A 144,179-nucleotide genomic window follows, 5' to 3' on the forward strand; every position below is an offset into this window, starting at 1 on the left:
TATGGGGTATTGTGCTGATGTTTGAATACACGTGCTGTGGGTGTGTGTATAAGTGTAGGGCCTGCGTAGGATGCTGGTGTGTGGTTGACTATGTGCATTGGCGGGTGTTTCTATAGGTGGTGGTGTTTGTATGTGGGAATATTTGTAGATACGCAGAGATGTTTCTGAGGCAGAGTATTTGTGTATGGGGAGGGCTTTTATCTATAGCTGTAGAGGGTGTGTGTGTGTAAAAGGAAGTGTGTGTAAGTAAGTGTTATTTGGCCTTGCCTGTGTATGTTTGCTGGTGTTTCTGGGGTGGGGTATTGGTGTGGGGGATATCTGCAGGTGGGGGACAGTTGTGTATATGTAAGAGGATGTGGGTGAGAGAGAGACACACCCCTGTAGGCAGAGCGCTGGGAGGGAGGCAATGCAGGCTCCTCTCTCAGGGTGCCTGGCTGTGGAGTGGCCCATGAGAGCAATGGGGGGGAGACCCCGAGGCCAGGCCCTCTGCGCCCCCTCCCCGCCGCCCCCTGCCCACGCCGCGCGGCAGCAGGAGCGGGGCGCGAGGCGGCTGTCAGTGCCAGGCAGGCTGGGCGCCCGCCGCCACCTCCCCCCCACTCCTCCTCCTCCTGCGGGACGCGCCAGGCCCCGGCGGCCGCGCGATCGATGGGGTCCGGCCGCCGCTGCTCCGCTGGGGCGGCGCTGCTGCCGCTGCTGCTGCTGCTCCTCCTCCAGGGACCGGTCCACGCCGCCGGGCTGCTCCTGCCCGGTGAGTGACCCAGCCCAGGGTCCGGGTTAGGTCCCTGTGTTGCCGAACCCCGCTATTGCAGCCCGGCTGCCCTGCGCCGGCCGGGGCGTCTGATGCTGAGAGCAGACGGTTCCCGCTGCATCCAGACCTGGACAGCGGCTTTCGCTCTTTGCCTCGCCTGCCAACACTTGCGCGCCTGCTTAACTTTACTCCCCTGGGGGGTAAATGAGTGGGACTTACAGGGGTGAGGGAAGTTAAGGCTCAGGCTCCCACACTGCCAGTGCTCAGCCCCTGTGAAGATCAGGGCACTGTTGGAGGGGTTTGTTTCTTAATATTGGCTTTGATCCATTACTTTAAGCCTGTGTGGAGTAGTCCCATTGACTTCAGTAAGGCCGCTCACATGTCTAAAGTTACACTTGTTGCAGTGCGGTTGTAGTCCTGTGAGTCCCAGGATATTGGAGAGACAAGGTGGGTGAAATGCTATCTTTTATTGGACCAACTTCTGTTATCGTCCTTGGGAATTTAGTGCACTGGATTAGGTATACCAGATTGTGATGGCCATGTGTAGGATCCATAGATCCTGAAAGGTGTGTTGGGGTGGGAGTGTTGGTTCAATAAAAGATATTATCTCCTCACCCACCTTGTCTCTCTAAAGTTACATTTGCTCTTTCTGTGCTTTGCTGCTATTCTTTTTAGAAATGGGCTTGAACCGACCTCCAGCTCTAAAACATCCTTGGAAGATGGGGAGAGTTCAGAAATGGAACTGAACTTCACAATTATTATTTTTATCTGTATTGGTTTCAATTGGGAAAAACATAGTTTTTGTTTTATTTTTAAAAAATCTCTCATTTCTGAACAGGGTGCTGGACAAATCCTAGATGAATACAGTATTTACATAGCACCAGAGAGGTGGCTGGTACTTTTCAAACATATGAGATTATTAAATGAAAAATAATGTATCTGAATTAAAACGTGCAAACTTTGTGGACTGTTAGGTTGCTTTAGTTGGCTTGTAATATGGGCAGTAGTAAATATTTCTGTGACTGAACTTTTATTATGATGGTGGTGATTATTTTAAAGTTTTGTTTCCCCACTAGGAATCCTTCAAATAACAACATTAATATAAAAGAAACAAAACAGATGTTTAGTGTTTTTTAAAAAATCTAGAAGTACAAGGTTGATGTAGCACAGTCTAAACCGTGTTCTATTAAATGTGGAATAAACCTAATAATTCTTCATGCATCTTCCTCCTCCGCAGCAGTTTGACTGCCAAGTTTAAGCCTGCAGCATTTGCTCTTAGTTTCCTTCCCCAGAGCCTCTCTTTCCAGCTCAGACTACCTTCAGTAGGAGCAGAAATCTCACCCAATGTGTATAGTAACTTTAAATCAACTTTCATTCTGCTGTATACACTAATGCTGCCTTTTCACTTCCATTCTTCATATGCATCCGGGAGATCAAAGGAATTAATAATAACAATTAAACCCCCCTAAAAACCTGAACCAGCCACTATGTACAAGGCGCAGTATCTGTTTGACATTTATGCATTTTAGTTTTAAGAGAAAAACACTCTTGAGTGTGTCCTCTCTGTGACAGTGCTTTCCATGGACAGGTACATCTAAAAACACCGTAGTGTGCAGACAGATACATGGACAAGGAGAGTGGGAATAGTTACTTTGAGATAATGGATGAGCTTAATTTCTACACATTTAAGGTTTGTTGACAGCTAATCTCCTCCATCCCATACCAGTTCTCTGTCTCAATGCTATACATCCAAATCTAACTGAAGGTCTTCTGGTAATTCCTCTCACCTCCAGAACCTTCTTTGCTGACCACTCCCAGACTCAAAAACTCCCCTTATAATAGTTTTTGTTATCCTGTCCCAAGATCCCACCTTCTGCTAATCTCGCCACCTCAGCATTGGTCTTCCCCTCATTTCCTGATGATCTTGATCAGAGGTATTTGTAGGGTGTCCATCACTATTATCTAGATCAAAGATTTGCAATCTGTGTTCAATGGGCCACTGAGGTTTAGCAGAGTATTTGATCATGGTCTGTTGAGCCGGTTGGTAATTTGATGCTGGCCTAGTGTCTTGTTCCCTGCTGCTAAACTGCTTTAAAAGAAGCTAAAACCATATTAATATTCTTCCTCATAAGCAATTACTCTAGTTATTATGGGCTGTTAGGTGATATGTGGAAGGAGAAGGTGAACAGTGTGATTGACTCATGGGACACCTTCTCTTCCATTCATAATCTCTCTGTTACAATGTGGTCCACATTGGGGGGGAAGGACAAGGAGGGGGAAAGCGTGGGCACTTATGATATAGCCACCAAATACTGTATTAAGACTCCAGGAGGACCTCCACTTCTACTGATTTGTCTTCAGTCTCAGATCCTTCCCATCTACGACTTCCTTTCCTACAGAACTGCCCTTTCCGCTGATCTCCTTCCCCTGGACCATCCACGGGACCTCATTCTGTTTGTGCTGATTTGCATCCTTTTTCTGCTGCCCTAGAAACTCCTGTTCTGATGATGTCTTCCCCTCCCTGTCACTCTTCTTTGATGGCCATCTACAGCTCATTCATATCCAGGAATTCCTCTTTTGCTGATCTTTCTCATTCCTCACTCCCTCCTGCCCTGAAGTTTCCAGCTGGATGTTTTAGCTATGTACACTATGTGCTTCTTGAAAGGTGACTGCCTGCTGTGTGTTTCAGCAATGTTGCCCACCAGATGTGACTTTCACTTTTTATTTAAAAAAACCAATTTGGGAGCAATAAAAACATTTGAATAACCATTTGTTTAATGGTAAATAAAAGTTTGACGTGTCTGGGGCTGTGATTTTGAAACTCTTGACTGAGTGAGTGTTCATTTTTTGTGAGACCTTTTTGTTAGTTTAAAGAATGTCATGCTTCCTAAGAGTGACGTCACAGGTTTGAAATATGAGTTTTTTCAGTAACTGGTTGTTTGGGGCTCTATAGATTAATTCTGTCTCTGTGTGTGTCTGATTCTTAGCTCCATACAGAGACACAGGGCCGTATTTTCTGCTGCTGTTAATCAGTTAATAAATGATCTGGAGAAAGGGGTAAAAAGTGAGGTGGCAAAGTTTGCAGATGATACTAAACTGCTCAAGATAGTTAGGACCAAGCAGACTGTGAAGAACTTCAAAAAGATCTCACAAAACTAAGTGATTGGGCAACAAAATGGCAAATGAAATTAAATGTAAAGTAATGCACATTGGAAAAAAACAACCCCAACTATACATACAATATGTTGGGGGCTAATTTAGCTACGACAAATCAGGAAAAAGTTCTTGGAGTCATCGTGGATAGTTCTCTGAAGACATCCACGCAGTGTCAGAGGTGGTCAAAAAAGCAAAGAGGATGTTAGGAATCATTAAAAAGGGGATACAGAATAAGACGGAGAATATATTATTGCCCTTATATAAATCGATGGTACGCCCACATCTTGAATACTGCGTACAGATGTGGTCTCCTCATCTCAAAAAAGATATACTGGCACTAGAAAAGGTTCAGAGAAGGGCAACTAAAATGATTAGGGGTTTGGAATGGGTCTCATATGAGGAGAGATTAAAGAGGCTAGGACTTTTCAGCTTGGAAAAGAGGAGACTAAGGGGGGATATGATAAAGGTATATAAAATCATGAGTGATGTGAAGAAAGTAGATAATGAAAAGTTATTTACTTATTCCCATAATACAAGAACTAGGGGCCACCAAATGAAATTAATGGGCAGCAGATTTAAAACAAATAAAAGGAAGTTCTTCCCACAGCACACAGTCAACCTGTGGAACTCCTTGCCTGAGGAGGTTGTGAAGGCTAGGACTATAACAGTGTTTAAAAGAGAACTGGATAAATTCATGGACGTTAAGTCCATTAATGGCTATTAGCCAGGATGGGTAAGGAATGGTGTCCCTAGCCTCTGTTTGTCAGAGGGTGGAGATGGATGGCAGGAGAGAGATCACTTGATCATTACCTGTTAGGTTCACTCCTCTGGGGCACCTGGCATTGTCCACTGTCGGTAGACAGGATACTGGGCTAGATGGACCTTTGGTCTGACCCAGTACGGCCGTTCTTATGTTCTTATGTTATGTTCTTATGTAGTATAACTCTATGGAGTTACACCGATTTACATCACCTGAAGATCTGGCCCATAATGTATAAATGCTGATACTCGTGCAAATGTATGCATATACATAATCATGCAAGCATATGCTAACACGCACACATCCAACCATCATGCAAGCATGTCTCATGTGTGTCTCTTTCTTGCACATGCATGTGCGTGTGCACATAGACACACATGACCATTCAGCAACCAACCAAACATTCTCATGTTGCACCTTCTGACATCTCTCATGAATTTGTTTTTTTACAGATGTGGATGAGTGTGCCCAAGGGACTGATGACTGTCATCCAGATGCTATTTGTCAAAACATTCCAAAGCTGTACAAGTGCACATGCAAACTGGGTTACAGTGGTGAAGGGAAAATGTGTGAAGGTAAATTAACTGCAGTAATACACACTGCTTTAGCCGTAGTGTGTGTGTGCCAGACACAGTCCTATCGCCATTTGCTGATTAACTGATAGTTAGGAGTGCAAAAGGGATTCATGGGAACATTTGTGACAAGCTGTTGACTCCTTATGTCATATATGTAGCCCAGGAAACTGATATATTTCAAACTTAATTATATATTTGTGTGTTTTTAAAAAAACACAATCTTAAAAAGACAACAAATGCAGCCACTACTTCTGTCCAGCTCCTTAGATTTACTTTAGATATAGATTTATGGTAGGTACCCTTTTGAGAAGCCCTGGCTTGGAAGAGGAGAGAATGTGCCTTATTTCCACTGTGAATTTGTCTAGCTTCAACTTCTAGCCATTGAATCTTGTTGTAACTTTGTCTGCTAGTGTGAAGAGCCCTCAATTTCAAAATTGCTGTTCTGCACATAGGTACTTACATACTGTGATCAACTCACCCCTTAACCTTTTCTTTGTTACGCTCAAGGAGTTCAATCTATTCAGTTTATCACTATAGACTCATAAGGCATATTTTCCAATCCTTTAGTCATTCTTCTGGCTCTTTTCTGAACCCTTTCTAATTTATCAACATCCTTTTGGACTTGTGGACACAGTATTCCAATAGCAGTTGTAGCAGTGCCAAATACAGAGGTAATATAACCTTCCTACTTAGGGTGACTAGGTGTTTGGTTTTCGACCGGAACACCTGGTCGAAAAGGGATCCTAGAGGCTCCAGTCAGCACTGCTGACCAGGCCGTTGACTGTCCGCTTGGGGCCTCCGCGCAGTGGGGCGGGCAGGCTCCCTGCTAGCCTCCGTGGTGCGTGGCTCCTGGGAAGCAGCTGGCATGTCCCCCTTCCGGCTTCTACATGTAGGGGCAACCAGGGGGCTCCACGCGCTGTCCCTGCCCCAGGCACCGCCCCTGCAGCTCCCATTGGCCAGGAAGCATGGCCAATGGAAGCTGCGGGTCAGTGCCCGCAGAAGGGTCAGCGCCTGCAGACAGGGCAGCGTGCAGAGCCGCCTGGCCACGTCTCTGCATAGGAGCCGGAGGGCAGACATGCTGGTTGCTTCTGGGAGCCGCTTGAGCTAAGCGCTGCCCAGAGCCCGCACCCCTGATCCCCACCCAGGCCCCTGCCCCAGCCCCAGCCCTGATCTGCCTCCCACCCCCTGAACCCCTCAATCCCAGCCCGGAGCTCCCTCTCATACTCCAAACCCCTCATCCCTGGCCCCACCCCAGAGCCCTCACACTCCCCCGCACCTCAACCCCCTGCCCCAGTCTAGAGCCCCCTCCTGCTCCCCAAATCCCTCATCCCTGTCCTACACCCCCAGCCAGAGCCCGCACCTCTTCTGCACTCCACCCCCCTGCCCCAGCCCGGAGCCCCCTCCCGCACCCTGAACCCCTCATTTCTGGCCCCACCCCAGAACCCAACCCCCAGCCCAGAGCCCATACCTCCTCCCACACACCAACCCCCTGCCTCAGCCCAGAGCCCCCTCCCATACTCCAAACCCCTCATCCCTGGCCCCACCCCAGAGCCCGCAGGTGCACCCCCAGCCAGAGCCCTCACTCCCTCTCACACCCCCACTCCCTGAGCCAGCCAGGTGAAAATAAGCGAGTGAGTGAGGGTGGGGCGAGCGAGTGACAGAGGGAGGGGGGTTGGAGTGAGCGGGGGCGGGGCCTCAGAGAAGGGGCGGGATATGGGAGGGGTCTTGGGGGAGGGGTGGGGCAGGAGGTGGGGCAGAGGTCTTCGGTTTTGTGCGAGTAGAAAGTTGGCAATCCTATTCCTACTTGAGATTTTCTTGGTCAGACATCCAAGGATTGAATTAACCCTTTTGGCCACGGCGTCACACTGGGAGCTTGTGTTCAGCTGATTAGCCACCCTGACCCCCAAAATACTTTTTTGGAGTTACTGCTTCCCAAGATAGAGTCTCCCATTGTGTAAGCATGGTCTGCATTCTTTGTTCCTAGATGTAGAAGTTCCACCCGGTAAGTTTCAAGGTGCTTACCCATAAAAGCAGGCTGGCCATTGACAATATGTGGGAACAAATATAGCATTGATTCATTTAAAAGAAGTATTAGTTTCTTGCAGTTAGGGCTGAAGGTTTGTGCCTCAGGCTGAGTTGAGGCTGGTTTCAGCAATGCACGTGTAAGTTTGAAACTGGGGCAAAATCATGCTTGTATGAACAATACCACGGAGCTATTAAAGTTCTCATGAAAAAATGGGTTTGACCAAGTCTGGGCACAGTAGGGGCCTGATCCAGCTCTGCTTAAGTCAGTATAACTCTTTCCATTTTCTTCTATGGTAGCTGGATTGGGTCCATAAAAAGCAGAAACTTTAGTACCTGCTGTATTTCTTTGCTTCTTCAGTTCTATTTATCATATTTCTAAAAAGGGAAACAGTGATAAGAAGCCTAGCTTCAAAGCAGGGAGTCACTTACCTTACAGTCATATGCATGAGGGCCTTAGAAACATAGGAACTGCCAAACTGGATGAAACCAGTGGTCCATCTAATCCAGTATCCTACTTCTGACAGTTGCCACACCAACTGCTTCAGGGGAAGGGGAAAGAAAGCTTGTAATAGACAGAGTTATTTTTTGAATCCTGCTTGGTCTTAATTATGTATTGTGGCAAGGAGTTCCACAGGCCAATTGCATGTTGTATGAAAATATATTTCTTTGTATTCATTTTGAATTTCATTGAGTATCCCCTTGCTCTTTTATTCTGAGACAAGGTGAATAGAAGTTCACAGACTTCTTTTCTATCCCAATTGTTATTTTATATACCGTTTATCATATCACTTTGTATTCATCTCCTCTTTAAGGCAAACACAACCCAACTTTTCAATTTCTCTTTATATGTGGGTTTTCCATCTCCCTACTCATTCTTGTCATCTGGCTCTGAACCACTCTTTCTGTTATAGCCCTTTTCAGATGGCATGTCCAGAACTGACCACAGTATTCCAGGTGAAGGCATACTATTAATTTAGAGAATGTCATTATAATATTTGCTCTGTTATTATCTATCCTATTACCAGCCAGCAATATATTGGCAGCATAGCAATGATAACTAGGATGGATCACAACATTTAAAAAAGTTACATGAAAAATTTCAACATCATTTTCTGTTTCACACATTTTCACCCATTTTTCATTTTCTGTTTTTGAAAAATTTCATCACTTTTTATTTAAAATATTTATGAAAATGTTATCAGAATGGTTAGTGAAATTTTGCATGTACTAAGAAACCAGGTTTTTGATAAACAAAAAAAATCTCTGACCGTACTGATGGTTTTGATTAAAATTTTAATTAAAAATGTTGCAAAAAATATTGACTTTTTCTCACTGTTTTGGGCTTTGCAGTGGGTGAAATCCTGGCTTCCTTGAAGGCAACTGCAAAACTCCCATTGACATTAGTGGAGCCAGGATTGTACACAACCGTTTTTTTTTTTTGGGGGGGGGGGGGGGGAGGGGAAGAACACACCCACCCACCCTGTCTCCATGACAAATTCATCCCAAGAGGGTACATGTACCTACTGAGTTATTAAGGTATTTTTATAATGAGCAGCTTCTTTAAAACGTAGTTAGGCAGTGAAACATTTGGGGCTAAGTCTTCTGGGAGGCTGGGAAATCTTAACTCCCGTTGAAGTTCTTAGTGCCTCTCAGAAAATACAGAATGTGTTTTAGGGTTGGGCTTTTGGACCCTAAAATGAAAAAAGCCAACCTGGGCCCCTCAGGTGACACAAGAGTGGCAGAGTGCACTTGCTATGGCTAAGGCCAAATTTTTCACCTAAAATTAGTCACCTATATCTATATTTGAGCATGTACTAATAAGTGTCCTGATTCCCAAAGACTTCAGTGTGCACTGTAGATGGTCAGTACCTTGGAAAATCAGGCTACTGATTAAGGTCTGTAAATGTGGATTTAGGGGGCCTTGGTTAGGGATCCATGTTTGAAAAATTGCACCTTAATATTTTGGGGTAACCACTACCATAGATGAAGCTCTAGTGGCTAGAGCGCAGGACTGTGAGTCAGGAGACCTGGGTTCTGTTCTTGGATTTGCCACTAACTTACTGTTTGACCTTGGGCCGGGAAGTGTCTATACATTAAAGTTGTACTATACCAGTATAGTTAAAGTGGTACAGCCCCTTAGTGTAAACACAATTATACAGTATCAGCATAAAGGTGCTTTATACTGGTATGGCTAGTCCCTTACAGGGGTTGTACAGGTATAACTGTTATGGTAAAAAAACAAAACAAACAAACAAAACAAATGAACACAAAACAACCCTCCCCCTCACCGTAATAGGTGCACTGGTACAAAAACTGTATGTAGACCAGACCTAAATCATTTAGGAGCATGAGTGTTGTGGTCCAAAGTCACTGCATTGCTTTTGAAAATCTCACCCTTAGAAATCCTTAGGTGAAAATAACTGTGTAAGCTCTCATAGTATTATTAATAGTGTAACAAGCATCATCAGATGTCTGGGAAAAGTAGAGATTGGTCGAAACCAAAAACCTGGATCCAACCCGCCAAAGTTTCACATTGGAGGGGATTTAGGAATTGAAGCCTGGATCTGAATTTAACACCAATTCTTTCTCTTTATGTTGGGTCAGACCAGAACCCTAGCATTAAACATACTGAACATTGGGGGATTCAAAATTTTTATCTGGACGTTGTGGCTTTGGCCCATCTTTAGTATAAAAGCTCTATTTGAAACTTTTGTCTGACTATAAAGGGCTTTGGGTATTGTCCCTATCTCTTTCCCTCAGTGCCCTAACCATGCTGGTAAAATTCTGCCCTGTGCAAACAGATGGGCAGCAGAAGACAAAAGTTCTACCTCAGAGTGTAAGTGGGATTTTGAAGATGTGCAGAGGCAAATTTCATCATATGAGCTGAGTCCCACATGTACCAATGTTGTTAGGAGTTTTGCTGTTGATTGAAATGGGAACAAGATCATTTGTTGGTTTGTTTGTGTCTTTTAAATCAAAGCTTCTGGTGTGTGATTAGTTTATTTTGCTTAAGGAGTTTTATGCTAGAAATTGTTTTCTAGTACAAACATGAGGAAGATCAAGTCCTACATATTCAATTTCTTTATTTAGAGAGAAAAAAAAGTGTTGGTCATTTATCATTTCATTTGAAGTATCAAAAAGATAAAGGTAATTTAGGACCAATGTTTATATTGGGTGTTAACAGATTTTAGAAAATATGTTAAATAGAAAGAATCGTATGAAAATGTTTTTTAAATAAAAGCTGTTTATTTGGATTTAAACATTCCCTTGCAGTATTTGCAACCTAATCATTGCAGTTTTATGCTAGTGCTTGAGAATCAGAAGCTAAATTGACTCATGCATTTTAATAATCAAAACTGAGTCAAATGCAAAGTGAACAGACAACTTGAAATGGTAAATTAGATAGTTAAAATTCTTTCCATTGTAATAATGAGGGTATTGTGATGAATGCAGGTAAGGAAATTTGTCATTTTTTAAAAAATATGTAGTTTGATTCTTCCCTCAAATTGATTCTATGTCAGTGTGACTTCACTGACTTCAATGGATTTAATCCTGATTTACATCAGCATATAAGAGAGGAGAATCAGATCCATGATTTTTAATCTAACATCTTTTTTAATAAGCAGCTTTAGAAAGCTTAAAACTATACTATAACACTGGATGAGAATCCTAATGCATCTTGTCATCTTTCAGAAACATTGAACAAATAATGTGCTAAGTATAGTCTATTTGCAAGACAACGATGATTTAAGAGAGCAATTACTGTTCACATTTATACAATCATGTCAGGACCTGTCTATGCCAAACCAGGAAGCATTCATTAGATTGACATTTGCTTTATCCCTCAGACATTGATGAATGTGATAACGACTTCAATGGAGGCTGCGTACATGAATGTTTCAACATTCCAGGCAATTATCGCTGTACTTGTTATGATGGCTTCATGTTGGCTCACGATGGCCATAATTGTCTCGGTAAGGAACATGCTTGCTAACATTGCAAATATTGATGCTAATATATCCCTTTTTAATTTTGTGAAAGTAAAAAGCCTGTGATTCCTGGATGCTGTGTTAGATAAGATGTCTAGACAAGAATGATACATATTAGACAAAGGAATTCCCGGTTTCGACATTTCAGTCTCTGTGTGACTGCTCTGTGGCTCAGTTTCCCCATCTGTAAAATGGGGGATAATACTGACACATTTTTCTTAAGTGTTTTGAGTTCTTCGGATTAAAAATTGCAAAGTATCCTTCATTATTCTGTTAACGTGTTTCTTTAGGGAAACTTTAGTAAATTGACCTGTTTAATACTAGGAACATTTCCCATTTTTTTGGAAATGTTAATTTATGGTCCAAGCCCAGCCATGTGTTGGGGTTGGGAGAAAGGAATCCTTTCTCCAGATAATGGAGTAGCTATGCCTCACCCTCCCGTTTATGTATCTTATATGGGCCACATTTCTGTACTACCTGAGCAGATCACAATCTCCAATGTATTTGTCCTCACAATACTTGTGTGAGGTAGGGCAGTCCTATTGACTCCATCTTACGTTGGGGAACCAAAGTACAGGAAAGATAAGTGACTTGCTCAAGGTTATCAGGGAAGTCTGTGGTGAAGCAGGGAATTAAGCCCAATTTTTCCTGAGTCCCAACCATTGCATCCCCCTTCTGCTCTCTGGGTTTGGGCGGTACCTCTGGCTCCTGCTTGCTGCTACATGGTGGGCAATGATTGGTGGAACCGTGTAGTGAGTCTCCCTCAGACTAATGTGTGGACCCCTGTGGACCCCCTACAAATGCTGCTCATCACCGCCTGAGCAGTGGGGCCATCACTGGGTATGTTACCTTAGGAGATTTCCTCTCCTGTTGGGGAGGGGATTTGTCCCCTATTGCAGAATTTGAAGACTATTGTGAGCCATGCAAGAGTGATGAGATATTTCAGATTAGCACGCAGTATTTTAGTAATGGGACCAGGCCTCTATTAAATATTTAGGGCAAGATCCTCACCTGGTGTAATTTGGCATAGCTGCTTTGTCTTCATTGGAACTACATCAGTTTACATCAGCTGAGGGTGTGGCCCATAGACAAAGTCCTGTCTGTTGGTGTGTAAATGGGAGAGGGTGGGGAAGGCACTAAGTCCCAAGGGTTGCACTATTCTGCCAAAGTTGGGTAGCCATATAGTCTGGGCAGAAGCAACTGAACTATTTATTGATGCTTTTTAATATTAGGAAGAGTGTCTTATCCTCTCTCACACTTATTTAAACATACAAGTGAAGTTCCATGAGGTTCACATTAAGGACACTCAACTGGGTGAGCACCTGGCCTCTTTAATAAGGCAATATTCTCTCTCCATACAAAGAACTCCTCTAGCACACGAATACATCTGGTCATATTCTGATCTCAGTAACTTCACTGGCGATACCTTGAATTTACACAGCTGTAACTGAAGCCAGAAACTGGCCCACTGTTGTGTTAATATAGGGTTTCTCATTATTGCTAGACTGTTTTGAAAAGAACAGCAGTATTGATGCAATGGTTCTTGGGGTGGAGGGAGCACATAAAGGGTAAAATGGACTTTAAAACAATGAAGTTCAAATCACAGACCTCCTAATTTTGAGTGTCCCTTTGAAGATATGATTTAAAATTAAAATAGATATTTTGACATGCAGCAAATTTGGCTTAATTTTCTGTTAAACTGTTTACTTACTTAGTTCATGCCACTTTTTTGTTAACCAAGCCACACCCGTATTCCTGAAGACATGATATGTGTGCCTGGATTTTAGCTGAATAGACAATTACTTTTTGGAGAGAGAAGATAATATTCCATTATTTTGCCATGGTCCACGAAGCAGAAACATTTTCTGGAGTTTCAAATCCACAGTACTAGAGAGTCTTGGTGGTTGTTTCAATATTGATTCCTTAGATTCAGATCACTATCGAACTACTAAAATTAACTGTTTCTATTAAGACTGAGACATCTAGACCGCTTGGAACATAATTTTTATCTTTGTTCTTTTCTATGATCATGATGCTGTGCTAAATCCATCTTGGTTTAGGTACTCAGGTTGCCCCACTGGTTTCAAGGGGACTTAAATCTATCACAGATTTGATTTCACTTGTTGGTAAGAACACAATGGCTTCTTCCTGCTTTTAGGCACTATTTTATGCAAAAAATGTTAAATACTAGTTTAAAAATCTTAGCCCTAGTACTGTAACAGTGAGCAGAGTGGGAAGGAAATATGATGCACCAATTGCGGTTGCATAGGTGCAAATGAGAGCAGAATTTTGCCATGACACTTTTATGGCCTGTTTTCCTGGGTGTCGAGCATCCATAACTCCCACTGAAATCAATGGGAGCTGTAGGTGCCCAGTCCTTCTGAAAATCAGGCCTGTAAGGGTTATACCATAGCAAGAGGCTACAGAAAGCTTAAATCAGTGATGGGTAAAATTCAAAAGGCTTGAAGGTTGAGATGAGCACTTCAATGTTCAGGGACTTAGCTGGAGTTTTTCTACTCTTCGTATCTCTTGGTTCTGCCAAACTAGATAGATATTTGCAAGAACAGACTTTCTCCTGAGGTTCCCCATACTTCCTGTCTCTGGTGAGGCCATAAATATTACAAGATCAGCATTCCTTCAACTATTTCAGTAACTTCTGCTTCTGTCCCTGGCCACAGGAAATACAGAAGCAGCCACAAAATAAGAGACAAAATAAGGAATAGGGAGGTGGAGGATAATTAATCAGACATTCTCAAGCTTCAGAAAAGACCTAGCATTTGGCTTGCAGTTTGGGTGAAGGTTCGGTGTGGTGATGCAAATTTTATCCAAATTGGGTTACCCGTCTCTCGCTTGAACCTGAGCCTGAGGTTTTTTGATAATTTTCTCTTCCTCCATCTCTGCCTCAGAATTAAAATCTTCTTTAAATGCCCTGATCTATAGACCCATTGGGACTTTGGTAAAACAAACATCTATTTAATCTATACTAGCTGCACACTTTGAGATCAACCTCCGGTCATTGATTTATAGCAGTGACAGTAAATGCAGCTGTGCAGGTACAAACCCAGTCTCTTTATTTTTCAGATACGGATGAATGTATGTTCAACAACGGTGGTTGCCAGCACCTGTGTGTCAATACCATGGGGAGCTATGAGTGTCGTTGTAAGGCAGGGTTCTTCCTGAGTGACAACCAGCACACGTGCATTCACCATTCCGAAGGTACTGGTCCTTCCCTTCCAAACAGTGAGCAGAAACTTCTCGTGGGAGCACATAGCAGACTCTTAAGCATTTTCACAAACATTTAGAGTTTTCTTCAACAAGAGAAGAGGTTCATTGTTTGCCTGCCCCCGAGGGTATGTCTACACTGCAACAAGACACCTGTGGCTGGCCCTGGTCAGCTGATGGGCTCATGGGGGTTGGACTGTGGGGCTATAAAATTGCAGTGTAGATGTTCAGGCTGGAGCCTGGGCTCTGGCCCCTCCTACCTTGTGGGAACTCTTCTATCAACCTACTTACCACCTCTTGGGGAGGTGGATTACCTACACCAATGAGAGAACTGCTCCTGTCAGTATAAGTAGTGTCTACACTGAAGCGCTACAGCGGCACAGCTGTGCCACTGTAGCATTTTAAGTGTAGACATACCCTGAGTACTCTTGTCTTCAGGGGGGCTCTGCAGACCGCCCTCATGCTGTCCATTGTAGGATCAGAGCCTGGAACACTGTCAAACGAGATAACTTTGCCGTGGGAGAGAGGGTCCTTTTTCCTTTGTATTTCCTCACCAAGATGAACATATATTTGGATACTGTCTGATGGATCAAAAGGCAAAATCAGTTGTTTAATCACATGTCTGTACCTGATCCCTGGTGGAGAGCTCTTCCTTCTTTCTCTATCTCTTCTTTAGTATGTCTTGAAAAGAACTCTGGCTTTCCCATTTGTCCTGTTCCAGCAGGAGTAACATCTCCTTTCCCCTCATTCTTCATTGTATCTTTTCCATTTCCTCCCGAAATTCTCTCCCAGGATCCATTGTCTTGCTGCTCTTGTTCTCCTCTGTTTTGCTGTCTCTTTCCCCTTCACCTGCTGCCTCATTTTTGGTTGACCGATTCCCCATGTTGCATGACTCTAAAGCTGGTCAAACATTTGTTCTCAAAACATTTATGTTTTCCAAAAAAGGGCGTTTTTGACCAAAATGTAATTTTTTTCTGAACATTTTCATTTTGGTTAATAGTTTCTGCTTTTTCAATGAAAAACTGGAAGTGAAAAACCAATACCTTTTCAGTAGAAATTTTCTTTTCAAGTCAAATTTTTCACTTTTGTGGAAACCAATAATTTTTTTTTACCAAAAACCTCATATTTTTACCTAAAATGCTTTGAGAATACCAAAATTTTTTCAGATTTCATTTTTTCATTGAAAACCCAAAAAGTTTTAAACCACCTCTCCATGGTTACCTATTTTCCATCTCTCCCTTATTCTTTTTTTCTTCTACCCCACGATGGAGCCTCACCTCTCTCTTCTTCAATACTTGTAATTTCTTCTGTGCCCATACTTCACTTTATCCCTGTCCCCTATTTCTCTGACCCTCCTCCCATTTCTCTTTCTCTATCTTCCTCCCCTGACATTTGTACCCACCTCCCTTAGCCTACTTCTGTAATAAGGAAGAATAGTCTTGTATTTAGGGCACAGGACTCAGATGCAGGAGATCTGAGTTCATTTCCCTGCTTTGCCACAGTTTTCCTGTGTAGTTTTGGGGAAGTCACTCAATCTCTCTGTACTTCAGTTTGGCATCTGTAAGAGCACTTCCCTACCTTCCTAGTGTTCTGAGGATAAATCTGTTGATGTTTGTGGGCTCTCTGATTCTGCGGTGATGTGGTTCATATAAGTAGCTTACAGAGTAAGGAGGTTGTGGAGGTGGGGCAGGAGGAATATGGAGGCCTGGCCTGTGGATAGAGTGAGAAGGCAAAGGAGAGGCTGTTCTGTTCCTCCTGCAGATTTGCATGGTGAGGTTGCCTTGGATTATCTGCTTCCTGGAATCCATCCTTTCTCATCTGCTGTGCTCCACATTGTCTGGCTCAGGACTATGAGCTGGGACACTGCAGGAGTTTTTAGAGAAGAGGCAATAGTCAGGTGTGATAGTTACTTACTGTAGCGGGGTGGATCCAGAGCAGAGTGGTGCTCCAGATGGTTCTCTGGCTCTGTTTAAGCCTTGCGTAGATCAGCTGGGCTCAGAACCTCCCACTGAGTTGTGCACAATCATAAGTTTTCCTTGACTACGTGCCCTGGATTTATTCCTCTTCAGCTGTAAGTGACAGAACAAATGCTTTGTGAGGACATTGCATCAGTAATAGCGATAAATCACTTACCTACCTATGGCTTTTCTCTTTGTTGTTTAATTTACTTCATAATATTGAGTTAGCAAATTCCAGGGGAATGTCATGCACGTGGGGTTTTTACCATAGAAATAAGCGTTGTGACCATGATGTGTCCTTTTACTACCATTTCTAGTGATAATCCGTCTCCACTCAGTAATCCATCACAGTCCATCGCAGTATGTCACACAAACCACAATTATTTACTTCTTTTGGGCCAAAAACAATGGGCGTGAATAAGAGCTGCAGGATTTGGCTCATTAGGGTTAGATTTAAAGCCATGCCACCTGAAGGCTGGTGTACAAAGGCACTGCACCAGCAGTAGTTCCTGGAGACGTTTTACCTGTGGAGACCTAGGCAGCCAGAATGTCTCTGGGAGTGGGAAATGCTGCTCCCTTTAACAGGGTAAAGCATGCACACTACACAGGACCAGCCCCATTCTCCACTTGGTGGGAAGGGATGCAGCACTCTCGGGATGTCTAGCTGTGCTAATGGTGCTGACATTCCCCTAGCTTGTGTTCAAGCAGGGCCAGCACCGAGATTCTGGTCGCTCTTTGTACAGGGACATCCTTTCCTCACACCTCCTTGTGCGCCTGCATCAGGGCCGGTGCAACCATTTAGGCAAACTAGGCGGCCGCCTAGGGCGCCTAGTGGTTGGAGGCGCCTAAAAGCCCGCTCAGGCGAGGAGGTGGAGTGGAGGTGAGCTGGGGCGTGGGGGGCATGGGGAGGGCTGCCCGCAGTAACAGGGGGAGGCGCACAGGGGAACCGCTCCCCGCCCCAGATCACCTCCACTCTGCCTCCTCCGCTGAGCACACAGCCCCCGCTCTAAGTCTCCTCCAATCGGCGCCGCAAGCCTGGGAGGGGAGGAGAATTAGAGTGGCGCCGGCGTGCTCGGTGGAGGAGACGGAGCCGAGGTGAGTTGGGGTGGGCTCCCCAGGCGGGGTTAGCTGCCACGGGGGGGAGTCTCCCCAGGCGGGGTTAGCTGCCGCGGGAGGGGGGTGTGTCTCCCCGGGTGGGGTTAGCTTCCGTGGAGGTGGGGGGGAAGTCTCCCCAAGCGGGGTTAGCTGCAGTGGAGGCGGGCTCCCTGGGTGGGGTTAGCTGCCACGGGGGGGGGGGGGGGGGGGCGTCTCCCCGGGCGGGGTTAGCTGCCACGGAGGGGGGGGTCTCCCCGGGCGGGGTTAGCTGCAGGGGGGGGGTAGCTGCAGGGGGGGGGGGCGGGCTCCCTGGGTGGGGGGCTGGGTTAGCTACCGCGGGGGGGTGGGATTAGCTGGGTGAGGGGGGGGGGGCGCAAGGTGGAAGTTTTGCCTAGGGCGCGAAACTTCCTTGCACCGGCCCTGGCCTGCATAAGACTGTCCAGAATCTGAGCCTCAGTGTTGACAACAGAATGGCAATTATGGTGATGAATATGACCCAGCCTGAATACAGCACCTTCCCTCAGTGCTTAGCAGGGTTTGCTAACTGGGTGTACATTTGGCTGGACAAATACCATTCTGACTTATTCCCCACGCAGTTCCACTGATATGACTGCATAAGAATTGAATCACTTTGCTCATTCCCATATCAGGTAGTTACATTGACATTTATATTATATATATATATATTATGAAATATAAAATATTAATTGGAATTGATTTTTAAACTAACAGCCCTGCAAAATAATGTGACTGATTTATGGTAAATAAAATGTTAAAACATTTGGATGCACTTCTCCATAAAATATCCCCTTTTTTTTGGTCAACTAGATTTTAACTTTTTTGGTCAAAGAAAGCACATTTAACTAGTCAGACCCCGAGTATTTTATTATTAAAATGTGGTTCATCTTGTAAGGTCCATTTTAACTTTTGGTGGTGAAGTGACCGAATTCCACATGCACAGAACTGAGCAAATCCCAATTCAGCATTTAAACCATTTGTTCGAGTTCAGTGAACTTTACCAAAGTACCTGCTTTAACAGTTTCTCCTTCAGGAGATGCATGCACACAAAGAAATTACTTTGCTAACAGAAACTAATCCGTTAATTCTCTTAATGCTTTCTTAACACCTCTTAGATCGTATTGCATGTTTAAGCTTAAAAATGTCACAAAAACACTAGAGTTAATAAGGCTAATTTGTGATCTTATGTGCTGCACAGATCCTTGATTGACACCATAATAGGGGATGATAGCTTTCATGTGGGGATCTTTGGGCTCTTTTGTATATTCTGTCGGATTTGAGGCATCATTGTCTTGTTAGGCTTCTACAGAGTTCTCACTGTGGGAAAGGAATCAAAAAGCCAATAGAGCAGAATAATCTAAGCAATGTAGCATCCATTCCTTTGTTACTTAAAGCTTTCTTAATAGAGGAAGAATATTGTAGCCTAAAACTGGGATGTCAAAAATATAATATGCCAAGTAATTGCCTGATTAAAATGTAACTGAATGTTTATGAAAGGTTGACCCCAGCTCCCACTACAAATATTTTTTCTTCATTTAATAATATTGCTTCAAAGAGAAGATATTTTGAAAATGCATGGGTTAAGGAAACCTTTGCCTATTTTCTTTTACACAATGAGGCTTGTCTCTGATTTTTATTTTTTTTTAATTCAGGGCCTGATCCTGCTTCCACTGAAGTTAATGGGAGTTATTTCAGTGGGCGCAGGATTGGGCCCCCAATAGGATTAGCCAGCAAGCCTAAATAAACTGACCAGAGTCCTCTTGAAGTGGTTATATTATCTAAGAAGAAAACAGAAATGGATGGTAGTGCAACTCCTTTCCTTAAAAAAAATAAAATAAAAATAAAAATAAAAAACCCACTGCCTTAGCCTAGTTTATTGTAAAGCACACGCTCCTTGGGATGCACCGTCTGTTTTCCATTGGAGTAGCAGTCAGTCTTTCTCTGCTGCTTCCCAAATTTTAGCAATACAGGAGGTTTCAGTAAGGATCTAGAGTATTCTGCTCTACACTACTAAGCCATATGAGAGTTCATACTTTAAACCCCAACATTTCTGTAATATGGAAATTTGTGTTTTGTTTTGCAGTCACATTCCAGCCAAAAGTTGTGCTGTTGCAAGAGGTGTGTGTTTTGTATATATTGTATCATGCTAGAACTTTTGCAGTGTTACGATATTTCTGTGCAGTGTGACACTCGTGATGGATTAGGCTGGAGACCAATAGTGATGTGTGGACATTTTGCAAGTCATGCCTAAAGATCTGTCAATGAGCTTCAGCCCTGATATCCAGGATTGCTATTACAACAGGCAGCAACTGCTTGAGAAATACTTCACCATAACAGCTTTGCAATGTGAACAAATGTCTTCAAGGAGCCAAGTCCAGGCAGTGAATTCCTTACAGATGATGCCTAAGTCACATTTCTGTCGATCTATCTTAGGTACTTAAAAAGTCTCCATTACCATAGTGTCTGAGCCCCTCACAAGTTTTAATGTGTTTATTCTTAGAGCATGTCTACACTTACCTCCGGAGCGATTGATCCAGTGGGGGTCTATTTATCACTTCTAGTGAAGACGTGATAAATCGACCGCTGAGCGCTCTCCTATCGACTCCGGTACTCCACCGGAATGAGAAGCGTAGGCGGAGTCGATGGGGGAGCATCAGCAGTCGACCTACCGCAGTGAAGACACCACGGTAAGTAGCTCTAAGTACCTCGACTTCAGCTATGCTATTTTCGTAGCTGAAGTTGCGTAACTTAGCCTGACTTAGCTTGGCCCCCCACAGTGTAGATCAGGCCTCACAACACCCCCTGAGGTAGGACCGTGCTATTATCTCCATTTTACAGCTGCGGAACCGAGACCCGGAGAGACTTGACAAAGGTTACACAGGAAGTGGAACAGGAAAATTGAACCCAGGTCTCCCAAGTCCCAAGGAAGTGCTCCGTCCTCCTCCCTAACATTCAGACTCCTCAAGGAGAGTTTGGATTTACCAACCATGATTCCATTCTGTCTCTTTGAGATATTGTTGCCTTTTGGGGAGTACCTTGGTAATACTAGAAGCAGAGATGGTACTAGTGCACTGTTGCTTGCATGGTAAACTCCTTTTTATATTGTAAGATCCTTGGGGTAAGGACCCTGGTGGATCCCCATCCACCTCCCAACCCCCCTATTGCCCGGGTGGTGCTGCAGTAGCTATGGGAGCTACCTTATTGTATTGGCTGAGTTTGCAGTGTTGATACAAAGGCTGTAGCACCAGCTATGGAGGAAGGTTCAATGGGCCTTCCAGGACCCAGTGACTCTGCCTTGTGCAGAGCATTTGGCCCTTAGAAAACTAACGAGATTAAAGTCCCAACCCCAGAGTAAAGCAAGCGTAAACCTGGCCTAAATTCCCACAGGGAACTCCCTGAGAGTTCTCGGATCCTCCGGTTGTTTAGAGCTACCCGAGTGGCTCCCTTCCCAGGTTGTGGCGAGCACAGCTCAGCCAGACCAGAGGATCTGCCCATAATCTTTTAAGAGACCTTATTTTTGTAAGTAATTCTAAAGGAATGGAGAACAAAAGAACAGAGCAGTTGCGTGTTTTTACTGCTGGACTTTAGTGGTTAGGAAATCCCAGTGAGGGGACGAACCTTTGCATTAGAATGTCTGTGGGATACAATAGAACCTTTATGGCACATAGAGTTAAAATAAACTTTGGCTCTTTAATGTTGGGAAGTAGGGTAAACAGGGCCGGCTCTGGCTTTTTTGCCGCCCCAGGCAAAAAAGCCTCCGGCCGCCCTCCCCCCCCAGCGGGGGCTCTGCTCTCCCCCCGGCGGCTGGGGGGAGGGCGCCAGGGGGGAGGGCGGCCGGAGCCCTGGGAGGAGGGCGGCGAGCCCCAGCGGGGGCTCCGCTCTCCCCCCGGCGGCCGGGGGGAGGGCGGCCGGAGCCCTGGGAGGAGGGCGGCGAGCCCCGGCCGGGGCTCGGCTCTCCCCCCGGCGGCCAGACCCGGCTGGGGCTCCACTCTCCCCCCGGCGGCCAGAGTGCAGGGGGCAGGGCGGCGAGCCCGGCCGTGGCCCCACTCTCCCTGGCGGCCGGAGCACCGCGCCGCCCCCCTCCAGGTGCCGCCCCAAGCACAAGCTTGGTGGGCTGGTACCTGGAGCCGGCCCTGAGGGTAAAGCCTTGCCAATGGCTGGGGCATGGATTTAGCTGAAACACTGGACAGAGGCAAAAGGTTTTATAATGCAGAGAACATTTCCTTATTGTTTAATTGACTGCAGCCTATCTCTGGCAGAGGCCACATGAGTCACCGCAGCAGCCTGCAGATTAAGTGCTGGAGTGTGAACAGCTCATAACTGTCAGAGATAAAACAACAAGATGTTTTTATGAGGTACACCAAAGGGGAAAAAAAGTCAACTAATGTCACATTACTCTATTCATTTGGATCCAGACTGCATTTGCTTGTATACATTCTATTCAGCTAGTGAGACACAGCACAGAGGTGCAGTTATATATAAAACATCATGATGACTTCCCAGAGGTGTTAAAATGTACTGGTTGAAATTAGAAAGAGGCCAGTAGATATCAGAAAAGGTTAAGATGCTCCCAAAACAGAAAATTCTTTGCTGCCCATGGGTACAAGTATGTGTGACTGCTGGGTCCGCTGCTAACCACTAATGGAAATGTGGCTCTGTGAATCTATGGCTCAAGGCCAATAATTTGAAAAGTTGTGAGAAGTGTTTGAATTTTGTATGTATCTGAATGAATTTGGACATTCCCTTGCCTCACAACATCTCATTTTGCTATTTTATGGGAAGAGTAAAGGGGAAATGACAGCCTTAGTGCCTAGTCTTGCAAGGTACGGAGCAGTTCTCAATTCCTATTAAAATATGTGGGAGGAAGAGGAGGAGTTATTATTACTAATAAACATTTATATTATGATAGCACCCAAAGGCCTAAATGAGGGTTGGGGTCTCATTGTGCTGGGTGCTGTACAAACACAGAGACGGAAGGTCCCTGCCCCAGAGACCTTAAGACACAAACAGACAATGGATTAGGAGCAGAGAAATCGCCTTGCAGGCCATTTACTTAGCCTTTAGCAGGATTAGGTTCTTTTTATTTCTTGTATATCAGCTGATACTTTTTTCCTCTTTTGTTCAGATACAGGAGATTCTTTCAAGAGGTACAAGTTGTCTGCTGTTTACTTACAGTTGGGCTAATGTTTGTATTTGAGCTGTTACCTGCACCTGAAGACACTGAGGATACTGATGATCTATGACAATTGTACTGTTTTGCAGATGGCATGAGCTGCATGAATAAAGACCATGGCTGTGCCCATATCTGCAGAGAAGCACCGAAAGGAGGAGTGGCATGTGAATGCAGACCTGGATTTGAACTGGCCAGGAACCAGAGGGACTGCATTTGTACGCAACAAATTCATACTGATCCTTAGAGGGAACAAATAGAATTCTATTATTTCTGCAGCTGATCACTAATTTGGGCAGTTGTATCTATGGATGTGCTAGGATGATGTTATTTAGACTGCACGTTTTTGATGAAGTGAAATATCAAATTAAATCAGTGGGTTTTCAAAATGTCATTGTACAAATCCATCAATTAGTATTGAAAGCTCTAGTTTGGGAGTCATGTTAATATTCACACACAAGAAGGGTAAATTCAGCCCTGTGCAGGGATCTGGAAATTTGAGGCTCTACTGTATGTTTTCTTTCCAGTGACGTGCAATCATGGGAATGGTGGGTGTCAGCATACATGTGAGGATGCTGATGATGGGCCCATTTGTGGATGTCACCCAAAGTACACAGTGCACTCGGATGGGAAAACCTGCCTTGGTCAGTAAGCAGTGGATGGATTCTTTTCTGTTGATGACTGACATGTAAATTAGTTTCAAAATGTTACCATTTCTGCAGGAGTAATACGTTCCAGTTATATTGCTGAAAAATTGCATAGAGGCCGAAACGACAAGATCTTTGAAAGCATAGGCCGGATCCATGGGTCTGGCCAACCCATGCTTGATGCAAGACCTGGATGTCAAGGAAAAGTGGTTCTAGGTCACATTTCTCCCCCCCCCCCCTGAAATTTGGATCCAGTTTGGCCCCTGGCATAATTTAGAGAAACTTTAGGGCTGCTTTAAGTGATGCCTGCAGGAAAACTCTTGTGGAGCATTCTACTATCTGCAGAGCACCAGAGTGCTAGGAAAGGCCAGAAGAAGGTGGTGTAGAGCTGATTGTGTTGGCTTTACATCCCATGGAGCTTCCCCTATGTCAGTGGACTCTCCATCTGCTCCTTACAGGCTGCTTTCTGACTGTGTGAGAAGCACAGAAGAACTGGCCCAGAATGTTTAAGGGGAAAAAAATCTGTTTTTCAGTATATTTTGTTCTGGTACCTGTGAAGGATCACACATATTATTAACCAGGGGACAATTTCTTTCAATTTTCTTAAGTTTTCATAGAGTCCAGAAGGGACCTCTAGGATCATCTAGTCTGACTTCCTGTGTAACGCAGGAAATTCAACAAGCAATTCCTGCATCAAACCCATAACGTTCGATTGAACTAAAGGATATCTGTTAGAAAGGCATCCATTCTTACGTAAAGAAATGCTTTGGTGGATGAACACAAATGCTTTGATGACCAGTCTCTGACCATTGATTAAAAACAAAAACCCAGCAATAGTTAGCCATCTCTTTCATTAGTCAATGGGTGATCAGGATGGCAGGACACTGGTATGTAGCGTCTGATCTCTGATTAATCCTTTTGTTGTTCTGTTCACCACAGCTACTATGTTTTAAGGTTTCTGAGGTGAACACATAGGTCTTTGAAAAGCAAATTAAAACAAAACAACAAGAAAAGCTATCACATTTTTAATTGGGGAGTTTTAATGTTTTTGTTTTTAAGTGTTTATTTCTGACTGTTTCTGCTTATGATATTTGATTCAACTAATTGTAGAGTTTAGCTTTGTTTTAGAATTGGATTTCAAAAGGAGTGTCGTACAAGATAGTTGGCTGCTGCATTAGGTACCAACAGTCGCTCCACCATTTCCCTCCCCCCCCCCCCCGTACTTGCATTACAGAAAGAGAGGAGGCTGTAGCTGAGATCTCTGAGAGCAATGCCACAGCAGGAGCGGATGTGGACAAGCGAGTAAAGCGGCGGCTGATCATGGGTAAAAGTGCCTATCTTGTTCTGCTGTGGGGTTTCTTAACTAGTCTTACATGGTGAACCCTTACTGTATTGGATAGCTGTCATCGAACATAGCTATTGTGACTATGGGCTGAAGTCTGCCCTTGGAGAGGCATGCATTACCCATTGAACTCAATGGATGCTCGCTCACCTCTAAGGAAAGGCTATGTCCCTATAGTATATAAGTAATCATGTATAGTATTCGGGATGTATAGAAGTATGAGCTGAACCAGAGCCAAGAAACCTGCTCTCTACCTACCCCCTAACTACTGAGTTGCCCAGTCTGACTATTCTGCTGTTCAGAGCTTGAATATAAAACTCATCAAACTCCTAGTCAGATGATTTCTTTTAGAGTCAGATTAAATTCAAAACCTTTAAACTCTTTGGTACTGGCTGTTTTGATTGGCACAGAGGGATTTAAGGGACTGGCCCAAAGTCCCACTACAAGTTTGGAAACTGACCCTTGCTGGGTTTCGTGAGTCCTAGTCCAGTGCTTCAACGAGACTATCCTTCCTATCTCTGAGACATGCACTGTGAACATCCAGCTCCTGGTGGAAAGCAGGGTTCTAGTCTCTTTAGACGCTTCCCAGAATGTTAACCACTTTCATATAATTCTTCTTCTTCTCTACTCAGGCTCCCTGACCTTACAGCTCTAGCTAAGTTAGGGGACTCAGTCACCATAGAGTAAAATTGTAGTATGGACAGGACCTAGCTCTATCTCTGTATATGGGCTAAAGTCTGCGACTGTCCAATGGGAACATGGTTAGGTCCTATCTATATTACAGTCTTTAACCATGTTGTAAGTAGGTCACTAGACCACCAGTATTTTAACTGATTCCCTGAGGTAGATAGTTACAACAGTATAAATCTGGTGTATGGAAGATGAGAATCAGGCGCCGTATCCTCTAAACTTGTTTTGTCCCTTTAACAATAAGATGCACTATTTCTCCGTGTGTGTGTCTCTTTGTACTGAAGGGTTAAATGGCAGGGCCGCCCGGCGGGGGGCAAGTGGGGCAATTTGCCTCAGGCCCTGGGCCCCACAGGGCCCCCCCGAGAATATAGTATTATATAGTATTGCAACTTTTTTTTAATGGAAGGGGCCCCCGAAATTGTTTTGCCCCAGGCCCCCTGAATCCTCTGGGTGGCCCTGTTAAATGGACTGTAAGGACAGGCTTGTTTGGAATTGGAGTTCACCCTTGATTTTGTAGCTGATAGGGAGTTGGGGAGGGCGGCAAATTCCCACAGTACAACAAGAAATTTCCAATGCTTCACTTTTTTTCCTCTCCTAGGAAGTGCCACACATAGTCTCTCTCCTGAAATATTTCAGTATGTACTAAATTTAGTTGTATTCTATTTAATCCAAAGGTGTATCCAGGGGACTGTGGAACAAGTCCCTGTGATCTCAGTGCGGTTCCGAGTGAACAGATATCTGTGTCACAAAAGCATCTCCACAGTTGGCACTGATCATTTACTATTCCTGCTGTCAGTCTTATCAAAGCGCTGGAGGCAGAGGCGAAAGTTTTCAAAAATCGGAGACTAAAGTTAGGCTCCACAATCCATATTTAGGCCCCTAAATAAGCAGCCTGATTTTTAAAAGTATTGAGCTCCCAACAGTCCCGTTAAGATCAGTGGGAGATGAGAGAAGTTCATTCCCCACACCCATGTGGTGGAGCTGGCTAGCAGAGGAGAAGGGCAGTCTCCACTGTTCTGTGCTAGCGAGCTTATTATTATTATTTATATTACCGGAGCACCTAGGAGTGAACCCCATTGTGATGTGTGCTACAAACCCAGAACAAAAAGATGTTCCCTGCCCAAAGAAATTACAATGTAAGTGTCAGACAAGAGGCAACAGATTGTTAGAGACAAACCAATGGTGGAATACAAGGAAACAATGAGATAATATGGCCAGTATGATTAGCAAATTAGCAATGGTCTCAGCATAACTGTTGTCATGTGGGTTTTTTTGTTTTTTGTTTGTAGGCATCACAGCAAAGGAGAGTTTTGAGGAGGGTTTTGAAGGTTGATGATGAGGTAGCTTTGTAGATGTTTATGGGGAGCTCCTCCCAACTGTCAAGGGCAGCATGGGGGAAAGCACAAAGGTGCTTGTCTGAAAATTCAAGTGGGCGATGGAGGCAGGAGTCGACTTTTCCATGCTGAATGAGAGATGAGGGGTAGGGTGGGGACAAGCTGATGGGCCTTGAAAGTGAAAACAAACAGCTTATGTTTGATATAATAGAGATGGGGGAGCCAATGGAGGGATGCAGAGAGGGGGGATGACGTGGTAAAAGCAATGAGCTTGGAAGATTATCTTTGCAGCAGCATTTTGAATGGATGCAAGCAGGGCAAGATTGCATTTGTCATGGCCAGAGGAAGGATGTTGCAGTAATTGAGACATGAGATAATGAGAACTTGGAAGAGAGTTTTAGCTGTGTGAATGGATAGGAAAGACCATATTTTACAGACGTTCTGCAGGAAGAATTGGCAGGATTAGACATAGCCTGATGTCTTTGACCGGGACGTAGGTGGTCATGCTTAGTGGTTGGAGTAGGTCTAATGGTCAGAGAAGGAGTCACTCCTAGTGGTTAGAACAGGAGTCAGTAGCCAGGAATTGGAGCCCAGGTTGAGATCTGGAGCCAGGAGTTGGAGCCCAGGTGCCAGAAACCAGATGCCAGAGCCAAAAGGCAAATCCAAAGTCAGAGGTTAGGAATCAGAGCCAAGGATCAGAACTGAGGTACCTGGAGGGAGGCAAGGCTGCCCAGGAACTGGCTCTGCTGCAGGCCCTGCTTCCAGACTGACTGTGCTGTAAGCCTTGATTCCGGACAGTACTCCCTCCTTACAGGCGCCTCACAGGGACCTTGGGGCCTGGTTTCTCCGTACTTCTGATGGAACTCTCGTAATAGGTCCAGGGCATGGCTGTTCTTCGTTGCTTCCCAAGACTGCTTGTCCAGAGCATACCCTTCCCAAGTACTGGGGCTTTCCTCTCACTTGCTGAGAGTCGAGGATCCAGTGGGCCAAGTACTTTCCTGTCTGTGGACTTTTGTGGGTGGTGGATTGAAACAGTTTGGATATGGGTTCTCGATATAGGGCTTTAAAAGTGAGATCTGAAAGACAGGATGGATCTTCAAGGACTTGGGCATCTATACAGTAATCCGAAGGCCACTGGCTTCACCCATTTTATAGTCTTGAAGGAGCTCGGGTATGGTAGTCTAGTTTGGCGGATGGGTGGCTTGATTTAAGTTTCTGGTCAAGAGCCACACTTTGTCCTCTATGGCCAGATTGTGGGCAGCCTGATGGTCTTGGTCTGCATGGTGTTTATGGGGTTCTTTGGCAGACTGCAGGTGTTCTTCAGCTCCCAGGTGCCGGAGCCAACCGTCAGAGCTGAACTCGGCCAAGAATTAGATCCGAGGGTCATAACTTGGTTACCTGGAGTGAGGTGAGAGAGGAGCAGGGCTGGGAACCAGCAGGCACAGGAACTATTGCGACCATTGAGCAGCCACTGATCTGCTGCTGGTCTTAAAAGTCAGTCTACTGACTCTTCCAATCAGTCAGGCCACGTAGCCAATCGGGCAGCCTATTACAGGCCAGCTGTGCTCATTTTGTTGGGCGATTGGCTCTGCTGCAGGCCCTGGTTGCTGACACCTAGATTTGTGAAAGTAATGCAGAGTCAAAGATGACACCTAGGTTATGGGCCAGACTGACAGGCAGGATGGTGGTGTTCTCTACAGGGATTGAGAAAGAAGGCAGCAGAGAGAGCTTTGGGGAGCAGGAATAGGAATTCTTTATCAGCCGTGTTGATTTGAGCTGATGGTATCCACGAGGAGATGTTGGAGAGACAGGCCAAGATTTTAATTTGGGCAGAAGGAGACCGGTTTGTAGCAGATAGATAGCATAGAGATGGTAGCTTAATTTGTGTTTATGGATGAAATTTCCCAGAGATAAGATGTACAGGGAGAAGAGAAGGACAGAGCCTTGAGGAAGCCCCACAGAAAGTTAGAAGTGGCTTGGGGAGGGATGGTGGTTGCCTATCCCCAGCCAGACATCTTGCTAAAACTGGTACGTACATAAATTAGACAGACAGGAGGACAGACACAAGGAATGTAGATATTTTCTTCCCTCTCTAAATATACAATATAGTTGAATAGAAATGGAGTGGGCCACTACTAGCACCACATGCTACTTTATTTCCCTTACAACATTTCTGTACAAATGTTAGCATTATTTTTTCTGTGTTAGAAACATGCGCTGTAAATAATGGTGGCTGCGACCGCACTTGCAAAGACACCTCAACTGGAGTTCATTGCAGCTGTCCCGTCGGATTTACACTCCAGTTTGATGGGAAGACATGTAAAGGTAGATTTTGCACTTTTGTAAACATACCTGTATAAACACCTAGCAGCAAGTGCACTAATCTCAAAGGGAAACTAGTTGAAGCATTCCTGAGAAAAAGCCTATGTGTATCTATCTGGGCATTGGAGAGCACTAGGGAAGCATTGAGGCAGGGAGAGATGCACAATCCCCTTTCACATGGTCCCTGTTGCACCAGCCCTAGATATGGAGCATATGAGTGCAAAGTATCTCTGCTTTGCCGTTGATGCCCTTCCGATCTCCAGTATGGCCTCTTTTTCTAATCAGGATGTAGCAATGCACTGGTGGTACAATGAAGGTAAATGTAGCCTGCTAGTCCACCTGCCAAGGCATGCATGCAGGCTATTACAGGTGTATATCCCCATGGAGGAGCAGACCATCAGCCTGATATTATAACAAGCATTTGAAGGGTCTAAACGTGAAGATGGTGTGGAATTATTTATGCTGTGCCAAGCAGATATAACAAGGAATAACATGTTGAAAATGAGCAAAGGAGGATGTAGGTCGTACATATGAATAAAATTCCCAAGAGTGAGGTCTGTTAGACTTGTGCCAAGCAAAGTGATGGAGTCCCTTTTGCTTGGCTTATTTAGAATTAGACAAAGAACTCAACAATCTGACATTGGCGTGGGCAGGGTAAGGTGACCCTATAGGTCTCTTCTGTCTGTAATTTCTGAAATGCTTTGGCGAGGAGAAAGAGAGAGAGAATTTTTACAAAGTTAAGACCTTTAAAAAGAAAAGCTTAGTTTAAGGTTCTAAAGGCTTTCCAGAAGGACGAATGACTTTATCTTCTCTAATCAGATGAGATAAGAAAGAGCCCCCTGTATGTGTGTGCTCAAGCAAAAGTGAATTTGATAGCATTATTTTAGATGAAAGGAAATAATACAGAAATGAGGCTGAGATAATTTCTGAATCTGAATTTTCCCAAAGTTCGAGGTGATTTAGTTATTGTATCTTGTTCAGGACTCTCCCAGCAGAGAACTTTCCAGTCAAGTCCAGCCGTTTCATCCATAGAACATGTATGTCTTTGGGATCTACCAATGAAAGGACACCAAACATGTTCCTTTTATTTGCTAATCACTTTTCAGTTACAGATATTGATGAATGCCAGGCCAGCAATGGAGGCTGTGATCATTTTTGTAAAAACACTGTCGGCAGTTTTGATTGCAGCTGCAAAAAAGGATTTAAATTATTGACAGATGAGAAGTGTTGTCAAGGTATGTGCATGGGGAGGCAAAAAAGGTCAAATAAATAAGATTGACTTGGATACCTACTGAAGTAATGAGGTGCTGGTAGACTCCAGAATGCTTTCCATGCTTTGGATTTCTTCTTTCTAAAGTTGCTGTTAAAAATCGAAGCCTTTGGCATGATATCAGATTGGGAGATTTGTTTGAAAGGGTGTTCACTGTACGCTGAACGGTTATCTGAAAATAATAGAGAATGGCAGAAAATGGAACTGACTATCAGGAAAGAAACTTCACTCCAGTGTGGCTATTTCTAATCTTTTTTTAGATCAGACTTAACAGGACAAATATTTATGCAGAGCAAACTTGCAAGAGAAATGTAGGATTTCCAAGATTTCTGCTGGAAGTTGTTTATGAATGTATATTTTAAGGATTTATATCTCCTTTTGTCTGTTTTTTCTGTCACTTCTAGAATGTTGTAAACTTGATGTAGCTTGATTTGGGCCTGATCCGTTAAAGAGCAAATTTGGTGTAAGACTCCAATTCTGTTCCCATTTATGTCAATGGGAGTTTTGCCACAGACTTCTATGGGAACAGGATAAGCCTCATCATGTTTAATGTTTTGTTATAGCAGCATAGAGTACTTTTGGTGATAATATAATAAACATTTAGGGCCTCTGATCCTGCTGCCCATGGAACCCATGGGAGCTTTGCCGTTGACTTCAGTGGGAGCAGAATTGGGCCATTACCTAAAAAAGCAAATTCAGTGTGAAAGTGTACAATATACAAAATGATTAAAATGACCAGGAAAAATTCAGCTGGATGAGGCAAAGACATTCTAGCCAGCATTAAAGACAAAGGCTTAAGGCATACAAGGCTTAAGCCCAAGATGTGCAGTGTGATGAATCTGTGGCCTACTGATGACTGTATCTAGTGGTGTTGCACAAAGCAAAAAATAGACCCAGGTGATGGTTGCTCCAGAGCTGCACTGAGGCACATTGCTCGGGCTGGGTGGAGGAAGCTTCTGCAGAAGCCCATGCACTGTATAGCCAAGGAGAGCATTTGGGTTTCTAGGGGTACTAGCCTGATGCCTTTCACCTGCACGAATTCCCAAAGCTTCCTGTCCTTTTTTTGCCTTTGGGAGAGGTATTTCAGTCGCTAGGTGAGAGGCCTAGCACAGATCTAAAACAAGCACTGCACAGTTGAGGTAAAAATTTGGCCTCCCAGTTTTGTAAAAAGGCAGAAGGAAATGGAAAGTTACTTTGAAAATATTTTTCCTGCTGACTCTGCGTTGCCTTCCCTCGAAGAAGCATTTTTTTTCTGCCGACGGTCTTTTGCAGTGAAGAGAACTTTGCAGCAATTTATTTTAAACATTACTATTAAAAATATAACCTCAGTTTACTCACTTGTCAAGAAATGTCTTACTTGGCAAACTAACTGCTCTCTTAAAAGTTGTTACTTCAATATGTTACAGACTAATGGCTTTAAAAGAATTTGCTTAGGTCATATAAAGCTGTGTTTTTCTAGATCCAAATTTGCTAGCTCATAAATGCTTCCTTGACAAGCCAAGAGACACTAACGTATCCTTTTAAAAATTACAGACATTGATGAATGTTCTTTTGAAAGGACATGTGACCATACGTGCATCAATCATCCAGGCTCTTTTGAGTGTAGTTGTAACAAAGGATACATTCTCTATGGCTTCACACATTGTGGAGGTGAGTATAAAAAGATACTAGTGTATATGTTTGTCAGAGTGCTGGAGCAATGCTCATTAATGTCACTGGGACCCATGTGTCTAAAACCCTGTACAGCAAATGTAGCCTTTGTCTTTTCCAGGCAGTTTTTCAAAAGGGGAGACAGTCCAAAAATGAAACACAATCCTCCATGCTTGACTATGTCTTTTAGCTTAAATGATTTCCCCCCCTCCATCTATGTATTGGAAAGCAACAGGGACCATTAGAACAAACAGATGCATTCCACATGTAGATACTAAAGCCATGATCCAACAGTGTTTCCACATGAAAAATTCCCATTGATTTCATGTGGCGTTCTGTACACTAATTGCAAACTTGTAAGAAAAGGCTTCAAATGAATTATGATGTTAGTTATTTTGCAGGTTTTCTTTAGAATAAATGCACATTACCAACAAGCCTAATGGCCAGATCCTCATTTGATCTAAACTGATGTAGCTCCACTATAGTCATGGAGTTACACTGGTTTATACCAGCTAAGAATTTGGCCCTAAATTGTTTACTTCTGATTCCAAAGAAACCCTAAATGAAAGAGACCAATATGTTGACATGAACCTTGGTCTGACATCTGAAGCAAGGAAACTTGCAGAACGTTCATATGAAGCAGCCTGAGTTATTTGACACTAAATGAAAACAAGGCTATTTTCATGTGAAATATGGGCAAGATCTTATATGACTACATATATGTATTCAGTTCACTGATAGGCATATGTGAATATGAGGCAGAATGGGCAGGCTTGATCTTGGGGACCATGATGCAAATACTTTGCTATTTTCACAATTCTCCTTTGCATCATATTGGGTGTTTGTAACCATGGGGATGAATTTAGGCTGGGATTCTCAGGGGAGCCTAAGGGAATTAGATACCCAGCACCCATTTCAATGAGATTTGGGCATCTAACTCCCGAGGTCTCCTTTGAAAATCCCAACCTCATTCTTTATTAATGTGAGGGACTAATTTCAGTTGGCTTGAGTCTTGTCTAATGAAGGCAGATGTTGTGCAGACTTCCCCACACAGTATTGCCATTTTCCCCTCCTGACCTGCCAGATCTCTGCCATTCCAGTCCTGGACCTTGTTTAGGCAGAAACAGACAATCAGGTTTGTGGTAGTTTTGCAATGTGGACAAACAGGACCAAGTTCATTTCCCCTTTGTACTTAATGCAGTCTTATATGAACATCCTTCTATTAACATGGGGCCTGATTCTGTCACCCCTGTTCATACTGATTGGTAGTAAGGTACCATGCACCCCTGACTCAGGGTAGTGCAGTCACATCATTACCCTGTGGAGTGGGAACTGGGAACACAGGAGAATGGATGAACACTGCTGTTATGGAAACTCACAAAGATGCTGCTCCAGTGAGAGTGGAATCACTTCTAGGAAATAGCTTCACTTGGACATTCACATAAAAACTCCTGTTTATGGGTTTGATTCTGTGCCATTCAAGTTAATGGGAGAAGAATGAAGGCCTACGAGAAATGTGTTTCATATGGTGTGGCATGTGATTCTGCAGTGTGTGTTACAGAGATCAGGTAGGAAGACCTGCGTTTGTGTCGGGCAGAGAACAAATATGTATAGCACTGGGAATAATGTCAGTGAGAGTAGCCAGCAGGAGGTGAGACTGCCCACCTGGCTTCCTAGGAGCTGCATGTTGCAAACATGCCAATTAAGACTTTTTCGTTTATCATCTTTGAGTGTGGTTGTTCCAACCTCTACAGAGCCCAGCCAGAGAGAGACAAAAATATGACGACATTGCTGTCACAGTTCAGAGCAATGTATTTCCCCTCTGTGGGTTCAGCCAAGGCACTTGCTCTCAGGCTTCCAACTCTGCAGCCATTGCCTCTCTTGGGTGGAGACCTGCATCTCTCTCCCTTCTGATGAGCCAAACAGTTCCCTGACTATACTGTGAGCTCCCCAGCAAAAGACAGGCTACCTAAGCAGGCCTGCTTCACTTCTCTCCTCAGAGATGGGACACGGTGTAATCGACACAGTTAAGTTACCACACAGCTCTTTCTAAGCAAGCCTATTTATTCTTAAGGTAACATCACAGATAAAATATATTAAAACAATAGAAGAATTTACATGGATGCCGATAAGCTCACCAGAGATCACCCCGCACTCCAATAAGAGCTCTGGCTGGTAATGAGTCCTTCCAATCCCAGATAGAGTTTTTTCCTTATGGGCACAGGTTCATCACAGCTTCAGCTGAAAACCATCATCCAAGTCTTATGGGGCCTAAGTGGGCTCAAGTCCTTCCAACCCTTCCCTAAGGATTGGAGCCCCTCATTGGACCGAGGTCCTATCCATTTGCTGGATCAGAAAGAAGGGCCTGGGTTAGTTTTAATTCAGGCTATTTATCCAAAAATCCTTTTGTCTGCTGCTCTCTGGAGAATCCAGTTTGAACCAGTACATATGAGTCTCTTGCCAAGTGGTGGTAGCTCTCTGACGTGTTTCAACCTTTGTGAATTTGCCTGACCATCTCCCACTGTTTTTACTTCCTGGAGGGCTGTGGTTCCTTCCCCCCATGGAAATGTATACAGTCCCTCAATAGTATGTAATCATTGGCACTTTTAATAGAATAAACTCCTAAATTCAGTGAGTTTTGACTTAATTCAATAAGGTTTGTTCAGTATATTGCAGGATACTGTGTTGTGTCATATGCAGTGAAACCTATCTATGGACCCTTATGGCCACGTGCCCTAATGGCCAACAGAATATCAGTCCTCACAAAAGTTCCTCCATATTAACTGTACATCATTATGTGACCACCCACTATAACAGAGAAAAATAGCAGTCCCTTCTGTTACTAAAAGGCTTCCCTGTATATTATTGTTATGCTGGAAGGTGTTAATGGCTGCCATGAAGTGGGCCTTTGATCTACAGATAAGTCAGACCTTATTAAAGCTGGTGGATGTGCTAAGCACTTATCTTTCAGGCTAAGGAGCAGTTATTTATGTATTGATAACTAGAAACAATAGGTTTCAGAGCAGTACCCGTGTTAGTCTGTATCAGCAAAAACAACGAGGAGTCCTTGTGGCACCTTAGAGACTAACAAATTTATTTGGGCATAAGCTTTCATGGGCTAAAACCCACTTCATCAGATGCCTGACCCTGAGGGCTTGGCTACACTTGCAAGTTAGAGTGCATTAAAGCAGCCCTGGGTGCCCTAACTCCTGAGGTGTCCACACTGGCAAAGCACATAGAGCACCTGGACTCTGCAGCTGGAGCGCTCCTGGTAATCCACCTCCACGAGAAGCCTAAAACTTGCTGTGCCCCGGCTGAAAGGCCCTGGCGTCAGTGTGAACGAGGTGTTGCATTACTGCGCTGTGATTGGTCTCCGGAAACGTCCCATAATCCTCTGAAGTCAAGTGGCCACTCTTCTCATTGTTTTGAAAATTGGCTGTAGGCATGCGGATATCCCCTTTCAAAGCTCCGTTTCTGACAGCCGGCATGCTTATCTGCTCCGGGACAAAGTAAACCATTAGTGTGGAATGCTGCTGTTTTGAGTGTGTGTGAGGAGGGGGGACAAAAGGGGTCTGCTGCTGTCTGAACTTACAAGATAGCATGCTGACACGCTCTCAGCCCCCCAAAACACACTGTCTCTCTTCCCACATACACACAACACACTCACTGTCACATTCCACCACCCCATTTAAAAAGCATGTTGCAGCCACTTGCACACTGGGATAGCTACCACAATGCACTGCTCTTTGTGGCGTTGCAAGAGCTGCTAATGTGGCCACGCCAGTGTGCTTGCAGCTGACAGTGTAAACACACGGCAGCGTTTTCCCTGCTGCGGTCTCCGAAGGCTGGTTTAACTCCCAGCGCTTTACATCTGCAAGTGTAGCCAAGCCCTGAGAGAGAGCAGAGAGACAGAGCTCCTTGGGACCTGGGTCACAGGACTGTCTGGGAATCACAAGTCAGGAAACTGCCTGCTGTTGCACCCAGTGTGTTAGGAACCAGCGTGTAGGCGATCAGACCTTGTGGTCAGAGTGGAGCTGGAGTTGGGAGTTTAGCCAAGGATCAGAACCAGACTCAAAATCAGGAATTGAGTTGGAGTGGGTAGCCAGAAGATGAGCTGGGGTTGGAACTGGGAACTGGTAGCCAATGGTCAGGAGTGAAACATGGGGGCAGGAGCTGAGACAAGGCAAGGATTAGGCATGGAGCAGGAGCAAGGCAGGAACGGAGGGCAGGGGCAGGAACAGGAGCAGAGCAGAAACTGGGAGTGGAAGTTGGATATGGATCACAGGAGACAGGCAACAGACGGGTCTGAGGCAGCAGCAACAGAGAGAGACTGTGCACAGTGCTCGGACAGGCCATACAGGTCACTTCCTGGCTTCAGTAGTGGGTGTGAGCCAATCAGGCAACCACACACCTTGGGCATTCTGATAGGACTTCCTGTGGAGTCTGACCTTTCAGGATCGGTGAGATTTCTTCATCTAGCTCCTTTGGTGATGACAAGGGAGTACTAGAGATCCAGGGCCCCTTCAGCTCTAGGTTCTAGACCCACTGAAACTGAGGTCCCAACACCCTCCTATCCTTACCCCCTATGTTCAGGAAAACAAGGCTTTGTGTATGTTCTTTATAATTAAACAGGATTGCGCGCACACACACACACAAAACTACCTGACTTGTATAACTGATTTCTCACCCTAATGGAAGCAACCTGGCAAGGTCCTGAATATTGGCTAAGAACTCAGCCAAAAGGGGTAACAATATGCGACAGAGTATTGCCCCCGTGTACTCATTAACAGTGAGATAAAATGTATTGCAACATATTTATGCTTCTGAACGTTTAAGACAAATGGTCAGTGTGAATCTTGTATCCTATCGTCTGATTTTGTTCCAAACTTAATAAATAACTATAAACAATGCTCTGTTAACTTTTGAAGCACATTGCTGAGGCTGGAACGTTGGTAACATAGTCAATTTGGGGCATATTTAATACACAACTAAACCATTTTGATCAGCTAAAGGGTGGTAGGGAATGCAGAAGCATATACGGTCAGATTTTCAAAAGTTGCCCATAGAATTAGATCCAAATTATACAGAGCAGCGTTTGTGTGCAGTTACCCAATTTTCATTTGTGTGAATTCAGCACTGAGTGAAAATACTAGACTAATATTTAAAAAAGGCCTTTTTCTCCCTCCTCTTTAGATATTAACGAATGTAGCATCAACAATGGAGGCTGCCAGCAGACCTGTGTGAACACACTGGGGGATTATGAATGTCAGTGTCATTCCAGCCACAAATTACACTGGAATAAAAAGGACTGTGTCGGTAAGGTGCATAGAAGACGTGTTAATACTTTGAGTGTGCTTGAAGGCTATGCAGCTCAAGGCAGTGCTGAAAATCTTGATCCATCCAACAAAGCAGCATGGATCATTATTTCCTTCATTAGATTTCTGCTTTACTTTTTAATCAGCCATGATGGGCATTGTTGAAACAAGAAGAACAGGAGTACTTGTGGCACCTTAGAGACTAACAAATTTATTAGAGCATAAGCTTTCGTGGGCTACAGCCCACTTCTTCGGATGCATAGAATGGAACATATATTGAGGAGATATATATACACACATACAGAGAGCATGAACAGGTGGGAGTTGTCTTACCAACTCTGAGAGGCCAATTAAGTAAGAGAAAAAAAACTTTTGAAGTGATAATCAAGATAGCCCAGTACAGACAGTTTGATAAGAAGTGTGAGAATACTTACAAGGAGAGAGAGCCCAGTACAGACAGTTAGAAGCTATCTCTCCTTGCAAGTATTCTCACACTTCTTATCAAACTGTCTGTACTGGGCTATCTTGATTATCACTTCAAAAGTTTTTTTTCTCTTACTTAATTGGCCTCTCAGAGTTGGTAAGACAACTCCCACCTGTTCATGCTCTCTGTATGTGTGTATATATATCTCCTCAATATATGTTCCATTCTATATGCATCCGAAGAAGTGGGCTGTAGCCCACGAAAGCTTATGCTCTAATAAATTTGTTAGTCTCTAAGGTGCCACAAGTACTCCTGTTCTTTTTGCGGATACAGACTAACACGGCTGCTACTCTGAAACCTGTCATTGTTGAAACAGGTGAAAAACAGGAGATACTTTGAGGGGTTTTGGTGCTTTCTTTTCTGTGCTTTTATCTAGGCTTATTCTTTCATTCTCTTTTGTGCTTTCCTGCATGAAAAAATATGCTGGGATAATTTTATGTGAAAGGAAATTACACATGGTGTTTGATCCGTGTGTGATTTTTTTTTTTTTTAGTTCCCTCCCACTTCTCTCTGTACAGAATGTTAATTGCATGGATGCAGTTTGGTATCAGTTATGTGGCAGATGTAGCTGCAAGTCTGTCTCTCTGTGAATGCAGATGTTTTACTTCTCCCATGAGTGTTTGTGTTTTATCCTGTGTAGAGATAGAGGGGTCCCTGCCCGATGATACATCACCCAAAGTATTGCTGTCCTGTATAAAGAGTGATGGGAGTGATAGGTGCATCTTAAACTGTCCCTCCGAGGTACATTTGATTTCTGGTAAGTCCAAACAGAACAAAACATAAGGCTGTTCAATATGTGCTGCTATGTAGAGAATTTAAGAATAACAATACTTACTCTTGTGAAAGCCTGTAATAAGTAATGAAAAAAAGAGAAACTTTTTCGGTTTATATAGGGATTTTCAGGTCCCTGCCAGAGCCCTAGGAATCCCCCTTTTTCTGTCTTGTATAACTACTCTACCCTCAGATCCCCCAGATCATAACAGTTGTTCTCTTCGGTGAAGAGGATTTGATAGAAATCCCAGTGCTGTCCGTGCCATTCCACAACTGGCCAAGGTTGTTCAGGGATGTGAGGCACTCCATCCTCTGCATCTGAGCATGCTGCCTGCATGGCACTCCCAGCCCCTGTGTCCAGGGGAACAGGAAACAGGACCAGCCTTTGGTTAAGGACCACGTACAGACAAGAGGGCAAAGCCACATTTATATCTGACCTCTTTTAAAACATTGATTATTTTAAAAAATGCAGGTAGTTACCCCAAGCTCTGACTTTGGAAAAAAAGGGAATAAAGATCAGTAAACTACCAATGTCTTAAAACCTGTGTGGATATCCCCAGTCTGTGTGTGCAGCCTGCATCCTGCCTTTAACGTCTGCCTGTATAATCTATCTGTTAGGAATGCAAGACGCCTACACTCTTACCTGTGGCAGCTCTTCTCAGCTTAAGAAAAAACAGCAAAATACAAATGAATCTACTTGCCTGGGTAATTACTAGACTTACATGCTGCATGACTTGGCTCATCTCTTGTAGTAGGGCAGTGTAAAACAGGGGTATATTATTCAGTTTATGTGGTGTTCTCTCTTTCAGTTTACCACCTTAATTTTTGCTTCCTCTTCTTTACCCGAGTGTGCACAACACACATACAATGACCCTCCTCAAAGTCCGTGCGCTGCTTCAACAGCATCTCCCACATTCCTGCAAATGAGAATACAGAAAAGGGTCAGTAGCTAAGGTGAACAGCGGAGCTGAGGATTTAGGTGCCTCTCTTGAGGCACCCAGGTGGAAATATTTTGGCTATATATAACATATAGCTTGTTTAGCTGAATAGTAAAATGTATAAAGCATTTGGGAGCTAAGTGGATGAAAGGTGCTACTATAGATAAGTGTAGGGAGACAGATTCTCAGCTGGTGTTAAATGACATATCTCTTTTGAGTTCAGTGAAGCTGAGGACCTTGCCCTATGATCGTTATTGTTCCTGGTTTGTTAAATAAAATATATCACAGCTTGTTACTCCAGTTCTAGTTATAAACTAACTTACCAGCCGAAGAAAACTGGTATCCGGCTCTGCACACACAAAAAGCAGCATTTTAGTGATGGATAGTTTTACAGGTTATAATGTCATTTTAGTGACCTGCTTGACATTGCCTTAGTATTTCCAGTCTTTTTCTCATTGAAAGTCACACTTCCTTGTTTCTCTCTGAAGATACCTCAACCATCAAGACAAGTGTAACCTTTAAGTTTAATGAAGGAACATGTAGTTTGAAAAAGACTGAGATGTTTCGAGAAGGTCTGCAACAGATAATACCAGGTAAGGATGTATACATGAAAGTAAGCAGGCTAATGCTGTAATTCAGGGATTCTGAAACATTTTCATGGCATGGGCTGCATCTTAATAGTCCGAGAACTTTGCAAACTGCCTCTCCTTGCCCTGTTGATCCTATGGACTATGCCTCTTCCCAGTCACATGTCCTGCCTCCTCTGACTCCCTGGGCCCTGACCTGAATGATCATACTGTGTCCCTGATGCCACATTGAAGAAGCTCCTGGCTTTTCTCCTTCTGGTGACTGTGGTCCCCAAGGTTGGCTCCTGGTTCTCTTCTCTTCCACTTATGTAGCAGTAGGTCCTAATGGACACAGCGACAAGGCTGGCTCCTCCCACTTGTTTCCAGCTTCTTTCTGGTGAAAGGATGAGCTGGAAACCTGTAAAGGCAGCTGGAAACAAGGGGGACCATGTGATCTGCCCACAGGGCACTGTTGGAGATGAGTCTGAATATTCTTTATAATGCAAACAAGATGCAGAATGAGGACTCAGCACGTGGTCATATCATGGCGAATTTTTTACTCGATTGAATATGAAGAATCAAATCAGCATGTCAATTTGTTTGGCTTTGAAAGAATAGGAGTGATCATCTGTACTACACACTTAGCAAGAACATATATTTATCTCAGAGCCAAAACGTGCTCAGGATGTTTCCTTAAATTGAACTCGTTTCCTTAGGGAAACTTTAAACAATAGTCTCTGTAAGGCCTGTGCATACTGGGACCAGGCCCAGTTGTGTGGAAAAACTGTGGTAAGCTAGCATAGCTTTCACACACACTCAGACCAGAGCAGGCAAGAGTTTTTCCCTTGAAAACTGTACTAAAGACTAACCTATTCTGTGCAGGGAAAACCTGAAAATGGTTCTAATATGTTTACACAGGCCAAAAAAGATACACTAGGACCCTGCTAGCGGCAGCTACATTTAAGCCATCTGGTAGCTTTAGCAAGGTTCTAATCTCAGTGTGGACAGTCCCTTATGTGCATTGAGGCCAGATCCTCAGCTGGTGTAAGTTGCTATTGGTCCATTGAAGTCACTGAAGCTACAGCAAAGTACACTAGCCAAAGATCCAGCCCAGTTGCTTGTAGTTTATTAGCATCTGGAGTTAATCATTTAGTCCCCTAGCAGTCTTCATAACAAAATATTTACTGAGCTGTAGTGAATGTCCAGTAACATAGTTGGCCAAGCTTTCGCTTCCTTTAATTTTGTTCATACAGATAATCATAACTCAGTAATGGAGAGCTTCTACTATGTAAACCTAAAATGCAGCTCTGGCAAGAAAGTTCTCGGAGCCGTCAGCAGACCCACGACAGCTAAAGAAATGTTTATCACAGTGGACTTTGAGCTTGAAACAAACCAAAAGGAGGTGACAGGTTGGTTGGAGAACAATCCAAAATGCAATGGAAGGCTTCTTGCAGTTTGATCCTTAATTTCTTTCTTTCACTTTCATCTTTATGCAAAAAATAATAATACAAAAAGTATCTCCTGTTTTGAAGCTTCATTTTACTGGTTTGGAAAGTATGATATTTATGCCTAGTCCCTAAGATCATTAAAAATTGTCCATTTGTTAATTTTCTTCTGGCCTGCTGGTGTTCTCCTTAAAGATTTCACCCCACGTCACACAGTTTGCATTCTCAGTTGTTTGCATTGACAGTGTTTTAAACCAAATATTCTCACAACTGTCATTTATACTGAAGTTCTCTGCTCCTAATTTTCATCCTTGTTACCTTGTAGACACGTGTGATTTGAGCTGTGCTCGAAAAAGGACTGAGAAGAGACTCCGCAAAACAATTAGAACCTTGCGGAAGGTAATCAACAGGGAGCAATTCCATGTTCGTCTCTCTGGTATGGACCATGAAGTGGCCAAAAAGTCTCCCAGACTCTTGAATCTACAGGAGTTCTGTGGCATGGGACAAATGCGTGTGGATAACAGATGTGGTAAGCACAGTGTGAAACAAACCTAACTTTGGGACAAACCCCTTTGCATCCGTTTCAGCATCTTGCTCAGGTTTGGTGAGCACTGAGGAATGGGGAGAGAGTGAGGGAGCTTCACCAGAGTAAAAAAGGAAAACAGTATAGGGAGGTGTAAGATATTGTGCACAGTGGGAATTTATGTTGGGCTCAGAGCATGTGTGATTGGGGTAACAAAGTAGAGCAAGTACTCTATTCTGCACTCCCTGCTAGATGACATATTGCCTATAAGGAGTTAGGAAGTGGGGATAGTATTGATCTTTAATTGTCCTTGTAGTTTACCAAATATATTTTTTAATTGTGATGTTAATGGGTTTTGCTGTGAGTCTCAGTGTCTGAATATGCAAACATATCATCTTTGTCTAGTCCCCAACCCAAAACAGATTTTAATGAAATTACATTCTCTTTGCTAGTTGAGGCCTTGTGTGACAAAGACGCTTTACAGCCGAGTTATAAACTCACAGAAAGCTGGGTTTTTATAGAGGAACACCGAGCAAATCTTAATGATCTTAAGTATCAGAGGGGTAGCCGTGTTAGTCTGAATCTGTAAAAAGCAACAGAGGGTCCTGTGGCATCTTTAAGACTAACAGAAGTATTGGGAGCATAAGCTTTCGTGGGTAAGAACCTCACTTCTTCAGATGCAAGAAGAAGTGAGGTTCTTACCCACGAAAGCTTATGCTCCTTAATGATCTTGGCACTAGTGGGTGCCACCATAACGCGGCCAGGGATAAATGCTTCCAAAGGACAAAGGTTTAGGGAGAAGGGTCAGATGTTTTCTTAATAGGGGCCTAATGACCATGACGGCTAATTCAAGTCGCACAGTGTATGCAGTATGTAACTGCTATTGCAAACCAATAAGCCTTTAAAATGCTTGTCAAACTAAATTTGACTTTTTGTTAGTGCGTCTTCCAGCAGCAACCCTTTTCTGCTCTGGATGTGCAAACTCTGGAAAACTTGGAAGCATCTCTGAATTTCATATAATTAAGAAAATGTAATTAATGGTTAAACACCTTTTTGCAAGGAGGCCAGGTCCAGGGGAGCTGGATGTACACAGCACCCAAACTGCTCAAGAATGTCAGAAATGAGCTGTTTTCAGAGTAGCAGCCGTGTTAGTCTGTATCCGCAAAAAGAACAGGAGTACTTGTGGCACCTTAGAGACTAACAAATTTATTAGAGCATAAGCTTTCGTGGGCTACAACCCACTTCTTCGGATGCATATAGAGTGAAACATATATTGAGGAGATATATATACACACACATACAGAGAGCATAAACAGGTGGGAGTTGTCTTACCAACTCTGAGAGGCCAATTAAGTAAGAGAAAACAAAAAAACAAAAAAACTTTTGAAGTGATAATCAAGATGGCTCAGTACAGACAGTTTGATAAGAAGCAAGTGTGAAAATACTTACAAGGGGAGATAGATTCAATGTTTGTAATGGCTCAGCCATTCCCAGTCTTTATTTAATCCTGTGTTGATTGTGTCTAGTTTGCATATCAATTCCAGCTCAGCAGTCTCTCGTTGGAGTCTGTTTTTGAAGTTTTCTCTATCAAGCATTCTTAAAACTACAATACCCACCTGCTGAAGTGAAAAAACAGATTGACAGAGCCAGACGAGTACCCAGAAGTCACCTCCTACAAGACAGGGCCAACAAAGAAAATAACAGAACACCACTAGCTGTCACCTTCAGCCCCCAACTAAAACCTCTCCAGCGCATCATCAGAGATCTACAACCTATCCTGAAAGATGATCCTTTACTCTCACAGATCTTGGGAGACAGACCTGTCCTCGCTTACAGACAACCCCCCAACCTAAAGCAAATACTCACCAGCAACCACACATCACTGAACAAAAACACTGACCCAGGAACCTATCCTTGTAACAAAGCCCGATGCCAACTCTGTCCACATATCTATTCAAGTGACATCATCATAGGGCCTAATCACATCAGCCATACCATCAGGGGCTCGTTCACCTGCACATCTACCAATGTGATATATGCCATCATGTGCCAGCAATGCCCCTCTGCCATGTACATTGGCCAAACCGGACAGTCTCTACGCAAAAGAATTAATGGACACAAATCTGACATCAGGAATCATAATACTCAAAAACCAGTGGGAGAACACTTTAACCTGTCTGGCCATTCTATGACAGACCTGCGGGTGGCTATCTTAAAACAGAAAAACTTCAAAAACAGACTCCAACGAGAGACTGCTGAGCTGGAATTGATATGCAAACTAGACACAATCAACACAGGATTAAATAATCCACTAATGTGGTTACAAACACTGGTTCTGTAGTGCAGACTGGACTTTCACCATGTTTCACTAAAGCCTTACTCTGACCAAGATCAAATGTTTAAACATTGACAGTTTCTTATCAGTGCCTAATTTACTTGGAATATTTGTATCTGAGAAGAGGGGGAGAATAGGCTGATAACATCCATCAAGGGCCCCCTCTCCTGCTGGGACATTTCCTAATGAGAGAGGGGATGCAAGCTCTTGACACTTTTTCCATTGCTTTGACAACTGTGCTGCTGATGTACTTTGGCTACATCATTCCAGTAGAGCTGCCTCCCTTGTGTCCAGTGTACATTCTGTGTTGGATGCATGGTAGGCGGGGCACCCTGAACAGCCCAAGTGATGTGAGCAAGGCAAAGGTGACGCAGCAGCTGGCACTGTTCCTTGAATTTCCCATAATATATCAAGAGCGTCAGCAAGCTCCTGCTGCAGTGTAGTAACTCAATGAAAGAGCATTCCATCTGGGGGTATGTGTGTGTCAAAATTAACAACAGCCTTTTTAGTGGTCAGTAGGTGTGAATAGCTCTGGTATATTAGGGCCTGATTGGGGAGGTGCTGAGCATCTCATCTTCCATGGAAGTTCATAATGTTGGTTGCTCAACACCATACAGGTTTGTGCCCTTAGGGCAGGTCTAAACTACAGGGTTAAGTCGACTTAAATTATGCAACTCCAGCTACAAGAATAACATAGCTGGAGTCAACGTACCTTAGGTCGACTTATTGCGGTGTCTACACCATGCTGGGTTGATGGGAGAAACTCTCCCGTTGACTTACCTTATGCTTCTCATTCCGGTGGAGTACCGGAGTCAACGAGAGAGCAATCGGCGGTCAACCTAAGACCCGCTAAATTGACCCTCATTGGATTGATCACACAGCATCAATCCACGGTAAGTGTAGACATGTCTGAGTGAATCCAAAGCAGTAAGAAATCACCATTGAAAACACAGCGGATTCCCATTGTTTGCATGTTGTATGACACTGCGATTCTAAAAGACAAAGTAATGAAAAATATGTTTAAAGGGAAACACAAAGGCCTGTCTGCCTTTTCATTTGTTGCAATTAGTAAATGTATTTTCACATAGCTAAAATCCAACACATTACAATTTTTTTCCCCACTGAAAATGGGACGGGAAATAAATTCTCAAATGAGAGAGGAAAGTGCAGTTCATACTGCTAACCTGCTTGCTTTCACGATAATAGACATTAATCCCTAAGACACATTATCTCTCCATGTGACCGAAGTCTGTGAACTGTTAAAAACAATAACTTCAAGGACGCTGCTTAGGAATCAATTTGCATCAGTTATTTGTGATTTTCCTTATAAAGTCAAGGCATGAATCTTAGGAAAATGGTTAGATGCTAGATCATGACCTCTTTTATGAAGTTCACTTTAGCCACTGAGATACCATAGTATTTGTCAATAGGGTCAAATGCTCAAAGAGTAAAGTGCTGAAAAGAGGGGAAGAGTCTTTAAATGTCTTTGTAACTAGTAATCCTGACTCCCAGTGGGGGCTCCTCCCCTTTTTTTCCCATCAGAAAAGCTTTCACATATATTTTTTTAAACAGCTGCATGAGATTCAAGAATGGGATTTTAATGGGCATTGAAGACAAACAAAGACAGCGGCTACAAAAATGAAGTCTACTGGAGGCAATTGGTTCTTTTGTTCATTTGAAGAAAAACAAGCAGGTTGCTGGGGGAGGGGAGGAAGCAAAGAAAGCCAGTGGAATTCTTGATTTCTCCTTGTTTGAAAATCTTTGTTTCAAACTGGGTGTTTCCCATGTGTCATGAGGCACCTTCCATTTTGTGGTTTTGTGAGATGAAAATCAAACTTTTTAGCTTTATTTAAACAAACATTGGCACAAAAGAATTTGAGTTTAACATTTTTCTTAGGTTTCCTGCTTAGAGGATTAGTTGTATCATTCTTACTACACACATAGTGCCACTGATTTCTCTGGGTGACTTCTGTAGTCAGGTACTACTTGCCATGAGAAAGGAATGTATAATTGAGCCTAAAAAAAGATCTATGTCCCTTGGATAACAAAGCTTTTTGTTTAGCTACATACTCAGTTTCTTGGGCAGCAGATAAGTGACCCACGTTTAGATCATCTGTAAACAGGAGATGGGGATGAGTATGGGCTGTGTCCTCTTAATGATCCATAGTGAATATCTATGTGAGATTAAATAGCCTGATACATTGCACCATTTATCCACATAGAGTTATCTGGAATAAATACCCTTTGTGTACTTGAGAGGGCTGGGGAACTCTTGCCTTTAAGCAAGGAGGCATAAATCTTTGGAAGCTGTTGGTGCTTCTTTAATTCTAATATTTAGGTTTAATAATTAGCAGCTGTCAGATTAATGAATAGCAAAAGATGCATGAAAATGTAATTTTTTGATCATCACTGTCATAGACAAGCAGGAGCTGTTTCAGTCTTGCATCGTATGGCATGTCTCAGAGGAGACAGTGGATAGAAATACAGAAATGAATTTTTCTACAGAAATTGCGAAAAGGTTTTTTAGTACTTGATTTTCCCAATCTGCGCTTTTTGGGTACATTTTTACCATTATTGAAACTAACTCCAAGAGGTGCTGAGCACTTTCAGTTCCTAGAGAGTAGTAGATCCTCAGCACCCCTCAGCATCAAGCACTTTGGTAGCACAGTCTGTGCAAAGGGATTTGTTAGGTAGCCAGCTGTTTCTAGTAACATCAGATATGAATAAGTGTGGAATCCTTGTCCCCTGAGTAAATGGACTTTGCACAGGGCCCAGTGCAGGAGTTGTAGGAGGCAAGATGTGGGTGGCTGTGTGGTTGGGCTGCTCTGATATTACAGTGATGGGTGCCAGTGTAAGAACATAACCAGCTAAACAGCCACTACCACAGACTTAGGCAGCTTGCAGTTGCAGTGGCCATGCCCCTGGCACTCCTACATGTGTCTACAATCTCCCTTCATGTGGCACTCAGCTCCCTGGTGGGCAGGGGTTGTGGAATCCCCTAGTACAGCCTCTGTACTTCCTGACCCTGTGCATAGTAGGTCTACAATGATACTGCTGAGCTTCAGGCCTATGTGGCCCCTCTGTGGCTGGAAGGGTTTCACCCCATGTCATTTAATTGATGAAAATCTTAAGGGATGATGGAGAGTTGAATGATGAGGTTTGTGGCTTGTTTTGTGAAATCTTTATTTCCCCTCCAAAAAGGGCCGAACATGTCATTTTTTCTCTCCATCATATTTAGCAAAACAACCGCCAGAATGATAAAATTATGGAGTGGGCAAGGGTTATGCACATAGGTGCAAGGCTGATTTGGGGATGCCATTTTGAAATTAATGCCCCCAACACGAATGAGTGCTCAGGAAATTACTTCACAGCCTAGATGGTGGGGGGCCAAACTTTGCTCTTGGTTACACTCCTGCAGAGAGAAGACTGCAGGGATGTGACCAAAGCAGAATTTGGCTCTTGGTGAGCTACTGCCTGGCCTGTTGTTATTTTAGGGGGAAGGAAGGAATGTTTACAATGTTCCCCTTCTCTTTATGACATATACAATTTAAAAAGCATGCTTGTTAGAGCTGGTCAGGAATTTTCTGTCAAAATGTTTTTTGATGGAAAATGTAGTTTCAGCAAAACTGAAGTTTTTCCCTGGGAAAAATGCTGACATTTTTTGATTTGCAGTTGGAAAATTCAAAACTAAATATTTTGTTTTGGGTTGGGTCGACCTGAAATGAAATAATTTGATTTGTTGAACTGAATCAAAACATTTCATTTTGGGTCAGTTTGACATTAATCTGAGTCTCGCATGCTTCTGCAGTTCTAGTTTGGGTGCCTTGTGCCCCCATTTTTTCTGTGGGGCAGACCCCCTGCCTGGACTACATCTCTTCTGACTCACCACAGTCTCCCATCTGGTTGAGTCAACACGGTGCCTCACGGAAGTTATGTGGTGATGCTGCATCCTGGGAGATGTAGTCTGGTGAGCCTAGCCCATAGAGGACAATAGCGACCTCATGAGGCACTCGAATTACAACTCCCATAAGGCACGGCAGCATTTTGGGGGGGCACAGATTAACATAGAACTGAGTTGAAATTAAACTTTCTGATTCAGTTCAACAAACAGAAATAAAATATTTAAATTTGTACTTCCTCCATTGTCAGCCCTTTGAAGCCTCTCCCCTGGTTTTAAACTGGCTCATGACCTTCTTCCTGATCCAGCACCGTTTCTGACAATGGTCTCCTTTGGGAGTTTTTTTGCCAGCTTTGTAAGAGCAGACTTAGTGCACTTTGAGGGCCAGACATGCCCTTTGACTAATTGTTGTCACAGATAGCTACCCTCACTAGCTTTAGTATGCCAGCTGAGGTAAGATCTCAGGGTGTGTCACAGTCAGGGCCGGCGCTTCCACTAGGCGAACCTAGGCGGTCGCCTAGGGCAGCAGGATTTGGGGGGCGGCATTTTGCTGTCCTCGGTGGAAATTCGGTGGCAGGGGGTCCTACCGCTCCGGGTCTTGGGCGGAAATTCGGCGGCGGGTCCTTCACTCGCTCCGGGACCCGCCGCCGAAGTGCCCCAAAGACACGGAGCGGAAGGCCCCCCGCCGCCGAATGCTCAGAGGAGGAGCGCTGCTGCCTAGGGCGGCAAAAACCCTGGTGCCGCTCCTGGTCACAGTGGTGCACACACAGCTGTCTGGAGCCACCAATGAGAATTGAGTGAGTTGCCAGGGCCAACTGCGTTCAAACCATCCCCTATGGGTGCGGCTGTCGGCTGTGCAGAGGTACTTCCTTTTGAACTCACCCTGTGGACCCCAGCGGGCATTGTCAGACATGGCATATTGGACTAGATGGACCATAAGTCTGACACAATAGGGCAATTCCTATGTTTCAATGTCCCATATCTGTTCTGAAAATCAAAATAGTCTATACAGTCTGATGCAGTCTCTGTCGCTATGCATTATACTAGAGCAATTGGTTTTCTCTTCATAGGGAACATTTCACTCTGTGCCAAATTCTAGAACATTCCCGCCCCATGCATTTTCATGGTTCTGTTCTAGTGGATTTGCCTTAGAGGTATAAGGCATCAATCTGCAAGTCATTCAGCAACCTGGTACCTGGCGATTTAACTTACTGGCTTTGAAGAACATAAATTGAATTTTGGTGACCAGATGTTTTTTCCTGTCGTTAGCTAGCTGCAGTGTTGGAACATACTATGATGGGGAACAAGAACTCTGTGTTTTATGCCCTAATGGAACATACCAAGATGAGGAAGGACAAATAACTTGTCAACCTTGCCCAAGTCCTCAGAACCCAGGAAACCAAAAATTAGCTGGAGCTCGTGGTATATCTGAATGTGGAGGTAAGGCTGTTGCACCCTACAGAGCTAGCAAAGGCACAGAAATGATGCTGCCACTCCTTACTTCACTCACCTTGAAAGAACCATGTGTGCTATGTAAGATCACCCAGCACTCAAAGACCCTGCAGTACCTGAGAACAACGGGGTAAGTTAAAAATGGAGTGACAGCTGTGACTCAGAATTTCCCTGCTTTTTGTATGTGATTATGAAATATTGAATTCAACTCAGTTTCTTCCAGAGTGGGTTTTACAGCACATAACTACAGACGAAAGTGATTTGTCAAGACAAGTAATGTGCAAATGGCAAAGCTACTGAGAAAAAGAGATCCAGTGGAGTAAATTTCATTCAGATCTTCTGTGTGATCACATAGATTGTGGGGTCTCAGGGCATAGCTTCTGTCCTTGGATGGGTGCACAAGGCTTTGACTGAGCTCCCTGTGCGTATCTAAAGACTGTGTTGGGCCGTTACTTTGTTCAGGGGGTGTATAATGTGAAGCTAGAGATCTAAGAAAAGTCTGGAAATAAAAAGTCACACCTGATTTAAAAAATGAAATCTTAAACCAGTAAAATAACTTCAGCAAAAAAACCCAGTAAAGGAGAAGGACTTAGGAGGAAAGATGTACTCAGAGGTCACAAAACTGAGATACAGGAGATCGGGGTTCTGTTCCAGATGTCTCTGCCACAGACTTCCTATGTGATCTTGGCAAGTGATTTAGCCTGACTTTCAAAAGTGGTCATTGATTCTGGGTGCCTAAATTGGCTAGCTGCTTTTCAAAATGAACCTTACTATCCTTAACTTCTTCTGTACATCATTTTTCTTGTCACTAAAATGAAAGTAGTTCGTGGTGTTTTTTTTTTTAACCTCTTAGGGATGTTCTGAGGCTTAGTTCATTAATATTTGTGGGGCTCACAGACACTACAGAGATGTGTGCCACAGAAATACCTATAAAATAAAGAGGAGAGCCAGGAGAAAATGAATGAGTATCCATAAAATGCAGAAGGTTGGATAAAAGTGTTTTGTGTTGGAGAAATTAGAGTCAAGAATTAGGATGATATTTTTCACCATTCAGTTTCAGTATAATGCGCCAGATAACATCACTTTACCTGTTGCCTGTAATACGCTAAACTGAATTTGTTAGCCATAAACAAAATTCTTCATCATTGATCATGACCAGTAGTTAATGCCCTTTTTGTTGTTAGTCAAATATTTTGAAATGAAGCCAAGGCCAATTTAGCTCCTTAACAAAACAGCCATTCACGGAATGATTTATTGGAGCTATAAACTAAAACTAACAACTGTTTATTATCGCAACAGCTCTTTAAAAGGACAAAATTTCTCAGCGTGGCTGAACAACTGCAGCACTATTCTGTGTCACCCAGAGCAGTGTAATTACTTACCACTGTCATTGAAATCAATTGCTAGCTACAAATTTTGAAGACAGATTTTATTTCAGAGATTTCCATAAAGGATTTGCAGGGTCTATAAAGAATCAGTTCCGTGAGGTAAATCCTACCTTCATACCGTAGCAGAGCAAAGCAATTCAGAGTGGAGACAATATTAAAGACCCAGAGTCTGAGGGCAAGAGTATTTTGAGTCATGGACTGTGGTGCAGTATGTGTTTGTATGGAGTTTAGCACAGCCCCTGATCTGGAGTGGGGTTTCAGGGTAATACAGTAATAAAGTGTTTGTTTCATTACTAATTATTATTAATAATCATCTTCTAGAATAAAAATAAATTGTGAATGCTACAAAATCTGGGTTTCTGCTACTTATAGTTTCAGTGCTAGGTTAGTTCAGCTGCCTGTTTTATAGACTCTGAGGTCAATAACAAAATGGCAGGAGAGTCTACATAATCTGCAGCTCTATGACTTAAAAATGTTATTAGTGGGCTAGTCCCATGAGAGACTTTTATAATGAAATGTGAAACTCCTCACACCAGGTTCACTGAAGAGTTCACCAATGTTTGTGAACCAGTTAGTGTTCATTTTGATGTTACAATAGGCAACTTCTATGGGGCAGGTGCTGTCTCTTGCTTCCATTTAAATGAGAAAAGCCACAGGCAGCAGGGGAACAGCGCTGTACTGGAATTGCAACTACTGTCCCTAATTCTGGCTCCCTAAAATCGGTGGAGTTCCAGCTCAGCAGGCCTCTCCCCCCTGTGTAGTGGTGAATCAGAGTGGGACTTTGTTTTGGAGTACTGCCTGTGAGTTGTACTGGAAGCCTCCCTTGCTTGATTACTTGTGTCACATGCCCAGAGAGTTGCGTGTAGTGCAGGCAATTAGGGCTGAAAGAAAATGGGTGCAAAATAGCACTGCATTTTTCCTGCATTCATTTGTGTCCATTTTGGGGACAAAAGGAAAAAGGGCTAGAATGTTGTCCTACAATTTTGAGGCAACATGTAGCAAAAACAGAACCAATTTTATTCCAAACATCATTGTATTAAAGCCTGTAAATGATTCCAGCCATGTACTTATTGAGATCTTATTTCAACCCATGTTTTGTTGCATAAAATTGGTTTCAGACTTTCATACTCCATACTTATGACCATATGTTCAAATGATTTGCACCAGCTGAGGAGCGGGTGCGTAATACTCTTTCAGCCATGATATAGTTTCCATAAAGTTCAGGTTTATGCTAATGTGTATTTACATCCTCTAGATCAGTGCTCACTGGGTGAATATTCCTCTGATGGCTTCAAGCCTTGTCTGCCATGTCCCTTTGGAACATACCAACCTGAAGCTGGCCGGACATCCTGCTTTCCATGTGGAGGAGGTCTGACAACAAAATACAGCAGTGCATCGATGTTTCAGGACTGCGAGACGAAAGGTAAGATCAAGAAGAGATACAATGAACTGCAGTGCTTTGAGAGACAAACACTGTCCCTGTTGCTATGAATGCCAAAGTTTAAAAAGGCGAAATACGTCCCCTCTTTAAAGCTATCGTCTCCCAGCATTCTCAAACTTGAGTGTCATGCCCCAGGCTCAAGTCATGTGGGAGCTCTCTTACATCTCAAGTGTTCTGGCATTTTGGGACTACCAGATGGTCTGGCAGATATCTTGAACCTGGTCAATGATTTGTCATGACGATCTGTGAAGACAGATAGAAAAGAACATAGGAAAAACCAGTTATTAATCTCAAGGACAAAGGAGAGCTGACTGTCTCTGAGTGATGGCTGGCAGCAAGGTGGTCCCCTTAGTACCAGAATGAATAGATGCACAAGGGAGTCACACAATCATAGCAACACCAACCCTTTGGGATCACAGAGGCCAAAGTACCCAAACTGACAAGAATGTTAATTATGTGCTGACTGGAAACCAGGGATGCGGATAAAGGAACCTAGGGTCTGACTAAAGAGCAGTAGGTTCTGAGAGATGGATCCACAACAGTCAGAACCATTGACTAACTCCTGCAGGAAGGGAGTCCTTTATGACCAGGCTGAAAATGGAATTGGCCGGGATGCTTTGGAGCATGATTAATGGGCAGCACGTGGGTCAGAAGCCGCCCTGAAAACTTGAGTTAAGGGAGGTCCCACATAATTGGCACTTGAGCCCCAACGCTGGTGACCTAGGATGAGAATCCTGTGGTGACGGTATTTTAACGATAAAGGAGTTTCTTGTTAACATTTGCATTACAAATCATAGGTTTATTGTAAGCAGCATTGTATTTTTTTTTTTTTTTTTTGCAAACAGTAATCAAAATTGGTTCTAATGGAGATGCATGGGATGTAAATCCAATGCAGGATTTTGCCCCACATCCGTACAAAAAGTTCAGGAGACGTATGTAACCAGGAGGCAGGGGTTATAATGCATGATTCTAATATAGATTATTGTATCCCATAATAAGACAGTGTTGTAATGGGAGTATAACTCATTAATCGTTGCATAAGACCTGCAAAAACAAATGTACAAATCATGAAGGGCCCAATCCTCCTCCCCTTAATCATATATGTATATGTATATACAGTTAGTTTTACTCATGGCAAATCATCAGGGCTGGAACATTCAATGAAATGTTCCTTTTTTTCACTATCTGTTATTTACTCTCTTTCCCCCCCCCCCCGCTCCCCCACAGACAGACAGATACACATTCTTTCTCTTTCTCTCTGCTGTTTCTCACTTCTAGACAGGAAATAGCATGTGGCACTGTGAGCTATATTCGTGGTCTCACAAAAAGAGCTATTATATTGGAAATGCAGTCAGGAGCCTAGTAGACCTTCCTTTTATTGCTGTAGCTCCACACAAGTATAACATTAGTTTTTTACTTAGCTTATAATAAGCCCTATAAAACATATATAAAGCTACTTTCTAGTGTCATAATAGCACGTTTGTAACTGTATTACATGTTTACAAACCCCTACAGTTCAATGTTCACCTGGTCATTTTTATAACACTACAACTCACCGGTGTATTCGCTGCACAGTTGGGACCTACCAACCTGAATTTGGTCAAAATTATTGTATTTCATGCCCTGGAAACACTACTACTGATTTTGATGGATCAACAAACATAACCCAGTGTAAAAGTAAGTATCACACATGGATTTCTCAGCCAGTTAGAAATGAAAAAGGGCAGAGTCATTAGCATCCAAAACGAGTATTTTAGGGATCGAATTCAGCTTTGGTGCACGTGGGCATAACCACAGGGAAGTCACAGGAGTTGCACCTGTTTATACCACACATGAGTTACGTCCCCAGATGACTTATTGAGGTGCCCAGCTCTGTGAATGAGGCATGTAGTATTATTGTGCTATCAATAATTGAATTTTGCCAGTCTGCACATGAGAAAGATCAACCCTGGGAGCGTTGGGCCACGCTTGGGTACTGCTGGTAGATCTTGGCTTTGCCATGTAATGCAAGAGATTTGGTTGGGTTCTTAGTCTCCTTTTCTCTTTCCCTGGGCTAGCAGGGGGAGAAATGCTGCTCAGGCAACTCGCTTTGCTCTCTGGGCTTCTTAACAGTAACCTCTCCAGCTTATTACAGAACAGGTCCCAAAGGGAGTCCCTGTTGGTTTCTGAATAGTGGTGGCTGCAATGTGGGAAGCTGAGGGCATAAAGCAAGGAAAATGAGGGGAAGAGAAAATCCTCTGATGAAACCCTGACTACGTATATATCTGCTTCTGGTAGCACATCTCTTTATAAACGAAGGGCTGCAGTCGTAGGGTATGCCACAGCCCTAACAATATTATAAGGCAGCTACTGCCCAGACCTGCCCAGGTGCACAAGAAGAGTGTTCAAAACATCCTGCACGGGAGCTAGTCAGAATCCCAGTTCTTCTGCATTCGTTTCTTCAAAAGAGGCAGGGAGGGGACTCAAGGTCATGGCCTTGCATCTCCTTGTCAGCAGCCAATGGAGCAGGTCTGGTTTAGGGGGCATGCACACTGCACCCTCTGAATGGATGGGGCAGAAGTCACTCTGTCCTGAGCTGTTGCAGACATTGTGCACCATATATTTGAATTTCCAATACCTTACACCCCGTGTAGTTACTTACTCTGTGCAAAACTGAGTATAAAAATGTTACCCTGGATGTGAGTGAGTGGAGAACTCTGACATCGTCATGTTTTACATCCCCTTTGCAAGCAACTGTAGCCTCACAGCCACCGTATGCCTCTGTGCTAATAGTTAGTTCTATTCCTAATTTTATTTTTTCAGCCTTGATCTCACCATTTAAAGAAACAAAGGCAAAAGCAGGTACCAGTTTGATGTGCGGCTGACAGAGGGTGCACCTGTTTCATATACAAACAGGAATGGGTTCATATGTCTGTTGCTCTTGCTGACAATGACTGTAGAGAAGGCTCTAGATATCCCTCTCCTCATGCCCCGGCCCTGGGTGACATGTTCCTTTTTCAGATAGACACTGTGGAGGTGAACTTGGAGATTTTACTGGATACGTTGAATCCCCAAACTATCCTGGGAATTACCCTGCGAACATTGAATGTACGTGGACTATAAATCCACCTCCTAAGCGCCGCATTCTGATTGTGGTTCCAGAAATATTTCTGCCAATAGAAGATGAATGTGGAGACTACCTGGTGATGCGAAAAAGTTGTAAGTCTGAAATATCTTCCAAACCATACAATGTCTGTCTTTCCAATGGACCTCAGTGTGAAGAACAGAATTCTCCTGCTTATTCCACGCCTGGTGCATAAACTAAAAACCAGTCACCTAAAGCCTAGTTCTAAAGAGTAGAGAAATAGGTTTCATTTGACAATGAATTTGGAAATCCTTTCCAACAGCATCATCATGTGGAATTAGGTCCAGATGAATCAAGGGCCTAAAGCTGAAATGTGCCATTGATCTTTGTGAGAAACCTTTGTCGGAGTCTGCTTCCACACCTTCATATAGCATTTATAAGGGCTGATGAATGGTAAAGAATTATGGGTGCTTTTACCTCTAGGTGAGCCCTGCCCAGGTTGGACCGATCGAATACTAATACCATCCGGATTGAGGCCCATTCCACTTGTACCAATCAACAAGATGGAATTCAATAAAGACAAGTGCAAAGTACTACACTTAGGAAGGAAAAATTAAATGCACAATTACAAAATGAGGAATAACTGGTGAGGTGGTAGTACTGCTGGAAAGAATCTGAGGGTTATAGACGATCATAAATTGAACATGAGTCAACAGTGTGATGCAGTTGAGGAAAAGACTAATATAATTCTGGGTGTGTTAACAGGATTATCGTATGTAAGACACAGGAGATAATTGTCCCGCTCACCTCTGCACTGGTGAGGCTTCAGCTGGAGTGCTGTCCAGTTCTGGGTGCCGCACTTTCAGAAAGATGTGAATAAACTGGAGAGAGTCCAGAGGAGAGCAACAAAAATGATAAAAGGGTTAGAAAACCTGACCTGTGAGGAAAGATTTAAAAAAAGCTGGGCCTATATAGTCTTGAGTTAAAAAAGATCTGGGGAACCTGATAACAGTTTTCAAATATGTTAAAGGTTGTTATAAAGAGGGCGGTGATCAGTTGTTCTCCATGTCCACTAAAGGTGGGACAAGTAGTAATGGGCTTTATCAGCAGCAAGGGAGATTTAGAGTAGATATTAGGAAAAGCTTTTTCACTACAAGGGTAGTTATGCTCTTGAATAGGCTTCCAAGGGAGGTTGTGTATTTCCCATCATTGGAGGTTTTTAAGAACAGATTGGACAAACACCTGTCAGAGATGCTCGAGGCTTACTTGGTCCTGCCTCCAGGCAGGGGGCTGGACTTGATGACCTCTCAAGGTCCCTTCCACCCCTACATTTCTGAGTCTGATTCTACATGTGCTGTGGAGACACCATTTCAGTTTCTGGCGCTGGCACATTTCACAAGCAATATGTTTTTAAAAAGCTAAAAGAAAAAAAGAAAAAAAATGTTTTATGAAAATAATTATGGGGCCAAGTTATATGGTCAGGGTATGAGCAAGCCTCCAATTTGCTTCACAGGGATCAAGGTGGCAGAGGCCCTCTTACCAACTGCAGGTCACCTGGTAAAGAAAAAATAGAGCCTGCACTGACCAGTCACTCCCCTGATGCCCCTCCTCCACAAACCATTCATCGGGCTACAGTAGGGCTGTAGTAACACCCCTCAAGCTGCCCAGCGCCAGTGGGATAAAGAAGCTTGAACTGAGAACTGATGTGATTCTGTTAAGGGATTGTGGAGATCGGACACAAGCACTCTGTCCACAAACAAGTCCTCAATTCCTGCAGCTCTGGTTCCCCGGTGCCTGCACTCAGGATATGTCTATGCAGCAGAAGCTGGCCTACCCGAGGTCGGTTGAATCCAGCTAGCGCAGGTAACAAGCAGTGAACACAGCACAGTGCAGGCTTCTGAGAGAGCAAGCGACCAGAACACCTACCCAGGGCCTGTGCTGCGCTTGTACTACCCATGCTGTGCTGTCTCCATTGCTTGTTACCTGCGCTAGCTGGATTCAAACTAGCTCAGGTAGGCTAGTCCATGCACAGCTTTTTTCTGTGTATACATACTCTTAGGCACTGGGCTGGGCTGTCTCCTGATTTGGTCAGCCTGCCACACTGCCAGATAACCTGTTGTCTGGGAGATTGCACCTCCCAGAGGCCAGATGAATTTTCTCTGCAAAGAGCCCTAAAGTATTTCAGCTAATAACTGCAGTTATCCTTTCAATTAGACTCTTGGGGTGGAAGTTGGTCTCCTGTAGCTGAGAGCAGAATTTGGCTCTGGCTATTGCCCAAAACAGTTCAGACTAACCGCAAACTCTTGGCACACTAATGCTTGTAAAACGAGGGGTAAAACTGCACTTATTTAACTTGTTGTATTCTGGTTATCCTCCTACCATAAAAGCATTTTTGTCACGATAGGTTAATGGGTTTTTTAATTGCTAAGTAACTGAAGAGTTAAGAACATAAGAACGGCCCTACTGGGTCACACCAAAGGTCCATCTAGCCCAGTATCCTGTCTTCTGACAGTGACCAGTGCCAGGTGCCCCAGAGGGAATGAACAGAACAGGTAATCATCAAGTGATCCATCCCCTGTCGCCCATTCCCAGCTTCTGGCAAACAGAGGCTAGAGACACCATTACTGCCCATCCTGGCTAATAGCCATTGATGGATCCAGCTCCATGAATTTATCTAGTTCTTTTTTGAACCCTGTTATTGTCTTGGCCTTCACAACATTCTCTGGTAAGGAGTTCCACAGGTTGACTGTGCGTTGTATGAAGAAATATTTCCTTTTATTTGTTTTAAACCTGCTGCCTATTAAGAGTTGTCTGACAGCTGCATATTGTCCTTTTTCTTTGGAAGCTTCCTCTAATTCTGTGACCACATATGAAACCTGCCAAACCTACGAACGCCCTATAGCTTTCACGTCTAGGTCTAAAAAACTGTGGATCCAGTTCAAGTCGAATGAAGGGAATAGTGCCAAAGGATTCCAGGTGCCTTATGTAACATATGATGGTAAGTTGCTACTAACAGGTGATAAGTAATGTATAATATTACAGTGGGAGTTTGAATCTTTCAATCCCTGGAGGGTAGGTGGAGCACATTATAAAATGGATAGAACTCTCAAAAAATGGAACCCTTCCAGTTTGGGGCATTGACACTTAGTCTATGTTTATTGATGGTCTAACATGAGGGCCATGAGAATGTTAGCGTAGACTGGCCGTTGGCATTTTTACCACTGTGTTGTCAAACTCTGCTCAGAGACAGTCTAGATGACTAGGTGGATAAAACACTTCTGGCTGGTGTATGCTAGTGCTTCCATTCATGCTCTGCTAGCACTGATGGAGCTTCAAAAATGTCAGTGTATACAAAGCCCTAGGTTTGCTTTGCCCTGTTGTTTCATAAACTGCAAATTAACAGTTTGGGAGAAGTTTTAGAGCCTTTTTTTGTGTGTGCTAATTTCATAATATAGTAAATAATGTAAAAGAAAGACACAAAAACATGCAAGGAAAAGATGCTCCTTTGCAATAGGTTATTACAGTAGTAACAGTGAATAGCCTTTGAATCTTTTCTTAGTTAACTTGGCACCCAAGTACAGGTCTCCTGATAAGCAGGTGAAATTGGACATGATTTGCTCCCTGAATACTTGTGCTCTTTGGGTCAATATGGGATAAGTCTGTAGAAACTTGGAGCTTCACAGAAAGAAACAATACCCTGTCTCCATCTGAATTTGTTGCCATTCCCAGGGCTTATGCCTGCATGATTTTGGGAGTATTTCTTAAAATGTGACAATCGAAGCATTGAGTTTGACTGACTTTACTTCTATTAGAGTCTGCTTGTATTTATTTTAATGCACTTTGCTTGCATCTCAACATAGAAAGTTTTTGCATATTTATACATTGTAAAATCAATGTGTTTCCAGTGACAAAAAATATGATGCTATGCTTATCTGGCATTAAATTCACTTAGCCAAGCGGTTGGATGAACGGAGGACTTAATGTAATTGCACATAAACAACTCCCACCTCCGTACTGCAGATTATGACAGTCTGATTGTCAGCTTGTAAAATTTTCCAACAAGAACTTTCATACTTCCTCCTCTTATGCATGGAAACCGCTCCCTGTAAATATCCACAAAGCTACCTCCGTGTCCTTTAAATCACTCCTTAAAACTGCCCTGTGCCTGCTGCCTACAAAAACTCAACAGTGGTTAGGCCGCTGGCATGCTCTGACCACTGCCTATTCTGTTGACCAGTATTGTCTCTTAGGCCTGGTCTACACTTACCCCCCAAGTCGAAGTAAGGTACGCAAATTCAGCTACGTGAATAACGTAGCTGAATTCGACATACCTTACTTCGAACTTACCGCGGTTCAGACGCGGTCCACACGCGGCAGGCAGGCTCCCCGTCGACTCCGCGGTACTCCTCTCGTCTAGCTGGAGTACCGCAGTCGACGGCGAGCACTTCCTGGTTCGATTTATCGCGTCCACACCAGACGCGATAAATCGAACACGGAACTTCGATCCCCAGCCGCCGAACTAGCGTGGCAGTGTAGACATACCCTCAGTGTCCTTGTGCTCCTCTCCCTCCCCCCCCTCGTCTATATCTGCTTGTTGTCTGATTTTTTACTTCGGTTGTAAGCTCTTTGGGGCACAGACTGTCTGTTATATGTCTGTCAAGTCCTAGCACAAAAAGGTCCTGGCCTGTAGGTGCTACCACAGTAGAAGAAATAATGTGTTGACGTGACACTTAAAGACTTACGCACTGAAATCTTCATCCCTGACATGGCCAAATTTGGTCTTGCTGCACTCAGTGGCATTCATTTTGGTTCTGATCAGCTCCCACTGAAGACAATGGAAGTTGTGTCAGGCCCTTTATACATAAGTAGCAGTTATTATAGCAATAGGCGTCCTAGCAATACCATAGTTATAGATTTAGATAGCTTGATAGCTTGAAAATGGACCAGGGGACTTAAGCCTGTTTCCAATAACTGGGATTTTTGAAGAAATGATGTTCCATTAATTGGGGTCCCGCTGTAACTGGAACCACTGGTGGCTTAGAGTGGTACAACCGTCAGATTTTAACCTGGTCATCCTGAGGCTGGATTCCACAGCAGTATTATTGGCCAAGGGTGATCGTTAGATTGTGTTGGAGGGTAATGAGACACTGTTCAGGTTGAATCAGGATTTTCAATTCAATTCTGATTTGTTAATCTTCATCTCCAAGGAACCCATACAATCTTCCCCTGAATTCAACAGACAGCGAGAATTTGTGCTGCATGGCTTAAGAGGTGCAGCACAGAAACTCACAGCCTGGGGCCGGGGGCTAAGCTGGCTTTAAGATACCTTTATGCTCCCTGATTCTGGGGTTGCTCCAGGGACTAGAATGGCCCCTAGCATAAATTATTTTAAACAGCTTCTGAGAGCTGCTGTAATTTGTGATACTCCACAGCATGGGCTGCTAATAGGCAGCTCCACAGCATGCAACAGCTGATGACCCTTGTAGCTGACCTAAACTATCGGGACTCTCCTCCCAGCCCTGGCTCCCCATATGCCCCATACACCAGGGCTTGCAGGGGGCAGTCCTGGGAATTCTCCCCCAGCCAGTCTGGAGCTTTGAGAGCCCCTTCACTCTAGGCCCCTGTATCCAGCACACTGAGGCGGCTGCAGGGGTGAGACCTCATCCAGATGTGATCTTTGGGGTCTGATTACATTTTCTCCAAAGGAATGAGGAGCAGAGGATTTACTATGAACACAAACCCCTTAAAAACTGCCTGCTTCTGAAATTGTCGGTGTGGAATCTCATCTTTGTTTGGAGCCCTTTTGTGAAGATGCTTTTTGACCTGACACCTTCAAACTGTGCTGCGCATGGGCGGCGGGTATAATAGGCAAGGAGAGGCCATGCCTCCCCTAGCACAGCCGTTCCTGTCGCCCGACACCTGGGCCGTGGTTCCCCCCCCTCCCCGCCTCTTCCCCTCTAAGGGCTTATCTACCCTGGCAATTAACAGCGCTGCAACTTTCTCGCTCAAGGGTGTGAAAAAACACACCCCTGAGCGCAGCAAGTTGCAGCGCTATAAAGTGCCAGTGTAAACAGTGCCCCAGCGCTGGGAGCTACACCTCTCGTGGAGGTGGTTTTTTAGAGCACTGGATGTGGAGGCAAGCGGCGAGAGCTGCACGGCACGTATGGGGGGGTCTCGTGGCGGGTGGGGGAGGTCCGGCAGTGGGGTGAGGATGTGAGCAGCAGATGGGCAAGCGGCAGGTGGGCGAGGGAGGAGGTGAGCGGAGGGGGAACCTCACAGGGTTGATGAAGAGGTGAGTGGCGAGTCAGTGGTGGGCCGAGGCGGGGCCTGGGGCAAAGCAGGGGTGGAGTGTGGGCAGGGCTGTGGCAGAAGAGGTGGGACAAAGAGCTAGCCTCCCCCAGGGGAAGTTTCACCTGCCGCCCCTGGTGCTGCACATTCATGCCAGTGCCCCACTAACTCCAAAGGGGGGCTTGAGCCGCACAGATTGGTGATTGAGAGCCGACGGCTGAAGGGAATCCGGCCGAGCTCCAGCTGCTGTGGTTTAGAAAGGCAGCATATGGTGATTCACAGAACGTGCAGTGAACCACTCTGCCTGTGAAACCTCAACAGAGAGGAAGGAGGGAGCTGTAGCAGAGGGCAGCGTAGGAGTGGAGCTAAGAGCTCCCCTTTGGTGCAGTCTCTCCTGAAGCTCACAGGCTTTGATAGAGGCTGATGTGCTGGGGCAGTGGAGTGCTGCAGTTAGCAACACCCTCCCTGCCAGCATTTCTGAAGAGGACTAGAGATGCTCCCCGTGCCCTTCTCTCCTACTCTGCAATGGAAGATGCACCAGGACTCAGCCCCATCCCAGGGACTGGCTGCTGTCCCACTTCTCTGTTCCTGTGGCTGTGAGAGGAGGTGGGGGGAACCCTCCTCCTCCCAACAACCTCTCCTGTCAGCAGCATCTTTCCTTTGGTGGCAGGGATGCACATCTGATGAGCCTTAGGAAGCTGGTCAGGCTGTGTGAGGGACACACAGTACTGCACACAGGGCCGGATTTACACTTTATGCGCCCCTAGGCATAGCATCTTCAGCGCCCCCCTTGCCTACAGCTGACTTTCGTGTTTTCCGTAAAAAATGAAACTTTTAATCCACGTGTAACTTTTAGGCACCCCTAGAATGCCAACGCCCCTAGGCACATGCCTACTGTGCCTAATTGGAAATGCGACTCTGACTGCACACATTCATCTCCTTCACCCTTAACTCCAACCTCATGCTTACCCTTAAAACTTCCCAAATCTCATCCCTTCACCTGGAATCCCAGGGGTGAAATCCTGGCTCCATTGAAGTCAATGGCAAAAACACACATTGACTTCAGTGGGGCCAGAGCTTCACCCCAGATGTCTCCTCTGCACCTGTGTCACTGTTGGTGAGGTTGGAGTTAAGGCTTTGTCAGACAGCGTGAGTGAGGTGTAACATTTCCCTGTACCCACTGGGAGCAGAAGGCCCTTCTCTGGTTGGCTGCAGTGTCTTACCGACAGTGGGTAATTCATTGGTTGGGGGAAGACCTCGCCCTTAGCTTGGAGTTTCCTTCCTTTTAAGGCTTTTGTTGCCTGGGAGGGTTTTGCCCTGGATCAACTGTAACTGCTCTTTAAGAAAGTTTTTGATTATTATATGAAGAAGCCAGCAAAAGATTCAGAATATTTAAAGATGGATTTGGTGTGGATTTCTTTAGCAACATAATAAGTTTGAAGCATGCCACATGGTTACAGTACAGAGCTGTCCCAGGCTGCTGCTGCTTTCTTTTGCCTTTGACAGATGGATGATGAATAGCTCAGCTTGTGTCCTCCTAATAAATAGTACAGTGTATTTATAGAAGGTCATTTGGAATACCAAAGACTGCTAATTTGAGAGCCAGATGTTTGGTGTTACATGTGAACCTATACGGCCACCACCCTTCCCGTTGTGTCCAGTGGCCAGCGGCTCACTCGTGTGTTAAGGGAAGAATTTGGCCCTCATTGATTATGCAGCTGAGTCTAACAGGCAAATGCTTATATGTGTCCCCAACAGAGGATTACCAGGAGCTAATAGAAGACATAGTTCGGGATGGTAGACTCTATGCATCTGAAAATCATCAAGAGATACTTAAGGTAAATTTTCCTCTATTAAATCTTTGGTATGAGAATTAATGGAGAGATTAATACAGAATGATAAATTACAGTTTCTTGTGCTAGTGAAGCTATTTCCCTACATGGGATTCACCTCACTGAGGCCCTCTCTTGGGCTGTCTGCATGAGCAACTTTAATGCCTTCCAAGACCTCTATACTAGCTCTATCGGTGCACACCCCTTCCCAGGCCTCAGCATCAATGAAGCCCCCTGCCTAGGGGTGAGTGGAGCAGCTGCACAAGGGTGCCTATGCATCTCTTAAGCGCCAGGAAAAGGATCTCCAGGCTGGCTTCACATAGGCCATCTTGGAAGGCTGCAGTGGGACCAAGCTTGGGGAGGGGGATATAGGCTTACATCTACTTGGATCCAATGCCCTGCACAACTGGCACGGAGAGACAATGGCGGCTATTTCAGCTCACAGAATAGCAGCCTTGAAGGAGGGAGTGAGGGCCCTGCAGTTATTAACCCTGGATTGGAGAGACTGATTTCACTTCTCTGACACACATCATACTCCACCTTATACAGAGCCCAGTACTCAGGCAAGTGGAGTAGATTTAACCCAAAAAGCACATTTTGCCTGTCAGACCTCAACTCAATACTCTGCTTTCTGTAAATGCTTGGATCTGCTAGTATTGAAATAAAGACCAGGGGCAAAAGCCTGGCTCCATTGAAGTCAGTGGCAAGATTTCACCAGGATTTCACTCCAGCTGTGCAGATCTGAGAGCCCACATTAGTGATGGGAAAGTAAAAATTCCAGGCCATTGCTTCTATTAAAACAATCCGTTATGGAATCATTGGTGATTAAGTGTCGGTGACTCTGATTGTAATTTGACAGTAAAAAATCTGCCTTACCCTTTTCAGGATAAGAAGCTGATAAAGGCATTGTTTGATGTCTTGGCACATCCGCAGAACTACTTCAAGTACACAGCACAAGAGTCTAGAGAGATGTTCCCACGATCCTTTATTCGACTGCTGCGCTCTAAAGTTTCCAGATTTTTGAGACCTTACAAATAACCGGTCCTACATTTTGAACACTAAACAGCCCCTAACGTTGCGGCAGAGCATTGTGATGGGTGGAGCTGTGTCTGAGTGTTTTGCACACTGGCAGAGAGACTGTAGGGAAGCTCTCCAATTAGCTCTTTTGCAGAATTTGGCTTTCACAGCTAATATAAATGTTTTTGGCAAACAGAATTTTGATTCCTTTCCAGATGATCCCTTTCAGGTCACAAGATGCTCTCCGGATTAAGTGTCTGTTGGATTAGAGACTAGGAATGTTTTCTGTAATCAAATGATGCCAGGCATGATATCTTCAGAGCTCTGCCCTCTTGTTGCATCAGTAACACAAAAGCTAATAAATGTGGACGTGCTAAGTACTGCCGTGTGGCTCTGGGCTGTAATTAAGGCTTGTCACCTCCAGAAAGCTGCACTCACATTCAGTCTGTCTGAAAGTGAAAACAAGTTTGATGTCCCTCTCAAACCTTCACGGACAGGAAATTCAGAGCAGAGGTTGAAATGGTCTTAACCCAAACCAGTGAATCCAAGTTTTGCACAAGTTGTGATTTTTCTCTCTCTGTCTCATACTAGGTACAGTACCTATGCATGGCAAAGTAAACTAAGGATGAAATTTCAGCCTGAACTCTATGGACCAGATTTACCACTGCATTGCTCCAGTTTCTGCTGATGTCTCTCTTTTGATTTCAGTGGTTATATTAGAATAAACTGGGAGTACCGCAATGATGAATCAGACCTTGATCAAACTGATCCACCAGCCAATATTGGTGCAACAGCTCCTGGAGTCCTGAGTTTGAAGAAGTGGCAGAGTGGCTATGTAACTTCTCTCTGCCAGATCCCAGTATATTTCCCCTTCCACACAGCCCCTATTCTTAGGTTATGCTTTGGCCCTTTGAAAATGGAGAGTTATGAATGTTCATATATGGGCAACTGCAGATTAACTCCCAAATCCCATTTTAAATATTCACTTCTACATTAACCTCTCACACATCACTGTTACATCTTTCTGTGTCCTCCATTACCATAGTAATGGGCACCTCACAACACCCCTGTGATGTAGGGAAGTGCTATTATCCCCATTTTACAGATGGGGAGCTGAGGCACAAGAGACTAAGTGGCTTGCCCATGGTCACACAGGAAATTTGGCAGAGCAGGGACTTGAACCTAGGTTTTCTGATTCCCAGGCTAATGTCGTAACCACTGCACCATCTTTCCTACAAGCTAGAAAGTTATCCTGAAAGGATCCCCATGGAGAGTTACTCTTGTTTGAACTGTTTGTGCTGGCTGACCGCAGTTCTGGGCAGAGTTTAAATTTCATCATAATCTTGTGGTTGTGCACAATCTTCTCAGCAGAAGATGCTCTTGCTGCTCTGTGTAGGAGACTGTGCACAAATCCCTGCAGTCCAGAGATGGCCCCAGTATCTGTCTCTCTAGGGATTAGTCACTGGAAGTGCTGTGAGATGGAAACAGCAAGCATTTTTGAACCAAATGCTTTTACTATGTGTTTCTTTTTGAAAGATACAGGACCCTGCAAGCTGAGGTCCTGTAGTATGATCGTAACTAATGCTATATGTACTAGAGCAGGGCTCGGCAACCTTCGGCACGCGGCCCATCAGGGTAATCCACTGGCGGGCCGCAAGACATTTTGTTTACGTTGACTGTCCTCAGGCACGGCCCCATGCATCTCCCAATGGCCGTGGTTCACCGTTCCCGGCCACTAGGAGCTGCAGAAAGTGGCGGCCAGCACATCCCTGCAGCCCATGCCACTTCCCGCAGTTCCCATTGGCTGGGAACGGCAAACCGCAGGCACTGGGAGCTGTGGGGGGCCATGCCTGTGGACGGTCAACGTAAACAAAATGTCTCACGGCCTGCCAGCAGATTACCCTGACGGGCCATGTGCTGAAGGTTGCCGACCCCTGTACTAGAGTTTGGAACCAAGGAATTGCTTGCAAAGACAGTAACACTCTTTTGGCTTCATTGCACTAGTGTGGGGTATATAACTATTGTATGAAAATAATATCATGTTTACAGTGGAATGGATTAAACTAATGTACAAAGAGAAGACATTCAAAATCTCTTACTTGCCTTATAAGAGTAAATGAATGTCACTGAAAGGCTGTCTACCTGAATCACAATGCAATAAGATTTCAATGCTGTAGTTCTGCAGCATGCAAAACTTCCACTGGTTTCTGTGCACAAAATACCTGTAGTATTAGATTTCGGTACTCCCCTTGGCTAGGATTCAAGGCCATGCCTCTGCCTCCAGACCACACTACCCATGCCCTTGCAAAGTGACTTTTTTGTAGTTTGGATGTGCTGCTGGGGATATAAACCCAGTTCATACAACTGCTATAGACCTAAGCAGCTGAAACAATTCAACTTTATTTCCCAGCGAGACATCAACCAAAATGATTGATTTAAAAGAGGGACCAAGAATAGAAAGTACTGAAACATTCACATGTTGTATTTGTATGTTGGTGAATTTGGTGGGCCAATTCCAGTGTATGCTGGGACAATGGAAAGGCTCCTATTGACTTCACTGCTTCTCATGCTGTGTCTAAATTAATTTCTACTTCCATATTGTTTCCATATGGCAAATTTCTCCCCTAAAACCCACATGGTGGATATCAAGTCTGATATTCCATTATCCCAGGTTGTTGTGGAGATTTCCATTGTTGTCAATGGATATTCCCAGTTTGTAGGGAGAGAATAGTATTAGAGGCAAGATCTATGTTGCTGAACTGAGTGGAGAATTCTGCCCTTTGTAAAGAAGAATCATTTTTGCTCCATGGAAATGTTTGGTTTTGGCAAATGCTTAATAGCAATGTTTGGTTTTACTTTTAGCATGACCTTTGTGCTAAACAGTATGAGCAAAATTCCACTCTGATCCACACTGTAGATTTCACTATTGATTTGCAGTGTAAAATGACTAGGGGACTCTTACCCTGAGAAATCACTTTTGCCACCTAAATATAGAGAGAATGGATCACTATATCAGAATGAAATTGTGCTTGGAATTTTAACTCCATAGTGAGGCTAGTAGTTGTAGATATAGTGCTGTAGACATTTAATTTGAGTTCTACATCGTGTTTGTAGACTCTGACTTTTTTTTTCCAGCAAGAAAGAATTCAGAAAATGTGTAACCTTATAAAATAGGATTTAACTTAAAAAAAATATTAGCACTAACTGGATGATTTACCATTTCTTGTATGAAGTGGATTCATGAGGATTGCTCTCATGACTGTAAATTATGTAAAAAGTTTCAGATTGTCACATGATACTCTCAATAAGAGAAATAAATCAGTGACTTTTGAGTTGCATGAGAAAAACACTGGATAATGTTTTCAGTTTTCTTTTATTATCAAAACAGTATTTTGCTCAGTATAGCAAGTTATCCCACAAGGGATAAACTTCATGTCCTGGGAACATACGTTATCTTTTATTATATATTCTCTGTAATTAGTTAGTTTTCCCAGTCATCCATAATTGTACATATTTTTGAAGAACATAAAAACTGGGTTATCTTGATATTAAATATTATAATCCAATGAGGAAAATACAGAAGGGTTTATAATCTTGAAATTGACTAATATGTAGATATAAAAAGGAATTGGGTAAACTACTGGCTGCATATGTCAAAGAATGAACTATATGTAACAGCTGCAAAGCATTTTGTCAGTTTATGATATAAAATTACAATAACAATAATTACTATAATAATAAAGAACTAACCAGTTTGCACAATTAATTTAAGGCTAAATCCTAGCTTCATTGAAATGTCTGGGAATTTTACCAGTGACGTCAATGGATCCAAAGAATCATTTAGATTAAAAATATAAAAATAAAAATCTAAACCAGGATTAGGCCAGAAGAAATTATAAATAATATGGTTCTCTATTACACAATTTAAAACTACTATTTCTTCCTATTGGTTTCTGTGATGCTGAACTATGAGTATACTTTCTTTACTTGGTTTGTCAAATCCTCTTATAAAAATAATTCCTATATAGTGCCTTCCGCTTAATTCATCCACTGGTAAGTTTGATCCTCAGTTTAATTTGATTACAACCACAGGAACTGATTTGTATTAAAATTAGTGTAGACATTTGGACTTTATTATGTTCGTTTTTGGTAGGTGTGACTGACCACTTCAATCACTATTTGTAGAAAGCTGACCTTTTAATTAATATGAAAAGACAATGTTGTAAATGAAAGAGAAGAGCATAAAGTCCAGGGAAGGTCCATGATAATAACAGGCCAACTAGAGTGAAAAGTTGAGCTATTCAGACAAGCTTTCTGACATTATAAGCACTATTATGTGCTAGGTAAACTATATACACATTGGAGGTCAAAAACCCTGTAGGACAGGGATTGTCTCTTTTCAATATCTGTACATTGCCCAGAACAATGGGGGCCTTTGGGTGCTACCATAATATAAATATTTACTGCTAATAATAAGGTAAGATCTGCAGCTTATTTAAATCCAAGTGATAGGAATGGATTTGATCAAAATAAGAGGGAAGGAATGGTACTATAATCTCTGAAAACATAACCCAAGGGTAACAGTTTGCAAATATATGTAAATTAAATAAACCATCTGGATTCTTTCAAATGCAGATAAATGATTTACTGTCTGTGTTAATTACATTCTGTAAATGAAGTAACAAAGAAAATATAAGTTTCCCTAGGTACTCTCCATGTTCTTTTTATACAGTTCCATTCGTAAATCACTCCTCATTCTGACTACAGCTCTGCCCACACAAGTACTGCTTTTTAATAATTCTGGGCCAAATTCAGACTTGGTGGAAGGAGGTGCAACTCTGTCGATATCAATGAAGCTGCATCCTCTTACACCAGGTCTCAATATGGCCCATTACTTTTGTATGCTTCTTTTGCTCGTAGGCAAACTATTGCTCTTAGATCTGTATGGTGGCAATCAGCACTGGTATTCTGCTCTCCTGTGTAAAGCTCCAGTGGACATTAATGAAAAACCCACATGTGCAGGGAGAGCAGAATTATCTGTTCATGAGCTGATGGTATGCATGAATGAAATTCTGCCCTTAGAAGATGAGTACACATGGTTTCACTCAAAATCAATGTTAGCTGTGCATGACCTTTGAGGGTAGAATTTGGAATTATTTTATTTAATGCACTTTTCAGTCCTAAAGGAAACAAACATTTGCTGTCCAACTGCATATTTGTGTTCCTGCAGCCATTGCCAAGAGGGTGTTCTGATGAAAGAAATCCAGAATATCAAAGAATCTGTCAGGTGGTAAGCAAAGTTCTCTGGGGCCTCTATGTAGTGAAACCCATTTAGTATGCAATGAAAAATGTGAACCGGTAAAAAAAAGAAAGTTTCAACCCTTTTGTGGTCTATGTTTGTGAGCTGAAGTTTCATTCCCTAGTAGAACAACATCCATAGCTGTAGCCCGCGAAAGGTTATGCTCAAATAAATTTGTTAGTCTCTAAGGTGCCACAAGTACTCCTGTTCTTTATCCATAGCATGTTTAGGGCAATCCACTATGCAGCATAGGCACCAAATTTGATCTAACTTAGGGCTGGTCTACACTACAGCTGTAAATTGACCTAAATTATACTACTTCTGTTACGTAACTGAAGTCAACGTAATGTAGGTCAACTTTACCACGGTGTCCACACTGCACTGTGTCCATGGGAGACGCTCTCCCGCCGACTTCCCTTACTCTTCTCAAGGAGCTGGAGTACAGAAGTCGACAGGAGAGTGCTCTGCCATCGACTTAGGGGTCTTCACCAGACCCACTAAATCGACACCACTGCATCGATTGCAGCAGTGCCGATCTGGCCGTAAGTATAGACAAGCCCTTACAACTGTTATTATCTGAGGCCCAGTCTCTTTAATGGAAAGTTTGCCTGATTAATGACTGTAGACTTAGGACCCTGGCAGGTAATATTGTCTAGTTTTTAAAAATTTACAATGAAATTTCATTTAAATGACTACCCAAAGGGGCCAGGATAAATGGTTCATGGTCTAATTTAACTGAAGTAAGGCCAAACTTTGAACTGGAAACAATTGTAATATTTTGAAGTGGTCACTTAAGACAGAAGTTGGATTGTTGAAGGTGGGCTGCAGCGTAAGTGTATTTTGTACACACATACTTTTATACGATAGTCAATGGGAATTTTGTGTGCAGAACAACCGCATGACTGGGTCCATACAAAGCGATTTTGCCTTGTACCCTGTGCGTGGCTCTAAAATGGCAAAGGTGGTTGGAATACTGTCCTGACTGTGCTCTCTTCTGTTCATTATGGTGGGAAGAAATATGCTGTGAACATAAAGCCTAGGACTAATCGATCAGAGTTGTGACTTTGTCTGGGAATCTGCATATGGGATTGAATAAAAAAGATGGAGAATATTGTGGGGCATAGGTTAGAGAGTGTATCTTTCATGAGGCTAAGATGGTGATGTGAGACTGCTATCACAGAAGCAGCCTGTAGAGATATAACTGTCATTCAGCTCAGGAGGGAAGAGACTGAAAACTCATTCAGGGCTAATAACCTTGGGATATTTAGAATATCTGAAAAGTCATGAAAAGCGGGGGAGAGCTTTATTTTGAAATAACTTGTTTCAAACTCACTAACTCAGGACACACCACATCCATTGCCATAACTCACATAGTACCACACAGCAGCTCCTCAGATCCTGTCCTGCCAAGAATGGGTGACATGAGCAGTATGTAAATCCCCCTAAAGGCAAAACACTTGATTTGGAAAAAATATTCCGTGTTTTCAGGAGGGGTTCTCAATGGAGTGTACAAGCGGGAAAAGCTGTACTGATACCCAAATCAGGTTCGAGTTTGTAAAGCACTTTGAAGGTGTAACATGTTACGTAAGTGCTAAGTATTATTATTTATTAGGATCCTTTAAATACATGCCAATATTGTTGCCAAAAGTAAGCTAGCAGTGTGTCAAATGCTAATAGTATAGTTTCTACAGTTTAATATCATGCATACTCAGGAGACACAGTTCATGAGACAACATCAGCTACAGCTACACAGTTGGATGTCAAACACAGAGGCTTTATCTAACATATGACTATTGGCCCCACCCAGTAGTGGTAAAGACAAATATGTACAGTACATCCAATTTATGCAGATCACACTTCACTTACACAGTGTATGCCATGTCTACAGCAAGTTGAGAGTAAAAGAAGATGGAGAACAAGATTTGACTTACATTTAACTACATGGCATAGGGTTTGAGTGATTTTTGTGTGTGTATGTGATGTTATTAGAGTGATTAAGCTGCACAAAAATACACAGGGCCAAATTCTGCCTCCACTTACGCCTGAGCAGCCCTCCCCAAAGCCAAGGTTAGCTGTGTATAGAAAGAACATAATTCGGCGGCAAAGGATTAAAGTTTCAGTGCTTGCTTATTATCAAGGCAATAGCCCAGATTCCCAGTGATGTTTGTTCCTGTGTAATCTACATAGTAACAGCTGTGTCCTTTCCCTAACTTGCCTCAAGTCAATGTTATATGTCTTATTGTGGCCAATTGTGAGAACAGAGAGCTTTGACTGAGAGAGGCATTGTAGGATGTTAAATTGCACGAGAGCCAGGGAAGTATTGCAGTGGCGGGGCCTGAGGTTGGATGGGAGACCTTCGAGATGTTGTAGGGCGTGGTAGTGATGGAGCAGGAGGCACTCAGTCAGTATTGGAGCAGCATGCCAGGGATGCTATGCTGCTGGAGATGTTGTATTTTGGATTAGAAGTAAAACTGCAATCCTCACCCCACTGATCATTGAGAGCTTCCATGGAATGTCTGACTTTGGTCTGGCTGTGTTATCCTAATGTATTGGCCAAATTCTATATACTGTAATTCAACCCGGCCTCCCCCTGCACTGTCAATCAGATACATTCTCCCTCTTCATTTCCTGTCCTAAAGCAGCTGCTGCCTTTCAGCCCAAAGGGGGGTGCACTGCAGTGCTGGGACAAGCCTGTGAGGCCTGTGTAGGAAGGGAAACACCATCCTGCCACTCCCCTCTCAGTCCCCATGTTGGGAGGCAAGGCAACCAGTGCTGCTGTCTGCACTCCCCAGACTGCCCAGACGGCCCCTCATAGCTCTGCCCCCAACTGCACAGACAGTGCCCCTCCTGGAATGGAAACCTGAGCAGAGGGCAAGCAGCGAATTGGCTGCTGAGTTAAAGGCTCCCCTGTTACACACACCTGGCAGAAGGTGAGGTGTTGCCCTGGGACAACCCACCATGTCCCTTCAGTGGAAGAGGGAAGGGATGGGGCTATCTTAGGATAGGGGCAGGGTGTGGGGTGTAGTGACAGGCACGTTGAGGGCACGCTCTGAGGGTGGCATGGTAGGGGGTTTCTAGGCTAGGAAGGAGGGTGGGGGTGTAAGGGCAGGGGATGGGGGATGAGATAGGGGAATGGGGTGCTAAAGCAGGGAGGAGGGCATGTTAGTGGAGCAGGGAATGCCTTAGGGCAGGGAGAGTATGGGGGCATGATAGGGAGAATGGGGTCTTGGGGGAGGGGGCTGAGGATAGGAGTCTCCAGGAGGGCATGATGAGTAGGATTACCACCTTTGAAATACAATCCCCCCAGCACTCCTCCCCCCACACCACACAAGGCAACAAACTGGTGCATGTATCTACATAGAACATGGTCACGACCCCCCACTGCATGTTCCTTGCCTCATTCACTTGTGTTGCTCTGGTGTTAATGTTTTTTGATGTACTGGTATTGATTTGGGGGGGAAGTGATGGAAAAGCTGGGATGTTGCAAATCAATCCAAACATGATGGCACGGATGTGGTTGGGTAGCCTGCCTGGCTCGAGCAGCATAATTATTACATTTTCACTCGCATAGGTGCTAATTCTGTCAGCCAACTTACAAAAATAAAGTTGTGAAAAGGCTTTTCTCCACAGTGAGAACAGTGGTTTCATTCAGCTTAATAACTAACCGGAATGCTAGTAACTGGACTAAAGACCAGAGTCATTGCTATTTCTGTATAGTATTTAATAGAGATCGTGAGTCTGTGCGTCTGTCTGTAGCATTAGGATGACAGAAGGATGCCGTGATATGGAAAACAAAAATATTTATTGATCTCATACTTGGTATCCTTTTATAAATCTGTCTGTCTTTGCCATTTGCAGCTGGGACAGATAATCAAGACATAGTTTCTCACCTACTTGCTCCTGTGACTTCCCAACACAGCCCAGCATCTAACATAAATCATCCATAGAACACAGAAGGGTATGATCTGTGAGAATGTGGCCTTCCCCTACCCCTACTGTATTATTACATGCAATACTACAGAAGTTAAACTTGGTGTTGACAACAGCATTAGTTAGGGATGGCTATGGCCTGTGCTCAGTCATCTAAACACCTTGATGGAAGAGCTTAGACCCTTGTGTGCACTGTTATGAGCTCACAGAGACCATTCCCCCCAGTGCAATTGGGTGTGTGTACATCTTCATGGACTGTACAGGGATCAGACACACATGCTGTACAGACGTACACACTCTGTCATTCCTCCCTTATAGCAGGCACACATAGTGGTGTCCTCTCTTATGTAACTATCCCTGCAGGATATTCACAGGTTGTGGCTCTCTGTGGTGGCCATGTTTGCCATTCCGTTGAGTGATGCTTTGCATGTGGCTCATGGGCCATACTAGTGTGCTCCTTAACACACAGTTGTTTCCTGGTGTTTAGCACAGATGTAGCGCTTACCACATGGTTTTCCACAAGGGGGCAGCATATGGCCCCTAGTAAAACAGCTATTAAAACAACACATGATGCCAAGCAACCAGAGGTTTTGTTCTATGTCCACTGTAGCAGAGGGCTTCAATCTAAAGGGGACATTGAAACAGAGAGCTTCATTATGGAGGGCCCATTTGTTTCCTGCTGCACAGATATATTACATGGTACTGATGAAAAATATCTTGTTACGCAGCCATAGTTTCTACTTTGTGGTGAAATCTGAATGAAGAAGCTGCTTCTCTCTGATCCAGGCAAGAAAGACTCTAGATCTAAGCAGTGAAAGCAGTCAGATAAATAACTCTAACAAAATGGTTCATCCAGTTTTACTGAAGGCACACTTAATAAAATAGCAGGATGATGAAAATGTAAAATCCTGTTACACCCTGGATAGCATTTGTAGCAGCAGCCATTACAGTCACTGTAACTTTGCTGAATAAACATAATGACTTTGAACTGACTTTAAACAAACTCATAGCTTGCATTATTTCATATCTACAAACTGATTTCAAATGACAGAAACAAAATCTGGAAACAGCTGTGAAGTGTGGAAAATGCATTTTCCACCTCTTCAGTCGGCAGTGGAAAGAGACCTTTTTTCTGAACTAAACCCCACACTGCTTCCCATCAGGACTGTTGTCTCCACTTTTGAATTCCCAGTGCAGAAGAATCCAGGCTGAAAGTTGTGGTTTGCACAGAGAAAACACCCTAGCGCACGATGGGAAAAGGTATCCTGGATGGGTAAGACTGCACAATTACTATTGTTTGTGTATGAACACCTTAAGTATTTTTAGCAATCTGTTTCAACATGAAAAGTCCCATCCTTAATGTTATCCAGTTCTTATACTTGTCATTAATGACATCTGAAAGTTTAACCCTGTCTGTAGAACTAATACCTTTTTTTTTTTTCATTTTCTTCCTTTTTTCAGAAAAGCACACTCAAGCTGGATGACAGCTTGACCAATATCCAATGGGCAGGCTCTCCTGGAATAGCTGAGTTCCTAAGGTAGAGCCTTTTTGAAGAAAAGGTACTCAATATCTCAGTATTTCTGATAATTCTCGTCAGTGCTGAGCGACCTAAGCCTGTAGATAGGCTAAGATCCAGGCTTAGCGTAAGCTAAAGTACGCAGCAGTTCACTAGACAGGAAGGTGAAGGTATTTAACTAAAACCACAACATGTCAAACACACCCACTCAGAAAAATTACATTCCAGGCCATTTGTGTACTTGACACATGGTTGGCAAATGTGTGCATTTGCAAATATTAGAACTGATTATGCAGTAATGTCTCACTCAATCTTGCTGATTATGAGTTGCTACATTTTTTAATATGTTGTGTGGAGAGAGGGCATGATATTAACTCGCTTGTACGGCACCACTTGGGAGTTCTGGATGTTTGGCCTCATAAAGTAAACATCACAGCGCCATGTAGGTGAGAGATCCTGTGTTTGATTAGCACTGTGGTGTCTGCTTCTTTTCTATTGCTAGACAAAGTATTTTTATCCTAAATGGATACTGTCCAATAGCTCAGGCTCAAATTTTGATTTATCATAAAAATATCAGGAAAATTCAGGATTCAAAACTTGGGGTTGTTGTTTTTTTCTGCTGGGAAATTGAAACTGCCCCAAAGTTTGCGAAGGACCTACACAAAAATGCTTTCTCTCCCCGCCCCCTTTCTGCCCTCTCTGAAGGAGGGATGCTGCTGTAGTAGTTACGGAGTCCATAAGAAGGAGAAAATATTTGCCAAATAACGTCCTCTCCGCAACTGGTCTTGAGAGGCAGAATATTTTCAAGTTTTGTTTATAAAAGATATAAATAGGAGTGTTATGGTTTGGAGAACCACCATCCTTATTTGGCGAGATAAACATCTGGCTGCAGGGTTTTAGCAAAGGACCTGGGAAGCTCCTAGGCTCTAATCCCATTGTGTAAACTCGGGCAACTGGACCAATGCACAAGAATGGCAAGCAAATCCACCCAGAAAACTGGCTTTAACAAGTAGGATCTCAGTAAAAATCATGAGCTGTATCAGAGCTGAGCTTTCTTAGCTATGTTTCAGAACTGAATTATTATTTTTCCATAGTTTTTAACTTTGTCACAATATTTCTGTTATGCAGGCTGTAAGACGTTCTAAATCAGACCTGACAAAACAGCCCTTTCATTCCTATTCAGAAATCACGTAACAAGCACTCAACAATGTTTGGAAAATGAAAATGACGTTGCCAGCTGATTTATACCTGGGTAGAAGAAAATTTTTCATATTACAAATACCACACCAACCCCAGCTGGAAGGCAACAAATGTTAAATGGAGTACATGTTCATTGTGTGTGTAGAGTTCCTTAAAGGAGGGTCTTTCATATTGAGATACACTTTCAAACATATAGGACTTCAGAATCAGAGCTGAGCGAATAATTGATTTTATGGGTTTGTTGGGCAAACTGAAAAATCTGGGGGGGGGGAAATTGTTTTGTTTCGAACTAAATGCTCTGTTGGATCTGAAACAACGTTTTTCATCTTTTTTGTTTTGTTTTGGGTGTGTTACTTTTTTCTTTTTTTTAAATAAATCTAGCTAAATTTCAAAATGAAACATTATTTGGAAATGAAAAGTCAAAGCATTTCAACTGATCAAAAATATGTTTTCGTTATTCTTTATTGGCCGAAACTCTTCGCTGATTTGGACCCGAATTCATGAATCATTTCAATGGAGCTGAAACTGCATTTTTCAGCAAATAAATGATTTGTCTGAAAAATTTCACCCAGCTCAATTTAAAGTGGTAGGCCAAATTTAGGCCTGCTGTGAGCTGGTACAATGTTACTGAAGTCAATGGAGTTATAACTACTCGTACAGCAGACCTAAATTTGGCCACCTCACTCCACTTTGTCTTCCCTTATATTTTCCCTGTAATGCTTCTGACTGTGTGTTCTTGTTTGCTAATGACCAATTCATGTTTAAACAGGGACTTCTCTCATCTCAGCTGAGCTTCTCCTTTCATATGATTCTGCAGTGAAGTCGTCATGCGGTATGTGACATCAGTCACTTCCATTCTTATGTCATAGATACAGAATTGACTTTACCTCAGAGTCAAGCCAATAAAAAAGCAGGGCTGTGAGGAACTTGCCCTTGTGGTGAGACAAATACCTGTAATAATGGAGATAGAAAATGGAGCACAAACAAAAGGAAATATTTCTTCATACAACACACAGTCAACCTGTGGAACTCCTTGCCAGAGGATGTTGTAAAGGCCAAGACTATAACAAAACTATAAAAAAAGAACTAGATAAATTCATGGAGGATAGGTCCATCAATGGCTATTAGCCAGGATGGGCAGGGATGGTGTCCCTAGCCTCTGTTTGCCAGAAGCTGGGAATGGGCGACAGGGGATAGATCACTTGATGATTACCTGTTCTGTACATTCCCTCTGGGGCACCTGGCATTGGCCACGTCAGAAGACAGGATACTGGGCTAGATGGACCTTTGGTCTGACCCAGAGTGGCTGTTCTTATGTTCACGCTTTGAGTTACAAGGGGAAAAGCATTTGGTCATCTTATCATACTCTATCGCAGGCATCTGTCTAGCAGCAAAACTATTCTTACTGGAAGTCTTTGTGGGCCTGAGTGGTGTGTCTATTTTATTTGTCATAGTGTTTCTTTTCTAGCAGTGATTTTTCCGTATATTGATTAGCCTATGTAGATAAAGTAGCATTTTCTCTTATTCAAAATGTACTGTTCTTTAACTTCTTTGAGTGTCCCCTTGTAATGAGACAAGTAAAGTGACACTTGATCAGCTCTGTATGCCATTCCCTCACAGTTTCATATACCTTCATTGTATCCCCGCTAGGGCCCAGAGCCTGCAAACACACTTATGCCTGTGCTTAACTTTCCAATGATAAGAGTTAAGGATGTGCATGTTTACAGGATCAGGGCCTAATTTTTCTTCTTCCCAGTCTAAAAGAATCAGGATTATTTAATCTCATAAGTAAATTCCACATTGCCTCTAACCATCTTTATTGCCCTTCTTCTAGTTCTGTTCAATCTCCACCTTATTGTAAAATGAGAACAAATTGGACCAAGTAGTACGGTTTGTGGCCTGTTTGTTTGTCATTATTACACTGGGTAACTAACAGATGGACAGTGTGTTCAGTAAAAGCTACATAATTGATTCAGTTTGTGGGGCAAATAGAAATAGTTTGTAGTCTTTAAAACATCAGTTTAGAATATTTTATTGTTTAAAATAATAATGTTATTGACCTGAAAAGACAGTAAGAAGGAAGCTATAACCTATGGTTATATGTTTACAATAACCAATAGCTAAATATTTACAGCAATTTGCTGCCAAATTAGATTGTTTAATCAATTACATCAGCTAACAAAAAGAACCATCAGAAATTGACATTCTGAGCCAAACGCATCCCTAGTGTAACACCAATGATGTTGCATCAAAAATAAATTTGGCTCTCTGGTTTATGACATGAATTAGTCATATAGGTCTAAAACCAAACACAATCTCTTCAGTTTCCCTAGATAATGTATGCAGTGATCATTTAATATAAATACCTTTGCTCCCTCAACACATGCACTGCAAGTTTTGTAAGCATGTTGCTTCAGACATAGGGACATATACTTGCCAAAATGGGAGGAGACTTTTGCACTCAGCTCTTGTAGTCTATAATCCCAACTCAGCAAGACATTTAAGCATGTGCTTAAATCCACCACTATTGAGCAAAACTCTTAAGCATAGACTTAATCTTTAGCTGGTGCTTCAGTGCTTTGCTGGATAGACATGGACTGATTGGGGCCTTTAATAGGAGAATAGCCCCTGCAGTGTTTAGAAACTGTTGAGATTTCTAGTTTGTAGACTAGCATACAGCTCTCTAATTACATGTTTCCTAGAGCTTCATCCAACACAATCTTTGCATTCATGACAACTTTGCCTGTCAGAAGTGTGAAAATTGCTTATTGGATGATTTAAGAAAAAAGGCAGAGAAATGGGGATCCATCATTATAGGAACAGACTGTAAGTGTCCATTTTTATTTGTGAATGGCATATTGCTATCAATGGTCCTTGGTAGTTGGATTTCTTTCACCACCGTCATGTTAAATGGTTTCTTTTTTGTGGATGATGACACCCGAAGTGTCAAAGGTCCCCTCTCTTGCGTGACCTTTTCAGTGAAGAATGCTTATGGAATATCGCAAGAAATCAAATAAACTCTACATGATAGGAATGGTTTAAAAGTACTCAACTGCTTTGTAAGAAGATGGCTGCTCAATCCAGTTAAAATCCTATGAGGCGCAGTCTAATAGCGCTGTGATGTGCCTTAAGCCATGCAGGGATCCGGCCGTTTCTTTTCTAGATGCACCGAGCTGGCTCTGTAAAGTGGCTTCTTGTTCTAGCCATTGCACAACATTTTCCCTCTGATTCTGGAATCAGCCCAGCTGCGTCACTGACAACTACAAACAAGCTGCTGCACGCCACAGCTTTGGAAATGAGAGCCCAGTTCTAGGCCTCTTACTGTGGATGCTTTCCCCTCCCAGCTCTTCTGGGGCCCACAAGGAACAAAGAGGAGCCTCTGGGCAGCCAGCAAAGGGAACAGGTCTCAGCAGGTGTGGAAGCCTCCAGAGAGGCTGCTGCCATTCCTTTCTTCATTGGTGTCCCAGCTCAATCACACTCAGAATGAGTAAAGATGTTGCTTCAATGCTGAAGGAAGTGACTGTCCCCTACCTTCACCCTTCCTCCTCTTTTTCCAGCAAAGACTGAGAGGTGGCACAGCAAATAGGCTGGCAGCAGGCTCCCTTGACTGTGCTGTGGTTACTAGAGAGAAGAGCTTTCTAAAGGCCTACCCACTCTTCTGGAATCCCGGCCCACCTGCCACTTCCCCTGCACTGCTTCAGCCCCAGCAGAACTGAGGGAGCGGCAAAAGTCAGGTTGTCCTCCCATCTCTCCCTGCCTCACCAGCAGCAAGGGAAAGAGGGAACAGCACCAGGAACTAATAGTAAGGGGCTTGTTTCAGTGGGTTACTGAGTGCCTGGATTAGGACCACTGGGTGAGGTAGAGAGCACAATGTCAACTGTACTGGCCCCTCTCTAGCACTTGTTAAGCCAGAAATCACAAAAATCTGCTTCCCTCCACCCCCCACAAAAAATTGGGCTTCCCTCCACCCCCCACACTCCCTATTAGTAGATTAGTGAGGGGCTTCTGTACTGTACTGTTGGGGCAAGACTGGAACGGGGTACTAAAGGAGAAAGAACGTGCAGTGTGAAACGGTTGCAGAGCTTTAGCTTTAATATTTAACTGGGCTCCTCCAATATTTTTAATGCACTGAATGTAAATTTAAGGTGCAGAATGTCCCAAATATCAAGGCTGGAGGAAACATTCAGCACACAAGCGTATCTAAAATTCCAGTTAGGGTGAGGATACATATGGTTAAGTTATGGAGCTACGGTGGGCACTCGGCACATACATTTAGTTTACCTAAAATAAATATTTGCAGCTCAGCTCTAGTATGTGTGTGAAGCGGGGAGGGGGATTAATGTTTCTCAGTGTGCTTTCAGAATTCACACATTTTTAATTTATGTATAGGAATAATCTATTGACAATAGAACAGAATTTTGTGTAACAAATAAGAGGAGGAAAAGCTAACCGCACCCTGGAGTCCTACTGTTAGTGTTTTGGACTGATACAGTCTGCGGAGAAATCTGACACATCAGCAGTAAAAGAGAGAGAATGCCCAAAGCAAGGACCTGCCTTTGCATGGAGACTGGAACAGCAGACTGTGGTCTCAATGCAAATGAACTAGAGAAGTTCTGAGCAATATTTTTTAACAAATCAAAAAGGCTTTGAAATAAGAGGCATGTGTGTGTAGCCAGTTGTGTTCAGCGTGTGTAGCCAGTTGCAGGACAGGAACAATATTAAGATTGTTGTGGATAGAACGTACTGGCCGCTGCTTCCAGCAGCCCCCATTGGCCTGGAGCAGTGAACCGCGGCAAGTGGGTGCCGCGATCGGCCGGACCTGTGGACGCGGCAGGTAAACAAACTGGCCCGGCCCGCCAGGGGCTTTCCCTAAACAAGCGGCGTCCCAAGTTTAGGAAACACTGATCTAAATCATTGATGAAGTTATTGAACAGAACCAGACCCAGAACTGATCCCTGCAGGACCCCACTTGTTATGCCCTTCCAGCATGACTGTGAACCACTGATAACTACTCTCTGGGAACGGTTTTCCAATCAGTTTTGCACCCACCTTATAGTAGCTCCATCTAGGTTGCATTTCCCTAGTTTGTTTATGATAAGGTCATGCGAGACAGAATCAAAAGCTTTACTAAAGTCAAGATATACCATGTCTACTGCTTCCCCCTCTATCTACAAGGCTTGTTACCCTGTTGGTCTGACACAATTTGTTTTTGACAAATCTTTGCTGACTTTTACTTATCTAGATGTTCTAGATGTTTGTAAATTGATAGCTTAACTTCTGTACCCGGAAAGATAATGGAGCAAATAAGCAGACTGGTCTATAATTCCCTGGGTTGTCCTTATTTCCCTTTTTATATATTGGCACTATATTTGCCCTTTTCCAGTCTTCTGGAATCTCTCCTGTCTTCCATGACTTTTCAAAGATAATTGCTAATGGCTCAGATATCTCCTCAGTCAGCTCCTTGAGTATTCTTGGATGCATTTCATCAGGCCCTGGTGACTTGGGGTATGTCTACACTGGAAACTTCAAAGCTCTGTCGCGGGAACGCTCCCACGGCATCACTTTGAAGTGCGAGTGTGGTCGCGCGCGAGTACTGGGAGAGAGTTCTCCCAGTGCTCCTGGTAATCCACCTCCACGAGAGGATTAGCTCCGAGTGCTGGGAGTGTGGCTTCCAGTGCTCGGAGCCTGTCTACACTAGCGCTTTAAAGTGCTCAGACTTGTTGCGCTCAGGGGGGTGATTTTTCATACCCCTGAGCCAGCAAGTTAGAGCACTATAAAATGTAAGTGTAGACAAGCCCTTGAAGACATCTAATTTGTCCAAGTAATTTTTAACTTGTTCTTTCCCTATTTTAGCCTCTTCTGATCCTACCTCATTTTCACTGGCATTCACTATGTTAGACGTCCAATCACCACCAGCCTTCTTGGTGAAAACTGAAACAAAGAAGTCATTAAGCACCTCTGCCATTTCCACATTTCCTGTTATTTCCTCCTCCTCCTCCCCCCCCCCCATTGAGTAACAGGCCTACCCTGTCCTTGGTCTTTCTCTTGCTTCTAATATATTTGTAGAATGTTATCTCGTTTTGTGCCTTGGCCTTTCTAATTTTGTCCCTACATACTTGTGTTATTTGTTTATATTCATCTTTTGTAATTTGACCTAGTTTCCACTTTTTGTAGGGCTTTTTTTTTTTATTTTTAGATCATTGAAGATCTCCTGGTTAAGCCAGGGTGGTCTCCTGCCATACTTCCTATCTTTTCTACACAGTGGGATAGTTTGCTCTTGTGCCCTTAATAATGTCTCTTTGAAAAACTGCCAACTGTCTTCTATTGTTTTTCCCCTTAGACTTATTTCCCATGGGATCTTACCTACCAACTCCCTGAGCTTGCTAAAGACTGCCTTCTTGAAATCCATTGTCTTTATTTTGCTGTTCTCCCTCCTACCATTCCTTAGAATCATGCACTCTATGCTTCTGCTTCCATGATTGGCTTTTAAAAAACTGAAAATATCAACTATCTTTCTGTGTTGTATGTCAAATGAAATAGGAAGATGAGCAAAGCCTATATTTGTGCAAGGATCTGCACTGTATCTGGTTCCTGTGCCAGTTTTCATTAATTGCTCAGTGGCCTACCAAACTCCAGTTATATCCTCTAATGTTCCATATAAAAGATATGGAGAGAAGGCTCCAATTGTGCCAAAGGTAAATGGGCAAATCTGCCATTAGGAACAGTTATCTAGACAGGAATGTTCATGTTTGTGAATGAGCTCTTTAGCCCAGTTCTGGAAGCTCCTTTATCTGTTTATCCACTGAAACTTCAGATAGTGACCCATGGCTACTGGCTGGAACCGGATAAACTGGAATTCTTAATCTTGATAGCCACAGACCTAATGCTGCTTACACCTTCCTATAGTATAGCATTTTCCAACTCCATAGATTTTGTAGTTCTTGACATAAATAATCAACTTTCTTATTACTTGATTAAAAAAACAACTAAAATTTTAAGAACATTTGTAACAAACCCATATAGAAAATACATCCTTTCTAATCTTTGAATTATCTCAATTGTTGGAGTGATTACACTGCATCTGACCCTTTTCTGTCTCAGACAGAATAATTTATTTCTCCACTCCAGTTCATCTGGTTGCACTTGGTGGACTTTCATAGTCTTTACTCTGCGCTCTATCTCTTTCTGTGAAATTTGTCTTCATTTCAGAAGTAAATTGCTCTTTCTGGGACTCCAATCTACCTTCACTTCAGTTTCCAGTAGTATAAACTACTCTGTCCTTTTCTTGCCTGGATTCTTCTGTTTCCTGCAGCATGTTATCTTGACAAGAGTCACTTTAAGATGTGGCTGTTACTAACACCCTATTTCTTAAAGGAGAGATGAAAAATCATATGAAGACCAAGCACCTTCTCTGTCCATTTTTACTCGCCACTGGGAGGGGAGATGAAAGGGTCTGATTAAAGCTCCCCAGCCTTTCTTCCCGGATGTGAGCTATAAAGCACAGGTGCAAACTAAACCAATATAAGCCAGCTTTAAACTGATGCAAAGCACTGCACTGGTTTAACAAAATCGGTTTAACATCTCACATGGTGCAACGTCTGTGTTTAGACAAGCCCTGAGTGAAACTCACTCAGGCCTGGTCCACACTAAGCCCCCACTTCGAACTAAGGTACGCAACTTCAGCTACGTTAATAACGTAGCTGAAGTCGAAGTACCTTAGTTCGAACTTACCGCGGGTCCAGACGCGGCAGGCAGGCTCCCCCGTCGATGCCGCGTACTCCTCTCGCTGAGCTGGAGTACCGGCGTCGACGGTGAGCACTTCCGGGATCGATTTATCGCGTCTAGACAAGACGCGATAAATCGATCCCAGAAGATCGATTGCTTGCCGCCGAACCAGCGGGTAAGTGTAGACATACCCTCAGTCTGGTTTAAGTTCCCTTTTCAGCAAGGAATGCAAACAACAGGCAACTTGATTATCCACATACCCATCTAACCTCCTAATCTGGAAGAATTGGGACAAACAATCTCAGGACATCAGAAGCATGACAGTGAAGTTGACATTGAAAAGAAGAGAGCAGGGGTCCCTCATGCTTTCCCCTTGGGACTGGCTTGGGGACTGGGGGCAGAGGTGTTGGGCTTTGATTTTGCCAATCTGGCCAATGCCTTGGGTGCGGGAGAGGGCACAGGTGCTTCTCCCCATTTCAGATCGTAGGCTGCTGATGTTCGAAGCATCACCAGCAGCCTGCCTTTGCTCTCCAGCATATGCAGCCTGTCTATGTCTGCAGCTGTGAAACTCCCAGATTTCTAGCCGAGTTTTAGATATAGGCTGTGATGTGAAATTACTTTTTCTTTGTTTTCTGACAGCTGCCATTGCTTGAGGAAAATCAAAGTATCAGCCTCCAATCTTCTGTTACTGCGCCCCAGCAGCTCCCTTCAGAAACCCCCAGCAGAGAAAATGAGTCAGAAGAAAGACTGTTGTCAAACACTGGAAAAACAACACACGTCATCAATCCATGCACAAATGGAAGCACCTGCTGCTGCAAGTGCTGGAGCTGCATTCACCGAGCTGTGTGCGGCACTTACATTCACATTTGCAAATGGAGAAAAATATTTCATTGGGAAGGATGTAGTCTAGCTGCAAGGATCCTTTCCTGTCCCCTCTAAAAATAGCCCATAATCAATGTTAGGAGGCTTGTCAACCACCACACCTTACAAAGGCACTCGTTGTTTTGGCCAGACTCTCTGGCAGCTTCATGGAAGAGGGGACGAATTCCTCCAAAATTAGAAGAGAATGTGTTTGATAGCAGCCTGGTTCAAGTCTTCTGGTGATGGCAGCCTTGGTTTCATGCCACTTTGGAGTCAGGAAACAGGGAGAAAGATCTTGATGAACTTTGGGTATGTCTACCCTGCAAAAAAAACCCAACCAAACAAAACAAAAACCAACCCCACTTCAGCAAGTCACAGAGCCCAGGTCTACAGATGCGCTAAAAATAGTAGATGTTCTGGCTCGGGCTTTGAAGTCTGAGAAGGGACATCCAGCCTGCCTGAACCAGAACAGCTATTTTTAGCACCATAGTGCGAGCCCACGTTTGTAGATCCGGGTTCTGAGAGACGCTGCTGCGGGGTTTGGTTTTTGTTTGCAGTGTAGACGTACCCTTTGAGGCCTTACTCCCATAAAAGCTAGTTCTTCCATGGAAACACCTTTGTCCAGCAGAAAGAGACCTTTGCTAAAGTATTTTCTGATTTAAACATACCAAACTTGGAGAATACATTTGGCTAATCTGAGTTGATCGTTTGTTTGTAACAAAAGCTAACCAGTGTGTTAAAAACACAGGGAAAAACTTATGTACTGCTCTGGATACAGCATATTTTGATTACATAGATGATTTGTTGCTTTTTTCCTCCTCTTCCCTCCCCCTAGGAAAGGGGGTCAATCCAAAGACCTTTTTTATCCTATAAATTGCCCTAAAGCACAAAGATTTAATCTTATTGGGCACATTTTCTGCTCATCTGTTGGCGTAAGGTATATTTATAACATGTGTTATAACATGGTGTAAGTGAATTTGCGGGACTTGTTTGTTTGCCAGATTAATAAGTAAACTGTACCTTGGAGCTGTAGTAGAAGCTTTTATTTTAGTACTCCACCTGATATCTCAGCTTTGATGCAGATGCTTTTCTTGCTGTGAGTCAGCGCTAACTGGGCATTTGCTAATACAGCTAGACACAGAATGCTTCTGCAGTGTGGCTCCTTTTATATAGAATTCACACACTGCTTTTAATATGAGCCTTTGTTTTATTGTACCCTCTCTTGCCTTAGGGATGGCATAGAGATAATTAAACATCTTTATTTAATCAACTGGCTGAGTGCCAAATAGTTCTTAAGGTGAAAAATAAGGTGCTTTTATCCTCATCCGTATTCAAGCTGTTTTGCCCGTTGGGGATGTTTTGGTCATTATCTTTCAGCACAGACACAGACTTGCTGAATGCTCAGGTCAGTTCCCACTTCAATGGCCTTTTCAGTCAAGAATGGGAAAGAAACGCCTTGCACGTCAGAGCGTTCTGCATTCTATTTGCCCTTCTTCAGGAGCCTGGGGTCACGTTAGAAAGTGGCTTAGGTAGGATGACTATGCAGTTGCACGCTGTACTAAATTGGTTACAGAGCTCAGAGGCCTGAGCTTATCCAAGGGGCTCCTCCTCCCGAGCATCAGCACAGAGCAGTGGTGTACGCTGACGTGAGCAGCATGCCTCCAGGAGACTCTCGACGTCAGTGTAACTCTTTGTCTTGGAAGAGAAGCGATGTCTTTGGAACCAGCGTATCTGTGTACTCTCTGAATCATATGGCTTATGGAATGTCAGTGGGCCCGGGGGGGGGGGGGGTTGATGTAAATGTTTGGATAATTTCTCACTCTGTCATAAGTCACAGTTGGTCTTCCTGTCATCATCGGCTGGGAGCTATCCTGAATGAACGGTCTCCTGTTAGCCTTCAGCACCTTCCTAGCAGTGAAACTGTATTAAGGTTTAAATGTGCTAATATAAATTAATATGAGATTAATGCTGCATTGCTGCCACCGGACTGATTATATGAGGGGATGGGTGTAAGTGAGGAGGGATGGGTGACTGCTGCTCCCACTCTGGCTCACTCTGAGCCACATTCTGATCCCCTTCCTCTCCTTATGTAGCACCTTCCTGCATTTACTTTAATAAGACTACTTGTGGAGTGAGGTACTATTCAGCGGGAATACTGGAACGAGAATCTGGCCCTATGTGATTTACAGCCATTTTACCTACCTGCCTTTTTTTCTTCTTTAAAAAAATAATTAGCTCAGTTTCTTCAAGAGGAGATAAACTTGTCTTTCCCTGGTTGGTCAGGTTTTTTTTTTACTTCTTAACCCCATCTCCACTTATTTTTGGTCACTTTCTGGGGTATTTCTCCCTGCCTCCCCCATTCCTTTTTGCTGGTAAACTGTGACAGACAGAAACTTGTGAAACCCCTATGAAGGCTACATAAAAATCTGAGTTAGGAGCTGTGTCCCGGGTGAGAGAATGAAGCCCTGTGTGTGACCCAAGGGAGGTAAGGCTCCGTTTAGGTGGAAGATGATGGCAAGGATCTTACTGTTTCTACAATGTGTGGAACCCATGCAGACTGTTCTAAATATTTAGACATGAGTATCATAAGCATCAGCCCTGCCTCGTGCTTTCTGTGCATGCACAGGCATTATATTTATTACTGAGTAAAAAATGACGTTTGGTCAAAACCATGCAAATATATCTCTTTTTCCTCCTTATGTACAATCCAACCAGAAAACCTACTCATGTTTTCAAACACAAAATATTATTTTAATTAAAAAATAATTCCGGTCTTCAGCCTCTGTTCTGTGCAATGTAAACTGCATGGCTGGCTAAGCTGTAGTGTTCAAATGTTCAGGCTCTTTTGATAATAATAAACATGTTGTCTGTCTTCAGCAAGCGAAAACTCATGTGAAACTCCTTGGATATACTGAAACAAATCCACATATAGTGATGGTCCTTAAAATCTTCCCAGTTTCTCATAAGAGGAATGGATACAGATAAGCTGGCCTCAGTACCTGCAGTATTACCATGACACACGTCCAGTGCTGCAGATAGTTAAGAGCCTGGGTCTAATGGCTGCACAGGGAGTAAGGCCAGGCCACACACCCCAGCATGGCCACGTGAAACCTACCCAGACCATGGCGCCAGGTACAGGTGGGAGAGCAGGGCATTGTGTGCCCATATTTCCCCTTCAACCCTCCCACCACCTGGGCAGGTGTGGGAGGGCTCTTCCTCACATGGTGTCAATCAGCAGTTACCTGTAAAGGGCTGTAGCAGATTCCTCCGCTCACTCAGTACAGGAAGGGAGTGGTTATGCCTCAGGGGGTGTCATTGAATCACAGTGTCTCCTAGTGTCTTCTAGGTAGTGCAGTTTGCACATTGCCCCCTTGCACAGGGCAGTACCTAAAGGCATAATGTGGTCCTTAGTTATCGAAGGCACCTGGCAAGCTTTTAAGAGCCACCCCTATATTGCTTATTGCACACATCTCTGCTTTATTTTTGTTTAAAGACCCACATTTGTTTTATTAGAAAACAAACTGGTTCCACTTGCAAACTCTCATTTTGTGAAATGTTTCTTTTTTTTTTTTTTTTTTTTTTTTTTAAACAACCCACTCGGAGTCTCCTAGCAGTGTGTAGTGTGAAAGGCAGGTAGCCTATGGCTAATGTTCTTTTGTCATTCCAGATCTCCCTCGCAGAGGAGCCAATGAGGAGTAAGCATGCTGATTGTTCCTCTAGACTGAGTCTGAACAAACCTGTGTTGTTTGTGCAGCATATTGCAATGTGCCTAACCCCTCCTTTACTACATTGTACTGGCTGGAGTACCTGCTGGTCTCCAAACGTCATGAGGCTTCAGTTATAAGTGCAGACAGATCATTTCACTGCTCATTTTTATACAGGAGTGTAATGTCTTCAGAGAGCGAGAGAGTGAGAGGCACACAGACTGAAAGATGTTCTATTCAGGTATCCTTACCGAGCCTAGTCGGAAGGAAGTGGAGATGAGGGAAGCTGCATCTCTCCGACAACAGAGGAGAATGAAGCAGGCAGTGCAGTTTATTCACAAGGATTCAGCTGATCTGCTACCTCTGGATGGACTGAAGAAACTGGGGACTTCCAAAGACACTGTAAGATTTGTTTTTAAATTAATAAGGAAAAATTATATTTAGGAGGCTGGCATGCATTGCTCCCCCCCCCCCCCCCTTAGATATCCCCTTAGATATGTTTTTATGTTCAGAGGATAATGAACTTGGTTGCCTGTGGAAGCAGAGGTAAATTAGCAGGACTATGAGGCTCTTGTATATAGAAAAAGGAAGTGGAAATATGATTTTAGTTGCTCCTGGTGAGGTTGTTAGCCTTTTCACTACTAATCTCCTTTACAGGTCTGTATCTCAGACCTAAAAACAATTTTAACAAAATAGATACAATTTTACCTATATATATATATATATATATATATATATATATATATATATATATATATATATATATATATATATATATATATATATATATATATATATATATATATATATATAAATAAATTTGGTAAAACATAGAATCACTTTGGTATTTAAAAATTATAAAATTGTTGAGATTAAACTTTGCTCAATGTTTTCTGTCTATGCAGTTTAATTTCCTTTCATTGAGATTTCATATTCAGGCTATAAACACATATTTGAGATAATCTGTGTTATTGGGTAAATGGTGTACAGTATAGAACATCACCTCCCATTTCCAGAAGAACTGGCTTCCTTCTAAAAGCTAATAAATAAAAACTTCCTTGCTTTCGTTGAATAGGAATAAAGATAAAATAGAACATTTAAAGTTCTGGTGTAAATGAACAAAACTCCCAACATGTAATGTAAAAGCTGAATATCACTTCCCCATTGAATCTAGAACTTGGAGTATATAACATACAGTATGTCTGAGTGCTGCAATATCTCACACTAGGTTAACTGAAGAAGCTGAACTTCCTTATTATTTTGGCAAATTAATTTTGTTCTAACCTAGTCTTTCTGCTTGGAAACTTTGCCTTAGATCTATACATAGGTAACCAATAGAATGAGTTTGGTGTTCTCTGCATTGTGCATAACAGAGATTTGTTTGACATCATAGAATTCACAGTTGGGCACAATTCAGGGTGACTAGAAATTCCTGCATAAGGGGGACACCTGCGTCCAGACTTGGAAAGCGCTTTTCAAGTCAACATTGAATTGTGCTATTATTTATTTTAGATATTTATAAAGAGCCTAACACTGTGGTATTATTATTAGTATTACAATAGAGTCTAGAAACCCCTGTACTGGTAGGCACTGAGAGACAGTCCTGGCCCTGAAGAGTTTACAGTCTAAACAGATTACAGAAACAAAGGGTGGAACGGGAGATGGAGGCACTGAGAGAATTACTATGGCTCTTAATGAGCAGGTTAGCAGCAGAGCCAAGGATCGAACCCAGGTGTGCTGACTTCTGTGTCTAGTGCCATGTCTATCAGTGCCTGTCAATGTTTGAAATGTGTAACCCGTGAAAGATTCAGGCCTTTTAGAGGCATTTGAGGTATCCTGGTCTGGAAAGCTTTTTGATACATACAGTAGCAATTGTTATAACTTGATGTATAAAAGAAGGAAAAATATTGCTCTTTGGAAGTATTCTTGTCTAGTGATGACAAGTCATTGTTGTCAGGGCTGGATTAGCAGCATCCAGTGAGTGGGAATGAACTCCCCTAGACATAGAGAAATTCCCTCCCTTCATTCCAAACCATCGCTACATCTGTCATGCTGTCTCCAGCAGGGGCTTTCACTCCTTCTCTTCAGCGAGCACTAACAATTCACCCACAGCCATCTACCTCCTACTGCGGTAAATGGTGACTGAATGGCACGCAATACGTGGGTCTGATGACCTAATAAATCATAACAATACAGATTGTATGTTTGTGATGTCACCAGAGCCTCAAGTTACATGTGCAGGATTAGCAAGCTGAGTTGTCCTCATCAGATGAGAGAGTGGGAGCGACTATCTATGCTACTTTCTCGTCAATCAGCAATGGAAGCATCTAGGAGTCCTAAACCTTTTCAGAGACTGAAAAAGAGGCACAGTGCTAACGTCATCTGTCCCCCACCCCTGCTGCCCTTGAGAATGGCTGAGCTCCAGCCCAGGATGGAAAACGAGAGAGTTGGAGTAGTGAGGGACACCATGCTCCAGAACCACCTCATCCTCAAGCCAGAGCTAGGAAAGACTCGCTCAAGGTGCACACGGCTGCCCGGATCTGATTTTGTGTATGGACTAACCCTTCGTGGGACCGATGGGGGAGTTCCTGAAGCAATAGGCCACTGGAACTCAGTGAAACCCATTAGCAAGGCCACAAAGGAGCTGCCGCGTGATTTTGTTGCCATGAACCGTGGAGCAGTCATAGCTGGTCTTGTCACAACAAAGGAACACTACCGGTACCGCCAAACCCATGACATCCGCCGTCCGGAAGATGATGAGCGTCACTTTAAAAGGGACCCGCCGCGCCTCCCTGATGCCATGATCTATGGAATGCCAGCTCGCCCGTCCACCCCTATCATAGATGTTTTTCAGCACAAGTACAAGGAGCTTTGGATGGAGGGACAACGAGCAGCAGCCGAAGCTCGTCATAAGGCAAAACAGAAAATAAGACGGCGGGGGAAAGTATACGAAACGTATTCCACTGTGCTGAAGAAATACAAACCGCCCATGAAGCCAGACCCACTTTGGCATTTGCCCCACTTTGAGAAAGTGGGTCGTCATCTCGATACCTTCCCAAGCCAAGGAGATCGTGAGAAGGCTTTCAAAGCCCACCAGTCAGAAGCTGGAGTACGATGTGGAATATTTGCCCAGGGCATTTATACAAGCAGCTGAAAACTCGATAGGTTAAATTATTATAAATTATGTAATAAAATAGAATATTCTCATTTCAGGTCTGAAAGAGAACAGCGGCAGTGATCAAACATATAGAAATACTTCATAGCTTTTCAGGTAACTGGCTGGCCATATTAATACCCAATTGTCTGTAAGAGCTTTTCACTGGCCTTGGTAACAAAAAACAAGGGGTAAACTACAACCCAAAAGAAAAGAGGGTGATTGAAGGTGGAGTGGTGCTAGATGTTATCCACTCTCGTTATTACAAACTGGTGAACATTTTTAATGACAACTCAGAATTTTTCCCACAATAGTCAGATCAAATCAGATCAAATCTTTGACTGATAATATTATAGTGCAGTTCTCCTCCACTCTAGATTTGATATTATACAGCCTGATTTTCAGAGGTGCTGAGCACATGTGAAAATCAGGTCAATAGTGCCTTGCCATCCTAATTTTGACTGCTGTCAGAAAGCTTTTCCGGCCATGTTTATTACATAACACAGTTTTGCAATACTTCCACTGACGATGCAGCAGCCTCTTTCTTCCTTGGAGTTTGATATGCACAAATAATAACTGGTTTAATTCTTGATATTCTTCCTCAAACATTTTTCAGTGTATTCTTTTGTTTGAATTAACTCCTTTTGGCCCAAGTTACTTCTTCTAGCACTGTGAAACTGCCCCGGGTAATGTTTATTAGTGTATTTAATAAATTACTAGCACCCTGAAGTATTGAAAACCTGTAAATCTTTCAAGCTGCTTTTGCCTTCTTAAGGTGCCTTAAGAACAGCAACACCTGTAACGTGCATGAACTCAGAATGGGCCTGCTTCTAACAGATGATAGTGTTACATACAGGAAATCACTGAATAATAGGTGGCAGTGATTTTAATCTGACATCTGCAAGTGTGTTAGAAGAATATGGATTTCTTCTCTGTATTTTTCCCTTCCCATACAATCAAACCTCATTTATCTGGACCTTCATTATTCAATAGCAGGTATCAAATACAGTGAAAAATGTACATTTTCTGGTACCTGCTAGCCAATGAATCCAAATTATTTTTGTATCCTCCATTTCATTTGTATAACAGAAGGTTGACTGTATCTTAGCACATATTGGATTTTGGCAGATATATTTAAATGTAATGTTATAAGTATTCGTTTATTTGCCACTAATATATTGTCATCATCGCTCTAATCGAAAGCCTGAAGATTGACAGGAAACCTTCATGAATTGGGTGGTTTTCCTCCCAAACAGCTGAATTGTGACTCACAATCCAAAAGTTATTGTGCACCGCTGTTCAGTTTTACCCCTTTGACTTCTCTTCTTCTCTAGACAACCATAGAGCAAGAATCCTTGCTAGCACCAAAAGTCCATCTGTGAAAGCTGACCAACAGACTGGTATCTTGACCACACACATACCTGACCATACAGTCCTGAGAACAGTGTGTGGAGCAGACCTGTTTCAGAGTAGCAGCCGTGTTAGTCTGTATCCGCAAAAAGAACAGGAGTACTTGTGGCACCTTAGAGACTAACAAATTTATTAGAGCATAAGCTTTCGTGGGCTACAACCCACTTCAGAGCTTATGCTCTAATAAATTTGTTAGTCTCTAAGGTGCCACAAGTACTCCTGGTTTTTTTGGAGCAGACCTGTGGTTCCCAGACTTTTCACTAAGCTGACCCAGCAGCTGCATTTTGTCTTTTTTTGTGACCCACCATTACCTGTATGGCCTCTCCACCACCTCGCTCCTAATCCTGCCTGGTGCAGACGGGAGGCTGCAGTAGCTGGAGAATGAGCCCATCCTACACCCATCTTGCAGCAGTGGCTCCCTGCTCCGGGCATCGTGACCTCGTGAGGGGGACACAGCACCACTCAGGTTTGGCCCAGTGGCCCCTCTACCATGAAGGAGGGGCCGCTGGGCTAAACCTGAATGGCGCTGCGAGCAGTGTTCCCTCTAATTTTTTATGTCGATGTATGGAATGAATTTTGTTAGGTGCAGCAATATGGAGTTGATGTGTGGTGGGGGTGGGGCCGAGGGGTTCGGAGTGTGGGAGGGGGCTCAGGGCTGGGGCAGAGGGTTGGGGTGGGGGGTGAGGGTTCTGGCTGGGGGTGTGGGCTCTGGGGTGGGCCGGGGATGAGGGGATTAGGGTGTAGGAGGAGGCTTAGGGCTAGGCCAGAGGATTGGGGTGTGGGAAGATGAGGGCTCTGGCTGGGGGTGCGGGCTCTGGAGTGGGGTTGGGGATGAGGGGTTTAGGGTGCGGGAGGGGGCAGAGGGTTGGGTGAGGGCTCTGACTAGAGATGAAGGTTCTGGGGCGGGGCTGGGGATGAGGGGTTCAGGGTGAGGGAGGGGGCTCAGGGCTGGGGCATAGGATTGGGTGCATGGGGATGAGGGCTCCAGCTGGGGGTATGGGCTCTAGAGTTGGGTCGGGGATGAAGGGTTTGGGGTGGACTCCCCTCAGCCTTCTCTCACTGGAGCAGCTTGGGGCCGGGTGAGAGGCGCCTCTCCCTGGCCGCAGCAGCTCTGGCTGGGCTGGGCTGGGGGAGAGGCACCTGTTGAGTAATTTGGACCCTGTTGAGTAAATAAGATGCTGGGCAAGGGTGGAAATTTCTATAATTAAGTTCACTAGCTTTTCCCTACTCTAGCCGCTGGGATAGAACAGCACTAAAAATACTTCCCTGATCTTTATTATTATTTGTCAAGTGCTTCAGTATGCTAAACCCTGTGAAAGGATACAAAGCGACACAGGCCTTGCCTCCAGGAGAGTACAGTCTAGTTCAATCACAGGCAAAACAGTTCAGATCAAGATGATACACTAGCTGATGGTACAGGTGGTGAAGAAAGCGTGGAGTCTTGCAGATGCTGTCCTTGAAAGGCTGTGAGGGAGAAGAGCATTTGAAAAAGAGGGGACAGGGTTTGATGCAGAGAAAAGGTAGTTGAGTCCAAGTGGAAGGGGGGAAGGTGTGAAGATGACCATGCAAGAAGAGCACAAAGAGGCTGTCTAAGGGGAGACATGGGTGGAGCAGGAGGAGGAGTTGGAGGCAAAGAGAGCACAAATGTACATTTGGGAGGGACCTCGTTTAGTTCCAAAAACATATACCAGCAGCATTCAACAATAGTGGGCTTCCATGTATGGAAGGGGATTGGTGAAGGGAGACCTGCATTATGCCATCAAAGGGGAATAGATTCAGTAGCTGTCCCCAAGGGGATTGATTCTGTGAGGGGCCACATATAGAAGTGAGAGGACTATAAAGGGCAGTTAGAAGCCAAATACAGCTGGGGAAATTGGGAGGAGAAAAGTGAAGAAATAAAAACGTACATTGATGCCTCTGACACCTCATTAGAGCTAAGGACTGGGCCGTATTCCTTCCAGCAGGCCTTTCTCTGTCCTGCATAGGGGGCAGTGCACTCTGGAGATTTTGTTTTGCAGCGTTACCTCTCAATTGTTTCATTGGGGATAGGGTTTGCCCCATCCCCAGAAATAGGGTGTTCAGCCTTATGCATCAGTATCCAAGGCTATCCGCATACAGATCCAGGGCTTCCCACGGCATCCTGTCCCCCATGGGAGCATGATTCCCTCCAGAACTGTACTCTGAGACTTCTGATCTGTTGCCCCCAAGCCACAGCACTTGTGTGTGTGTTGATTTTCCTGTAGTATAGCTATTCCACATTCCCTCCCTGGCTGGCCCCTTTGCAATCCACAGAGCCCAGTCCCTGCTGTGCTCCCCACCCCAGGATTACAGTAAATGGAGATTGTGCTGTTGAATTAGCATTCTGCATGTCCCCCCAAGCCCGGTGTGAATTGAGGGGACAACTGGGTCTTTTGATTGATAGAACTGCTTGATTGATTGGATGCCCCCTGGAGATCAAGATGTGAAAGGCAGGCCAGAAATGTGAGCGGGGATGTTTGCGTTGCATAAAATACCATAGGGGCTGAAACATCACATTTAGAGCCTTGTGTGTAATTTTCCTACTATTTGCTTTTTATGAATGCTTGGAGCCAAGGGTTGGGGTTTTTGGTTTCTTTGTTTATTTCTCAGTTCTGTTCTGATGCAGCCTTGCCTACCTGACTAAAGGTGACATTTAGCAAATTCATTTTATAGTTATTTGGTCATATTTTTATTTTCTTGTTCTTTAATAAACTTTCCTTCAGCTACATAGACACTCGGTCGCTCTTTGACTGCTTGGCTGATACTTTGAACAAGTAAAAACAATGGTTCTCAGGCTTGTACAGTGTCAGAACTATATATGACAGAGCTTTATCTGTTCTGCTTAGTGGTTAATAGTCAGGCAATGTATGTACACTGGAGGCTGTCTGTGACTTGTTAGCAAATCCTCAGGAGGGAGGAGAAAGATGACCTACTTTGTGATATTTCCAAGAAGGGCTGGCTTATGAAGTACCTCCATCTGATCACATATTTTACAGTAGTGTCTAGGCCCCAGCTAGGTCTCATTGTGCTAGACACTGCCTGTACCCTAAGAGGTTTACATTCTAAAGGGACAAGACAGACTCAGGAAGTGCTATCATCTCCATGTGACAGAAGGAGAACTGAGACATTAAATGCCTTGGTCACACAGGCAGTCTGTGGCAAAGCCAGGAATTGAACCCAGATGTCCAGCCATCCCTGTCTTGGGCTGTAGCCACAAGACCATCCTTCCTCTCCGCTGAGGGCCTAATTCTGAGAAATATTGAGCACTTGCGGGTACATTTCTCTTTGGCTTGGTTGGAGGGTTGTAGTGGCCAGTGTAGTGGCCAGTAGACCTTTTAAGATCAGGCCCAGAGAAACCTCTCCAGTGAAACACCCTGTATGATTAAAGGTAAGTATTTTTCAGAGAGAAAAAAATCAAAATGCCATAGAATTGATGTGGAATAATTTGTAATGACATGCTGGAGGTACATGTTAAGAAATCGCTAGGCAGAGTGCTAAGCATGTTAACTCTGAAATGAAGGGAGCCTTGTCCCAAAGTTTCTATATTGTCGCCATATTGCCCTAAGGTGGTAAACACCCCTTCCTGCACTCCCTCCTGTCATGACTCTCGAAGGAGTTGGCCCTGCACTTGAGGACACATCTTCATGTTACATTACAGCATGCAAATGAAAGAAGATCAGCCGCTCTTGGTGTAGCTAGGAAGGGGAGTCACCTCCGGTCTTGGCTTCCAAATGCACAGCTCAGTGTGTCTCCTGCACTTAGCTCCCTCTGTCTCTGGAGCTGAATCCTTCTTTCCCTGAGCCCCTTGGAGCTTTTCAGTCAGATCTAGCCCTGCGGGAAGAGAAGCTTAGGCCAGTGACCTGAGGAAGAGAGCAAATGAGCCAAGAACACAAATAGAAACTGATTCTCTCCTCCCTCCCCTGGAGAAGGAGTCCCAGTGGCTGCACCTGCAGGTCACAAAATTACTTCTGAGCTCCATTTTGTAGGAGCTCAGTGCCTTCCGGGCCTGGATTGGAAAAAGGGGACTGGACATGGCCATGGACGGAGAGCATGGGGAGTGGGGGAGAGCAGCTAGCTCAGGGAATCACTCTCTCTGTGTGTATGTGTGTGTGTGTGGGGGGGGGAGGCTAGCTCAGGGAATGTGTGTGTGTGTGTGTGTGTGTGCATGGCCACATGGGGGGTTGCTGGAGAGGAGTCTATTCTATTCTATACAGGTTCTTATACTTCCCTCTTCACAGAAGTATCTGAGCACTTAGATGAGGTGGGTGAGATAATATCTTTTATTGGACCAAATTCTGCTGGCGAAAGAAACAAGCTTTCGAGCTCCACAGAGCTCTTCTTCGGGACCTGAAAATGTTGATCCAATACAAGATATTGCCTCACTCACCTTGTCTCTCTCATATCCTGGGACCAGCATGACTACAACACTGCAAATGACTAACATCTGTCACGTGTGGTTTGTCCTTCCTCTGTTCAGCATATACTGGAACCATCCAACTCTGAAAGGGACTGGGAGGAGCTCCCAAATCAGCACTTTGAGCATGATGTGCCTGAGGGGCTCCTTGGCCTTGTTTCTTTGCCAGCCACGAACTCCATGGTGAAGTATTTTTTTTGGCAGGAGCCTGGAACATGATGGGAAGTAACAGGCCACCATACCTAGGCTGAGGTATTTACAGATTTTCATACATTAGGCACAATTCGAATGGGAACTCATGGAATCAAGCCAAACTTCACATGTTCACCATTTCATCACCCATGTAAAATACCCACCCTATTCCTGAGTAGCTTTTCCAGCCTCACCACACTGTATTCAATGCAATTTCAGTCATTGTAATGTTCAAAATGGGGTCTCTCAAAGATGGCAGCTGGATGCTTCAGAGGCATGACAGATAATGGTCCTCATTAAAAACATCTAGAAAGCCATAATATCAGCTTCTCGTTTCTATTACTGTGCTGGGACTGACTCTTCTCTGGTGTACATTGGCATAGCTTCATTGACTTGAATCGAGCTACACCAGTTCACCTCAGCTGAGGATCTGGCCCAATGAATTTGGAAGACACTGGCTGTAGCAGACTATTTTGATTCATGTGCTAGCCTTACACAAATGCAGTCTTATTTTTATTCTGTACAAGCATTAGATATGCACTTATTTTTGAAATCAGAAAACATGTTTTGTTTTGTTTTTGGCAGTGTAACTTGACAATACGAGCATAGGACTTGCCATACTGGATCAGAGCTGTTGTCTATCTAGTCCAGTTTACTCTCTGACAGTGGCTAGTACCAGCTGCTTCACAGGAAGGTACAAGAAGCCATGTTGTATGCCTCTATGGGATATCCTACTCCCGAGGCCAGTTTTTTCCTAATCCCCCATTAGCTAAGATGTTGGCTTATGCCCCGAAGCATGAGGGTTCCAGCCCTTCCAAAGCTCTTATTTTGTAAGCCTTACTATTATACTGCTCTGGATATTCTTGTTAGCTACATAAATGTCCAATGTTAGCACAAAAATACAGCTTGTGTGTTCTTGTTATTTTTTGTCTGTTAGCTTGGTTAGCTGGGCATATTAGCCATATGTGGGAGCCAACTGTACTACTCAGCTATTGCTCAACATCCCAGGTATGACAAGCAACAGGATGTTTTTGAGATTAGAAAAATAAAAACAGCTTTTCTAACTGCTCTAGTAATTTTTGTTCTTATCCATTTCCATGGAGATGATGCTGTCTAATTGCCAGGGCAGCTAACCTGTTCCCAATGCCATCTGACTCTTTAAAGCTTTAAAAATAATAACAGTAACCAATACCACAGTATCAAGTTCTTTAGGCATGTACACTCAGGTTTCAAAGATGGTTAGAAAGAGGGATTCTATATTATTACTATCCTACTACCTTAGGTGTGTTCCTGGCACCTTACAGAAAAACAAAAAGACAAGATCTCTACTCCCAGGAGCCTACAATCAAAATCAGACAGATAACACAAGAAATAACAATGGACCATGAGGATGAGAGAAAGCAAAAGATAGGAGATAACAGAAAATGAGGGAAAGGGAAAACCTACTCTTGGATGAGCTATATGAGAAGTGAGTTTTGATGAGTAGTTTGCTGGAAGCGAGAAGTTGCTTGCCACAAAGAAGAACTCTGTGTAGCTCTCAAAAACCCTTTGCTGTAGTATCTAGGCACAATTGACATAAGTAGGACACAACAAGTTCTATCTAGGAGACTTAGACTCTCCATTGTGGTTCTCTTTTCAGTATCCTGAATTAAATTGTTTTGTGGGTTTTCCTGTCATTTTAGGAGCCAGAAGCCAAACCAGTGGGGAGGACCTGCGAGAAATGCAGATGACTAAATTACACCTATTTTGTATATAAATTAGAGAAGGGCCAAAACTGGAGCCAGTCCTGAACTTTGGGAAATGAGATAAAATGGGACCCAGATCTGCCCCATGTCTTGTTTTGGTTTCTTGTGGCTTTTGGTTGGTGTTGCAAAACAAAAAAGCTCTCTGGCGATGCTTTAGGAAAATCACTACTGTCCCAGACCACACCAAAATAACAACATATTTGTTTCACTTACTGAATGCTGTGTAATGTTTCACTCTTCAGAAGAACTCTGGGTAGTTCAGTATGATGGCTGGAGAGATGACACCTAAAACAGAATAAACTGCTTCTTTGTGTTCAATTGTTTTCAACATTTTACTGGGTGCACAGCCAAGATGCAGTGAGGGGAGGACACCACTGAATATGATAACTCTGCTTAAAAAGATCTTTCCTCTTTTTCTTTCCTTAAGTGGTCTGGCTGCCATTTTTCAGCAGGATCTTTGCAACTGTTATTTGATTTTCAGTGTCTGTTTCCAGCATTTGACTCATCTCTCTGACTAACACTCCTCACTCTGTATTGCACATGAAAGTCAAGGAAAATCAAAGTTTAAACAAATTAATTAGTAATAGCCTTGGACAGAATGATGCTGAAGGGAGTCTTTTCAACTTATTAGATAACATATGCACTGGAACATACAAGCTATGCTTGTCCTACTGAAGGTAGCATTTGCCTCAGACGTCAGAGGAACTAGCATTGATAAAAGATGTTTCCAGTTGCACTTGTAACCCACATTACCATAGTGTAGGTCTTTGTCTCTTAAGTGGCTGATCCATATAAATAATAAGAATGGTAGAGTTGCCAGATGGGGAGCTTAGTTTTTTAGATCAAGCAGTTAAAGTTTGTGCTTTTAGCATGAGAAATCCGAGGTCCACTGATGACCCATGGTGGAGCTTGTCTCGTGTGCATTGAACTGTTACACTGGAAATTAATGAGAGGTTCTCAGGCAAGGTGGCAATGATATGCCTAGGCATGGCCCACCCTTGATTCTCTAATAACTTCTTTCACTGGGAATTGGTTGTGTGGTTTGGGAGCTGATGGTTTGGGAAAGTGTCCAGACTAACACTGAACTTTGAAGGTTTGGAAGCTCCTATTGTCCCTAGTCGCTTCTGACCTGGGCTGGATGTGAGCTGAGGGTCTACAGGTGAAACGTTCCCTATCCCAGGACCTGTAACATAAGCCATCTAATCCTCATCTTTGATGAATTTTAAGTGCAGATTCAGAGCTTGTAAAAATGCATGCTTGTACTGTAGGAAACATTCAAGGATATGAGGGCATGCAATCTTCTCCAAACCACCTGCCCCTCTGCCTGTAGGAAGCACTAACATAGTTGAGTTTTTCTGCTTGTTCTATTTAGAGAATGGTGTATTGTGCAGCTGACTCTATTTCGAATGCTTTCATTGTGATCACAGTGCTGGTTCATACCTAATGGTTCTGCCTTAAATGGGAGGACTCTTTTCTTAAGTGATTTCTTCATGCCACAGTGTGGCATGATCTATACAATTAAAAAAGTGGAACAAGTTCTCCCACCTATACTTACATTAAGTAATACCCTGCTGTGAAATTAGTCCCATTGATTTCACTGGGAATAAAATAGTTCTCACCACAAATAAGGATGGCAGAATTGGCCCCATGACTTTTTTGAAGATAATGTAGGCAGCATAATTAGAGTTCTAATCTTTCATTGTTACTGACTGCTGGGTGCAGAATCAAGTGCGTTTTCTCATTATACAGAACATGCCATTATGAGTGCCAGTCAAACAAAACATCAGCCACAGATTAAGAAATTTTATTTTCCTTTCAATACAAAGAGATTTCCCCTTCCAAGAGGATAGCCAAGCTGAGGGCATGAAAAAAGAGAGAAGACATGTTTCAATGACAGCAGGTATTTTACCATGTCTGCCTGATTCTTATCCATCTAATATAGTTCACTTCTTCTGTAAATGTTATGGCCCCCAACAGAACCTGAAATACCAACAATGTATTTGTTTTAGGAGAGCATTTTCATGTCATCTGACTTTCTGTAGGCCATGTTACATTAGTCTCTTGTAACCTTTATTATTTAACATGCTTCACTGAACATGTTAAAACACAGGAACTTCACTGGAAAGAGTTTGCAAACTAATTAAAAAACATACAGGCTGAGATTTTCAAAGGCGGCTAAGGGAGTTAGGCACCCAGATTGATATGAAATTCCATTGGAGTTAGGTGCTTCACTGTCATAGTCACCTCTGCAAATATACAATATGCAGGCAAATATATAGCACAACCTATTGGCAAAAGTTCAGGTATGAGAAGGTGTGAATGTATCACTGGTGGTGAGATGAAGCTCATTAGAAAAATGTAGAGGGAGCAACCATCTATTGGCAGGGACATGGACTAGATGACCTAACAGGTCACTTTCATCTCTAAACTTCTGTGAGTATGTATCATCCCCTGGCCAATGCAGAAAGGCTTTGTGAAAGCAGTGTGCTATCAGGAAGGATTTAGGAGAGAGGCAGGGGTGCTTGTTGCACAGGAAGCTGTTTGAAGAACGTAGAGAGGTGAGGAACCACATGAAGGATGACATGAAGAGTGAAGGGAAAAGAGCCATATGGCGTAAGGTTTAAGTCGGACCAAATTCTGATCCAAAGGGTCAAACCATATATGAACATAGGCAGTTCATCTGAACATGTGTTCATATGAACATGTGTAGTCATCTTTCTACAATTGTGCCTTATCCAATTTCACCTTTCAGTGGCTGTATAGCACACCCAAATCAGCTGGTTGATTCTGTGATGATTCATGTAAAATAATTTCAGAAGGCAGGCATTAGATTAAGACACACACTCATTTCATAAGTGACCTACACTCAATTTGAGTTAAGAGATGAAAGGCCTCTGCATTCACTCAATAGGTCACGTAGTCCTCTGCATATTAAACAAGGCACTTAGTCAAAGGCCAAATTATTATCAGTTAAACTTCCAGAAAATTGAAGTATCAAATATATCTTCTTAAGTCTATTCTGATTCCCGTGTTAATATCATGCCCTCAGCTTGGCTAGCCTCTTGGAAGGGGAAATAATGCTCTCCAAATACTATTTTGACATCATGGAGTTTTCCCTCAGCTAATGGAGGGAGGGATAGCTCAGTGGTTTGAGCATTGGCCTGCTAAACCCAGGGTTATGAGTTCAATCCTTGAGGGGGCCACTTAGGGATCTGGGGCAAAAATCAGTACTTGGTCCTGCTAGTGAAGGCAGGGGGCTGGATTCAATGACCTTTCAAGGTCCCTTCCAGTTCTAGGAGATAGGATATCTCCATTAATTTAAGAATTTAATTTAATTTAAGAATACATTATACTTCTTTTGGTCTAGGAATTCCTATTGAATGTAGCTGAAGTCAGGTAAGTTATTTAGCCTTTGCTGTCTATATAAAAGACTTGTTGAGACTCAAATCACTGACCAATGGAGCCCAACAGTAGTAGTATCATTTTATAATTGTATTATTATTTTTTGTTTTGTTTTAAAGCAACCACATAACATTCTGCAAAGACGCTTAATGGAGACAAATTTGTCAAAATTACGAAACAACCGAGGTACATGGACTCCAAAGAACGACATCTCAGCACAGACCAATAAGCTGAATCAAACCAAGCCAGACAACCCAAAGAAAAAGGAGGAAGAAGACTTAATATTAGTGTGCTGTCAGGTAATGCTTCCTCCACTTCTTCGCCAGCTTTTCCTAAATCCTTTTATCAGCAGTGCAGGAGGAATTGAACCCACCCATATAATAAAGGCACAACTAGGCTCCTTGTATTCCAGGTTTAGTGTTATGAAGCCCAATATTTTTGCTGATGAAATATTATTTTTGACAGGTGTCTGTTTTCCTTCATACAAGGAAATGGACAATGTCGACAGCCCTGAAAAAATGCATTATTTTCCAGCTAACTGTTCTCTCTCATATGACGGATATAATAGCAGTTCTGCAAAACAAAGGCTCCAGTAGACTTAAAAACACAGCTGTTACGCTGGGTGACCCAAACGTAAGTCTCCTGGGGCTTTGGAGTTCCTGTGCTCTTGAGCTGCCCAGTACATTAATCTTTCTATCATCATCACTAACTTCCCTTCAGCGAAGGCAGCCTGAGTGTGGTAGAGCTGTGTGTGTCAAACTCTAAACCCTTCCTCTCTAGGCAGGCATGGGGCTGTCTGTGTGGGAATGCCCCAGGGAATGTCCTGACTGCCATTCCCTTTGACATTGGAGCATATAAGATAGCAGATCTGGGGCATGTTTATTTTAAAAGTTGGGATAATTTTGTTTTGTGATTAAACCCCCCTACCCTCAGCGTCCCATCTCTCTTCCCATAAGGCTCCCCCTTCCTGCCATCTCCTAATGTTGGATTTAGCAGAAGATGCTTATTTATAGAGCGCCAACAGGATGCTCAGTGCTGTATATATGTCCAGATCCTCAGATGCTGTAATGTGGCATAGGTCCACTGAAGTCCGTGTAGTGACGCTGATTAGCATCAGCTGAGGAGCCAGGCCTGTAACGTTTGAAGGGGATAGGGAAGTTTTGATTGCCGGCATGTGGCCTCCAGTCAGCACAGTGACTTTATCACTCTCCATTGAGAAGCTATGCCAGCCAAGGAATGGGATCTGCGACCTTTGGGAAAAGGGCAATCCTAGAACACCACAGTAAGGACTATTTTTTTAGATATCTGATTGGCCCAATAGCTACAGATAAAGATTCAGTGGGATTGCAGGTGCTCAGCACCTCACAGGATCCAACCCTACATCTTCATTATTCTGTAGAGGAGTTTCATTTAATCATTAGTCTGAAATCCTCATGTGCGCTAAGCCACAGTTGAGAGGCTGAGGGAAATAGAAAAGAAAGTGCTGGAACACTGAAACCTCAATGGTGACATAGCAGGTGCTATTGGAGTCCTGTGTTTCATGTACATGGACCTTTGCACAGATGGAGTTAACACTGGATTTCTTTCTTACGTTCTGTTGTTCCTTCCAAACGCTCTTGTTTTCTCCTTGCAGTGTGCTGGAAAGGACATGAAAGCTGTGATTGACACCAGTTGTCAGTATAATCTCTTATCGTCCGCATGTTTGGATAGACTGGGGTAAGCGGCCTCTTTAAACCTAACTCACGGTACAAGGCAGCATGTTGAGTACTCATACATGGTATCATTGCTGCTGTACAAATGAGGAAAGCTTTCAGAATTTCCAAGTTATTTCTGAAATGGTGTTTAGGGGCCTGTTCTTGTGCCCACTGACATCAGTGGCAAAAATTTTCCCCATCAAAAAGAAAGGAAATATATTTAACAATATTAGATGACTGACTTACAATAATGTATGGCAAAACTCCCATTGACTTTAATGGAGCAGGGTAAAGCCATTGGTGTTGATATTTCCCCCCCCCCCAGCAACATTGAGGTTTCAAGATCAGCTTACCATGATTATGCAAACAACTGTAATTGTTCCCTAAGCACCATTACACACCACTAGGTAAATAATGCCCATTTTCCGTAAAGTCTGTTGTTTATTTGCACAATAGTCTTTAATGGCTGCAAAGCAGCTGCACTTGCTATGAACAAGGAAGTAAATCACATGCATCTGACACTGACAAGTGATGATGATGCATTTAGGGCTCAGTCCCGGAAGGTGCTGAGCACTCCTGAGAGGGGAGAAGACCTTTCCACTCCCAGTGAAGCCAATGGAAGTTGACAGCGCTCAGCATAGTGAGCCTTTACGCAACAGACCAGAATGGCGCCTGATGTGTCTGTTCTTGTCCATTTACATGTCAGACGTGATTCTTATACTATTTTCAATCCCCTTAGAAAAAACAGTCCCAGCCATCAAAGAGAAAGTCTAATGAGCTGACTTAGATCAATATATGGGCCAATTTCTGCTCCTACTGAAGTCAATGGGAAACTTCCTGTTGGCTTCAGTGTCAAAATCCCTTCCTGTCAAAGAGAGAGGAAATACATTTAAATATTAAAGTACAGACTTGCATCCATGTATAGTATTGGGCCCTGACTGGGCCCTATATCAGGAAATTCAAAATTAAAAGCAGTCACTGCCTCCCTATATTTATTTGTACTACAGTAGCACCTCAAGGCACCAATTGAGATCCAGACCCCACTGTGCCCGGTGCTGTCCTGACCCACACAGGAAGAAATGATCCCTCCCCTGAAGGAGTCAGTTTAAAAATAAATAAATAAATAAAAACCAGAGTATTATTAACCCCATTTTACAGATGAGGATCTGAGTCACAGAGATCTTCAGGTCACTCAGGAAACCTAAGGCAGAGCTGAAAGCTTGAACCTGGACCTGAGTTTCTTGCTAGTGTTTTGACCAAAAGACCATTCTTTCTCTCAGCCAGCCTTTTGGGCCATTTCAGTTTTATGTTTGCAGTGACATGAGATATGGGGAGGTCATCCTCCAGTGTGATTAATACAATAGCTTTTGTTAGTTTAAATCAGACCTCTAACCCATTCCGTTCTGGCATCCACTGATGCTCTTGTGCTGCAGCAGAATGCAGCGGCACAGTTTACTTCAAAATGACGTAGATGATACATGGATCGACACTGAAAAAATTAGTATGATTTAATATAGGCTTTTGTATTTCATGCGGCCATTGAAATCAGAGCTGGAAAATACCTATTAAGAGATCTCATCCATTTCTCTGCCAGTACAGGAAGGTGCTTATAGTACATTGTCTAGTATTACTTTGTGCAGTCTGGGGTTAAAGGTCCCAGGAAAGGACTCCACCCACTGGACTCCTGACTCCTTCATGTCCTAAGAGATCTCACCATCAGAATGTTCTTGATACTCACACTGAATTATCCCTTCTTTTTTCATCCTTTTAAACCTATGCCTTGTGCCACCCTAAATACTCTCCTTACATGTTAGGTAAGAGATCAATTTAATTAGCCTGAAGTGATCTTCTAACAAATCCTCTGTGGCTGGCAGTGAGGGATATTAATGGGATCACTCTGCAGAGAGGATAAGAAGGATCCCACTTCACCATCATTTAAATACCTTCTTTTGCTGGTTATGGCTGGAGCCGTCCTACTTTTCAAGCTTGCTTTCAGGCAGATTTTCTGTCTGATTGAACATAAATGAACACATTGATTACACGCCCTCAAGGAGCTGTCACCATGCATCCATCTTGTACTGAGGTTCTGTCTATGCGGCATGCTCCATCCACTGCTCTGCTTTTCTTAACTGAGTCTGGTTCTGACTTGCAACCAAAAGCAATTTAGAAAAGGCAAAAATCCATGTGCCGTCCCCCAAGTAATTGTTCTCTCCTTTGCTGCAGGCCACATTCAGCCCTTGGTTACAAATGTGCAACCCCATTGAAGTCAATCTGGCCCTGAATAAGGGACAAAATGGGGCAGATCTTGCCTTCTCAGCTTCCTGTGCACTGCTCTAGTAGCACAAAGGGGGCAGCAACCAGCTGCATCTCACCTGTGGATGTAGATCCAGCATAGCTGGCTCCTACAGACTTCCTTCCTTGCAGCCCTCAAAATAGGTGGTATTTAAGGAACAGGAAGGAGAATGGAGGGAGTGTGGCCAGAGTGCTGCACTCCTGTCCTCTACTGGCAGACAGCTCCTTGGGCATTCTTTCCAGCTCATGGAGTTTACAGCAGCACCCAGTCTGCTCTGAACATTTCCAGGGTCAGCATAAAGCCAGTCTGAAGATCAAGGAGCAACAAGTGGCTCCCTGATGCCTTTCCCCACCTGCTTTGCTGTTCCCATCAGAGACTGGCTGCAGCAGAGGATCTAGGCTGGTGATTTTAGCTAACATCACAGAGAGCCATGGAATTCCTGGCAAATCAATTGAGCTACTTTTTTCTATATAACAAACCCTTAACATTGAATATTCAATAGCATATTTCCATGTCCCCCTCTGGCTGTTACTTCTTAGGAGGACAATGGAACAGCTCAGAGACCCTCCTGCCTCCCATGGGTCAGATTTTCAGAACTGCGGGTTCCCCAGAACTCCAACTGAAGTCCATGGAAGCTGCATGTGCTCAGCTTCTCTGAAAATCAGGCTCTTTGGTATCTTGCAGAGTCAGGACCAATCTCCCCTCCGCCCCAATTAAGTCAATGGGAGTTTAGGGTGCTTGGCACCTCTCGGGAGGCTCAGGCTGTATGATCTTTTTGTGTATCATTGGACTGTGAGCCTGAATTCCTGTTCTTTTAGCTACATTGATCACCATCTGCTGATGAATCATTTGGTCATAACTCAGCCAGGCAATGATGTCTACACACTGAGGTAGCCGAGAAGAGACACACTTGCCAGCTCCATAAAAAAGCTTTGCATCCCCAGCTGAGGTATCTCTTGACATCAGGGGCAAGACCCAATGCATCTCTTTGCCCTATATTTTACTATAAGTGCTGTCTGTCTGTCTAGGCTTTTACACGGCACTCAGTATACCTGAACACCTACACCTCCTACCAGACAGTCCAGACAGAAATAAATTGATAAATGCAGATCTAAATACAACATATCATATCATAATTAATTATAGAAATTGGACAATAGCTTTCTTTGAAGAGAGTCCCTTTGGGGCTGAATTTGCCCCATTCTCTACTAATTCCTGGTGTAGCCAGGCAGAGTGCTGCTTGATTTCATGTGACTGCTGGTGGAAAACAGGATTTCCTAATATTGTGTTTATACTTCTCCTGAGTGGATTATCAATTTAGATGGTGAGGTCATCACTTTGTGGTGCTTAGTCGTGTGTATTTGGTAGAAATATTATTGGTAATCACCTGCTTCACTCTAAGCAATCACAATAATTAATCAGAATGTTAAATGGTAATGAAATCTGCTAAAGGAGGTTTGCCATTCTATGCAGTTTAGCTGTTGTAGGGGGAAAGTATTCCACTTCACTATCTTTAATGTGCCTGGCAAACCAGAACACATGGAAAGATCAAAAGAAATCAACAAAATTAAGAAATGGAAACTCTTTGGTCCTTCGCTCAGCAAGACAGTTCTATGGGACAGGAAAATGGCTCTTTTAATGGCACGGGCTTCAAAGTGCCTTGTTCAGAGTTGGTTCCTCTAGGGATGACTGCTCTTGCAAAGCAGATTTGTGTGTGGGGGGGGGGGGGGGGGGGAATCTGGATTATCCCAGGCAGGAATTGTCGCATTGTGTTTGAATTTCCACTTAATTTCAGTTCAATATAAAATGTGAAAAAATGTACCTAAATAATCCATACATGTTATCAGAATAGTCTATGGAATGTAATGATCTAGGGAAAATATTGTGCTTGTTGAAATATAATACATCATTGACAAGCATTTCCTCTTCTGCTGGATATTTTATTTATATGTCACTACTTCCAGTGAAGTAACCTGTCATCATCTGCTAATGAACAAAAGTCACATACGCTCTCCTAGCTGTAAGATACTCTGGAGAAATTTTGGGCCAAATGATGATGTGGTGTTAGCGGTTCAACATGCCTTGAATTCAAAGCAGAGCAGCACATGCTTACACCAGGGCTGAATTTGGAACTTTATTACTAGCAGACAGCTTCGGATTAACAGATTCTTCTGTCCTGGGGAAATGAGAGAGAACTCTAAGGAACAGACTCCTTCAGAAAAAAGCTGTGAAATACAACCCAAAATAATTTCTTCATATAGGGCTTGAAACCAAAGGGACATTTGTCATTGACTTAAACTGGGGGGGATAGCTCAGTGGTTTGAGCATTGTCCTGCTAAACCCAGCGTTGTGAGTTCAATCCTTGAGGGGCCACGTAGGGATCTGGGGCAAAAATCAGTACTTGGTCCTGCTAGTGAAGGCAGGGGACTAGACTCAATGACCTTTCAGGGTCCCTTCCAGTTCTATGAGATAGGTATATCTCCATATGAACTGGAGTAGGATCAGGTCAGGATACAGTATCATCACAGAGAGGTTACCAATAAAGCAGCTTCAGATGATAATCACTTAATAGGAATGAACGGAGAGCTCAAAGAATATAGTTTTACTGCCATCTCAGCTGAACACCCACTGTTAAATGCAGTTACTGGTTTCAATGTACAGGTTAAAGGAGCATATCAAAACATACAAGACTGAAGGTGAGAAGATTTCATTACCACGCAATATGAAAGTGATTGGCCAGATAGAACATTTAGCTGTTACAGTGGGAACTATCCACATGGACTGTTCTGCAGTTGTCACAGGTAAGTGGCTGGGCAGTATCTTTCCAGTACTGTAGATATGATATAAGCTGATCCCATATCTATTTCAGTGTGCTATGAAGTAGGTAGCGTGTTCATTTTTGCTCATCAACAACAAATGTGAAGCTGTTTGACCATTTTAAAAATAGAGATCTTTAATATAAGAATGAAAGTATGTTTTTTTTCTCTTATTGTTTTAAAGTGAATTTATTGCTGGATCAACAGTTCAAGTCTGTCTGTTTATCCACAGAGCAGGTATCATAAAGGCATCAGCATGTAAGATTCCCTGTACTTCCCTGCCAATAACATATCTTGTCCCTGACCTGGAAATAGGGTGACCAGATGTCCTGATTTTATAGGGACAGCCCCGATTTTTGGGTCTTTTTCTTATATAGGCTCCTATTACCCCCCACCCTCTGTCCCGATTTTTCACATTTGCTGTCTGGTCACCCTACCTGGAAATAGTTTAGTCTCCATGGCGTATTCTATCGTTGGTGCCTCTATTGTGACTGCCAAAAAAGATGATTCTTTTGTGTTGTGAAAATCTGATCACAAGGAATTGGATGGAAGTCACCAAACTCATTTCACACCAGGGCCTGAGCAGGTAGTAACAACTTTCAGTCACTACCCTCTTTGGGTCACTGTTAGACAGTGACCTAGAGGTGAAAAGCTCTGTAGTCTACTTCAGATCCCTCAAGGCTCATTCAGTCCTTTTAGTAACTGATCTGTATTTAGCTAAATGTCTTTCCATAAAAAGTGGAGATATTTGCAAAGAATACAATAGACCATTGTTAATTCAGAATCTGATTTTTTTTTTTTTTTTTTTTTTTTTTTTAACAGAAGAAAATGAGAAAAATTTCTCCCTTGGGCTCCAGACCTTGAAATCTCTGAAGGTAGGATTTCTCTTGTGTGTACCCTCTTGTTCTTTTACTATTGTGGAGGGGATCATTATGGGCTTTTTATTTCCCCTCTTACATTAGTATTTATTATTATTTTAGTGTGTCATAAATATGGAAAAGCATCACCTTGTACTGGGGAAGACAGAGAGAGAAGAAATCCCATTTGTTGTTGATAACATCTCCACAAATGGAGAGAAGTAAGTATGTAATTCTAAAGCTATTCTGGAATCTCATATATGTGTTCTCCTTTTAGCCTGGAATGCAGATCTGGCTAAAGCAGTCATCAAACTGGACCTGATCCGAAGTCCATTGATAGAAAAGGAAATCTTTTCATCTACATCAGAGGGCTTTGAATGGGGTCACTGGCTTGTTTTCAGCTGATTCTTGTCATGTTTTTATAAGCTACCCTCAAACAATAGAGGGGTCATTTTCAAAGAGATGCGCAGAGGGGTTTGACTTAGCCACTTGGCTCTTTTTGAGGTTAATGGGGGTCATCTGCCTGACTCCTGACACTCTGCTTTGAGAATGTTCCCTGAGAAATATTTTTTTCTGGAAAGGACTTTAAACACAAGGGAAATGAATACACACAAAACTGTTACTAGCCCACAGTGCAGAAATGTTGTGAAGCACTTCAAGGTAGTGTTGTTACCCCTTCCCCCCATCCCATCCTGACACCAATGTGCCTCTCTGCTGAGTTAGCTGATGGTCTGAGGCCTTGCAGAATGGCTTCCCAGTAGAGGAGAAATCAGTAATTTGGAGTCTGGGTATATTTTATTTACACACACCAGTCCTGAATTGAGGCAGTCTAGGAGCATGCAGGGCAATTCCTTCTTCTGGGAATAATAATAACAACAACAACACCTAGCTCTTGCATAGCTCTTCCCATCAAAGATCTCAAAGCACTTTACAAAGGAGTAGCATTATCTCTCTTTTCAGATGGGAAAATGAGACACAGAAAGATGAAGTTTCCTAAGGTAACCAGAGCTACAGCTAGAACCCAGATTTCCTGAGTCCTAGTCTGGTGCCCTGTCCGTTAGGCCACATTATATCTCTCTTTGAGTGTCACATCAATGTCTGGTTACTAGAGAGCTACTCTACCTCAAATGTGGACTCTAATCAGAGACCAAAGCAGAGACCAAACTCGCCTGCAGCTCACACAGCACCTTCTTTCAGGACCTCTGCTCTTTACAACAAAAACTTACAGCAACACAGCATGTCTTCCCAAAGCTGAACATTTGCTCATTGCTAAGAAAAAGAACTGGGAAGATTGTATGTAAGAGCACCACCTGCTGACCCAGGACATAACAGTATTGTAGGTTTTCATAGTGTTGGTCAGGTGTCTTTTAGCAGCCTGTTATTATCAATAATTATTTGTATTATAGTAATACCTACAGACTTCAACTAGTTCAAGGCCCTGTTATGCTAAAGATGACCCCAATAAATACAGCCTAATGGCAATGAGAAATAAATAGGACTTCGGCTATTTCTATTTGCTTTCATACGGCAACATGCACAAAAAGTAGGCCCATGTACTAACAACTAGATTAGGGAGTCTGGGCACGTATATACAGTGGTTGCCATTAAAAGTCAATGTTTACCAACAGTTGACACACAACTGTCTGTGAGATACCACTGTTCTTTCCCATTCTAAGCAGAGGGAAATACTGACTGTTTGGTGCTTGTGGTCCAGTGTTGACTTTTTAATTACAATATCTGTATGCAAGTCTCTGGCATTTCTGAGACTCCCTCCACTACCATCCTTTGCAAATCATATGTTTTAGCATGGTGATACCACACAGTGCTGCACCCCTGGCATACACAAAACTCCTGTTGACTCCCAACAAATTTACTACCCATGGGTTGGCTGAGTGCAGAATGCTGCCCTGTGGCTACCTGGGTTAGGATGGAAATTTGAGATACTTGGTCCTTGGGAAATTTGGCATTAGGCATGTCATTCAGCTGACCCTTTCCACCTACAAGGTAAAAGCAGGGCGCTTTTCCCTTTTCCTTCAAGACATATGTGAATATGGCAGAAGCTAAGGTTGTGGTCTGTTACAACTGGCACCAGTACGAAGTGCTAATATTGCTAAATATTAGCATCTCTTATTACTGACTAGGGTCCAATCTCGCCATTTTTACTCAGCCAAAATGTAACGCGCAGACTCCAGTGCACTCACCATTTCCCAGATCCTACGATTCCGGGCGAAAAGCACCTACCCTTACCCAGTTCCTAGGACTCAGGGCCACCCACACCCACTTCCTAGGGTTTGGCATAATCTGGTTCATTGAAGTACCAATCCTTACCCTTCCACGGGCTCAAGGCATACTCTTCTACAGATTTGCAGGATCTTTTTACCAGTGAAAGACCCTTACACAGAAATATCCTTCTCCTCTATTTATGAACAATTACCAAGAAAAAACACACATGCTAGGCATTGACTCCGTGGGTGCTCCGGGGCTGGAGCACCCACAGGGAAAAAATGGTCACCGGCAGCCCCCCTCTTTCCCCAGTGCCTCCCCGCCCACTGGTTGGCCCTGCCAATCAGCGCCTTCCCCTCCTGCCACAATCAGCAGTTTCATGGCATGGGGAGTATGGCATGCTTGGGGGTAGGACGGGGGCAGAAAGAGGTGGGGTGAGGACTTGGGGGAAGGGGTTGAGTGGGGGCGGAGCCTGGTGCAGAGCCAGGGGTCGAGCACCCCCCTGGCACATTGGAAAGTCGGTGCCGTGCTAAGCATACAATGCTATGCTTACCAGTCCTGATCACACAGGTGGACTTTCCCTATTAGCTATGCAAGGTCGGTACCTCTGGGTTCTGGTTCCTTGCTGCACATCACGGTCATGCAGAGGATTCTTAGCAGTTCTGATTTTAAACTGTGTCTTGTGGGGTGAGTTCTTCTTCTTCTTCCAGGTCTTTCCTTCTTATTCTTTTCCCCCTGCTGGTCTCCTTCTTGGACCCCAGTTTATATAGTGAAATTTGAGTCCTTCTTAGCTATACCTTAACCAAGCATTTTACTAAAATATTACATAATAATTCTTTGACCAATCCTAACATATTGCAAAATAATTCTTTAACCAATAATAGCCCACCACCTTAGTTGATTTAAAACTTGCAAAATTAGTTATGCAACAGACAGAAACAATCAAAGAACTGACAGAGATCATACAGATGAACAATAGAGAAATATTCAGAGTGGTAGCCCTGTTAGTCTGTATCAGCAAAAACAACGAGGAGTCCTTGTGGCACCTTAGAGACTAACAAATTTATTAGGGCATAAGCTTTTTTGGGCTAGAACCCACTTCATCAGATGCCAAAACAATAGAAGTCTAGATTTTACAATCACAACTGTTGCTAAGTGATTCCTTGCCAGACAGAATGCCATCAAAGTTTTCTTGAAACATCTTAAGAGATTCCCTTGCTTATCTGTGATGGTGGGTAATATTAGGAGCGGCGCCTTCTTAACAGCCCAGTATTACATTGTTCTGATATAATTTAGAAGGAATGTGAGGAGTTGACTTTTTGCTTCTTGGCTGCTGCTCTCCTAATGTGGCTGCAGAAAATAGCCCCAGACCTTACAAAAACTCCTATTGTATTACATTCTTTTTTTCTTCTCATTTCAGCTCTTCTGAGGAATAACGACTGAAACACTCACAAATGAGAAACCCTGACATCAAAGAAAAGCGGTGCAGCCATTTCAGATGAAGTAGCAACACGTATCATTGGTAACACCTATGCTAGGCTACAGCTGTAAAGCTAAATTAAATCATATTCAGTAGCCAGTAACTTAGCAATGTTGTCTTGTTTGAGATAGAAACGTATGCTTATTTTCTAGACTCTAAGATAGTGCACCACTGATTATGAATGGTTTGACAAACCTGATGAGTTTACTCTAATGATGAGAAAAGTACTTTTTATAGCAGCCTCAAATGAAATAATTGTGTTTATCTGTGATTAGAAGATACCAGAATTAGATTTTTTACTAATGATTTTTTCAATAGCTACTATTTATATACACTAAATTGACACCACCAGGTTCAAATAGCCATAAAAGGAAGCCACTCATATTAAAATATCAACATAAATATCACATATTGGTAAAAAAAATCATCCTAATAGCCATAACATTGTTGCCATGTTATTAAGAATGTGACTGTGTAGTCTATGAAAAGAACAATCATATGATTATTCACTGATCAAATTTGTCTTCAGGACTTCTATTTACCAGAATTATTCATAGTTCAATAACAGCAATTCTGGAAAATTCTCCATCCTGCTAGATTTGCATGTTGAGCCATAAAGAAACAAGCACAAAGTTTTACTGTTTAAAAAGCAGCTGTGCTGCTGACAGACAATTTGGCCTACTAGATTCAGTCGTGAACCAAACCTTAGTGGTGTAGGATATTGTGATCCAAATTCACTTTGAGCACCTTTACTTTTCTCCCCACCCAAGTGCTACTCCCTGAGCCTATGCCAACACAACAGCTCTAGACTGAGCTTGAAACTCCCCTTGGAGCACCAGCAGTTAGATAGCTAGGTTGGCTTTAAACTCCTGTACTTCAGCATCCTTATCTTTAATGCACTATTTTTATATCAAATTCCCCAGGAAGTCTTAAAGTGCAAGACCAAACCTGATCCCCCTGACAGAAACTGGGAGTTTTCATTGGGCCCAGTATTTGGCCCTTTTTGCTATCTTGTTTTAATGATGATACCACTACTTCACATAGAGCTTACCTGTATAACAAAAGAAATCCATTGCACTGCTTGAAAGAATCTGACCTTTTACAATAATCCTCTACATATTTTTAAAGGCTAATGGGAATTATTTACTATCACCAGCTAAGGGGCTTCTTTCAAAGCTAAGAACTTTGCTAGACAATCAAGTCAACTAATATCCTTTATTAGTTATTAAGTCAGAGTGTTTGGCATAACACGTGTCAACACAGCTAGATTTTCAAGGAGGCTCTTTGTACTGCTTCTTATGCTGTGTAACTATGGGGCTGAATCCTGCAGCCATTACTAAGCCTACACTCATCTACCAAAAGCACTTAGGTACCAATTCAGCAAGGTACTTAAGCATGTACTTACTTTAAGCATGTGTTAGTCCTACTGAAATCAATGAGACTACTCATGTACTTAAAGATACATGTGCTTATTAAGTTCTTTGCTTGATCAGGGCTTCAGCTGGTAAAATCCTGCTAGACCTAGTTTCTGCAACACCCACTGAACTCAGTGGGACTCAACACCAGTTAGGAATTGGCCTAGTGGGAATTTTGTCTGAATAAGGACTAAGGGCTCTCTTTGACTTCATTGGGAATAAGATCAGGCCAACAGCATGGCCTGCAGAGTTTGACCCATGGTATAGGTTTGTCCTGAGTTTAGCTGATCTGTTCACAATAACACTGATCGTTGTACACTGCTGTCCTATGACTACAATAGCAGGTCTAACTTTACCACATGGGTGCCTGTATTGTACCAACTCGGAGCTTGGTCTCTTGCAGTGGATTTGAAACTATCCATTTTTAGTCTTGGGTATTTATATTGCTATCAAATTTGGATTATTAGTGTTTTGGGCTATTTTCTATTTCAGTGATATGGTGCAGTACTCTCCTGTACATACAGTATTTTATATAAGACAGTTCTATGTATAGGAGAGGTGGACTGCACTGTATAATCCTGCCAATGTGTTGTATAAATATCTTTCACTAAATAGGGAATATATTTGATGAAATGTATATGCCATGAGTTTTGTAGTTTGGTACTTTATTCTTTCTGTGTTTGTTACCCGTACTGAATGTCAAATTAAAGTCTAAATAAAGTTTAAGCTGCTATTACAGTTTATTTGTTTGTGCCCTGAATACGCCAGTGATCTGTTTTTACAAGACTTAAACTTGCAGCCATTGAAAATATGTAACAGGTCTCTGGCCTGAATAATCTAAAAAGTAGTTTTGTAATTCTTCCTGGAATTTATTCTCTGCAGTAGTGACATTAGTCATTTTCCCTGTTATCAGGACATGAGTCCCTTTGTGATCACTTGTTTCCAAACATGCTAAATAGCATGTAGCATATTGTTGTAAAGTAACAATGTTGGAACTTATCTTATTTTGCTGTATATCAGACTGCAATAAGATGTTTGAAATGAATTTTGTTTGTTTCAATTTTACTTTTTTTTAAAAGAGCTGTTTACACTCACAATAAGTTTCCCCACCTCATTGGGACAAATATAGGAAGGTTTAGAATAATATCAAGGAGACTTTGTGAATTTCAGATACTCCAATAATCATACTCCTAGAAACCTGGAAAGCAAAATAATTAGATGAAAAAGAAAGAAAGATCATTAGTGTGTAGTTTAGTGGATATATTGCCTGCAACATATCGACAATAAGATAGCAGAAACCTAGGAGTTAAGCCTTCCCCAAGCTTTTAATTTTTCTTTGAACAGTTTGTAGCATTGAGGCCTAAGAGTGTACTATGCAAAGCACTTTGTTTCAGAAGATACTTAGTAGGAGATGTTGCTTGAGAGAGACCTGCAGGGAGCAGCAGCTGAGATCTGGAAAGATCAGGGGGAGAAGAAGCACTCAGCATGAGAAAGGGAGGCGGAGGAAAAGACTAGAAAGGGGGCATTGAGGTGGTGTTAGAGAAAACCTTTGGGGAGAGGGTTAGGAACCAGGAAAAGTCTTTATAGGAAGAGGTCCTGTGACTAGAGAGGGCAGTGTTGAGTCTGAGAGTGAACAGCTCATGCAATCGGGTCCTAGTGCCAGCATCCAGTAGTAGAGGGAGGGCCTGGGTCCTCCCTATGGTGATAACTATATCAACAAGATGAAGGCTGGGCGGACATGAAGAGAAAGCCATAGCCCACTGAGGGTGAAGGTACTGGTCAGTCTAGGCAGGGAAGCCTTACAAAGGCAGTAAGAAGGTGTTGTTTTGAATGTCATACCCTCTAAGGTGGTATTTTGAACCTCAGCCAGAGGGCTAAGTCACCTCAGCACAACAAAACCAACACAGGGGACCATCAGTCAGGAAGGAAGCAAACTGAGGCAGACTGGTGCGTGGAGCAGTCAGAACCTACTTACACCAACTATTAAGACTGTCTTAGAAAAGTCTCAAGGCCTGATTCTGGGCTCTGCTGTGGCCCCCTTTTGAATGGCTTAGTCATTTTAATAGGGTTGCTTTACTGTCTCTCAGAGACTACCCCGAGTGCAGAGTAGTGCAGGGCCAGTGTACGTGACCCTATGATGCACCCCCTCCCCCGAACTCTTTAGCGTAGGAGCATGCCAAGGGTGAGTCGGGGTGGGGGGGAAGAGAGGGAATGCTGTGCTGCAGTTAGTTTGCACTGTGGATCAGCTGCCATAAGTCAAAGTAGCTCTCTGGAGAGGGCTGGCCTCCCAAAAAGTAAGGCCAGTATTGTGATTCCTTGCCTTTCCAAAAAGGAACTGAAGAGGCAATCTCTGCAGACCAGAAATGACCATTCACATCACTACACTAACCAGTGTTATTATCAGTGTCAGGACTCATCAGATGTTATGACCTTTTGCGATAGCTCCCTTAGCAACTTTTACACAATGTCTCACTAAGTGTGTTGCCAAGAAATTCATTCCCTCAAGCAGGGAGGATTTCACAGCGGAAGGAAATCTGAAGGAGTTTAAATCCTCTTAATTCCAGAGAGAGTTGGGTATTAAACTGAGTCAAAAATTCCATTTCTGGGAAATCAGTTTCAAAAGAAGATACCAAACTATTTAAGATTATTGCCAGCAAATATCATACTTCCAACAAAGAACATAACCAATGTTTTAAACAGTCTAAAAGAGGGAGAGATCGTTTGTTTTCTCAAAACTATCATCAGTGTGAAATCTGAAGTATTTTTATACAGAGCTAAATCTCCCAAGACAAACAGCCTGAAAGCTGTAGCAGTTGTTGAGCTTCAGGGAGAGCTACCAATGGAACACTGAAATATTTTCTATATGTGGTTGGGCTAGTTAGTAAGAGGGAAGGATTTTCTGTTTATCTACAGCTGTTTATCTACAGGAAGTGGACCTCCCGTGTAGATTGGTCCAGGCTGAGGTTGATGGTGGGGTGGAAGCTGTTGAAATCATAGTGGAATTCTTCCAGGGTCTCCTTCCCATGGGTCCAGATGATGAAGATGTCATCAATGTAGCGTAGGTAGAGAAGGGGCATGAGTGGACGAGAGCTGAGGAAACGTTGTTCCAGGTCAGCCATAAAAATGTTGGCATATTGTGGGGCCATGCGGGTGCCCATAGCGGTGCCACTGGTCTGAAGGTATATATTGTCACCAAATTTGAAATAATTGTGCGTGAGGATAAATAAAGTCACTTTATCCTCACTTCCTAGACACCACAGTACAAATTAGCGATGGCCTACCTTCATGCCTCCAGCTTCCACCCCGGACACACCACACGATCCATCGTCTACAGCCAAGCGCTGAGGTACAACCGCATCTGCTCCAACCCCTCAGACAGAGACCAACACCTACAAGATCTTCACCAAGCATTCTCAAAACTACGATACCCACACAAGGAAATAAAGAAACAAATCAACAGAGCCAGACGTGTACCCAGAAACCTCCTGCTACAAGACAGGCCCAAAAAAGAAACCAACAGAACTCCACTGGCCATCACTTACAGTCCTCAGCTTAAACCTCTCCAACGCATCATCAGTGATCTACAACCCATCCTGGACAATGATCCCTCACTTTCACAGACCTTGGGAGGCAGGCCAGTCCTCGCCCACAGACAACCCGCCAACCTTAAGCATACTCTCACCAGCAACCACACACCGCACCATAACAACTCTAACTCAGGAACCAACCCATGCAACAAACCTCGATGCCAACTCTGCCCACATATCTACACCAGTAACACCATCACAGGACCTAACCAGATCAGCTACAACATCACTGGCTCATTCACCTGCATGTCCACCAATGTTATATATGCCATCGTGCCAGCAATGCCCCTCTACTATGTACATTGGCCAAACTGGACAGTCACTACGCAAGAGGATAAATGGACACAAGTCAGATATCAGGAATGGCAATATACAAAAACCTATAGGAGAACACTTCAATCTCCCTGGCCACACATCTCCCTGGCAGATGTAAAGGTAGCCATCTTACAGCAAAAAAACTTCAGGACCAGACTCCAAAGAGAAACTGCTGAGCTCCAGTTCATTTGCAAATTTGACACCATCAGATCAGGATTAAACAAAGACTGTGAATGGCTATCCAACTACAGAAGCAGTTTCTCCTCCCTTGGTGTTCACACCTCAACTGCTAGCAGAGCACCTCACGCTCCCTTATTGAACTAACCTTGTTATCTCCATATTGATTTATACCTGCCTCTGGAAATTTCCATTACTTGCATCTGAAGAAGTGAGGTTCTTACCCACAAAAGCTTATGCTCCCAATACTTCTGTTAGTCTTAAAGGTGCCACAGGACCCTCTGTTGCTTATAACTACCCAGTGGTCCCATTGAGTACTTTAAGTTAAGCACATGCATAAGTCTTTGCAGGATCAGATGTTGGGGCCTAATGCGAAGCCCTCTGAAGAAACGTGACTCTTTCCGCTGACTTCAGTGGGTTTTGGATCAAGTCCTTACATTATTTATTGCTTGATCATAGTGAAAGTCAAATGACAAATTACACTGACTTTGACTGACCTACATATTCAGATCTCTGTATACATCCAAAGTTACCAATAGTGACATCTACTAGAAAGTAGGAATTTTTTTTATGGTGGGCCAAATTCTGTCCTCTTGTCCACTAATGCAATCTTACAGACTTTAGTGGGCTGCCCAGTGTAACCAAATGTCAGAATTTGGCCTAGTCTATTTTTTGATGGACTCAGTAATTGTCGTGTTATTTTAGAGGCTTCCAGCACTGTCTTCAAGTAGATAGTCCAAGCATGCAAATGATTTTGTTAATCTATATGTTCACAGTGGAATCAGGATCATGCTTGGGCCTAGGTAAACTAATGCAGCTATTTCAGGGACCGGTTATAACCTGATCATGGTTAAAATCTGGTTCTGTTTTATAGTGTAGACAGGATGCCCACTATATTTTAAACATGTCCCCCAAAACATACTGTCCCTTTGGACTGTCAGGTACATGGTTAAGGTCCAGTCTACACTACAAAATGCTACCATGGTAGAGAATAATAGGATTGTAACAGCATTCCTTAATATGGTTGTATATGGTACAGATGGGCTCCTGTATTTAAACAGTGATATTCTAACACAGGTTACCTGACCAGTTGAGATTGGAATCTTTACTGAGAACTGTGCTAGTCAAATCATGCTATAAACTAATCTCCTAGCTTAGAGACACCTAACCATACCCCTTTCCTCCCAGAAGTGCTCTGTATGTTGGGGGCTGGGAGAGGTGTAGTGTAGGAGCTGCTACAATGGCTCAATACTGCCCAAGGATCCTCCACATCAGGGAAGATTTAGATTTCTGAATCTGCTGGCTTTATGCTGATGAACTGGCATGAAGCAGCCAAAACAGAGACCAGGTATCCTATATGTTTACTTACCACTACAAACACCACAGCTCTTTTTTCCTCATGTTCATGCTGAAGTATAAAATGTATACTGTTCGTTGGTTTTGTTTTTTTGGAGAGCTTCATACACATGCTTCTGCTCTCAACAGTGATTGTATGGCTAATGAGGCAGAAAACATACAAGGGGTTACTGTTTCATCTTAATTTTAGAAGAATTGGATTCACAACATTCATTAACAATAACTAACAAGGTCTGTAACTGATTCCCTGCACACATCACACCAGAGTTTGTCCCAGAGACTCATGCTTTGGAGATTCAAACCTAATGGGCCAACAAGACCTTCATTTCAACCTCTGAGTCATCTTCTAACAGACCCTTTAGTGGTAATGGGGAAAATGAAAAGCCGAGTCACATTCGCGCAAAACGCTAAAACCACTTTCAGACCTGATCATCCCTTCTCTCGGGGGCTTGTTAAGCAAAGTACCTTGAACTACCAAAGCACAATTCTCTAAAGCGGGGGCTCTCAAACTTCATTGCACCACAACCCCCTTCTGACAACAAAAATTACTACACAACCACAGAAGGGGGGACTGAGGGCTGAGCCTGCCCTAGCCCCGCCTCCCTGGGTGGTGGGGGCCAAAGCTGAAGCCCAAGGGCTTCAGCCCCAGGCCGGGCACCTGTAACCTGAGCGCCACTGCCCAGGACTGAAGCCCTCAGGCTTCGGCTCTGGATCCAAGTAAGTCTAAGTCAGCTCTGGCGACCCTATTAAAACTGGGTTGTGACCCACTTTTGGATCATAGAATCATAGAATATCAGGGTTGGAAGGGACCTCAGGAGGTCATCTAGTCCAACCCCCTGCTCAAAGCAGGACCAATCCCCAACTAAATCATCCTGATCCACAATCTGAGAACCACTTCTCTAAAGATATACTGTAAGGGACTAGCTGGGTAATGGGATGCAGAGACTTTCACATCTAAGTGCTGGGCAATGTACTGGCTGAGTTCCCTATTCCCGGCCAATGGAAGCTGTGTGAGTCAGTGCACGGAGCCCTCTGCCGCCCCCCCTCCCAGGGGCTGCAGGGATGTGGTGCCAGCTGCTTCTGGGAGCAGCGTGGGGCTAGGGCAGGCAGGGAGCCTGCCTTAGCCCCGCTGCATCACAGGGCTGGCAATCCCGAGGGCCAGACTGAAAGCCCTGATGGGCCAGATCCGGCCCGCGGGCCGTAGTTTGCCCTCCCCTGCTCTAGGGCCTTCACTAGGGCTCTGTCTTGGGTACTCTGTTATCTAATCTGCTCCATGACACTCAGAAGTGAATAACTGGATGCCTTATTTTAAACTATAGTATGATAAAAGCAAAATGTCTTTGGGTTTTTTATTTCATTTTAGTTTTGGCAAACATTTGCTGAGGTCTATGTCCCTTTTTATCACATTGCCATTTAAGAGATGGCTGCAGAGTTGTACTTGCCTCTCATCAGATGAAAATCTAGTTGTCATTATAGACTCTGAGCTTCACATGCAGGGATACATCACTTGTGCTTTCAAATGTTCTTTTCTATCACCTTCAGTACATTGCCAGTGTGCACCCTTGTTCCCCATTGGGAGACGGACAGCTTAGTTTGTGCCTTTATTGGATCTAGGCTCAATTACTACAGCCCCCTTTTTTGCTGCATTTCTGGCAACATTTATAGGAAAACATACAACTCTCATAAAACACAGCTGGAGGCGCTTGAATGTCAGGTCAGTTATTACTAAGGAACAGCTAAAGACGAATCAAATCTTGTTCCCCTTGAAGTTAGTGGCAGTTTTGGTATTGACTTCAGTGAAACCAGAATTTGGCCCAAGACTTTCAACTCTTATTAATTTCTAATCCCATCATGGCAACACACATTTCTCTCAGTATATAGGGTTTTTTTTCATTTTACTATGCTGTCATCCTATTCTTCAAATCTATGACTCCTAGTTTGTTTTTTGTTATTAGAAATATAAAGTACGAACTAAACACTGCCTTTTGGTTTTGTCGTCATGCAACCCCGCCCTTTGACCTTTCTTAACTACATTTTCCATACATACATTCTAATTCTCTCTCCACCTAGAGAACATAACTATAGACAGCACATAACTTTAGAAATTACACTGTAGGTGTCAGTAGTTTTTCAATAGAAATAGATTAGCCAAAAAGCCAGTTGATATAATGAAGCCATTACCTGGATCTGACTGTCATTATCAGCGTGGGTGTCCAAGCAACATACATCAGTTAGCAATCAAAAATATGCAGTAAAAATACCAAGAATGTAGCAATACCAGGAAGTTATGCCAGCAGGAAAACAGGGTTCTTTTTATGTGACAGAATACATATTTGTCCATTGTGATGAAAATAACCACACACAGTGGCTTACACAGCAGTGATAAACACTTTAAGTCTCCAGAAAGGCATCCTGGTGTTTTTGAAGAAGTTTCCATTTATCTTTATTAAGATGTAAATGTTAAAAGCTACAAAATATTTCTGAAAAAGCTTCTTTGCTTAAAGGTCCTAATGAGATTTCACCTCCTCCTGTTTTGCCTTGTTTATATGTATATCACTGGTCTCTATGCAGTGGAATGTGTCAGACCTACTGAAGTGCTCATCTGCTTTCAATTATCTGGCCTCTAGTGGTTGGAGGACTGGAAAGAGCTACTGTTTTACTACAGAGAGCTGTTACTACAGTCTGTGAGGCTACCTCTGCTGACAGCAAATGGAGCATTTCCTTTTCCTCATGTGGTAAAGGCCTCTGTTTTTTTTGTTTTGTTTTTGAGAGAGAGAACCTCTAAACCCTATTCCTCATGATAGCAGTTAACTAATGTCCATTGTGTCTGTGTATTATTGTGGCTTTGGATCATTATAAAAGCTCACCAGGGTAGTCTCTTTATTTAGCAAGAAGGCAAGGTGCAATATGTCTTAATATGTGAACAAGGAAGTTTCGAAAGGCTGTGTGAAAGGCTTTCCTTCCAGGTTCAGCACTACATGTGATATCAAGATGACTAATGATGGAACAGTGGTGACGTGCAACAGATGTCATGTTCTCTTTTCTGCCTAAAGACAGAAGGGATTTCCTACACATGAAGTGCAAGTTGGCAGCAATGCTGAAGGAAAAGATTCTTGGATTGTAGGAGCAAGTAAGGATGCTACTGAGAATCAGAGAAGCTGAGGAGTTCCCAGATAGACATGTTTGGGGGACACAGTGCCCCAGATTCAAGGAAGAATGGAGCTGGCCACCAGAGAGAAAGGAAGTCAGAGAAGAGGCCTGGCAGTATGTAACTGCAAGAGGCCATGGTGGCATTCTACATGGCTGGAGACAGGTGAGGGATGAGCAGACTGTGTCCACCAGAGAGAAGAGAACCAGGAGGAATTCCTCACTGCTAGAAGGTTGAAACAGATACCAGGTCCTCAAGGTGGAAACTTTGGAAGATACCTCTCCAGATCCAGCAGGTCCAAGGGAATGGAGAGAGGTATGGGACACACATGTGGGTGGCAGATTGGCCCAACCCATAAGTTTATCAAGATTGGCCACAAAGAGTCTTCAATCATCCAAGGACAATTTACCAAGGGTCATGGTGGAGTCTCCCTCACTGACAAGTTTTTAAAATCAAGATTAGATGTTTTTTTAACACTACAGGAGTTATTTTGGGGCAGTCCTATGACCTTGTTATACAGGAGGTCCGACTAGATGATCACAATGGTTCCTTCTGGCCTTGGAATCTATCAACATTATAAAACCTACTGCTCCAAATACAATTTCTTTCCACCCAATTACTGTGTGGAAATCTCATTTATAAAGTGCCTCTTCGTTGCAAATGTAAAGAACTGTCCCTATGCACAAACCGCTGTCACAGGTTGTCAATAGGCCCTTCTGTATCAAAATCAGAAGCCTTCTCCCACTTGAAGGAAAGGAGTGTATTATTAGTTATCTGTAAGTAGAGGGCTCTTATAATTCCTAGGCAAGGACTAGCTAGAGACACAGACTAAGCCAATGTATTGCACACTCCCTCCCAAATTCAATACCTATCTGAGGTGTCATTTTGTAACCAATCAAGGATACTGACAGACATACACAATGAGCATCAAATCCTGATTTTCAGCAAGGAACCATTTCTATCACTTGAGCAGGAGGTCAACCCCCTTCATTGCAAGTAAGCAGCAGGCTGCTGAGGCTAGCCATTACAGGAAGATATGATTGTGTGAAGTTAGCTGCATCATTATATAAACAACCTCAGGTTGGGTATGTTCTTTAAAGGGATTTTTCATGAACTCAGCTAAAAAGAATATTAAAAATGCACCATTTATCTTAACCTAAAATAACTCTGTCAAAGTGCTATAGTCTCTAGTAAAGGGGGAATATATATATAATCCCCTGCTTCCCCGCCCCCCCCCCAAAAAAATGATTATAAGCAATGGAGAATATTTTCAGCCTCTCAAACCTGAATCATACTCAATCACTGAGAACAAATGAAAGCTCAATGGCAGTTTAATCCATTTGACAAACTTCATTACAACCAGCTGGTCTGGCTATCATTTTAAAAAGAAGGGAAATATTTTAGGGTAAATCATTGGTCTTTCCCAAACTCCTGAAATGAGAAAGCATTTCATTAGAACCTCTGTGCTGAACATGGACTTGATTATGATCACACTGTAGCTTAGCAACCAGACTTTCTATTGACAACATTAGAGATTTGGATCTTTTGAAAAATGATCAGAATTACTTTAACATTACTTAACTGGTTTTGATGCTGAGAAGGAGCAGGCCTTAAAGGAGGTGAAATCTGATTCAGTGCTGGTCTACTGAGAAGTAGGTGCTTAAAGGATCAGAATTACAGATAATTCTGTATGATGATTGTGGTGTTCGTAATGCTTTATGGAAGGTCAGTAGCCTTTCTGACTCAGCAGACTTGCAGAGAAAACCTGTGGATTCTAAGAGCTCTCTACTCATTACCAACTTCTTCACTGAAGCCAACATGTCCTTTATCAATTTCAGTTTAAATGCAATATTTTAGGGTTGGGTTTTTTGTTGTTGTTGTTTTAAGTAAAAAGGAGTGGGGGGGGGGGGAAGCTACTTTGCTCCTAAGGCTGGAGATCATTTATTTTTAAAACCTGAGGACTAATTAATTTGGCACTTACAGCAACTGACTAACTTCGTAGGTGAATGTGTTCATACAGAGATTACATTTCTGATGCAGAGGAAGCTCCTCCATAGTCTCTGCCTGCCTGCTGCTCTGTATGCTGTGATATGAAGGTCATGAGCCACTTTCCAGTGTCCTTCCAATTAAGTTAAATAACAAACTGAAGACCACTTGTGTTATTTAGCTATGAGACCCCGATGAAAGCCTTGCATCTCTCAGCATGACTTCATATGGCACAGATTAACATTTTAAGAGCTAGAAAGAGCCTGCGGAGAGATACAGGAGTCAATGCTCCCAGGAGAGTCAGCCACAGAGATGTGATTTGCAGAGGCTGATGCTCATGCTTCTACTTCAGTTTAGTGGAAAAGTTCTGAAAATGTGGAACAGTCAAACAAATGAAAGAAAGTGCGATGAGGTGTCTAACAACTCAGGTGGGGAAAGGGTTAATGTGGGCCTGAGAGGCCAATTAACCCACCTGGTTGCTAACAAGCTGTCAAATTATGTGACATTCTGATGGCTGAACTAATGGGGCTAATGTTGGCACTAATCTGGATAAGAAAAGGGTGGTCATAGCTTTTTATTATAATGAGGGTGCTGCACCTAAAGGCAAAGAAGAGGGCTATAGGGAAGGAATTCTGCAGTGTTGCTCTTGGTACTACAGAGTAGAGAGACTGGTAGGGTCAAAGAGTAAACTAAAGGAAAGAGTGAGACCTGGGATCCTCTACTGAGTTTTCAAAAGTCACCTCTGATTTTTGGGTGCTGAAGCTGGGCACCCAAAAACTGATGCAACCAAAATCGGAAACTACTTTTGAAAATTTGACCCTTAAATTCTCACCTGAAAAAATTACCAGCATAAAGCACTGATGTAATGAATCTTATTAACTCCCTTTCCTAGAGATTAACAGGCTGTTCTCATTTAAGAACCATGGGAGAATGTGGTGATTTCAACCCAAAGTGAGTCTCTATCAGTTGCTCTCCTTTGACTATTATGTTTGCAAACTTAACTTGATATAAACAGTTCCTCCTAATATTTAAGAAGAGCAGATGCCTTCACAGCAATGAATAACTAATGAAAGACAGGCAAGACAGAAAAAGTTTACAAACATAGGGACAGAGCTTTGTCTGATGTAAATTGGCATTGATCTGTTGGAGTCAATGGAACTATGCCCATGGACAGCATTGGAGCATCTGGCCCACAGTGTTGAGAGAGAAGACTCTCAGTGCTCTGGTTGCTAGAAGACCGAACCAATCTGTACTAACATAAGATTGCTGAAGTATGAAAGTCTTCAGTTGCTTTGATTAAATGTGCAAGCTGAAATCCTGAATTTCTCTGATTCCCCCTTGGATTTTTAAACCCTAATTTACACCTTTTGAACTGTATATATGCTGTTCACTTGCTTCCCACAAGTCAGATTTGTACATCATTTGTATGAGTCAGATGATAAACGTAATGTGAAAAGAAGTATATAAAATTGACTAATGATATAGATCTATGGTAGTAGGGCCCCCTAGCATTAGACACTGTATAAACAAATAACACACAGACAGTTCCTGCCCCAGAGAGCTCACAAGCCAAGATTCAGACAATGTGACAGGTGCAAAAAGGACAAACAGGAGTTGGGTGGCGGGATGAGGGGGGAGAAAACAAGGTTCATAGCAGAGACAGATGTGTGAAGAAATTAATCGTAACAGTGGTCTTAGTGGCTAGCAGCCAGTGATACTCTGTTGGGCAGGACATGCTGCACATTTGAGAAACCAACATAACTATATAAAGGGAAGATATAGGAAAAAATCACACACGTGCTACTGCCCAAAGTGAACTGCATCCACTCTTCCATTTTAAAGAAGCAAGGCAACTGGAAACATTCGGCTATGTACTTATTAGAGATGACCATATGCACCCATTACCTGAAATTGTAGGTGCTCAGGACCTCTGAAAATAAGAACCCACAGCCTTCAAATACAGTGCCTTTCTTTCCGTTCAAACAGGTTCCTTTCTACCTCATGAATATAAAGAAGTGGCTGCTCTTATTAGTTATAGGTAAGGCTGCGAGTCTTTCACAGAGGTCATGCATGTCACGGATTCCGTGACTTTCTGGGACCTCTGTGACTTCTGCAGTGGCCAGTGTGGCTGACCCCATGGCCACCCAAGCTGCTTGAGCGACCCCAGGGCCAGCCACACCCGCCACTGCTCAGGCAGCCACAGGCAGCCAGTCCTGGACGTTGGGGGGCGGGGACCCGGCCCGCTTCCCGCCTGGAGCCCCCCCACCTCGGAGCAGCAGCAGCATCTGCTGGAGCACCCCCCCAGATCAGCAGCAGCACCCCCTCTGCCAGAGCACTTCCCCCTCCCCCAGCACCTAAGATTTAGTTAGGGGTATTTTTAGTAAAAGTCATGGACAGGCCGTGACTTTTTGTTTATTGCCCGTGACCTAGAATAGAATAATAGAATCATAGAATATCAGGGTTGGACGGGACCTCAGGAGGTCATCTAGTCCAACCCCCTGCTCAAAGCAGGACCAATCCCCAACTAAATTATCCCAGTCAGGGCTTTGCAAAGCCTGACCTTAAAAACCTCTAAGGAAGGAGATTCCGCCACCTCCCTAGGTAACCCATTCTAGTGCTTCACCACCCTCGTAGTGAAAAAGTTTTTCCTAATATCCAACCTAAACCTCCCCCACTGCAACTTGAGACCATTACTCCTTGTTCTGTCATCTGGTACCACTGAGAACAGTCTAGATCCATCCTCTTTGGAGCCCCCTTTCAGGTAGTTGAAAACAGCTATCAAATCCCCCCTCATTCTTCTCTTCTGCAGACTAAATAATCCCAGTTCCCTCAGCCTCTCCTCATAAGTCATGTGCTCCAGCCCCCTAATCATTTTTGTTGCCCTCCGCTGGACTCTTTCCAATTTTTCCACATCCTTCTTGTAGTGTGGGGCCCAAAACTGGACACAGTACTCCAGATGAGGCCTCACCAATGCCGAATAAAGGGGAATGATCACGTCCCTCGATCTATGACTATGACCTGTCCTTGACTTTTACTAAAAATAACCGTGGCTAAATCGTAGCCTTAGTTATAGGATCACCAGAAGCCTATTGCCACTTGCACAGAATGTGGTATGGGGAGTACTTGTAATGCCTCTAATGTTTAACATATTTAGTTGCAGTTTTCTTTCATTAACAACCTGTGGGTTGCTTTGGGCTCTTTTCACTTTTATCTCGTTTAGAATTGTCTCTCTCCTTATTAATTTAAAGTGGGCTTCCTTTAGATAGTGATCAAATAGTCCCTGCTTGAAGCAATCAAAATAAGAGCTGGAAACTGTTTAATTTGCAATATGCATGATTCAGTTCTAGAGGCTCATCTCAAATAAAATGGAGAAGCAAATGATCAGTGATTGAATTAAGTGCAATGCAACATACTGGCTAACATTGAGATTGCAGCATCATTTGGGTTGGGAGATGCAGACTCATCTAACACATCAAAATACATGTGTTGCAGACAGGGAGCAGCAGAAGTAATAATTTACAAATTCATCCCTTGTATAAATACACCGGAGCTAATGGACTTACACCATTTCATTTATATATATATATATTTGTACCAGCTAAACATTTCCCAGATGTGACATGGAATCATTAGTAACATCAAGTGCAGTTACATTTTTTTAAAACACATCATTAATAATAACATGTGTGAAGCACACTTTAACAAGCACACTGTGCTCAGCAACAATAAAAACAAATATAGTCCTGGGAGCAAAAAAAGGTCAGACCTAATTTCATACACTACCAGTCAACTACATTTGATGGCCATGGAGAACAGAAACTGAAACGGTCTGCCCTAACAATATTTGGATTGGGGTGTGTTTGATATCTATGTTCTGCAAACTAAAAACATAATTATTTCAATTGTTTCTTTTCATAAAACATTTTTTGTTAATTGGAAGAAGATGATGGGGATGAGTCTCATTCGGAGTACAGCTGCCAGATGTAATGAAGCAGTCAGAAGGAAATTCAGAGGGAACTGTTTTGCAGATGGTTGTCATGGAAACACAGAGCAACTAGGGCATTGGTGGTATCACCTGCTTCTGCATGAACTCTGGCAGTGTGATGACATAAAATCAATACTGTATAGCAATATTAGGGCAGTCAGCTATTAGGGATCTTTTATCAGAGATTTAGTTTGGACTAAAATCCAAGAGCCAGAACCTTAGCTGGAGTTAAATTGATGTAGTTCTATTGACTTCAGTGCTTCTAAACTGACTTTACACCAGCTGAGGATCTGGCCCCATGTTTTAGAGGCAATGGCTGCAGTACAAAATATCTAGTAAAAACAAGAACTTCATTTAAACTTTCTTAAAGAAAAAAATTCCGAAAGCAACTATTTAGTTTGCTTAAGACAGACAACAATGTATCACGAATTAAGTCATCCTCTGTCTCCATTTACTTGTTTTTTTTAATGTTTATTAGTTTGTATAGATGCATATTACTCGAGAAACATACACTAGGCAACCTCAATAGGAGCAGGATTTAGCACACCATAATATTAATATCTCACTGCGGTACACAAGCTAAGAATAGGAAATACTGCAGTAAAGGCAATACCACGGTCACCCAGAGTACCTAGTTCGCCTTGCATTATACAGAATTTGGTGTCCTATATATGTAGTCTACATTCTCCCTGAAGATACATGTGCAGTTTTTTTTACTTTTTTGTGAGACCCCTGCGTGCTTTTCAGGATAGAATTTGACTGTTATAGTAAAAATTACTTGGTAGTGTAATTGCTGGGGCAAATATGAGCAGCTAGAAGAATTGCTCCCCAGATAAAGACAAATGTAAAGAGGTCCTACTGTGGCAGTTATAAAATAAAGAATAGTGTAGCTCAGGGGTCAGCAACCTTTCAGAAGTGGTGTGCCGAGTCTTCATTTATTCACTCTAATTTAAGGTTTCGCGTGCCAGTCATACATTTTAACAATTTTAGAAGGGCTCTTTCTATAAGTCTATAATATATAACTAAACAATTGTATGTAAAGTAAATAAGGTTTTAAAAATGTTTAAGAAGCTTCATTTAAAATTAAATTAAAATGCAGAGCCCCCCGGACTGATGGCCAGGACCCGGGAAGTGTGAGTGCTACTGAAAATCAGCTTGCGTGCCGCCTTTGGCACGCATGCCATAGGTTGCCTACCCCTGGTGTAGCTTGAAACAATATGTATTTCCACCAAAGAACTTTCATTTTACCACAAGTGATACCCAAAGAAATCAAAATGTAGTTGGAGTCAGAAGTTGGGAAAGGTTGGAAAATGGGTCTTGGATTTGGTTAAGGGCAAACTCAATGAGCAGCCTGTGTAAGTGTTTATCCTGGATTGCCATCTGTCAATGGAAGTAAATTCTTCCTCATTTAGGCTGCCATCTGGAGTGCAACCATGTTTCTGCTGAAGACTCAATCCTGCTAGGTGCAGAGCATGTTTTCATCTCTCAGTGAAGTTGCCTGGGAGATGAAGGTGCTCAGATCCTTGCAACGGGCACTTAACATGCACCTTGGAAGAACAGGTCTCTAGCTGGCAATATAAGAAAATGGAGTCTACAGAGAGAGAGGAGTTCTCAAACAAGGTGAGATCATTGATTAAAGCTACTCTCCTTGGAAAAGGCAACAAGCTTGAAAATATTGATGCTGAAATTTACTGCAAAAACAAATGTCTATTGCAATTTCAGCTTTGTTGCTTTTATTATAACGTTTTATTGTTTTTATGAATGTTATGGCAGAGAGTTGAATAAAATAAATATTATTAACCAAGGCTAGCACTGGTTAGAACAGATTCATAGTGCTTTCAGCCCAAACTCTGACTGAAATATCCAACAGAAATAATGAATTTCCAGGAAGGATGTGAAGATAGCAGGGAGAAAAGATTCACTAGAATAATTCTGGTGGCCCTATGAAATGAAGCATGAGATGATGAGAAAACTATTGTCAGAAGAAGCAGTTCATTATGCTGCAGGGAGTGAGATTAGAATCTTAGATTTACAGGCTAGGATGTGCTAGCTGAAGACATCCTTTCACCTACATCTATAGTTCCATGTATTTACAGCATGGTTGGTTTCTTATTGAAGGAAAGGGCATACAGTAGTATGTGCAGTTAAGTGAATCACATAGGTCACTAATCAAGATTGTACCTTGTCCACTGTATCCCTCACTAGCTTGTGAAATTTTAGGCCAGTTGGTGGTAATGCTGTGCTTTATCATGAGAGGATACTGAATAACCTTGGAATAACGGAGAGAGACCATGGACTTCATCAGATAAGATAGGGAAGAGCTGATAAATACAGCCCTGCGCAGATACAAAATTTGTATCTGCATCCAATCTGCAAACATGCTCTACGGATATAAAGCAGATAGCCGCAGATTTGCAGGGCTCTATTGATACTTTTGAACTGAGGAGTATGCTGGAGGTAAAGCTCTCTCAGCACCTCATGCCATCTGATTCATGTAATAAATAAAATAATACACACAAATGCATATGCACAGTCTGTCTGTCTAGTTCCATGCCCTTTCCATATACATATGTACATTGTGGTGAAAGGCACATCATATATAGAATTTCCTTTATCATAGACATCACTGAACTCATCATTCCTACTTTATTTGCTATATATTTCAAAAAGGTGAGGTGGATACATTAGACCAGAATAACAGCTCACCCTGTCCTGAACCAGTGAGATCTATGCCAGTGACCGGAGTTCAAGGGGTGAAACTGCACAACCAATCTCTTATAGGGTATAAGCAACAGAATGTATTCAAATGAATACTGCTACCCAATTTGCTGAAATGCATTTCTTGTAATCCTGGAACAATTCATATGTGTAGCTAACTGCTACCCCTATATCTCTCCTAAATTAAAGCCTGCTGTACTGAGAAGGATGTATAAGTCTGTTGACTTTACTTTTTAACTGCATAAAGATGGCGTTTTCCACAATGTATTTTTTTTCCTGTGAAAATGCCAATTGTTCTTGTACTGGCAAGCACAACAAACATGTTATGTTTCATTATATTTGCTTGCTTATTCATAGCTGACTCTTTTATTATGAATACTTATACAAAAGAGATTTTCAGCATTGAAAAGGGATGGAGGCTGGCAACCTTTGAAAGCATGTAGGCGAAATTGCCATAAAAAGGTGACAGTGTGCAGCAACAGGAAAGCATCATAATGTAACTGATTAAAATCGGGGCAGACACTATCTATCCTGCCTGCCCTGAAGTGTAGCCACTGAAACAGAGTGCCTGTTCAATGGTGGAATGTGAGTCATATACCATAACAATGCCTGATAAAGACTAACAGACACAGTATTATTACTGCAGGTATTTTATAGGTACAGAAGTTTAAAAATACTGTTGATCAAATCTGGTCCAGTCCAGAACAACAAGACAGAGTAGAGACACTGCCCGGTGCATTGTTTGCTATGGGAGTCACGTATGCCTAGGAAGGATTCTCTTGGCAGGTGAAAGGGAGAACATTAGAGTGCTCTACTATTCTTGTTCAGGGGTTGATCCAAAGCCCAGTGAAGTCAGTAAGAATCCTCTCACTGATGCCAATGTTATGCTCATACAAAGCACACGGGATCTTTATAGAGGAAGGTAAATATGCACAGCATTTATTGAGAATACCACAGTTAGCATATGCTTTTCAGTCACAAACACATACTGTAGAAGTCTCGGCCGAGGTTCGACCCTCAGCGGGGCTGTGGGGTATCCCACCGCCTCGCTCTGGTCCGCCGTCAGTCCTGGTCCAGCGGTAGTATGGGACAGCAAACACACGGTTAGGGGCTCAGGCCTGTTGAGGTCCACTAGGCATAGCTACCAGGTAACTCGGGAGAGTGGAAGGCCAAAAGTGCCGATGAAACTCTCTTGCTCTGGGCCTACCTGAACCACAGAACTCCATCTTGTGAACTCTCACCTACTTCCATGCTAATTGCCTTGATGCTGAAGCAGAATATGTAATGGTCAGCTTTTCTAGCAGACAGCTGCTGTTTTGCTCACTCACAAACGCTGTAGTGATAAGACGGGGGAAGACTGCTGTAAACAGGCCTTGCAAGGCCAAAAGATAAGCAGGCGAAGGGAAAGTTTTCTCACAAGCTTATGTAGAGCTTATTGTAACTGTTGTCTGGAAGGGAGGGGTAAGGCTGAATTAGGCCTGGTCTACACTAGGAGTTTGTCAAATTTAGCACCGTTACATCGAATTAACTCTGCACCCGTCCACACCACGAAGCTATTTAGTTCGACATAGAGGTCTCTTAAATTCGACTTCTGTACTCCTCCCCAACGAGGGGAGTAGCGCTAAATTTGACATGGCCATGTCGAATTAGGCTAGGTGTGGATGGAAATCGACGGTAATAGCTCCGGGAGCTATCCCACAGTGTACCACTCTGTTGACGCTCTGGACAGCAGTCCGAGCTCGGATGCTCTGACCAGCCACACAGGAAAAGCCCCGGGAAAATTTGAATTCCTTTTCCTGTCTGGGCAGTTTGAATCTCATTTCCTGTTTGGACATCGTGGCGAGCTCAGCAGCACTGGCAACGATGCAGAGCTCTCCAGCAGAGATGGCCGTGCAATCTCAGAATAGAAAGAGGGCCCCAGCATGGACTGATCGGGAAGTCTTGGATCTGATCGCTGTGTGGGGAGATGAGTCCGTGCTTTCCGAGCTGCACTCCAAAAGACGGAATGCAAAGATCTATGAGAAGATCTCTAAAGCCATGGCAGAGAGAGGATACAGCCGGGATGCAACGCAGTGCCGCGTGAAAATCAAGGAGCTGAGACAAGGCTACCAGAAGACCAAAGAGGCAAATGGACGCTCCGGATCCCAGCCCCAGACATCCCGTTTCTACGAGGCACTGCATTCCATCCTAGGTGCGGCCGCCACCACTACCCCACCACTGACCGTGGACTCTGAGGATGGGATATTGTCGACGGCCGCTTCCTCGGACATGTTAGCGGAAGGGGAAGATGAGGAAGGAGATGAGGAGGACGAGGCAGTCGACAGCGCTTACAACGCTGATTTCCCCAACAGCCAGGATCTCTTCATCACCCTTACAGAGATCCCCTACCAACTGTCCCCAGGCGTTAACCCGGACACAGAATCAGGGGAAGGATCAGTCAGTAAGTGTTTTAAACATGTAAACATTTATTTTTAACAGAATAGGAATATTAACAATATTAACAATGGGTTTTTCATGATTAGTTTGCCCTAGACGCTTCACGTTTCAGTCCTTGGCAGTGCAACTACTGGAAAAAAAAAAATCTAACAATGTCCGGTTTAGCATGATTGTTTTGCCCTAGGTGCTCTACTGTTTAGTCCCTGCCAGTGCAGCTACAGGGAAATCCGGTCTATATGTCCGGGGATAGAGCAGAAATCCTCCTGGGACATCTCCACGAAGCTCTCCTGGAGGTAATTGGAAAGCCTTTGCATCAGGTTTTTGGGGAGAGCGGCCTTATTGAGTGCTCCGTGGTACGAAACGTTTCTGCGCCAGGAGACAAGCAAGTACTCCGGGATCATTGCCTTGCAGAGCATGGCGGCATACGGCCCTGGTCTTTGCATGCTTTCCCGAAGCATCCTCTCTTTCTCCGTCTGTGAAATCCTCATCAGAGTGATGTCGCTCATGGTGACCTGCTTTGAATTAGGTAGGGGAATGTTAGTATTGGGACTGCTTGCCTGTTCCTTTACAGAACTGTAACCGGCGGTTTACAGCCACGCGGTGGAGGCGGGAGAGGGGCGGCATACAGGGATCTTTCCCTGGGACAGCCGCGAGGGGGTGGGACAGGGGCAGAGTTCATGCTTGCCGGATTGCTGGCAGCAGGGACTGGCATTGCTTTGAACGTGAAAGGAGGCCAGTGCTATTATTAAAGTTTTAAGCAGCCACAAGTCTACGGCTTACCATGTCGGCCTGCTACACAAATTCCGCTGTCCTACCCCGCTTCTCTGATCTGCACTGCAAGACCACAGGCACTGAATGCGAAGGCCGAAAATTCGACCTTGTCCTGAGTGCGCATGCGATAGGTGCTGTGCATGGTCTTGTTCACAGAGAAAGACTATGTTCTTTGTTCACAACTAAATTTATCTTTCTGAGGAATTCACTCCCTTTTTCCCCATCCCACAGCTGCGACTGTCTCCCGACCTAGCCTGGCATCACACTCCCAGAGGCTAGCGCAGATTAGGCGTAGGAAGAAGAGGACACGGGAGGACATGTTCACGGAACTTATGGGCTGCTCCCGAGCCCAGGCAGCCCAGCAGACCCAGTGGAGGGAGAACTTGTCCCAAATGCACCGATCACACATGGAACGGGAGGAGAGGTGGCGGCAGGAAGACCAGCAGGCGACTCAAACGCTCCTTGGACTAATGAGGGAGCAAATGGACACGCTCCGGCGCCTTGTGGATGTTCTGCAGGACCGGAGGCAGGAGGACAGAGCCCCGCTGCAGTCTATCTCTAACCGCCCTCCCCCGCCACAAAGTCCCATACCCCCCTCACCCAAAGTCCCAAGAAGGAGGGGCGGCAGAGTCCGTGAAAACTCTCACTCCACCCCTGCAGACTGCTCAAGTACCAGAAGGCTCTCATTCCCCAAAATTTGATAAGTCCTTTCCTTCCCGCCTCACCCAAGTCCCCGTCCCAGTTTCATGTGTAGTTGCTAATAAAAAATATGTTTCTGTTAATTACTGTTTCCATCATGTTCTTTTAGAGGAGAGTCTGTCTGAAGGGGGGGAAGGGGGTTGGTAATTGGACAGGACAGTCACCTTTACCAGGGTACAGAGGCGGGGGCAGGTTCAGCAGCAGGGCACACACACATTGCAGTCACTAGTTACCCTGGTCAGTCTGGGAGGTGGTTTTCATGTTCTCTGTGGGGGGGGGGGGAGCTATGTGACTTTGTGGCGGGGGAGGGCGGTTAGAGATCTTATGCAGCGGTCCTTATCCTGGATCACAGAGCCACGCAGCAGGGGATCTGTAACCGTCCTCCCCCTGCCACAAAGTCACATAGCCCCCACACACAGAGTCCCGAACAGGAGGGGTGGCAGGCTCCGTTGAAACAACCAGTCCACCACTGCGGAGCCTGTCATTCCTGGAGTTTAGAAGCGTCCTTTGCATCACTACACTACACCCGCTCCCCACCACAGTCTGCGTCCCAGATTCAACACTTTACCGAGAAAACAGTAATAAAGAAAACGGTGTTCCTTAACAAAATTCAAGTGATTTTATTTTTAAACGTGTGTTGGAAGGAGGGGAACGGGGTGAACGGGGTATGTAACTGGAGAGGATAGTGAACATTTACTGGGTAAAGAAACGGGGGCAGGTTCAGCTTCTCTGTAAACAAACTTAATAGTCACAGGTTACCCTGCTCACTCAGGAACCTAGCTTTCAAAGCCTCCCGGATGCACAGCGCGTCCCGCTGGGCTCTTCTAATCGCCCGGCTGTCTGGCTGGGCGTAATCAGCAGCCAGGCTATTTGCCTCAACCTCCCACCCCGCCATAAACGTCTCCCCCTTACTCTCACACAGATTGTGGAGCACACAGCAAGCTGCAATAACAATGGGGATATTGGTTTCGCTGAGATCACAGCGAGTCAGTAAGGTTCTCCATCTCCCCTTGAGACGTCCAAAAGCACACTCCACCACCATTCTGCACTTGCTCAGCCGGTAGTTGAAGAGTTCTTTTTCAGTGTCCAGGGCGCCAGTATAGGGCTTCATGAGCCAGGGCATTAGCGGGTAGGCTGGGTCCCCGAGGAGGACTATAGGCATCTCCACATCCCCAAGAGTTATTTTGTGGTCCGGGAAGTAAATACCTTCCTGCAGCCGTCTAAACAGACCAGAGTTCCTGAAAACACAAGGGTCATGAACCTTGCCCGGCCATCCGACGTTGATGTTTGTAAAACGTCCCCTATGGTCCACCAGTGCTTGCAGCACCATTGAAAAGTAGCCCTTTCGGTTAATGTACTGGCTGGCCTGGTGGTCCCAGGATAGGGATGTGAGTTCCATCTATAGCCCCACCGCAGTTTGGGAATCCCATTGCGGCGAAGCCATCTATGATGACCTGCACGTTTCCCAGGGTCACTACCTTTGAGAGCAGTACCTCAACGATTGCGTTGGCTACTTGCATGACAACAACCCCCACGGTAGATTTGCCCACGCCAAAGTGGTTCGCGACTGACCGGTAGCTGTCCGGCATTGCAAGCTTCCAGAGGGCTATGGCCACTCGCTTCTGGACACTCAGGGCTGCTCGCATCCGGGTGTCATTGCGCTTCAGGGCAGGGGACAGCAACTCACAAAGTTCCATGAAAGTCCCCTTCCGCATGCAAAAGTTTCGCAGCCACTGTGATTCATCCCAGACCTGCAGCACTATGCGGTCCCACCAGTCCGTGCTTGTTTCCCGGGCCCAGAATCGCCGTTCCACAACATCAACATGACCCATTGCCACCATGATGTCCTCGGCGTGGGGTCCCGTGCTTTGTGACAGGTCTGTGCCACTCTCAGACTTCAGGTCCTCACCGCGCTGCCATAGCCTCCTCGCCCGATTTCTCAGCATCTGCCTCTGGGAAAGGTGGATGATAAGGTGCAAGGTGTTGACAACGGCCATAACTGCAGCGATGGTCGCAGCGGGCTCCATGCTCGCAGTGCTGTGGCGTCCGCGCTGTCACTGACCAGAAAAGTGCGCGAACTGATTTCCCGCCGGCGCTTTCAGGGAGGGAGGGCGGGAGTGACGGTTGTATGACGACAGTTACCCAAAAGCACCCTCGACACATTTTTTTCCCCAGAAGGCATTGGGAGCTCGACCCAGAATTCCAATGGGCAGCGGGAACTGTGGGATAGCTGCCCACAGTGCACCGCTTCCAATGTCGACGCTTGCCCCGTTAGTGTGGACTCACAAAGTCGAATTACTGTCCTTAGTGTGGACACACACGTTCGACTTTGTAATATCGATTCCACATATTCGATTTAAGTAAAATCGAACTACTCTCGTAGTGTAGACATACCCATAGACAAAGGCTTGCACAGAAACTGCTTGGAATATAAAAGGGAAAATTTGTTTGTATTTGTGGCACTTGATTTGAGACATGCTGGTCTCCTAGTGCCTTTTCAGAGCTCTGAAATAAACTTGGCTTGCTTTCTCCCCTTGGTGTTTTTATTGGTGCCAAGCACACCGGGCAACGAACCTCGCTGTTTGCCCCCTTGAGTCCTTTTGGGCTGGCAACAGGCCCTTAAGCAGGGGCTGAGCCAATAGGTCAGAAAAAGCCCCAGGCCCTCAATCAGGGCGGGGCAGCAACCACGCAGTCTGGAGCTCAGGCCCTCAAGCAGGGGCTGAGCCCCTGGGTTTGTAGCAGCCCAGGCCCTAGGTCAGGGCGGGGCAGCAATCAAATAGTCAGGAACCCGGCCCTTAAGCAGAGGCAGAGTCAATAAGCAAGAGGTCCCAGCCTCTCTAGGCCACGGAAAAGGGGGAGTCCGCCACCCACGGAGTGGGTGGCAGGGGGGACGCAGGCCCTCCCACTCCACTGCGTCCCAGCCCGGGGCCCTAGCAGCGGCAGAAACTCGCTGCTGTCAGTGGGGATCCTGGCCGCAACACACTGACATAGGCTCTGGCAGTGCTGCAGCCAGACTCAGGTCGGCTGCCCCCGGGCTACTTCCACACTCCCCCTCGTAGGGTACCTGGGCCGTACTAGTGTCCTCAGTGGTCTCCACCAGCATCGGTTCCTCCGGGTAGGTAGCGAAGGGTAGGTTCGGCTCCTCCTCGGGGTAGCTGGAAAGGGGCAGGCTCGGCTCCTCCTCGGGGTACCTGGAAAGGGGCAGGCTCGGCCATATTGGTACCAACTGGGAAACGGGCGAGAGGTAGGCTCGGCTGGCCTGGTGAGTCAGCAGGCCGGTCGCGGCCTGCTGCTGTCTCCCAAGCGGGAGCTCAGCCACAGACATCTGCTCTCTCCGCTGGCTTGTTCTCCACTGAGCTCTGCAGGCGGGCTTTTATACTTCCGGGTCGGCGCCGTGACCTCTGAGGGGCGGGCGCCGGACCCGGTGGCTCCGCCCATGTTGGTGTTAGGGGAGGTTCGGCCCTCAGCGGGGCTGTGGGGTATCCCACCACCTCGCTACACACACACACACACACACACACACACACACACACACACACACACACACACACACACACACACACACACACTCCTGCCAGTGATGTTTATAGTTACCGGTCTGTTGTAGCTCGAGTCAATCTAATGGCCAGTTAGATTGAGCATGAGTGTGGAGCTGGGTTCTGTCGGTCGCGATCCAATGCTCCGAGGCTTTCAGGACTGAACCCAGAGTTCCATGGCAAAACACCCCAGCTTTATAGTTGTAAATTCTCATTTGAGTCCATGCATTTTGCAATGTTATCCTGTAATCATTAGTCCTTAAGTGGTGTTATTATTTGATGATTATTGTCCGGCTTCCCATCGTTATCTCCTATTTGTTGTCTCGCCTTTGGGGGTGCCTGCCTCACCTCTGAGGTCGTCAATGCTGCTAACATGTTTAACATCGGATACAATGGATGTTTTCTGATTGTCTCCTGGTCTTTTCAAGTCTCTTACTTCTTCTGGACATTTGTGATGGCTTTCACACCTTATCTTTTCCTGATGCATGCATTCCTCATTCACACAAACAATCTCTTACAGAAACCTTCAAAGGTATACAGACAGCAGAATTGTATATTCAGCAGAATACATTGTAAATCAAGCCTTGCTAAATCTTATAACTAAAACAATTCACATTGGGGCTTCAGGCTCTCAACATTCCTCTAATCTTCTTAACATAGATACAATAGAGAATCCTGTCTCTTACTTCCTAATTTGTAATACATATAGGAAACCATAGTAGCTTTATAACTTATTCTAAAACAAAAGGGTGACCATAATCAGTCATAAGGATTGTTCTGGTCTGTCATTCCTTTCTGCTATTCAAAAAGGGTGGCTGACAGGATGAAATCAAATCATACATTAATTCTCATAGTACATTATAAAATCCAGCTCCTACACCAATGGGATTTGGATCAGGTCCCTGAACAGAAGCAGTATGCACTTCTGATTAGTTTTTCAGTCAGCTGCAAGTATGTACAATGCTCTGAAAATGTAAGCTCTATATAAATGTGAAGTATCACATTATTTATTTCTTGGCTGAGGGGATAGAAATATCCCCCTAAACTATAGATTCTTTTGGGATGTGGGCCACATTAACCTGCCTTTTCCCTTGTGCTCTCTTGAGTGCTATGGTGAGATTCTGCCATCTATTGCACAGGGAGTAGAGACTCCCTCCTCCACTTCCTCTTGTGTGCCAGTGAAGTAAAGGGTAGGATTTGGCCCTGTATCAGAGTTCTGAGATGGAACCTATGAATTTACAAAAAATTTTGGAAGCTTTAAAGGGAGTCATTATTCAATCTATACTGAAATTGCTCAGAGTGATCATATGTCTAAGTGCTGATAAGGAAATCCAATATGACAGGAGCTATGAAAATATGAAATTACTATATAAAATTCACCATATACATTGATTACAAAAATTGATTTCAAATTGAGAGACTGACAAGTAACTCTAACCTTAATAAATAATTTTATTCAAGTTTGCATGTTATATGCTGTCCAGTAACGCAAATGAAGATAGAATTCTCTATCCCATCGACTTAAAAGAGTTTACCTGAGTAAAGACTGAATAGGATTTGGCCCTAGATTTGCACTGCTGTGCAAAAACTCCTGAAATACACATGCAGCATACAACTAAGGTTATATTCTACAGTTACATCTTTTAGGGGTCTACACAGATAATATCTTCAACCTTTCTGGAACACTATGTACATGAATGTTAGCAGCAAATGGGGCTGTAATGGCCAGGGCAATATTTTCTTTGTTTTACTGTTTGGTGCAATATTGCTACTACGTTCCCTAAGGACTAGTGTGTGCACAGGGTTTTTTTTACACTGATTTAAGTAAACTGATTTAGAATCTGATATAGTAAGACTGATACAAAATTTTGTAGACCAGATCTAACAAATATTTTTGGGAAAAAATTGTTTTATTTTTAAAGTACAGGAACTAACTGCTGTGCTTCCTGCTGTTTTTCTGCTTATTAACTAACCTCCTTCTGTGGATGGCATAGCCCAAACAAATAAAGTATAAATAGCTAACAAGTTGTATAATATTTTCAGAAAAGAATTAACTATTCTAAATGCCAAGAACTCCATTTCATGTAGCAGTAGCTTGTTGCTAACAACCTCCACTTTCCTCAGTAGATGTCACTAGATTCCAAGGTATTTCCAAGATGAGGCTAGAGGGCACAGAAGAATGTTGACTAGAGCTGGGCAAAATTTTTCAGACACCTGTTTTTTTTGCTGAAAAATGAAGTTTGGGGTCAAATTAAACATTTCATTAATCTGCTTTCAATTTGCCAAATCCTTTTGGTAAAAAAACAGCAACCAAAGTCTAAACATTTGTCCCTGTTTTGTTTGTTTGTTTGTTTTGTTATCCTTGTTTATTCCCAGACCCACCCCAGAGCCCTCACTCCCATGCCCCAGCCCCAGAGCCCCCTCCTGCACGCTGAACCCCTCATTTCTGGCCCCACCCCGGAGCCTGCAGCCCTAGCTGCAGCCCTCACCCTCTCCCGCACTTCAATCCCCTGCCCCAGTCTGGTGAAAGTGAGTGTGGGGAGGGGGAGGAGAGCGAGCAACAGAGGGAGAGGGATGGAGTGAGCTGGGGCGGGCCTCAGGGCAGGGGGCAGGACAAGGGTGTTCGGGTTTTGTGTGATTAGAAAGTTGTCAACCTTATAGACTGCAGAGCAACCTTACAACCCGAGCCCCTGCAATGCCCGGCACGCTGGCAGTCTATAAGTACTGTTTTAAAATGAAGGGTATGATACATTGCTTTAAAACAAAAAAACTCTGTATACCAAGGATCACTTTCATCACCATGTCATTGGCATCAACTCTAGGGGAGAATGTGGCACCTATTTAACAGTCTATGCCAATACTATACAAGTGTTTAGGACAGGAAGTGAAGAAGGAAATATCTAGTGGAAGCTGTGCTCGCTCTGGTGGGGGATGGCCTAGGCCCTTCGGGATCTGGTTGTGTCTGGCTGATTGGGATGCAGGGGGCCTCTGACAGGCAGGATCTGTCGCTGCCCTGCCAGCAGGGCCGGCTTTAGGCCAGTTCAACCAATTCCCCTGAATCGGGCCCCGCCCCTAAGAGGGCCCCGCGCCCAAGCCCCGGTACGGGGTACCGGGAAGAGCCGGTATGCTGTACGCGGGTGGCCCGGCTTCCCCAGGGGGCAATTTAAAGGTCCTGGGGCTCCCAGCAGAGGCTGGAGCCCCAGGCCCTTTAAATTGCCACCAGAGCCCCACTGCTGGAGCCCTGGGGTAGGGATGCGGGACTCTGGGGGCTATTTAAAAAGTCCAGGGCTCCCGTTGCTTCTACCACCCCGGCCCTTTAAATAGCCACTGGAGCCCCGCTGCTTCCCCAGGGCTCCTGAGGCTATTTAAAGGACTGGGGCGGTGGAAG

General features: G+C 43.7%; 3 protein-coding genes across 3 annotated transcripts; all 3 read left to right on the forward strand.

The window, feature by feature from the left end:
- Positions 1–645: 645 nt before the first annotated feature.
- SCUBE2 (signal peptide, CUB domain and EGF like domain containing 2) lies at positions 646–64,749 on the forward strand. Its single transcript, XM_065403221.1, has 23 exons — positions 646–748; positions 5,117–5,239; positions 11,113–11,238; positions 14,335–14,469; positions 22,809–22,934; positions 23,244–23,360; positions 24,598–24,687; positions 28,938–29,054; positions 30,164–30,286; positions 31,855–31,971; positions 37,165–37,287; positions 38,411–38,527; positions 39,160–39,246; positions 39,968–40,072; positions 41,299–41,454; positions 41,816–42,019; positions 49,516–49,686; positions 52,342–52,509; positions 54,043–54,204; positions 55,528–55,725; positions 58,437–58,589; positions 63,638–63,717; positions 64,597–64,749. The coding sequence occupies exons 1-23, from the start codon at positions 646–648 to the stop codon at positions 64,747–64,749; spliced, it is 3,054 nt and encodes a 1,017-aa protein (XP_065259293.1).
- A 24,443-nt stretch (positions 64,750–89,192) lies between these two features.
- Positions 89,193–114,618, forward strand: NRIP3 (nuclear receptor interacting protein 3). Its single transcript, XM_065403331.1, has 7 exons — positions 89,193–89,366; positions 103,419–103,598; positions 104,933–105,015; positions 109,948–110,087; positions 110,925–110,977; positions 111,083–111,180; positions 114,603–114,618. The coding sequence occupies exons 1-7, from the start codon at positions 89,193–89,195 to the stop codon at positions 114,616–114,618; spliced, it is 744 nt and encodes a 247-aa protein (XP_065259403.1).
- Positions 91,258–92,118, forward strand: LOC135877026 (cilia- and flagella-associated protein 77-like). The gene has a single exon (XM_065402356.1). It carries the CDS (start codon positions 91,258–91,260, stop codon positions 92,116–92,118), a length of 861 nt encoding a protein of 286 aa, XP_065258428.1.
- Positions 114,619–144,179: the final 29,561 nt, after the last annotated feature.

The sequence above is a fragment of the Emys orbicularis genome, chromosome 4 (assembly GCF_028017835.1).
Source record: "Emys orbicularis isolate rEmyOrb1 chromosome 4, rEmyOrb1.hap1, whole genome shotgun sequence".
NCBI classification, from domain to species: Eukaryota; Metazoa; Chordata; order Testudines; family Emydidae; genus Emys; species Emys orbicularis.

Bases quoted from the DNA above. Each gene is read 5' to 3' on its own strand.
- SCUBE2 (XM_065403221.1), top strand. From the start codon at position 646: ATGGGGTCCGGCCGCCGCTGCTCCGCTGGGGCGGCGCTGCTGCCGCTG. The intron at 29,055-30,163 runs GTAGATTTTGCA...TTTCAGTTACAG, and splicing joins TGATGGGAAGACATGTAAAG to ATATTGATGAATGCCAGGCC. The intron at 55,726-58,436 runs GTAAGTCTGAAA...TTTCTTTGGAAG, and splicing joins CCTGGTGATGCGAAAAAGTT to CTTCCTCTAATTCTGTGACC.
- NRIP3 (XM_065403331.1), top strand. From the start codon at position 89,193: ATGTTCTATTCAGGTATCCTTACCGAGCCTAGTCGGAAGGAAGTGGAG. The intron at 89,367-103,418 runs GTAAGATTTGTT...TTTGTTTTAAAG, and splicing joins TGGGGACTTCCAAAGACACT to CAACCACATAACATTCTGCA. The intron at 110,978-111,082 runs GTAGGATTTCTC...TTATTATTTTAG, and splicing joins AGACCTTGAAATCTCTGAAG to TGTGTCATAAATATGGAAAA.
- LOC135877026 (XM_065402356.1), top strand. From the start codon at position 91,258: ATGCTACTTTCTCGTCAATCAGCAATGGAAGCATCTAGGAGTCCTAAA.